This window comes from Siphateles boraxobius, unplaced genomic scaffold (genome assembly GCF_051911475.1).
Source record: "Siphateles boraxobius isolate OS27281-9 unplaced genomic scaffold, OSU_SipBor_1 16, whole genome shotgun sequence".
Classification (NCBI taxonomy): Eukaryota; Metazoa; Chordata; class Actinopteri; order Cypriniformes; family Leuciscidae; genus Siphateles; species Siphateles boraxobius.
The window spans coordinates 10,877,046-10,998,941 of NW_027508766.1; the positions used below are offsets into that span (position 1 = coordinate 10,877,046).

The window sequence follows — 121,896 nt, forward strand, 5'->3', positions numbered from 1 at the left end:
AAAAAATGACTAGAGGTCACCAGGTAATAGGCAACAGCTTTCAAGCACGTCTTTCCAAATAAAAGTTTTTTGTCGTTGTTGTTTCTTTGACTGCACTCCGCGGCCCAGTCAGAACAGTCTATAGACCCCTTTTCAGTTGGTAAACATGGTGACGTTTTTCTGTGGGCGGAGCTTAGGTGGTTGCAGATAGATCCCTCTGGCCGCTTCACTAACGTTAGTTTGCAAGTTTTGTTAGCTTGTTTTTTAACAATGACTGGAGAAAATCCGATTTTATCTTAATGTGCAAGGTCACTCGCTGTCCAGGACCGCGATTGTTATTTGCAAAAGTTAATTTTAACGGACAGATACACGCTCAGGCAATGGATGGACGATCTGACAGGATTAACGTTAACGCTAGGCTCAGTCCTACACCTATCCGATAGAGAAACCAAGCGTAAAGACAAACTGAGGCCATATAAATCTTTAGATGCCTATATCTATGTGATGAATGGTCATGTACAAGACTTGTGTGGTACGATCCGCAGTTCTTCCTAGCCAGTGCCAAGAAAACGACAATTTAAAGAGTGACATTACGGTGCAATTTTAATGATGTGTATATTTTCTAGAAATAAAAATTCCAGATACAGCATATTAATTTTTCATTGATTCTTGCACCCAACAACACAACAAGATGACATTTAATAATAATAATAATTTAAGCTCCTTATTATGTAGCCGAATCTGTGCTGGTTTGTATTGGCCGCCTAGTTTTCCCTTTGTTTTGCCTCCAGCTAGCGCCGTGACGTAACTGTGACGTCGGCTCGAAATTGGTCGTTCCGCGTGACGTCACGCCATTTGGAGCAGCCATTTTGACATTATAGAAAATGCTATACCGCCGGTGATAATACAGCTCGTCGCGAAATATTTATATCATGCCCGAGCGATGCTGTGCAATTGGATGCGATCAGATACGTGATCATACAAAATCTTTATACCGTATCCCAAAAGAAACAAAACGGAGAAACAAGTGGTTGGCGGCAGTAAACAGGCAAAACGCTGATGGCGGTGTTACTGTTTGGCTTCCAACTCAACACAGCTTTGCACTCTTCATTTTGGATCAGGTAAATTGTCCCCTCGAAGGCTAATGAATGATTTCTCGGAGTTCGGGATCAAATGTTATAAATCCACTGTTGCCATAGAAATCCGCAATGTGTGTGTGCACACTACCATTTAGCATAACATAACAGGGCTCTCAAGTGTCACGCATTGAGCTTATTTCGAAAAGACTTATTTCGGTCTTTTGTCACGCTCTCCCGCCACACATTGTATTTCTCACGCTGAAAAACTATTTGTAATATATTTAATATGCCGCAGCGCCCAAAACTCTGGCCGCGCCGCTCTCACTGTGGAACCGGCAGGAATCAAGCGCGTCTCCTCTGGTGTTGTTCGTCGAGCTACACACTAGCCTATCAGAAAATAGCACTATTGTATCTGGGTAAGATTTAACACAACAACCAATGAAAAAAAATTACACTGTTCTAATGGTGTATGGGTTGACTACATTTTTCTACATTTTTTTTGTAGCAGTGAAAAAAAACCTACCAACTTTAGCTAGAAACAGTATTAAAGTAGTAGTTAAGAGTAGAGAAGAGAGCCGTGGAATTTCTCAGTTAGCCTCAAAGTCAGTAACGTTACTGGTAAATGCATTTACCTAACACACTGTAGCCCAATGTCAAAACGTTTTTATGTAATTATATTATTAGTATAATAATATACTAATAATATATATTACCCACGGCAATGGATCTATTATTAGGGGTGGCCCACCCCTAATAATAGATCCATTGCCACTGAGTAGCTGACGAATGTATTCCGTAAAAATGGCTGACACACGGCTAGGGGTCACGTGACTGTGAGATCCCTATACCCACTAGTTGAGAAACAATGATTTACACTATTGATAGGAAACGGCAAGATTTCTTCATTATTAAAAAAATAAAAATAAATAGGCCTGTTCTATGTGCACACAGTCTGCCGTCTGAGGTGAAAACCTTCTTAATAAAGCATACGACCATTATGAGATTAATGAACTTTGTAATCTCATTTAGTGTTTTAAATGCCCTCCCCAGCCAGCAATGACATGTGGGGCCCAGATGAGGGCTTCATGGGCGGCAAATGTGGGCCCCATTATGGGCTTGCACCCGGGGTGCATATTGGAGCAAGCCGTGGAAGCCCAGACATACTAAAAGTGGGACCTGTAAGGGTACTGCTTGGGTCTTAATTGGGCAATTCATGTCAGATCCATTTGGGCCCCACCTGCCCAAATGGGTCTAAAGTGGGCTTGCACCCGGGATCCAACCATGGCTACCCACAGATGGGCTTTAAATGGGCTCTGTAAGGGTGTTATGTGGGATCTTAACCGGGCAATTCATGACAGACCCATTGGTGCCCCACCTGCCCAAAGGGGTTTAAAGTGGGTTTGCACCCAGGATCCAGCCGTGGATGCCCAGATGGGCTTTAAAAGGGATCTATAAGGGTGTTATGTGGGATCTTAACCGGGCAATTCATGACAGACCCATTTGGGCCCCACCTGCTTAACCCTCTGGGGACGGATTGGGCGGTACCGCCCAAAATGACATACTTTTGCAAATGTGTCATTATCTTAAAAACTATTAATGATAGAGATGTGCGGTCTTTTTTGCCGTCTTCCTCAGATTCCGCCGAAAACAGTGATAACAAACTTACCCGGCTTGTATACACACTTCCTTGTTGCGCAATACCACTTTGTCAAAGGTCAATGAAATCGATGTTGTTTGGCAGATTCACGAGCAACAACCAATGGAAAAATTGCCGATGGAGGAATATTTTTCTTACCCAATCAGAGGAAGGTTACCATGACATATTCTAGCAAATCGGAGGACTCTGTAACCTTGCAAGGGGTGGTACTATATACTATTACGCAAACAGCGTTGAGTGGCAGAGACGACAGAAAGCGAACGGTCGCGTCGAGTATAAACAAGGCTTTACGGAGCGAGAGCACACAGAGATATGAGAGAGAGACAGAACAATTATAATCTATATATATATATATATACACACATACAATTATAGCATTATTTATTGTTTTAGCACTTTTATGATGGCAAGCAGTAAACGATTTACAGTGGAACAAGCTCTGGAACAATTACTGGAGAGTGACGAGGAGAAAGCATTGCTTAGAAAATTCTAAGCATTCCTAAGAAAAACGCCTGGGACTATTTGTGAATAAAGTTAAATTTTTCATTGTTCTTTACACATTTTATTTAACAATTACACATGTCTGTCAAGCAAAGGCTTTGACAAATATATTTTTTGTTCAAAAACTGTTCACTAATTGTTGTGTGATGTGTGATTTACAGAAAAATAAATGCCAAAAATCAAATTTCCGTTTTTGAAATTCTCTAGTTTATGGTACATTTTCACTCATACTTCCTTTATAAACATATTACATGTGTTTTATGTTAGCTTAGGGTCTTCTGAATCCATAGATGCCAAACACATAGTGTTCCATCTCCATTACATATAGTTTATAAGCCCAAATGTAAAAATAGAGAAAACGGACCAAAAAGAACTTAGTCCCCAGAGGGTTAAGGGGCGTTTAAAATGGGCTTGCACCCGGGATCCACACAGGGGGCCAGCCGTGGATGCCCAGATGGGTTTTAAGTGGGACCTGTAAGGGTCTTATGTGGGTCTTAAATGGGTAATTCATGTCAGACCCATTTGGGCCCCACCTGCCTAAAGGGGTTTAAAGTGGGCTTGCACCAGGATTCAACCGTGAATGCCCCTATGAGCTTAAAGTGGGCTCTGTAAGGATCTTATGTGGATCCTAACTGGGCAATTCATGCAAGGCCTTTCTTAGCCCAACCATGCCAAATGGTTTAAGGAAACAATCTAAGAACAACTAAAAACGAAGAATGAATATAAGTCCAAGATAAATACAAGACACTTGACGCTTTGAACTCCAAGAAATATATTGTTAAATTGAACAACAAAAATGATCTTTAAAGAACAATTTAAATGTCACAACATACCGGTAAACAAATCAAAAATATATTTAAAAAAAAAAATCTCTGAAAAAAAAAACATCTCTCCAAAAAATACATTAATACAAAATTGTTACATGGAACAACAAACATAATCTTTAAAAAACAATTTAAATGTCACAATATACCGGTAAATAAATCAAAAATATATATATTTGTAAAAACTTTAAAAAAAAAAAAAACATTAATACAAAATACACTCTGTGGTCTGTGGTGGACGCTCCTTTTTCTCTTTGGGCTCTTGCAGCCCTCTCCCCTCCACGGTCACGTGCACCGGTAAACCACTTCCCCAGCGCCATTTCCACTTCTTTGCGGTTCACATTTTGAGTCATTACATTACTCTTCAGTGCACCTAAAAACAAAGGAGCATAAGTCAATTTAGCAAGGTTCTTTTTTGCTCCAACTTGCAACTTTTCAAATCATTCAGTCAAGTAAAACACATTTCCACATGTGGTAAGCTAAAATGTTTGCCTAGGGTGACATTTACCATGGAGTTTTACGCCTACCTATAACCCTTTTTCCATTACATGTTGAAATTTAGCCTCAAATGCACAGTAATCACATTGTTTAAAAATACAAGTAGCCTAATGTTGATCAGTCAAGTAGGCCTAATTATTATCGTCCTAATTCGTATTTTAAATGATGCTGTTAATTTGTTGTTTGGAACAAAGATGTTAAATTAATACTTAAACATTCACTGGTCGCCACCTACTGGTGCAATGGTGTAATCTACAGAAAAAAGTCACCTAATGAATCAGTGAATGAATCAGTCTTTTTTGCTAACATAATTGAACAAAATCCCTACTAGTCGCTGTTACGGTTCTTCTGGGGTTTATAATAGTTTAGTAATTGAGGGAATGCACTTCTTCAATCTTAGCTGTCACACATGGAAATGACAGGCTTTGGCTTACATCTTGTTCATGTTAGTTTTTAAAGTCCATTCGGATAACAAATATATCAAAGCTTGTCATAAATACACACGAATATATAAGTTATAATGTGGTTTATTGCAGATTAAAAATATGTTTTGATTCTCAAATATTTCACTATGGGTTGCACATTGGCTAAAGACATGAATGTTCAAAAGTTTGCTCAGTAAAATTTCGGAAATGTTTTTTGTTTGTTTTTCATTTATTTGATTGAAAATACAGTACAAATTGGTACTGTACAAAATTATAATATTGTGAAATATATTTACAATTTAAAATTTTCCATTTAATAGGCCTATTGCAAAATGTCAATCAGTCTCACATGATTCTTCAGAAATTCTGATTTGCTGCTCAAGAAACATTTTTTTTCTTCCCTATAATATATTTTTCAGGATTATTTGATGAATAAAAAATTTAAAAGAACAGTATTTAGAATTGAAATCTTTTGTAACATTATACATCTCTTTACTGTCACTTTCGATCAATTGAATTCATCCTTGAAAATCCATAAAATTATTTTATTTTCCAATAAATCTTACTGACTCCAAACTTTTAAAAGGTTTAAGGCTAAGGCACTAATATCATGTTGTGGTAATGAGGATGCAGTTGTTAGCTTGCTGTTATGTAACAAGAGATTGAATGCTCAAAGAAGTCAGTCCTGTTAAAATGACTAAGGAATGCACGCAATGAATGAATGCAACTCTAAATTATTTTGAGCATTTGTTGCAACTCCAAGCTGATGATCACCTCAACTTTTGAATCAAAAGTACATCTTTCCATTCTTTAAATCATTCCTTGAGAAATTTACCTTTGCACATAAGAATTGTTTTATTAGACCCATAGACAGAAGGTTATACTATATCACAGTTGCTCTACTTTTGCTTTCATTAGCATATAGTAAAAGTCTTCCAATCTTTTCTAAAGGAAAAAACTAATAACAAAAATGTAGGCTAGCTAACTGGCTAAACAGCTTGGCCAGCCTCTTATTCAAGTAGGCCTTTAGGTCAAAGACCAGCTTAAACCATCCAAGACCAACTTCTGAGGCTGGTTTTAGGTGCTTTTTTCATGGTAGTTTAAAGTGTTTAGATAATAAACTCTTTGTCAATCTGAATGTCTTTCTCAGGATACAAACATCCACGTCAAGGCAAGCATCACTTGTGTAAACTCCTGTCTGCTTCAAGTTATCAAGTATTTGAAGCCCTTCTTTCCTCACAGTGGGTCTGCATGGAGGCTTAAAATTCCTTTGATGGAGATATTGAGACAACGGCTTCAGGAGGAACAGTTAAGGGGTTTAAGTCTGTTCCCTATCATATCTAAAGCTATACAACACATTTTATGCCGCTGGCACATTCTTCGCTTCAGTCTCATGCAAAGATTGGATGTTCTGTGGAGAAAACAGGGTGCAAAAGTTCACAGTTCAGACTAAAAAAATCCTGGCATTTCACTCCAGGTTTTCTTATGGAATCTTTTCCTCGGGTAAAGAAAATATGACTAATGCTGTAAAATATGATTCGGATTTTTTTCTGAGAGAAGCAGAAAGGTTTAGGAAGTTTGTAGTTGGCTTTTCCTTGAGTGCTTAAGAAAATCACTAAAATATAATAACAAGAATAATTTGTCAAGTAGGCTTGTGCCCTCTTGTGGTTGGAAAAAGAAATTGTATTTTTAAGGTAAAATCTGCATATTTTACATCAAGCAGTTAGCATACTTAACTCGTGCTAATAACTGAAAATAATGCAAGAGAAACTTTTTTTAAAGTAATTTACCTTTTCTATAGCGCCTATTCACAGTTTTGAAACTTTGCATTTATTGTCTTGAGCAGGTTCACAATAAAAGTTATCTGTATAAATCAAGAAATAAACAGCTACATTAATAAGTATAATTTCACAGTTGTGCAAGAAGAGACAAACGTCTAATTTCTCAACTAAGAACATAGCGAGAGCTTAGCAGTAGCTTTAAATCTCTAATGTTCATCGATTATATTAAAGCTATTAATCAAACATTATTTCAAAACTACATTATCATTTTACAATTTCACAGTATAAAAATGATTAAGCTCCCACAATTACTAACGTTGTATTGCACGTTAATTGGCCACCAGCAAAAATGTAGGCACTTACCAGAACTTTTCGACAAAAAATACAAACAAGTGCATGCAAGCTTTTAACAAAGCAGCCCAATTGAATGCAATTAAAATAAGCTAGACTGTACTTTTCCAAATTAACTCCATCATCAGTGTAGATAGATATAGTTGCTATATGAAATGCTTCAATATAGTTTTACATTTTGGCAACCAAATGAATTTCACAATAAAAAAGACACTCAACAAAAACTATACAGATTTAAAAACATAGAATAAATGTAATGTTTAAGGTCAGAATTTAGTTATTTTCTTTAGCTGAATCCCTACTTAGCCCATCACACATACTTATGCAGATTAAATGTAGATAGCGATTACATTATTCTAAAACTGTGGCAACAAACAGTTATTTTCAGATTTAGTGTTAAAAGTGCTAGAAATATCAATCATTGCAATCTAATCTAAACCAAATGGCTCAAATAAACATTAAACAATGACTAGAAAAAGTTCATCGAGACAAACTTTAAGTTGGCTTGTGAAAGTTTTGACCAGAAAGTTTGAAGAAGTTTAAAGTAGTTTGAATTATTAAATAGTTGAAAGTGGTTTAAAGTTTAAAGTATAATTTGAAGTAATTTAAAGTTGCTAGGGTGTTTCTAGTGGGTTGCTAAGGTGTTCTGGGTGTTTGCTAGGCGGTTGCTAAGGTATTTTGGGTGGTTGCTAGGGTGTTCTGGGTGGTTGTTAGGCAGTTTCTAGGGTGTTCTGGGTGGTTGCTAGGGTGTTATACGGTATTTTGGGTGGTTGTTATGGTGTTGCTTGGGTGTTTAAAGGTATTTTGTATGGTTGCTAGGGTGCTCTGGTGGTTGCTAGGGTATTTTGGATGGTTGCTATGGTGTTGCTAGGGTGTTTTAGGGTATTTTGGGTGGTTGCTAGGGTGTTCTGGGTGGTTGCTATGGTTTTGCTAGGGTATTTTGGGTGGTTGCTATGGTGTTGCTAGGGTGTTTTAAGGTATTTTGGGTGGTTGCTAGGGTGTTCTGGGTGGTTGCTAGGCAGTCGCTAGGGTGTTCTGGGTGGTTGCTAGGGTATTCTATGGTATTTTGGGTGGTTGCTATGGTGTTGCTAGGGTATTTTGGATGGTTGCTATGGTGTTGCTAGGGTGTTTTAAGGTATTTGAGTGGTTGATATGGTCTTGCTAGGGTGTTCTGAGGTTTTTTGGGTGGTTATTATGGTGAACTATTTATGAGTTTAAAAGTTCATAAGTGTATGAATCCATGAGTTTATAAGTGTATGATTTCATAAGTGTCAAAGTTTATGAGTTTAGAGTTTATAAGTTTAAATGAGTAAGAGTTCAGAGTTTATTAATTTATGAGTTTAGGAGTTCATAAGTGTATGAATTCATGAGTTTATAAGTGTACGAGTTTATGAGCTCTGAGTTTATAAGTATGAATTCATGAGTTCATAAGTGTATGAATTCATGACTTTGTAAGTGTAAAAGTTTATGAGATTTAGATTTATTGTTAATAAGTTTAAATAGGATTTCAGTAAGTTGGCTCTCACAAGCCAACTTAATAATACTAATATTTGTAAGCTTGTTAGTGATGTGCAAAGTATGTTAATTGCAAAGAAAAATACCAAAGAAAAGAAAGATTGAAACAAACTAAGAATATGTATGTAAAGACAGTCACAATCTTTAAGTCTAAGATATTGTCTCTTGTTCCTCATTGCTGTTCTCTTTAACTGTGATCAAGTCATATGACCGTAGACTCTGACTGCTGGGACTTGGACATGCTTGCAGAGGAAACCGATCATCCAGAACCTACATAAAGGGAAAAAACATAAATTATACTCATTTAAAAAAAAAAATTAAAAAATAATTTACATTAACTCTTCAAACTGATGAATGATCATTTAAGAAAATTGTGTTGCCTGATGATAGCAGGCCTTTTCAGAACTCAAAGACAGCATGCACCAAAATAATATTTATCATGAAAGGAGTTCATTATTATACATTGCCATATTAGAGCTACCATTCAGTTACTTTACTTTATCCCAATTTATTTATAATTATAAAATATGGATGTGTACCTCTCGATAGTGGTCAGGAATTTCCAGTTTGATTGGCTGCAATAGTTTTTTAACCTTTTTGTGGTATTTAAAAAGTACAAAAATGCAGATACCACACATGGCCGAAACAAAAACTGTGGTTAAAATACTAAAGAGCAAAACACGTCTCCTTGCCGTTTCAGCTACACAGGAAGAAAGGAATGAAAGAACACATTTCAGTTTAACAATTAATGCACTTGAGCAAAATTATTTATGTATTGCACATGTGATTCATTTCAGAAACTAAAAGTTATTGCATTTCTGATTGGGTTTAAACACACACACTCTGAATGAAGCTGATGCAGTTTGTGCTCTAGTAATAAATAAGTGAATAAGACTTACGTGTTTCCGGGATGATTTTACACATTTCCGTGCTAGCATTTCCATAAGGCTTATCGTAAAGCAAATATTCAACCTGGAAACAGTAGTTTTGCTCTGATTCCAGTTCCTGTAAGGGTTCATTCTTTCTGTTCGTAATAATAGACTTTACCTGTAGGAACAAAAAAAACTCTCGTCAGCTTTACACTAGTCCTACAGAAATAGGGAATGAATGTTTGTTTACATTTTTTGTGAAGGATGCAAAAGACCTCAGAGGATCCACTGTTATCTACTTTCCAGTATGATATTTTAAATTGAATGTGCTCTCCATATTCTTTCTCCAAGCTCTGGTCCATATGTTTCATAGTCAGGAAAACCCGTTCATGTTTTACACTCAGATTCGTCTCAGGAAGACAAAATGCAACTGTGAAATACAAAGAACATAGATATGCGTGTTAGAGATTTTAGTGTTGATAAACAAACAATTTAAAATGGAAGGTACATATAACCACATAAAGAAATCTTTACCATTTACACACTGGACCGGATTTGAATACTGCCATTCTGACACATTGTTTCCTTTCTCTGAGCGAACTCGAAATACCGCTCCATACAATTCAGCAGTAATTTGAAATGTTCTTAATTTTGTTCCAATATGGCTTGACACATTGAGCCATTCATCCTGTGACTTGCTAAAATCAAAATAACAATAGAGAATAAGTTAAAGGCAAGATGATAGGGCAGGTAAATGAGATGTTATATATGACCTCCTCAGTCACCATTCACTTTTTAACTGTATGGAAAAAGAGCCAATGAAAGTGAACGGTGACTGAAATTCTATATAACTCTCGTAGAAAAAAACAAACATCAAAAGGGTTTGGAACAACATGAGGGTGAATAAATGATGACATAATTTCATTTTGGTTGAACTATCCATTTAACATAATAAACTTACGATTTAGGGTTGTACTGTAGTGAATACAGCACGTTGTCATCGTTGGAAGGCTTCCACTGCAGATCTGATCTGACTAACTTGACATCGTGAGGGGGCTTTAAGCCGAATGTCCTATCTAAAATAAAACAGATATACGCCGTTTTAAGGACATGAAAGCAATTACACGTTGTTTTAATAACGTTACTACAATTCAGGCAATTCTCATTTGAGTCCTTACCGATGTTGATTATCAGTAACGTTATCAAAACTGCCAATACGTGAAGGTGGTGGATCATTTCGACGGTTTTGTATCCATATTTTTCACCATGAAACTTGGGCTTTTCTCATTCTGCTTCCCTTGTTGAAACCATGGTTGAAACACGCTAGTTCCTCTTCTTAGGCTCTTACGGTAAACAGCGTAAACAGGATCTCACACAATAAAATTAAAGCATATAGATATCTGTTAAACCAAATAGTAAATGCGACAGAACTGTTTTCTTACTACTTCTTTACTTATAAATCCCATTTGAAAGCGTTATATTAGAATCAGTGGCTGATCAGACTGAATTCCGTCTGTCACTTTTCTGCTTCCGCCCACGACTCGTGTCGAACGCGAGATTATATAATTATATCGCGAGATAGAATCCCATACTCGACTCGCATTTGCTGCTAGCCTGGTGCAGTGCCGTTGAAAAACATTAAACGGCTCTGGCCTGGTAGTACCGAATACGATTTTAAACTCGAAATAAATACAAATGGCGTCTCTTTTTCGTAGTGGCCTCCAATGGCGCAAAAAACGTCGCTTGGAATTCGCTCACAATAGACAAAATGTCACATAGCATTTAAAACATACATGAAACCCCGAATGGTGTATGTTCACATTCCAGTACAGCAGGTGGCGATAAAGACGTTCATGGTGGTGCGTTCCTTTTCGAGAACAAGACGTTCAAAAATGGGGGCTATGGCTTGGCAAATAACGCTTTGTCGTTTTTGTTTTTTAGTTGATTATAAACCCGTGGATCCTTGACTAGTTTATGTTTCTTTAGCTATATATATGCAAGACAGTCAAGTAACGTAATTCAATTAAAACCAAATGCTTTAAAATGCATTCAATTATATCTAGGCTAACTTATCTAACTAGCACAGGAAAAGCTGTCAATAGAAAAAAACTACAACATTATTTTGCCTGCTATCATAATAAGACCTCAATATTTAGACGTTTAGCATCCATTGTCAGGTCGCTTACTGGGTCACAGCAGGTGTTAGTTTGGTGAAGGAAGTGAAAGTAGCAGGAATGGAGGATCATCATCAGGATGCTGCTGTGAGTGTGAGCTGCTCTGGAGCTGATCTTCTCTCCAGGATCGCTCTCAATGATAACAAGGCTGGCATGGAGGGGCTGGACAGGGAAAAGATAAACAAGGTCATTCTGGAAACCTCCAAGGTCTGCACAGCTATTTATTTACTTAAGTTATACAATTGTACTTGTATTATATGTTTAGTTGACAAATAACGTGGACATTAAGCTTTTTTAAGTAGATCAGACAAAAATACAATTAATAATTAGGCTATATTAATGTGCATGGGTGAAGTTTGGCTTGTCAGGACCTGTCAGGAAGTTTTTATCTCAAGTTACATTATTATGCTACTCATTATAGTGCTGTTCTTTTAGATTTATTATTTAATCATTTATTTACGTACTCATTTGTAATAACATGGAATTAAATTTTAAGTTATTTTAGTAAAATATAAATTCATCAATAGTCCAATCCTGTGACATTTAAAAAAAGATTCTCAATTAATATGAGGACAAAAGGGTTTGATAGGCTAATAACTTTAATTTAAGCAAAATGTGTGTTTTAAATAAATTAAGCCTGATTTCACAGACAGGGCTTAGATTAAGCCAGGATTGGGCTTTAGTTCAATTTTATTTTTAAACGTGCCTTAGGGAAAAAAAAGCTTTACTGGTGTGCATCTTGAGACAAAACAATGGCATTGACACATTTGTAGATATGCTAGTACAAGTTGCTTTTAGTTAAAACAGCTTAAACATGCATTTTAGTCTTGGGCTAGGCTTAAGCCTTGTCTTTGAAACCGAGGGTTAAATTCATTAAATGTTTTAAATACTTTTATATTAAATGAACTGTAGCAAGTTACAGTTCAGGACAGTGTTGACATTGACCCATTTATAATGCAGTTGAGAAATTTTTTTGCTCTTTTGAATAACAGGGATCTAAATTTTATGAGAATGAACTTAAGAAGGAGCGACAGGTGAATCAGCGCATTGAAAAAATTATGGAGCAAAAAGCAAGAATCACTAAAGAACAGATGAAGCAAGCACAATCTGAGGTAATCAACTCTGTAATGATTGTCATACATCTTATGACAATTTCACCCTGAGTTTTATTACTGAAATGCTATTATATTGAAAATATTGATTGAAATCATTATTTTAAATAATTTTGTCTGGACAGGGTGAGTCTTATTAATGTTTTACACCGTTGTAGGAACAGTGTGAATTATGCCTTATTGTCATGATAATTGCATCGTGATATTATTGAATTTTTCTTTATTGTCACAATGCAATAAATCTTAATGGTCCTAAGATAAGCTTCATTGTCTTTATTAGTGATGCACCGAAATGAAAATTCTGGGCCGAAACCGAAACCGAAAATTTAGGATGCACTTCGCCGAAAACCGTAACTGAAGCCGAAAATGGCTTCTTTTAAAAACTTATACTAATATATATATATATATATATATATATATATATATATCACACAGTACAAAACCTAAAATATTTTTAACAATAAATATAAATAATAATGCCAAATAATATTATTCAAGTTTTATGTTCCATCAAATAAAATAGTTTTTTAACAGTTGTGCAAAAAGATCCACAATTATCTGAATAACTGCACACAAAATCACAGAATGGCAGTGGGCCTCTATTCTGCTGCTGCATGTAAACATTTTTTTACTTACATTTTAAATTGCTGTGCAAAACAATGCAAAAAAAAACAGTGCAAAAACAGCACTAGAACTTAATCCCAACTCAAACTGTAAACAACATGTAAGCCTATGTAGCCTTAGGAAACACAGTTGTGCAGTGCTAAGCAAATTTTAATGTAACTGCTATACACAGAAAATTGGACTGGGGGTTTTACATGCGCTTAATGTAGCACACACACGCAAAGTCTCTCGATCTCTCTCTCTCTGTCTGACGTGCGCGCGCTACAAGGTTTGGAGCATAGATATCATATAGAGATAGGGCGTCTACCTATATGATGTCTATGGTTTGGAGCACGAGATCTTGCTCGCTCGCTCTTACGGGAGATTTGAACCAATTTCAGGGAGCCGCTATCAATATGTTGGAGACAACCCTATCTTTGATAGGCAGACGCGTGATAACAGCTTGACCGTGAGTGAAACCTAAGCGCTTGCGCACGGATGGGAGGGGCGGTTGACATTAATTTTCGGTTTACGTTTTCGGCAGTTTTTTTCATTTCGGCCCGAAACCGATAATGCCATTTTTGGCCGAACATTTTCGGCGGCCGAAATTTCGGTGCACCGCTAGTCTTTATGCAAAATATTAACGGAAGTGAAATGAAGAGGTGGACATTTTTGTGAGGCTTTACCCAAAATATACAATGGAATACATTAGTTCCACATACCTGTTCAGTTGTTTAAGAGTTTTCGCACCATAGGTGGACAAACTAAAATGTGAACTGGAGAGGGGTCGAGATCTGGGCCGTGTGATAGTTCACGTAGACATGGACGCGTTTTATGCTGCTGTAGAAATGAGAGACTGCCCAGAGCTGAAGGACAAACCGATGGCAGTGGGGTCCATGAGCATGCTGGTGAGAATCTGAAACAAACCTCACAGAACATCTTCACATCTCCATAGTGTTGACATTGTCTTTATCAATTCCAGTCAACCTCCAATTACCTCGCCAGGAGGTTTGGTGTCCGTGCTGCCATGCCAGGGTTCATTGCGAAGAAGCTCTGTCCAAACCTAGTTATCATGCCCACCAACTTTGACAAATACAGAGCAGTGAGTGCCCAGGTATGTTATATGTTAGTCTGGCGACATTCAGTAGTCATATCTGCTGTCGTTTCCTCATGCCTGGGTCTCTCTTTAAGGTACGGGAGATATTCTCAGAGTATGACCCTCATTTCATGCCTGTGAGTCTGGACGAGGCTTATCTGGACATCACTGAGCATCTGGAGCAGCGGAAGCTCTGGCCGGAGACCATGCGAACACATCACATGTGTGATGCCAAAACAGGTGTGTTACAGAAGTCTACTGACTGACTAGTGCAGGGGTTTTCACACTGGAAGTGATTTGAGGTCTGTCGAAAAGATTGGAGATAGCAGTGTAATTTTTTTTTGTAAAATAAATAAATACGTCTTGTAGTACTTATAAGTAGAAGAAAAAAAAGTAGCAATTATACATATTATAGATATTATCCAAATAATATTTTGCACAGATTTATAATTTAAATAAATATCTGGTCCCCACTTTATATTAGGTGTCTTTAATTACTATTGATCTTTAAATTAATCATTTTATACAATGCGGTTATTGTGTACATTTTTACATTGTACTTGCATTTAAAAAGTATCTGCATGTAATTTCTGTAATTGATTTCAGTAGTTGCATCTATAATAACACCATTCTTTACCCGTATCCCACCTCAATAGCAGAAAGTGTTTTGCAATACAACATGAACACAATAAAATAAGTACCCAACATTTTTTTATGTAAGTACGTAGTTAAGACTCCTAAAACAAATTGATACCAAATATGTAATTAAATACAAAAAAAAGTAGTTTCATGGTATACATTAGGTCTTTATTCATAAAAAAATATAGCTGCATTTTAAATTCACTCACACAAGGATGATCATATTTGGGAGTTGTTGGCATCTAAAAGATTGAAAAGAGGTCCACTTTTTATTTTGTGAAAGCTTTTATGATGTATTAAAATGTATTTTATATTACAATTATATTAGCATGATGTTTGTTCTTCATTCTGATGAAAAGATGATGCAGGAAGGTTTGCGGGTGAATCGGAAAAAGACGGACTGTCTCCTGTGCTGTTTGAGGACAGTCCCTGCTCCTCGACCTCTCTGTCAGGAGCTGAAGGGAAAGCTGAGGTGTTTGGGACAAGTGCAGAGGAGGCTGTGAGGGAGATGCGCTTCCGTATTGAGCAGAAAACGTCTCTTACTGCCAGTGCAGGTGAGGGAGTGGATATTTTTATTTGGTTTTTACTCTTAAAGGTACACTATGTAAGATTTTTACATTAAAGGTGATCTGGGAAAAGCTAACTTTAGCCTGCTAGCATTGAAAGCATACGAATCCACCCTCCCTGCAAATTGCCGTCCAAAGCCATGCCTTCTCCAAAACACATGAACACACACAGACCAGAATTGAGACGACCAGAGACAGCGTTATTGTATTGCATAATGTGTCATTCACTGGTGAGAAAACTTTAAAGTAAAGTGAGTACTACAATAATGAACGTAAACAACTGCCATTCTCGCTCTGTCTGCACAGCATATGTGAACGCGCAGTGGTATGCAAACACACATTGACTGATAGGGAACACATGCTATCATTTTATTCGGACCGAATGTAGTGATTGAACAAACATTTTATGGTCCTTCCGCCTTCCTTATATTTTTACAAAAATACATTTAGACCGCTTAACATAGTGATTGCATTCAGGATATGAGGAGACTTTCAACCAGCATAACAAAAATATTTTTCTGTAGAGAATCACCTATATAACTTTTAAAATATCCAAAAACCACTAGAACAATGTTATTTATATTTTGTTGACTTGTGTACTTGCGGCCTGTGTCTTTGTGTCGCCTGTCAATTGGGTCATATTCCCTTTATCCTCAGCTGTCAGTAGAAACCATGGAAAGAAGTGCGCTTCCTGAAAAAATGGTGAAGTAGTAGTTATAGCGTCAAAGCCGACGATCTCTGTTAGCGTCTGGGAAGCCACAGTTGTTTGTTTTGCACATTCGTGATGGGCCACAGTTATTCAATATCGTTTGCTGCAGGTTCTGTCGCCAAATATAAACTTTGAAAACAGATTTATGGTTCCACACTCTGTCACTGCGTCATCAAGCTACATCGTTGTTATTGTTTTGAATAAGCGACCTCTTGTGGTGAAACGTGCATACTGTGCCTTTAACTTGCAAACATAAATATATCCAGTATGTATACTGTGTGTAGGAAATTTCAAATTATTCTTTTGTAGGTATTGCACCAAACATGATGCTTGCAAAAGTATGCAGTGACAAGAACAAGCCCAATGGCCAGTACCGAATTCCTCCTGATAGACAAGTTGTGATGGAGTTTATGGAGGATCTTCCAGTCAGAAAGGTCTGCCTTACCCCTTTTATCCCTGGCTGTTTTATAGCTCATTGACGTGGGCTAATATTATTGTTTATTTATTCCAGGTGTCTGGTGTTGGAAAGGTGACTGAGAAGATGCTGGCTGCTTTGGGTATTGTTAGCTGTGCTCAACTTGGCCAGCAGATGGCGTTACTTTCCCTGCTTTTTTCGGAAACCTCTTGGCATCATTTCCTTCACATATCTTTGGGTTTGGGCTCCACATATACTGAGAGGTGTGCAGTGTTAATGTATATGTTACAGCATCAAACATACTTAAGTAATATCAATAAACTACATGGGCGACTGGTTTGTTGGATATGGAATAAGATTACTATTCTAATATTTCATGGATGATCTGGTCTTTTATTTCAGGGACTCAGAAAGAAAAAGCATGAGCACTGAGAGGTAATTTGCTCAATGTTTTCAGCAGTGTAAACTTGAAATCAATATTCTGTTTCCTCCATCTCTTATTTAATTTATTTAATTTGTGTCATTTATATTCACTCTTTCTTTTAGGACATTTGGGGAGATGAGTGATGCAGAAGAGCAGTATTCCCTGTGTAGGGAGCTCTGTCATGACCTAGCACAGGACCTACAGCGAGAGGGCCTTAAGGTACCTGTGTTTCGCCCTCTTGTCGGGCTAAATTAAAGTAAAAGTAGCTTCTCCCAGTTTATACCAAACCTCATATATAGCCAGTGATAACTTGCACATCACTGTAAAAATGAAGATGGTTTGAAGTTTATTTTATTAAGTAATTAATTCATTTACATTTAATATGTTTTGTTATAAATATCAGCATCATTGTATGACCATGTGTTTGTGAATTGCATATTTGTGTAGTTGAGGGAACTTTTCAATTATTTTACTTTCTTTAGTTGCTGGATGTATTAAACATTTGGTTGATACATATTATAAATATGTCTTTATGACTGTATGAATAAAATAGTTTATTATGTGCAGAAATAGGGCAGAAATAATTCAGGAAATGTCATCTGGACTCCATATACAATCAGTAAGTGCATAAATATTTGTCTAACATGCATTACATTAAATGTATTTGTGTCATAGGGGAAAACTGTTACTTTAAAGTTGAAGAATGTCAACTTTGAAGTGAAGACTAAAGCGTTTACACTGCAGTGTGCTGTCTGCACTGAGGAGGACATCTTTGCTGCTGCCAAAGACCTTCTCAAAGTTGAGATTGACAGTGTCAGCCCTCAGCCACTAAAGCTAAGACTCATGGGTATGTCTGTCTGTCTGTGTGAGTGAGCAAAAATCATACTAAGTGATGTCTTTGGAAAATGTAAAAATGTAGAAAGTTTTCTATGAGGGTAGGGTTAGTGTAAGGGGGATAGAAAAACAGTTTGTACAGTATACAAATCATTGTGTCTAAGGAAAGTCCTCATAAAATATGTAACGTGTGTGCAAGACTGTTCAAATCTTTGAGGGCGGTAAGATTTTTTGCTTCTTTTGAAAGAAATGATCAGTAAAAGAGTTATGTTGTGCAACAGTTTAAAATAACTGTTTTCTATTTGAATAGATTTTGAAATGTAATTTATTCTCGTTATGGCTAAGCTGAATTTTCAGCATCATTATCATGATCCTTCAGAAATCATTCTAATATGCCGATGTGCTGCTCAAGAAACATTTCTTGTTATTATCAATTGAAACAGTTTTGCTGCTTAATATTTTATTGTGATGTATTTTTTCAGGATTCTTTGATGAAAATTTATAGAGATATTTAAAATAAAAATATTTTGTAAGATAATAAATGTCTTTAAAGTAACTTTTGATCAATTGAATATATCATTGGTAATTTAATATATATATATATAAATATAAAAAAACGGTAGTGTATGTTCATAACTTGGCGTTTTGCTTTGTCTAAAGTTTATTGTATCATGTCTAAAATTGACCATTATTTTTTCTTAAAGCATATGAAATCTAAAAAAAAATATCATTGGTTTATTTGACCATGCATGAGAAATCTGACAATACAGTGATACATTTTTTTGTAAGTCTGAAGCTACTTTGTGTCAGATAGTAAAATTCAGTTTATAAAATGCTCATGCTAATGAAGAGATGTGTGATTTTCAACAGGTGTTCGAGTGTCTGGCTTTATCAGCGTTGAAAATAAAAAGCCTCTTCAGAGGAGTATAACGGGGTTCCTGCAGAAAGGTGGATCTGATCCAGGCAGTTTCACGCAGTGTTCTGGATCTGCTCGCAAAGCAGAAGGAGGCGGTGATAGTGCCAGTTTCCTAAAGCCGCAGTCCACTGAGATAAAAGTACCTTCTGTGTCTGAGCAAATACCCAAATCTACAGGACCTAAGCAGCAGTCCTTTTTTCAAAGAGCGCAGTCAAAACGACTTCAGCAGCAGCAGCAGGAACAAATGTCTGTCATCATCTCTGGTACAGACACAACAAACAGTAGTGCTGATGCAGCTGCTTCACCTCTGCTAATAACAAACCCTCAATCAGACACAACATCAACGAACACAATCTCGGGGACAGACGCGACAGGATACATAAACAAACATGCAACTTTAAAGCCATCGTTTAAAATCTCAACCCAGGTTCTGCAGTTTCTCACCTGCCCGGTGTGCAACAGAGAGATGAAGGATGTAAACCTCACAGCCTTCAACCACCATATTGATGAATGCCTGAAGGGCAGTGCAATAGTGGATAATGAACACGCAGATTCGGATGAGCGAAAGGAAGAGCTCAACAGTGAACCACGCCACAACCTGTCCTGTAATGGAGAGAAGCCGTCCACTAGCATCTCTTTGCCAGTGGTGGAAACTGATGACGGCAATGATTTCAAGACTCCATTTTTTAGTCACAGGACAAAAATAAATGAAAAGCGTTCAGTTGTTCCTAATAAGAAGAAGCCTTTTTCTGAATCTAGTTTTAAAGCCTCACACACAACACACAATCCTGAGGCTGTTGTCACAGAGTTGTCATCTGACTTGAAAGGCTCGTCTTTGACGTGTCCCGTGTGCAGTCAGCTGCAGAGCACCGGTGACCTCGCTCTCTTCAACCGCCATGTGGATATGTGTCTCAACCAAGAAGTTCTGCTGGAGTTTAGAGGATCTCATCCTCCTGTGGATCATTCAGATGCGCCTGCACTCAAGAGCGTAAGAGGTCAGTAAAAAGCAAATCTTGAAGAATGCAAGAAATCGCATTTGGAAATACCATATTCTTGTCATAGTATCATTAAGACAAGGGAAATGATTATAATACATTTGTTGTTTTGTCTTTTGCAGGCCAATTGGGGGACCAGGGCAGAGTTTCTAAAGTGAGAGAAAAGAGCCAAAGGTATTTAACTGTAAAAGGCGATAATACATTACTATATTGTTAGAACTTAATTTGAATGCACTGTACATGCATACCGTTGGGGTATTATATATATATATATATATATATATATATATATATATATAAATGTTTTAACTTTTATTCAGCAAAGATGCATTAAATTGATCAAATGTGACAGACATTTATATAATGTTGAAAGATTTCTATTTTAATAAGTGTCTTTTGATCTTTCCGTTCATCAGAGGATCCTGGAAAAAAAAAACTTTTATCACTGTTTCCACAAAAATAAATTTATAATATTAAGCAGCACAACTGTTTGGTTCAATGATGATAATAATAATTAATGAGCAGTAAATCAGCATATTAGAATGATTTCTGAAGGATCATGTGACACTGAAGACTGGAATAATGATGCTGAAAATTCAGCTTTGCATCCCAGGAAAAAAATACAATTAAAAATTAAAAAAAAGGTTATCTTAAATTGTAATATTTCACAATATTACTGTTTATTTTAATTTTGAGCATAAGTGACTTCTTTCATAGACATTAAAAATCTTAGCGACCCCAAACTCTTAAACTCTAATGTATCTTATTGTTGTTTTATTGTTGTTTTCTTATGTATTCTCTATTTTAACTACAGGCAAGGATCATCTCCTCTTCCTCCCGCAAAGAAAACCAAAGTGTTGAGCACAAAACACACAATCGATAAGTTCTTCAAAGGCAACACCAGACAAAACTTCTAATTCTGTTACAATTTCAGAAAGATTATAGATCTTTTAATTTATGAAGAAAAGACATGATAATCCTTGAGGACTTCAGGGATTCACTTCAGGGAATATGTTGAAGGAGCGAGTAAGAAATGTGCAAACTGAAGAAAAGCAGGTAATAAGATGGCACTTGATAAGAGGTGGTGCTGGGAACATCATATACTTAAACACAAAGCTGAAGATTTGGGTATATTTTTGTATAGAAATGTGTATTTGTGTGGTGGAAAAAATGCTTCGTATTTACACTTTTGCACTTTCCTCTTTCTATATTTATGTAAATCATTGATGAATCATTCTACATTAATATATGAGTGATGGCTCAAATATTTTTAAAATAATTTTATTCTTTGCATAAACACAAATTAGCATTTATTTCTTGTATGGACGTGCAAAGCGAGACCATGACACCATTTTTAGACCATGACATAAGATTTTACCATCTAAATAACAAATATATACAGTATAAAATAAAGTATCATAATTGTACACATGCAGAATTGTAATTGTCTTCTAATGTGCACCTCAAAAATGAATGTAAAAAAACCCCCAAAATGTCCTTTTAATCTTATAATGGTATTTTGTGTTTTAAAGGATGGAAATATATCAGGGTGTTTTTTCTTAGTTTGAAAACCATTTAAACAGGTTTAACCTTCATCCAAGAAAGAATGAAAAGTACACTATCATTCAAAAAGTTTAGGGTCGGTAAAATGTATTAAATTTTCAATCTTATGATTGAAAATAAGTTTTTTTGTTTTTTTTTGTTTAAAAAAGCAATATTGTTTAATATTACACATTTACAATGGCTGTTTTGTCTGCAGTTTCACATGATCCTTTAGAAATCATTCTACTATGCCCATTTAGTGCTCAAGAGACATCAATGTTGAGAACAGTTGTGCTGCTTAATAGTTTTGCAGAAACCATTTTTTTCAGGATTCCCCGATGAATAAATTTCAGATCACATTAAATTTTAGTATTTTGTAACAGTGTAAATGTGTTTACTGTCACTTTTGATAAAAGTATTAATTTCTTGTGGACCCTAAACCTTTGAACAGTAGTGTATATGCATAATAACCTTATAACCTTATTCCCTTTACATACTGTTAAACAATCAGTGCTTGAAGCCATTTAACCGTATGTCCTTTGGGTGAGAGCACATGTTTTTGGGCGTGAGCTCTCAATGCAAACAAAACCATCCAGCTGATGTATTTTACAGAACACAAGTCTTTGAAGCAAAGAGCTTGTGCAACCAGTACGATACTATGGAGAGGAGAGCTCAAGCCCTAAAAGACTACATAGTGAAGCAGCCTGTTTGGAAGAAGGAGAACCTTAATCCCAAAACATGGTTAAAATCAGACCATGTCAAAGGTTTCACTGACTTTATTTTGCCAAAGGACATTGGTGAAGATGGTGGTTATGATAGCAAGGAGATGTGTGAGTATAGACCATCCAGCTTGAATGTTCTAATGATATTTCTTCTGTTTTACACTTATGATTCCTCTGTACTATTAGCTCTTAAAATTTCCTATTTACATGTTATATTTATCAAGAAAATTGACAAACAATTTTGTATTCGATCTGAATAGCCTATATTTTCTAAATTATGAGGTACATGTAAAATCATAAGACTTTAGTTTTTAGGGGTTTTTTTTAACTGCAAGGAATTTTCTTGGTTTAGTACAAGTTAAACACAATCCACAGCATTTGTGGCATAATGTTTATTACCACTATTTCCACTTGTCTTTTAATTTTTCTTTTATAAAATCTGGGTTACAGTGAGTGATTTACAATGGGGCCAATCTGTGAACGTTAAATTGCTCACTGTTTCAATAGTATAACAAGAAGACAAACAGTATGTTTTTTTTTCATGAATTTAGTGTGGGGAAAAACAACCTATTCTGTGTACAGTTACATAACATTTTTGTCTAAAACTATATTTAAAATAATGATTAAACAGTTTTTACAAAATTTGAATAGCAGAATTTTAAGTTCTTTTGTAAAATATAATTTTCACATGCTTTTATATACTGCAAAAAATTCCTTTTTTACTTTTGCCGCTCTAGCGGTTAATAAACAGAACTGCATGTGTGTTGCGGAAGGACATTAGCCGGAGCTCCTTCTCTCCGTTTATGTTTATGACAAGGCACACAGGTACTGGGCTTCTCCACAGCGGTGACGACCAGTCTAAAATAGTCAGAATATAAACACTTATTATAGGTGTACCGTAGTGATTCAGGATTAGACAACAACACCGTTTGGAAAATGAATTCATGATGTATTTGCTAATTATAATTATTTTTAAATTTTAACACAAAAAGTTACATAGCCTAAAGCCTTTTTTTATTGAATATTAAAACCCGACATTCTGTCGATTGGGCTTCACTTGAATTGAACCTGAAATGTTGGAATCAGTTTAGACTTACAGTACACAATATCATACAAATGTCTGACACAGCTTATCCATGACATCATGACTTCCAGCTATCCTTAAAGTGAACGCCCAAAACACAAACTGTACTCAGTGATATTTACACATCACACCAAATAGAATAATAGTTTTAACTTTAATAGTTTACTACTTGTTCCTGTAGTCTACAAAAATGTAGGCTACCATGTAATAACATTGTAGGCTATTCCTGTGTAAATACTATGTAATGTTGAATAAATATGAATGATAATCATACCATCTAACAGTCTACATCACTCTACCATGGTGCCGCCACAATGCTTTTTGTAAAGTACTTGTCAGTGCTATTGAACTGATGATTTGACCCATACAGTGCTGGAGGTTGAGAAAGACTTCATGGAAGCAGCAAAGAGAAACGACGTGGAGGGCATGAAGCTTCTAGTGAGAGGCGTTAATGTCAATGCCAAGAATGTGGTATGTCAATAAACATCTAACTTACGCAGGTGTGCAATTTTTTGCTGTAGCAAATAAAGATATGTTTGTTCACCATAGCTGAGCGGTTCTTATAATCTTGTGTCTCCTGTTAGCACGGTCGAACTGCTCTTCATTATGCCGTGGCCTTCAGAAATGTGGAAGTTGTTGATATACTCCTTCGAAGGAGAGCCAGACTAGATTTACAAGATAAGGTATGTTTGCCCAAGTATGAATGATTTACCCTGTTACCCTTAAGATCAATACTCAGGTACTCGTACTGTTTCTGCAGCATGGACTGACTGCTGTTCACTTAGCAGCATGGTTCGGGAGTTTGGAAATCCTCAAGTTACTTGTTCAAGGTGGAGCTGACCAAAGCGTTGAAAATACGGTGCGGTGTTCGCTTACTGCACAGAGAGATTCATTTCATTGTTTATTTCAGTTAAATTGTATATATATATTATTATTATTAGAAGTTAGCCGGTTATTAGCCAGTAGGTAGTAACCCTCAGCAGGCCTCCATGATTGGGCAGCCCCCAAGAGGGTGCGGTAGGCCAGCTTACCTCTGATGGTTGTTCTTAGTAGTTTGGGCAGTAGACTCACTGATGGGTAGTAGGCCTTAACAGGCCTCCTCGGAGGTGAGTCCCAACACTGTGAGACATACATTATAGCCGCAACCAGGTAGCTTGCCATATTAGGCCTCCTGTGGGTGGGCCCAATAGTTATGTTGGTGTAGTATGGTTCCCAACAGTGTATGTCTGTAGCAGAATATACTTGCTATTAGCTACTAGGCCCGACCAGGCCTCCCTGAAAGGTGAGTCCCTAGCAGTGTGAAGATCGCTGACAGCACTGACTTGCTTCAGGCCTCTTTAATCCTCTAAGTGAGTCTCGAGTGACAGGTATACAAATTATTAGAAGAAAATGCACACCTCATGTGTTAATTATTCAATGGCATTATTCTTTATATAATCAACATCAATGACACAAAAAATACATATTTTGATCTTGGTCATTTAAATTTTAGATTTTCTCAAAATAATTTATCAGAAACACATTACCCCCCCTTGAGAGTTATTTTAATCTAAAATAACTATTATGGCTTTATATTGCTGTAACACATCTGGCATTAACATTATTGAATTTGTGTGAATTAACATACATTGATTTAATAATTGATTTATTAAATTAATTCATACTAATTCACTTATAAATGTTTACCTTTTTTATTAGCTTGAAAATTGTCTCTACTCAGCAAGATTTAAATATTGTAAATATTATTCTAAGTGTTTTAAACCATATTTGTTTTCCATTGGAATTGTGTACATTGCAAATGTCATTAAAAGTGAGAGACAACATGTGTCATTGCAACTGTATAACATCTCATACAGCTTACTCATAAAGTTAAACATTTAGGACATTTTAGTGCTTAATGTAAATCATTGTGTGTTCAGGAGGGCCTGAACATGATGCACTGCGCTGCCATGAACAATCACACTGATATTGTTGAGTACATTGTTGATGACCTGCAAATGGCAGAACTTGACAAAGAAGAACAAGTAAGGAAACAGCAGCTCATCTTCTATAAAAAACAACAATAATCAGAATAAAACAAGTTAGATAATATAAAGATAATGTCCCTATTAGGGACCTTCAATACACATAAAGATAAAGTGCGTTGTTCTTTTGTCAGTATGGTAACAGACCCTTTGCCCTGGCCGCAGCACACGGCTGTGTTCGCATGCTACAGATGCTGATGGAGGAACCTTACAACATGGCCACCATGGAGGAAAATAAGGTTCATTTATTGAATCCTTTAGTTTATAGATGGTTTGTTTAATACAAAAAAAGTGCATGTTGTAACTGTAATCATGTTGGGTCACACTTTATATAAGGTGTCTTTAACTACTATGTACTTACACCAAAGAAATTTTTGGGTGCAGTGTACTGTTTATGCATTGTTGCAAAGCACTTTTGCAACTATTGAGATAAGGTTTGGGACAGGTTTGGTTTGGGTTAAAAGGTAAGGGAAGGGTCAACACTGTAATTTCAGATGTAATTACAGAAATGAATTAAAGGTGTAATTCCATGCAGGTATTTTTTAAAATATAAGTACGATGTCAAAACCTGTATGTATTTTTTATTAATATTTTAATTATAGCAGGACCTGATTTTTGACTTTTCCTTTCTGGATGACAGGTTGGAGACACACCTCTGCATCTGGCAGCAAAGCACGGTCAACATGAAACACTGCACTTACTTCTAGACAACTTTGACATTCGCAATGAGGTCAATCAGGTAATAATCTGTCCTTTTAGGCATTATCAACACATATTCCAGAATCACACAGAAAATACATGAGAGTGAGACACACATTGATTTGATTTATTTGTATTTACTACTGTATGTGTGTGTAGGCAGGGCAGACCGCTCTGTATCTGGCTGCAGATGGAGCTCATGAGGACTGTGTACAAGCCCTTCTGGAGGCACAATGTGACCCAAACATCTTTACCTTAGTATGTACTGAGGGGATTATTTTAAACACTTCTTTTGATAGCTACTACTGGATAACAATGACAGATTCAGACTATTTGAGAATGAATGAATTTAACCATGACATATAAAACATACTCAGCATTGTTTCTTAGAGGATGGATACCTGTGATGATTTTCAGAGCAGAAGAAGCCCACTGCATCCAGTCTGTGAGAGGGGACACTTTCCAATTGTAAAACTCCTCCTGAATAGTGGAGCCGAAATAAACACTCAGGACCAGGTGAGAAATGTCATTTCACTTTTTTTTTTATCTGCTGCCTGAAATTTTTTATGCTATTCACATTCATTCACATTCATCATGTCGCACACTAATCTCTACATGAGAATATTTCAAATGTCTAATAAACATTGTCATTAAAGTATCTAGTTGAAGAGATCTGCTTTCAATAACTGATCAGTATTTTTTTGTAAAATAAAGATTTACTTCAGATAGCTTGTACACTATTGTTAAAAAATTTGGGGTCAGGAAGAAATGAATAAAAAAAATTCAGCAAGGATGTATTAGATTATAGATGTGATAATAATAAGAAATGTTGGTAACACTTTATTTTACAGTGTTCTTGTTACATATGTTACATGTAATTACCATAGTAATAATAACATCATTAAAAAGTAAATGATGCATAATTACATGCAATTAACCCTCAACCAAATCCTAATCCTACCCTAACCCTATAGTAAGTACATGTTGTTAATTAATATTACACTGTACTTAAATACATAATTACACTGTAACAATGACACCTTAAAATAAAGTGTAACCGAAATATTTATTGAACACCAATGAATGTTCATTTATAAAACACTAACTGATGTTTAACTTGAAATGTTTAAAATGTGTATGAACATCAACAAAGAATAATGAATGCTGTAAATGAATTGTCATTTTTTTATGTTAGCTACTTCAATAACTAATATTAGCACAATGTGTGTGTGTGTATATACCCACACATACACATATATAACACGCATATATACAATTTTTCACTCTCCAATACTGGGCATTTTAACATGCACCTTACAGTATATTTCCTTCATGACAAGATAGTATAATCCATATTAGGAATAAATACACTAATGCTAGGTTAATCTTGATTGATTGATTGTTTCAGCATATGCATACTCCATTCCATCTAGCAGTGAAGAACTGTCATATTCCTGTAATCCACACCCTACTTGAGGCTGGCTGTGATCCAAACATAACAGATCATGTGCGTCTACTCACCTACTTTCATCCATCATTTATGAAATGATATTTGTCATTGCATTCATGGGTTTTAGTATTTTTTTATTCATTCAACACACTCAGATGGGACAAACTGCACTCCATATCGCTGCTGAGATGGGGAAGGTGGATGTGGTCGAGATGATTCTGAAAGCCGAGGTGGATCTGGAGATTCAGGACAGGGTATCAGACCGTTTCTGACATATTACAGTGCCTGATAAAGATTTAAACATGTGGTAGAGAAATAGGCAATTTAGGAGAAGTTTTTTTTAATGTATTATTTTCCTTTACAGCAAAATAAAACAGTTCTTGGAGTGGCAGCGAGGGGGAATATGGTTATAATTGTGGACATGATCATCAAAGCTGAGAGATATTTCAGATGGAAGTGCGATTATCAAATGGTGGGTATTTAGAATTCCAATTTGGTCAAAGCAAACCATGAAATAAATGGTATTGTGTGTTGTAAAAGATTGGGAAGAACATTTTCCTCCCACCAAATGTCACGTGCTGCTATAACCTCAGCCACTCTCTATTAAACCCAGTAACGGAAGTGTAATGCAATTTTAAAGCATGTTTAATTCCATTCAGAAAGGTCACCACAGCCCATTTATTTGCACAAGGATTGCATGTGTCAAAAATGATCATCTTAACAACAGCGAACATGGACTAATAATATTTAGTGTGCTGTATATACCTGTGCTAATTTCAGCACCTGGCGAATCTGTCCTTTCTCAGAGCTTGATGTTATTTGATTACCCTTTCAGAATAATACAGATGCTATTGAGAGCCTTCACAGCGAATCACCATTGACGTTTAAATTAGATCACTCCCCTGACACGAATCCCCTGCGTGATATAATATGGGAGCTCGCATACAAACACCTCAAGCGCAATGACTGGAAGAAGTTGGCAGAGCTCTGGGAGTTCACAGAGGATCAGGTGGCTGCCATCGAGGAGCAGTGGACAGGTCAGAGCGAGATGCTTTACCATCAGATCTTCTATATAATCTTATCTTCATGTTTAGAAGAACCTCAAAATAAATCCCTAACAGGGAGTTCAGCAGCACCAACAGACAATCTTAGACCAATAACTGATGGATGAAATTAATAATATTACTCTAAAATGTACACTACCACCAGTGTTGGTGGTTACGCATGACAAGTAACACGAGTTAAGTAATCAGATTACTTTTTTCAAGTAACGAGTAATGCATTACTTTTTTTTTACTTTTTCAAATAAGTAATGCAATTTACTTTTTCACGTTTATTGACTGACGTGATTGATTCTTGCCCAATGATGAGAGAAATTGGTAGTAAGTTGCAGAGGCATTGTGTATTTGGTTATTATTAGGTTATTGTAGTTCTAGACCAATGTGAACATGCATTTACTCATCTCACTTGCACAAAAACAGATTCAGTATTCCTAAAAATGAATAAAATCAGTGAAATGCAAACTCAGAATATTATGCAAACCTGCAATAATTAAATACTATATATATATATATATATATATATATATATTATACTTTATGGCTCGGTTCCACAGACAGGGTTTAGATTAAGCCAGGATTACGTTTTATCTTAATTAGGGCATTTAAGTAGCTTTTATAAACGTCCCCTATAAAAGAAGAAAAAACATTACAGGTGTGCATCTAGAGACAAAACCATAGCACTGACATATTTTCAGATATGCTAGTTGCTTTTAGTTAAAACGGCTCAAACATACATTTTAATCTGGGACTAGACTCCCTTGTTTGTGTAGGGCAATGATATCTTCTCTTAGTTTTTTGGGCCATATTTCTAACATGCAGTCAAACGTGACACTTAACAAACCTAGCCCGTTCAGATATTAAATATAATATAATGCAGTCTCAAAATTATTCAACCCTGTGAATAGAATCTAATCAAGGGCTTCATTAATTGCACCAGGTGTACTTGAGACAACACCTGTTCTGCAGATTTGCGCTGTTGTGAGGGATTCTATTAAGGGGGTTGAATATTTTTGAGACTGCAGAAGTCATTAAAAGTTGATTTTTTCAGTTGAATTTGGGGAAAACCACTTGAAACATTTGTTGTGCTGAGCCCTTTCAATCACTTTTGTTTGAATTCAGCCTGTAAATTGCCAATAAACTTGATTTGCAATAGGCGTTGAATCATTTCGACAACAGTGTGTGTGTGTGTGTATATATATATATATATTTATATATAAAATTCTAAATTCCATTGGAAGAAAGTTAATCTCAAATGTATTAAACTACAGATAGACCTGAATTGGAGACACTCCCCCTTTGTTGTATCTAGGTCCTAACAGTTTCCAAGAGCATGGGAACAGGATGCTTCTGATTTGGCTTCATAGAATCATGATCGAAGGGAGCAACCCAGCCAAACGCCTGTATGAGGGGCTTCTTTCTGTTGGGATTACAAAGATTGCTGGTAGGCTGTTTTTACTCATCGTTACAGTATGCCATTATCTTTGTTTTTAATGTCTTGAAGGACGCAGTAATTATACAGTAAACTGTACTGTATAGTATTTGAGACATCCTTTAAATGGTACATTTATTAGAGAGCGAGTTTTATACAGTCCTTTATAATGTCCCTTACATTAAAAATAGCAGAAAGGAAAGAGAGAAATCTCATTACATACATTTGTCTTATCCCCAGAAAAAATAAGAATGGAGGGAACAAACGCTGATACAAGGAAATGCACAGTTTGCTGATCCAAGTTGCTACAGCGAAATAAAAGATGCTATGAACTAAAAGTTGTGCTTTATTTCCTAATTGAGACGTAAGGAGATCCAGCAGCTCACCTTTAATAAAACCTGTTAATTAAGATACAGTACAAACTAATACAGAAGCTAACTGATCAAAAGCAGTTAGGAAACTGTTACGGATTTTGATTATGGCTTTGTAAAGTAAAAGGTGACACTTATACAAACAATTTGTATTAAAGAAACCATATCACGTAATAAATAATGTTTCTTCAATTAAAAGTGTTAATTTGCCAAATTTTGTATATAAACATCTTACCTTCATTTCCACCATGTTATGATAAAAAATAAATAAAATTTTGTACTAAAAATGTATTAACCTAATTTAAAGCCTCTAAACCTGACAAATTAAATACTTCAAATTACAGTATTCAGACCCCAGACCTGACACATACATGAGCAAGTGTGTGTGTGTGTGTGTGTTAGTCCACAACTTTGATGGAGTGGATGTGAAAGGAGGAGGAGGAGGGGCCTCTAGGCTGGCTGGATGAGCTCTTGCTGCTGGAGACAGTCTGACTGTGAAGAGCGGCGCGAGGGAACTTAGCTGCTGTTGCCTGACCAACAGTGAGCTGTATATGGGGGGGAAAGAGGGAAATGGAATGAGCACTACTTTGTTTATCGTTCTGATCATCACCTGTTCTTAGACATTTGTAGGGATGTTCCTTTATACCTGAGTGACAGGGTGGTGCCTTTCTACTACAACTGAGCTCATGGGCGGAGCCACACCCATGACATGCAGGGCCGTAGGGGGGCGGCCCGTCCGGTTATGCTCTGCCCGTCCTGTCAAACGAGCAGTTACTGTCTTAGAGGCCTTCTGTTTGCCAGCTGTCACTATCCGTGCGTTCACCTAAAGAAGACAACATTTTAGAAGAGAGTAGTTTTCAGAACATACAATACACAACTATTAACAATAATATTATAAATATTAACACAAGCATTTTGAAAAGCAGCCTAGAAACAGGTTCAGCAGGCTGCTATAAAATATTCAGAAATATGCTTGCAGTGACGGTACCTGTCTGAAGGAGCTTGTACTGCCCCCTGGTGGAACAGTAGAGTTCACCACTGTGGTGGAGAGAAGGGTTTCTGCTCTTGGGCCTGTGATTGAGCTAGGCTGAGAGAGAAACTGGTCCTGAAAAGAGAGCAATAAATACAAATAATAATTAAGCGAAGATAAAATTGTCATGTTAAAGTTATGGGGGGAAAAAATCAATATAAATTAAAAAATTTGGTCCTTAAAGTCAGCATGAAACAAAAGTTGCGATAGTTTTTTTCTTTCCTATCGTGACATATCTGAGTGAAACGGTTTCTTGAACAAGAAAAATGTTGGGCGGGACTTGATTGGAACTGATGGTTGTAGTTTACTATTACTGTGATCTCTTGTGAGTGATAGATTGTCGCGCCCTCGCGAAGAGATTAAAGATTACGAGGGCATATACATTTTGAAAATAATGATGTACATAGAAAGATCCTTTATAATAAATACAACAATATTCTATAAAAAAGTCCATTTTAAATTTCATAATGATTTTAAAGTCAATCATTATCTATACATAAACACCAACAGTAATTAGCCATGCAAAGTTTAATTGTATAGGCTGATATTCGTCTGAGTAAATGGCAATTGTCATAAAAACATACAAAAAAACCAATACAATTTTGGACTGATGCTCCAAACTTGATGTTGAAATGAAGAGCATCCTATACAAATGGATATCAGTATGAAAGCATTGTACAAAACTTGACTGCTGGTTTCAAGAAATCGCTTAGAATCTTCAAGATTGAACAAGTGTCTGTTGCATGTCTTACCGCCTCTACATCATCTGTATTGCTGTGGGAGGGGCCCGGCTGTACTGGACTCTCCATGACAATTGGACTGAGCCGTGCAGACGAGACAGTACGTGGAGGGTGATTCGCCATTGAGCTGGTGCTTGGCTCATCCCCTGGAGGTGGAACATCTACACACACAAAAATAAAGGCTGGACTGATTATACCGCTTAAAGTTTGATCTGAGACATTTACAGCCCTACTTTAATTTCAGTTATTCTTTCGGATTCGATTTCATTCTTTTAATATCAAAATTCTGTCTCAAATGTAAATAAGGGTGTGGTCACATTAGGGAAATTTCATAGGCAAATACGGTCCACTGTTTTTGTGTTAACTTGCCATATCTACAAGGGAATTTACAAGTAAAGTGTTTCATTTCGGCGCCAAACTGTGACACTGATTGGTATTGCAGAAACATTGAGCTGAATCTCTCTATTGTCTTACCATGGTCCAGTCTACCCGCTTCTCCAGTGTTAAACATACTTAGGGCCTCGATGTTGAGTGCACAGACCCCACGCATGAAAGCTTTCTTCATAGAGTCCTCGTAGCGCTCTCGCTCTGTGTGCAGCCTGTGGATCTCAGCTTGAGCTTTCTGGAGCTCCTCTATATGCTGAAAAACACAATATTTATTATTTCATTTGTCCGCATCCAGTAACTTACTAAACACGGAATCACTAACACCTAAGATAAATAAAATAATAATAAAAAGCACTTCCACTCAAATTTCCATGTGGGTTTCACTCACCTGTGCCATCTTGGCCTCATAGCCTGTAGAGAGCTGCATGCAGACGTCCTCTGCTCTGGCACAACATGCTCTCTCCACACGCTCCCGCCACCTGTTCTGGATGAGCGAGTGCCAGCCTGCCCACACCTTCCTCTTGAGCTGCAAATGATAGTGCTGCTCGGCCAGTCTGCCCCCCTGTGCCTAAAACACAGAGAAATGCATTTGATCAGATTCATAAGATTGAAATAAGGTTTTGTTTTTGAAAGTCGTCTTATGTTCACAAAGGTTGTATTAGTTTGATCAAAAATGCAGTAAAAACAGTAATGTGAAATATTATTACAAATAAAAAGAACTGTTGTATTTAAATATATTTGAAATTGTAATTTATTCCTGTGATGGCAAAGCTGAATTTTCAGCATCATTACTTCAGTGCCACACGATCCTTCAGAAATCATTTTAAATATCCCGATTTGGCGTTCAAGAAACATTTCTTAGTATTAACAGTTGTGCTGCCTAATATTTTTATGAAACTTTTTTTCTTAGGCAATAAATTAAAAAAACGAATACAATGGGCAAAAAATAAGGATATTTGTAGAATTTATCTGAAAACTTTGCGTGACGCTGCATTCATGCCGAACCTCACTGCTGTTGTTTTGGCTTCATTACATCTTTAAAGGGACAGTTCACACAAAAATAACTAATTCTGTCATAATTTACTCCCCCTCTTGTTGTTTCAGACCCATAAGACCTAAACCTAATCATATAAAGCAATCATATCTCGTCACAAGACTTAGATTAAACCGCTCAATTCATACAGATTCATTTTAGGATGCGTTGGATCTTGTAATTTTTGGTAACCTGGACTTTCAATGGAGGGATCTTAATATGCGTTTTGAAAATTAACCAGTCTTATGGGTTTGAAACGACATGAGGGTGAGTAAATGCTGACAGAAATTTCATTTTGGAGTGTACTGTCCCTTTAAATGCAGATAGTCTGCAATTTGAAATGAGAAAATTAATACAAAACTCAAGCCTGTCTTAACTCTCAATCTGACATGAGTAAACCGCATTGTCTGAAAAACAGCTGCCCTGTGTGTGTGTGTGTGTGTGTGTGTGTGTGTGTGTGTGTGTGTGTGTGTGTGTGTGTGTGTGTGTAGTCAGTCAGAGCTGCCCCGGCCGTCTCACCTCCTCTCTGGCAGAACACTGCTGCAGTCTCCACTGGGTGAAACTCCTCATCAGCTCCAGCTTCTCCCTCTGCCTGTCAACCGCCCTGCTCAGATTCACTATCACCTGCAGAAGGCAAAGGCCAAGGAGGAGATGACAGACTGGAAAACAGAGACTTACAGCCTGTTGAAAATCATGAGTCAGAGCCACATGTGTTAGTGTTTTGAATGACAAATTCTGTGTTGCTGTTTCATGTACTATATCCCAATATTTGCACCCGTATCTTATTATATTCAGTACCAATATGTCAAAATAATTATTAGCTTAATACTGCAGGACCAGACAGTTAGTTTCAATAGTCTGACTTTAAAGTCTGTTCACACCAAGAAAGATAACTATAACAATAACTATATTAGCTTCCACACAATAGACTGTAAAAAAAAAAAAAAAACAATTATGGACGTAGTGTCCATGACATCACCCGTAGGTTTCTGAAGAGCGTTTTTGAAGCCCAAAGTGGGCGGAGCCAGCTGATGCCATCTTGGCAGCGCGTTACTCCTGGATAAACGAAAATGGGCAAAGTGGCGGGATTAGCTGAGGTGACGTGACGGCTAACAGACAGCAGATGCAATCCACCTGTCACTCAAGTGGCCACACCCTTAATTATGCTGAACTTTAAGGCTTAATATCATTTAAACGGATAATTTATAAAAAATAAACAAAATCACCCCCCTCACAGTTGTCATGAAGGGCAAAATTAGCTATATAGACCAAAACCACTTTTTTTTTAACCAGGCAGCAAACTTATTTTTTTCTGATGTAAAGTTGGGCATTTTAACATGGGGGGTCTATGGGATTGACTCTCTTTTGGAGCCTGTCTCTAGCGGCCAGTTGATGAATTGCAGTTTAAGTCACTTCCGTTTTGAATTCAAGAGAGACCGGAAGGTTGCCGCTTGGTCCACACCAGTGGACGATGTTGTTCTGTTTATTCTAAGCGCATGCTGCAGTTTTGTCATCTGCCGCTTTAAATGCTCCAGCTCTTTAAAGCAGTTAGTATAATGATTGGCTGTCAAGGTTATCGTTCATCAGCTGGATAAAATTACTTTGAGTGTGATTCCAACAATATCGTTTCTCTGTGCCGTGGTTGTTGTAGTGGTGTGGACTTTGTTATCCTTTTATATTTAGAACTATATCTTAATCTTTACAGTTATGTGTCCTTGGTGTGAATGGGCCTTTAGTCTCAATATCTGTGCACACCTCATCTTTCCTCTGGTTAGAGATCTGGTAGGTGTTGACCAGGTCTTTGAGACCATCCATCTCAGCATTTACAGCAGCCATATGTGCTGCATGTTTCTCCCTCTCCTTCTTGAGCTCCAGTCTGTGCTGCTCCACACAAGCCAGTTTCCACTTCCTCAGCTCCATCATCACATTACTCTGCACACATACCAAGAAACAGTTCCTATAATGCATTACGGTATGCAGCAAAATGGTACAAAATATACAACTGCAAGACAAACCTTAAGGTTTGTGCTCCAGGTGTCCAAAATGTTCTCCATCCTGTTCAGATTCTCATCTGAGATGAACATCTCTGTCATGACGGTGATCAGAGCATCAGCATTGCTTTGTCCTGATATGTCTGATCTTTCCTCAGATGACAAAGACCTGGCTGCCATGCACTCACCTGAAGTAAAAGCAATATTATACATCAGATAGTTCCGACTCTTAAGGGTACTTTCCTGACAAGCATTACTGACACACTGTAAGCAGAGAGAATGGATCTCTCATTTCCGCTCGCCTTTTTTTTTTTAGAACATTTGCAGTACGTTCGCAGCAAATAGACAAAAGTGCCGTTATGTGCTGCTGATGCTTAGAAAACAAAACCAAAGGTTCAAAAAACATTTTTCCACCTTCTCCTGTATCATCATTACTAAGGAACATTGGTAAACAGCTGCTGCTTTGATGATACAAAAGCATTACAGTTCAGACCCACATAATATTATGTGAACACAATCCAGCGGGATAGGGGGAGGAGGGAGAAATCTAACTCGGGCTAACAGACCAGGCAATCAAGCCAAGTGTAAAAGCACCCTAAATTCTGATTGAATGAGACAATAGAAAGAAAGAAAGAAAGAGGCCTGAGAAATTCCTTTTTAAATGGCTTCATGATGTTACCCTCAGATGTGCGACTTGGCAGTCTGGATTCTTCTAATGGAGGAGTCGGTGTAGCTCCGTTGTTTGGGTGCCCCTCATTATCTGAAATAAAACAAGGAAACAAAACTTTTCCCAGCCTTTTTGACTCCAAGACAATATTTGAAAGCCCCCCAAAATATTTCTGATACTTATATTATGAAAAAAAAAGCTCATTTTCAAACTTTTTATTTACAGAAAGTAGGAGTGACAAAATAATCCAAATAATTAAACTCCATAACTGAATGTTCTTCTGAATGGTTTATAATTAACTTGCATGACTAAATAACTATTAAACTAAATATTTTAAGAGCTATATTTACATTTGATATATAAATTATATTTTTCATTAAAAATAAAACCTACAACTTTTCCATTTCTAGAAATCACACTTTTACAATTCTCACATTCAGTATATCCAGTTTGTCAAAGATCATGAGAACCCTGGTTTTAAAATAAAAATAGCAGTTGTTAATAAAGCAAATTAAATAGAGTAAAATTATTTTTAGTTGTCTAGATTGTATAAACCTTGTTTTGTCTTATTTTAAATCATTTTAAGCAGGCCCTAGTAAGACACTGATTAGCTGGTTCAGGTGTGTTTAATTGGGGTTGGAGTTAAACTCTTAAAGCCCCTGATTTTAAGCTATCCTGTGGCCACTTTGGAAGTGTGCTGAGATCCCCTAGTGCAGGGGTGTCCAATCCTGCTGCTGGAGGGTCACTGTCCTGCAGAGTTTAGCTTCAACCCCAATTAAACACACCTGAACAGCTAATCAAGATCTTATTAGGCATACTACAAACATCCAGGCAGGTGTGTTGAAGCAGTGGCCCTCCAGGAGAAGATTTGAACACCCCAACCCTAGATGCCCCGGCCCCCCTGGTTGAGAATCACTGCTTTACACCCGTAAACCTTTCAACCAAAAAATTTAGTTACAATATTAGTGTCTGTAATTTGGCATGATCTAGCATTATTTTCTCCTCCTAACTGTGTTACATTTTAGTAAGGAGTCCATTCAGTAAGGAGTCTACCTGCAGAAAGTTGAGCTGGTGTGTCTCTTTTAGAAGTATGCTGTGAAGTGGAGAGTTGAGTTGCACTCAAGTTGAGCTGTGATGGGAGACTCGGTTCATATTTAGGAGTCACAACAGCATACCGAAGAAGTTCTTCGTATTCATCCTGAAAATTTGAAAGAGAAGGAACAACACCAAAGTGTCCTTTAAACGGACAGGACCGAAAATCTTAGTGACTTTTGCAAAGATGGATATAATAACTCACCTGAAGCACAGAGGAAACTGAGCTGCCTCTGTCTGAATCTCTTGGTAAATCCGGACTATTGCACTCCCCTTCATCTGATGACATCTGAAATACAGAATGAACGAGGACTTGTGATATATGACAATGTTTAGATGACTCGTCTTACTTCAAATTGACCAAAAGAGCCGATTCCTCTTAAGGAGACTAGCTAATTATGTTTACTGTATAACTACTTCAAGCCTGTCTAACTTTATCAAGTTATAATTGTAAAAAAAAAAAACGATTTAAATCTATCAGCTAATAATTAATATTTCCCATACAAAACACTAATAATAATGTAGCAGCTACTTGTATAACGAAGGACTAACGAACTTTGCAACGTTTTTGTTTTTTTTGAGCAGCAGTTATTTATCAACTAAGTTAAGTAAGAAAACACTTAACTTAGAAATGTTTGCTAATGTTTATTATCATTTTCTCATATTATATTGTACAGTCGCATGTAGATATATAAACAACCAGTCTCTGAGCTAAAGCAAAAGTGCAACCTAAGTTCCTGCTAAAGCTTCATAACACTGTGTTAGCCTCTTACTGAGTTCCTAGGCTAAATCTACAAAGCATCATGTCGGGTGCGGTAAAGAGATGAAATACTACGATCATTACCTTCTTAGCTAGAGTTTTAAAGGTATGTGTTCCTCTGTTAACACAATGAATGCCTTTAATCTGCAAGTGTCCACTCTACTGTTAAAAGCCCTGTTTCAAACTGCTAGCCGCTAGAGTAAAAATCTATTTGATTGGTTGACAATTTAACACGTCTATCTTGGCTATTGTGATTGGTTAGAATGTTTCCGTGGTAACAGATACGCGGAACCGTCTTTTTTTTATTTATTTTTTTATTATTATTACATTTTCAAAATTACAGAATTCAATATCAAGTTCTTGACACATTTATTTTACACATTTTGTTAGTATAACTTGAAACAACAATAATTTAAATAAAAGAAGAGATAAAAAAATTTAAAAATAAAGGGCATCACACACAAATTCATTTAGCAGAGACACAGATCTTTGGACTTTTCGATGTTTTTAAAAAAAACTTTACAGACTCTAAATACATTTTAAAGGCTGTTTTAAAGTGAGCAAACTTGGGTTTTGAGTTACTCCATTTAGTTTGATATAATTTGTTCTTATCTTAATAACAAACACAAATCGATAACATATATTTTTCTTTTGGAAAAGTCATACATATGTATGAAGTTAGACAAATGAAAATTTTAAGGTTGCAGTTCATTTTAAAAACTAAAACTTGAGACATCTCAAAAGATTGATGAACAGGGACTTTCAAAAAATAAATGCACAAATTAACAGACTCTTTCACAATTACAAAAAGAGCAATTGTAGTCAATATCCAGATGAAAACGCTCTAATGTGTCTTTCACAGGATATATTCTGTGAGCAATTTTAAATTACACTTCTTTGGTTTTATTTGTTACAAAATACCGACTATGAACTCCCCAAAAATGTCCCCGCTCAAATTATAGGGAAACATATTAACCCAAACAAATTGAAATGGAGAAGAAGAGATATTAACAAAAAGAGATGTAATCGATTGGTTACTGCATGTAACTTTAATTAAATCAATCTAAAAACAAATGTTTGGAGACTTTACTTCCAGTGTTACACCAAGTGCCCTGATTTCTGCATAGAGATACAGTTTTGGCAGAAATAGAATTCATGACAATACAATATTCTTTAACAGAAATATGACACTTCAATTTCAGACATAGTTCAGTAATATTCAAAAACTCACAATCAGAATTCAACAACTGACCAACTATAGGCTGTATCAGACTCAAACCAATGTCTAAAAAATAAAGGTTTTCTAGTGTGTAATATTCTTATTATTCCAAATAAAAAAGGAGAGAGGAGAGAAAAGTTTGGTTTAAAAGCCAAAACACAATGTCAAAAGAACTTGTTTGTGAGAATTAGATAAAGAGGTATTTTGTTAATATCAAAACTGCATCTAAGGAAAAAAACTGATACCACCAAGTTGATTAATTAAAAGGTTAGGGAAAATATTCCACAAAGCAATTATTTTTTAATAAAACATTGTAGCCAATTTATTTTAAAAGTGCTATTCAAAGTTCATGTGGATTGCATAATATATATATATATATATATATATATATATATATATATATATATATATATATTCTTTAAATAATGAGGTTTGTTTTCCAAACAAAATCAAATAACAACTTGTCAAACTCTTTGGTAAATGTCTTGACTTGGGTACAATAGAGCTTTGGGAGATATACTCAGATCTTGACAAACCTTCAGATTTAGACAATAAGACACGACCATAAATGGATAAAACTCTCTGCAACCAAGAGTCAAATTTTCTTTTTGTTGATAATCAGCTAGCTGACAAATTTTTAACTCATTCCCAAAAATGTTAATACCTTGAAAGAAATTCATATTTACATAGCAAGAAAGAACCTGTGTGACGAGCAGAAAAAGAAATGGTGAGATTGGGCAGCCTTGTCTGATGCCCCTAGAAAGAAAAAATCTACCAGAAGTCCCATTAACCATTTTAACAGAGCTGTTATATTCGGTGTGCAGGGTTGTAATTGCCTTTCTAAATATATGCCTCCCTTTCATGAAACCAGACTGAGAGGGATCAATTGGGAATCCAATCCTAATTTCAGCCTGCTGGCAAAAATAAGAGAAAACAGTTTGGCATCAGTGTTTAATAAAGTTATTACCGTTGATCATTTATGTAATACTAAACTCTTTGCACAAATGCTGCCAAATTTATCATTAACAAAAGTACTATTATCCAATTTTTCTAAAAAGGACCCCATTAAGGAGCACTGTATTTCAGAGCTATACAAAGTTTTATACAATTCTGCTATATGGTTTGTAATTGTAAATAAATCATCTGTGAATTTATTAATCAATAATCTTTCACCATTTATTTTTTCCAAAGAATAAACATTTATTGTGTTTTTTTCACCATGCTCAAGCCACTTTCTTCTGGAACGTATGAAAGCAGATTTTGCCTTTTCCTCATAATGTTTATATAAATTCCCTTGTATCCACTCTGTTGTATCGTTCTGTTGTTGACATGTACCCCATAGTCACTCACAAAGGCAAAAACAGTGCAGTCATAAAAAATAGGCATTTTTGAATGTTTCTTTTCTTTTCTTTAAAGGGTAAAATTGCAATTTTTTTTAAATATCACTTATTTAATTAGCAACCTAGAATGGTGTATATTCATAAATATTTCTTATTTATTATCATTATTTATTTCAATGTTACATTATTTTGTTTTAATCCATTAACTTTCTGATTATTTTCAGGTTTCAAATAGATTTTGAATCACAGATTTGCAATGTGATCTCAGACTTTTGGACCCTTCTAATTTAGTCATCAACTTAGAAACAAATAAAAGAAATCAGAGAAGAAAATCAAAAGAAATTCTAAGTCCAAATAGATAGCTTAGCCATAACATTAAAGCATCAAGATTCATAACGGCAACTGAAGCTCATGAATAGATTGAATGAATTAGACCTTATAACACAATGACCTTCATGAATGAAAGCACTGCACTGTTTCACCCTAAACCCTGCAGGTATTTTGTGTTGGAGTGCTTCATAATTCGGCCACCAGAAGAGGCTTCTAGTGGATACTTACTTACTCTCTAATGACTACAATAACTTCAAGGCTTTTTTTGATTTCAAAAGGTAGGCTAGATTTAGACATGTAATACACTTACACAAAAATTCATAGATCTATATGTACCCTAATTACTGATGTTCTGAGGCCCTAGCTTAAAGAATAATGTCTTTCCTATAAAAAAATCGTCTCAGTTCTGACATCTGCTTTGAGAATTTAAAGGAACTAGAATATAATTTACAAAAGTGGTTAGCGTTTGTTTAATGAATTGCATGGCACCGACCCCAGTAGATTAGCCTACAGCATTGAATAACACAGGGACACATGCAGGCTATTTAGAGTTGGGCTCATAATCTGTGTAAATTATTGCTCTATTGCAGCACCTTGATAAAATGTGCAGCTTGATTTCAAATACAGCTTCTGAATCTTAGTCTGAAAAGCACAGGCATGTTTCCGTTTTCCCTCACTTGAAAGTCAGCCCACATTCTTTACCCACAACCTGGTTCAATTTATTCCAGGACAATAGTCTCGAGCCATTAAATGAACTTTCTCCCCTATGATGTTTCTGTATGTTATTTTCGGGCTTCAGGATGCAGAAACTGTTGACAAAGGACAGAAGTCGAGTTGAGTTAGGTTAATCAAGTAGCAAAAAGCTTTTTCTTTTAGCAGTTTCAATGACATTTATTGGTTCTCAAGATCATGTTATAGTGTTGTAAAGAAGTAGCCTATCTTTCTCGGCAGGGTTTGATCTTAGATGGACAGATTATTTTTCCTGCATGAATAAGCATAAAATGAATCAAATGTAGGCCTATCTGAAATAAATAATGAGCCATGTCATAAGTTCAGTTCCAACTTTTTGACACATTTTCCTTTAAAAACTTTAAAATGAAATGAATCATTGCATTTGACATTTAAAAAATTGATGAACGCCTCTTAAATTTTCCATGACAATTTCGGTGAATCATCTAATTGGGACACACAAGCTGTTTCCATGTTTTAAGGAGACTTTCCATAGACATAATATTTTTATACTGTACAAACTGTTCTATCCCCTAACCCTAAACCTACCCATCACAGATAATCTTCTGCATTTACATTTAAAAAAAAACATCATTCTGTATGATTATAAGCTGTTTTCTTCATGAGGACCCAAAAAATGTGGGGATTGGTAACAGAGAAAACAATGCACATAATTCATGTTATAGCTATAGAGTTTGCACTTTGAACAGTTTAGATATTTGAAATATGTGATCAGATATGCAGAACATATGCAGAACTCCCCTATTATTATGCAGGGAATCCTTCATAGGCAGCAACAGCTGTCATAAAAACTCTCTTCTCTGAAGCACTGCAGCAATGGAAAATGGAAAATGCCTGATCGTATTGCTCAAAACTAAGACATGCAGACAGGTTGTGAATTATAGGATTTATTTCAAAGTTCTTCATTTCTGTTTTAAATTCAAGAATGATTTCTTGTATGAAGCAATAGTGTGCAAAGTGAATTCTTATTCAGCATCATTTGTATTCGTTTGCTATAGATAGACTTGTAGCCCCGCCCCTGTTCAGCGTTTTCTTTTGTCTTCCAGTCTGTATTGGAAGTTCAAAAACGGAAGTTCAAAGACAATATTCTAAAGATGGCTGCGACCTCGTTTCTCTGGCGCATAAGGTCTATAAGAGGAAACATAAATCTGGTGTATATAGATGATGTATTATTGCAAGCTGATCTATTTTAAGTTTTAACTAAAATGGTTATAGTTCAATTTGTAAGATAGAGAGGCCAATCTAATGACTACTGCTTATTATGACTAATGACTACTGTTATAATGACACAACCCATCTTAGTTTTATATTATTGTCATGATGAGTCTTTTGTGGTCAAGCTCCTTTATTAAAAGTTCGGTAGGTTATGTTGAAACTCTCTTCACATCCTGATAGCAATCAATGAAGTGATATAAATATTAAAACATGTATATTCTGTGGAAGTCTCATGACCAAAAAATGATGGCAACCCCGCAACGTTCTACCCAGAGCTGTTCACGTTATAGATGCCTCATTAGAGGCTGCATGGTTCAATGGGCCGTGGCCCTGTCCCAAATGGCATCCTAAACACACACTAAAAATGCGTATCATTTCGTACAAGTCCGCACTTTTGTGACTTAACACAGATTTGACTGTTAGGAAGAAGTCTGCTGCAGAGCTCGCTTCAGTGCAGGCTCTGCAAAAGTGAGCATCAAGGGTGCATATTGACCCTAAAAGGGTCGAGGCGAGCAACCTTCTGAAACAATGACAAATGGGACACCCTATGGTCTCATGGACTTAACGGACACGCACACGGGGCAGCCATTGTAAGTCTAAAAAGACAGAGAGTGCAAATGAAGTGTGCAAAAATTACGACAGTGCCATAGGCTACGTAAACAGTCCGCCATATTGAAACGGTCAAAAGTAGTCCGTAAACATTCGGGAGCAAGTTGACTGAGCAACCATAGTTAGATGCATGTTTGAATATATTTGAAATACCGTAAAAGGCATCAGCTAACACGACATAAAAACATTCCCATTGTAAAACAAATATTACAAGTACCATAGTAAAAACTTGTAATATTGAGTTAATACATAAACACAAACCAACGCATTCTCACCTGTTAAAGGTTATCCCATTTCGTCTGAAATTTAAATCTCAACAGTTTCACAACCAGAAGTTGCGCAATGTTGTTGTGGCATCATTGATTCTTAGTGTAAGTGACGACACGCAGACTTTTGCAAGATGGCAGGCTCGCCGATGTGTCTGGAGCGGTCGAATGTGACATCACGTATACATATAGTTCACCTATATCTACACTGAACAAAATTATAAATGCAAAACTTTTTTTTTGAAAAATACATTTTTCAAAGATTAAGACTTTTTCTATTTACACAAAAGGCCTATTTCTCTCAAATATTGTTCACAAATCTGTCTAAATTTCTGTTAGTGAGCACTTCTCCTTTGCCGAGATAATTCATCCACCTCACAGTTGTGGCAATATCAAGATGGTGATTAGAAACCATGATTATTGCACAGGTGTGCCTTAGGCTGGCCACAATAAAAGGCCACTCTAAAATGTGCAGTTTTATCACACAGCAAAATGCCACAGATGTCGCAAGTTTTGAGGGAGCGTGCAATTGACATACTGACTGTAGGGATGTCCACCAGAGCTGTTGCCCGTGAATTGAATGTTCATTTCTCTACCATAAGCCGTCTCCAAAGGCGTTTCTGAGAATTTGGCAGTACATCCAACTGGTCTCACAACCGCAGACCACGTGTAACCATACCAGCTCAGGACCTCCACATCCACCATCTTCACCTCCAAGATCGTCTGACACCAGCCACCCGGACAGCTGCTGCAACAATCGGTTTGCATAACCAAAGAATTTCTGAACAAACTGTCAGAAACCGTCTCAGGGAAGCTCATCTGCATGCTCATCATCCTCATCGGGGTCTCGACCTGACTGCAGTTCGTTGTCGTACCCGACTTGAGTGGGCAAATGCTCACATTCGATGGCACTTTGGAAAGGTGTACTCTTCACAGATGGATCCAGATTTTTCACTGTATAGGCCATTGGCAGACAGTCTGTATGGCGTCGTGTGGGTGAGCGGTTTGCTTATGTCAACGTTGTGTATAAAAGTGGCCCATGGTGGTGGTGGGATTATGGTATGGGCAGGCGTATGTTATGAACAACGAACACAGGTGCATTTCATTGATGGCATTTTGAATGCACAGAGATACTGTGACGAGATCCTGAGGCCCATTATTGTGTCATTCATCCACGACCATCTCCTCATGTTGCAGCATGATAATGCACAGCCTCATGTTGCAAGGATCTGTACACAATTCCTGGAAGCTGAAAACATCCCAGTACTTGCATGGCCAGCATACTCACCGGACATGTCACCCATTGAGCATGTTTGGGATGCTCTGGATTTGTATACGACCATAGACAACATATAGATAGACGCCCTATCGACCGCTACTGCCTATTGGCGCAGACGAGCCGTGGGGCCGACATCTTAAACTGGTCACCCGCTCCGCTCAGTGTAATCTGTTTGGCAGGTGCAATGAGCTGCCAGCGCATTTAATTAATCATATCTCACTGAATACCGAACTGATTTTCACGCGGGGTTTTTTGCTGCAAAGGTCATACATGTAGCTACGATACAGGACACATTGAATATTTTGTTCACAAAATACAACCAATAGTACGGTAATGCTAAATGTTAAATCTTACTTGTGAAAAGTAATCCCCGAGTGATTGTCCGCCAATTTGAGCAGGAATATGCTGCACAGTGCTCTGGCATCTACTGCTGCTATGCAACGCAAATAGAGTGTGACCGGTTTAAGATGGTGGCCACATTTCTTGCACCACAGCGGCCAATAGGGCATCTAGTCTCTATATGATGTCTATGTATACGACAGCGTGTTCCAAGTCCTGCCAAAATCCAGCAACTTCGCACAGCCATTGCAGAGGAGTAGTCCAACATTCCACAGGCCACAATCATTGTGGCCAGCATAAGGGCACACCTGTGCAATAATCATGCTGTCTAATCAGCATCTTGATATGCCACACCTGTGAGGTGGATGGATTTGTGAACAATATTTGAGAGAAATACGCCTTTTGTGTACATAGAAAAAGTCTTAGATCTTTGAGTTCAGCTCATGAAAAAATGGGGGCAAAAACAAAAGCGTTGCGTTTATAATTTTGTTCAGTAGTATGTCAACACTATCGACAATCTGCAGCAGTCAGGTGGTGCAAGTAAGAGCTCTATACGTTTTTTACATTCATTATTATTGAAATTTTGTGTGCTTTGAGACAGGCCTTTACATTAATTTTTTTGTTCACCAGCCACTGGGGTTTTCCAAAGTTACTAGCCATTCAGCATTTTCACTGGCCACAATCAATACCATGAGTAAAAACTGCCAAATAAATATTTGTAAAATCATCTCATAATTTGGCAGCAGGTATAATGCTGTATTGCTATATATATATATATATATAATGCTGTCACTTTAAGACCTGACTCACGGATCCATTGGACTTAGATTGTAGTAAACATGCATTAGCTTTCTCAACTGTTTATGTTCACTTAAAACATAACTGACTGTGTTTATGTGAATACTCACCAAGACTGGCATTTTGACATTATTTTGTGTGTATTTGACTGTTTAAGCACAATATAAAAATAACTCAAGTTAGAACTGAGAGGGGGCTTTATGTGTGCCGCACACTTTGGGTGTGAGCACAAAATTATGCACAATACGGTCAGTCCCACGTTGAATTCAAGCCCTGTAACACAAACAATATTCATCCAGAGCAAATGAAACGAGTGAGTGAGGGGAGGCGGGATTGTCTGTCTATAAAATTCAAGCCACCAAAGTGGCTAGTATAGGATTGACTGAATTACACGTCACTGCTGAAATCCATCCACATTTGGCGGGTTGGGGGTGTTAATGTCAAGTCCTGCTTTGAGACATGAGGTTATTTAACTGCGTCTCTTGTGGTGCTTTCAGACTCTGCTGTGCGTGCTCATATCTTTTTGAAGGGGACATGGCTATGGAGGGAGCTAACTTGCTATTGCTAGCCTTTTTTTTCCATACTGTGGAAGTCAATGGGGCCCATCAACTGTTTGGTTACCCATATTTCTTCAAAATATCTTCTTTTGTGTTCAGCAAAAGAAAGAAATTCATACAGGTTTAGAACAACTTGAGGGTGAGTAAATTATGATAGAATTTTTATGTTTTGGTGAAGTATCCCTTTAATTCTTATGGAGTGAGACACTGAATCTGAATATTCTGCTATTCTTTGTAAAAATCCAATGAAAACATTGACATGACATATTAGAACAGTTATAAAGATTTCAAGAATATTAAGTTGGTAGGTATGCTGACTCATGTGCATGAAAACAGTTCAATATTCAATATGGTTCTGTGACATAAGTGACATGAAATAGATATGTGAATGACTTGTCTTGATGTAAATAATCTTATGTCAAGCTGTATTTCTTAGTTTTTTACTAAATTTTATTTACTCTTAAAGGGATAGTTTACCCAAAAATGAAAATTCTGTCATTATTTACTCACCCTCATGTTGTTCCAACCCCATAAGACCTTCGTTTATCTTGGGAACACGAATTAAGATATTTTTTATGAAATCTGAGAGCTGGATCACTCCTCCATACTAGTCCATAGGCTTCTTCAGGGATTGAACTTGCCGTCCTCAAAGTTATTAAAGACATCGTTAAAATAGTCCAAGTGACTACAGAGGCTTAAGTTTCTTCAGTTTATCTTTCTTCAGATCTTAAGTTTATCAAGCGACGAGAATACTTTTTGTGCGCAAAAACAAACAAAAATAACGACTTTATTTCAACTATTAATTTCCTTCTCTATGGGCCTCTTGTCAGTTAACTTAGTGTGATTCCGTAGAGCTACGTCACACGTAGGCTCACTATTGGCCGACGCTGGTCATGTGGGTGATGCGTGTGACGTACAACAACAGAAGCTTACGCTGTTAAACTAGTGAACTGACTCGAGGCCCACAGAGAAGGAAATGAATAGTTGAAATAAAGTCGTTAATTTTAGTTTTTTTTGCGCACAAAGTATTCTCGTCGTTTGATAAACTTAAGATTGAGCCACTGTAGTCACTAGCCACTTGTACAATTTTAACGATGTCTTTAATAACTTTTCGGGGCCTGCAAGTTCAATCCCTGAAGAAGCCTATGGAGGAGTGATCCAGCTCTCAGATTTCATCAAAAATATCTTAATTCGTGTTCCGAAGATGAACGAAGGTCTTACGGGGTTGGAACAACACGAGGGTGAGTAAATACTGACAGAATTTTCATTTTTGGGTGAACTATCCCTTTAAAGATTTAACTGGCTGAAATTGCACTGATGAAGTCTCAACTGAGGACACACTGATCTAATGCAGCACCTCCAAATTGCGCAGTGGCTCATTAAGTTAAGTGCTCCTTGGCTTTCAGTCATTCATGCTATAAATGAGTGTATCATCCTCCTTGGCTCAGTCATAAATGAGAAACAGAAGCATAAGGTCACACAACAGAAAAAAATCAGAGGACATTGATTCGCTGGCTTTGTACAAACAAAAGAATAAAATGCATTGGATGCACTCAAATATGTCATAAATTAGTTCTAGTACCCATAATCTGATGTGCGCATGTGTGTTGTGAACAAATAATCCTCTTTTTGAAAAGCTCATGTTCTTGAAATCTGATTGAAACAAAGCTCTAACTTTACCTATTTATAATAATGTGGCCCAATTTGTTTAATTGGATGTTTTTTATCCCATGTTGTCAGATTGGTTTACACTGTCAATCAGACATACATAATGCTATCTTTTAATTCTTCCAGTGAGTACTAAACACAAGGCTGGCTTATGAAAAAGCCTGAGATAGTGAATGTGTACAAGTGTTTATTACAGCAAACACATTCCTTTTATATCAGGCATACAATTTTGACCATGATTCAATCGTAAAATAAACTAAATTGAATATGGGTAACACTTTGCAATAAGATTTCGTTAACATTGTTAATGCATTAACAAAGTCCAATACATTAATATTTGTTAACACTAGTTCATAAAAATACATTAGTTCATGTTAGCTCAGGTCCATTAAATAATATCATTAAAAAGTCTATAGGCTACCAGTTGTTCAGGTCATGGTTAGTGAACATGAAATATGGATGAATGTGCAATGAGCTCATATATTCATACATTTTTCTTTTGGAATAAATAAAACAGGAATATATAGAAACAGCTTTTAAAGACTTCAGGCTGTGTCCTTTATTTATTTTTTAAAAGCCCCATTAATTTTTTATGCTTAAAACTTAATAAGCAAAATATGCTGAGAGAGAGTGCATCGCGCTAGTTTCTCAAATATTGCCAAAAGATGTTTTCAATAGGACATACGTCATTAATCCAGCACGGACTCTTGTAGGGGTTTTCTTTACGTCACACCGCGATGATTCGTTATTATCTCTCTCTCTCTCTCTCTCTCTCTCTCTCTCTCTCTCTCTCTCTCTCTCTCTCTCTCTCTCTCTCTCTCTCTCTCTCTCTCTCTCTCTCTCTCTCTGAAGTAGCTACTGCAGACGGAGACAGAGCTGCAGCGCTATACACCGTCAGCTCTTGCTTCAGTTGCCGGATGTCTTTAGGATCCATAAATGTTTATTCATTAGCAGCAGCGGCAGTCTCGTAATGGAGAACCAACATCGACATCTCATCTGCTCAGCTCCTTAAAGGGTGAGTCAAATCTTTTATGACTTCATTCCCCTTAAAACAATCCATTTTGCTCTATTACGTTATACATAAGAAATAAAATAATCCAAATCTTATACGGTCGTCTTATTAGCGCAGGATTGTCAGTTGATAAGAATGCATCCGAAATTCCGCATGATGGACATGTCCGTTTTTCCCCCAAGAAACAAAAGTTTATTATTTATTCGGACTTGCAGGAACCCAAACTAAAAGTGATTTAATTGAAGCAGTGTAATTGAAATATTAATTTCTAATAAACTATGTTCAGTAATTTATTGAACTATTAGAGGGGGCTGTCCGGTGATGAGCGCTGCTCTGTAGTCAGTTTTGACATGAGCGAAAGCGACTGATCGGTGGCTGGAATAGAGTGCAGTGCGCGCCGCGGGCGATACGAGCACTGCACAGACACAGAGACAGATACCGAGGAGAGACAAAAATGTATGACACCCGAGAAGTAACATAATTTTAATCCTTTCTTAATGTAATGAAAACATTAAACAAATATTTTTAGGTCCGTTTTATGGAAAATCTAAATTGATTTATTAGTTAATTTATTTATTTAGTTCATTTGTTGCAAGTGGTATTGTTTTGACAGAACCCAGACTGTATATATATATATATATATAAGAGTAATTTTTAATATTTTATTTTTTTCATTGGCACATTTTAGGGTTGAAAGTTAAAGGATTAAACGAGACAACTCAAACTGAAGATTCTCTAAAATTATGAATGACCACTGGCTGAAATTTTCACGTTTAAAAAGAAAATGAACATTGTGGCCAGTGTTTTCTATAAAAGTGGAGACCAATGCAGCTTTTAATTTCAGTCACTTTACTCTCATTCAACTACAACATTTTTGAGGTTGTATGCTTGAGAACCGTGCAGAATTCATCAGCGATGAACCAGTCTTTTATCTTTGCCTTCATAAAGTTCAGCTGCATTAGCCTCATTAGGCTGCATTATATGCTCTGACCAATTCAACGATAAAACATTTATTTGGTATTGCTTTGTGTAAACATGCTCATTTTTTAAAAACATTGGCATCTCACAAAACAATGATTTTTTTTTTCTCTGCTGCATTTAGTGTGCATGACTGATAACACATGTCCAATGTTAAGATTAGAATCTGCTGCTGTAGTGTTCAAGGTTTTGCTGGCCCATTGCTCTGCCCATTGAGAAAAGGCTTTATTGAATTACCTGCAGTGTGATGCAGCCGGCCGTGCCGTGATTGAGAGTGACAAGCCTCATAATCCGAGCCCACTTTTTTTCTTAATGTGCATGGCAATGCATGTCAATATGTCATATTATGATACCATGACGTAGGCCTATCACTGATTCTGGAGATGTGGGGAATGTAATCTCAAGATTAGCGCTTATGTACAGAGGAATTTTATTGAAATAATCTGTTAAACATGTTCAAAGGGATTCACTATACATTATAGTGCAGATGATGCCTGCTTCTTTCAAATGTGTTTTCCTTATAATTTAACTGTGTCAACATTGTCAGATAATATGCTGTCATGCCATTTATTATTATTTGCAAATTAGCATTCAGGTAGAATTACAAATAAATTAAAGCTGCAGTAGGGAGTTTTGAGAAAATGTTGACTAAAGCCCCGTTCACACCGCCAGCGACTTTGTCGCTGTATGCCGCTAGGCTCTGTACTGTGATGTCGCTTGTGGGCGTTCGTAGTGCTGTCGCTCTAATGTTATTGGTAGACTGCACGTCTGGCCATTTCTATACAAAATACCATCACAAGTGATATATACCACCAGTGTTGTGCAAGTTACTTCCAAACTGTAATACATTATATATTACTTGTTACTGGTATTTAAAAGTAATTCATTACCTTACAATATTACTGTCTCAGAATTGTAATGCGTTACATTACTCCTGTATTACTTTTGAGTTACTTTCACCAAAATAACTATACAGAAGTAGAACTTAACATTCTAAAATGATTAGGGCTGTAATATGCGATATGAAACCGAAATCGAGACACTCAGATCCACGAACCTGCAGAATGGCGACACACCCCTTCCAACTCCCAGCGTTATCCATACCGTCCAGATCCAATGCTACCACATCTTTAAATTACTATTAGCCTAGTATTATTTGAAGATAACTTAACATTATAAAATATGTAGACCTACACCACAAAGCTAGTTGAGGATAAATTATTTAAAATTTGGGAATTCCAGCGTTATGGACATGACATTTGCAGACTTGCAGTCAAAACTTATATATAAATTCTCAGAAAATGCATTAATACCCAAATATTGAAACGTCTGTTTATCCATAGGCTCCTCCCAGAAAGGAGTCCAGACATTAGAAAAATATCAGTCTACACATGCGTTTTATATTTAATATTAGGGAAATCGACAGTCATGTGTGACAAAAAAAAAATCTTTAACTTTTAGGAGGCAACGATTTTTTTTTTTGTAATTCTGTAAATTACACTGCACAAATCTAATGAAGAAGGGTTGGCTCTCCACAGAACATAAAATATTCATTTTAATTTATTTTTCGTGTTCGCATTTATGAGGAAAAAATGTTAGAGACGTGACAGTTCTCCGTTACGGACGCGACCGCTCTGAAGCGGCACTAAAAGACTGCTTTAAAACTTTCACAGACACCTTACACAGAAGACACGAAGCCTTTCTTTAAAGTGAATTTCGTTTTGTATTAATTGTACGGACCTGAAAAATATATCTATATTGAAATGTCTACTTGTAAACAGAACAATTCAAAACGAAAGAAAACAGACTGCTCTCTGCTTATGAAATGAAATGTGCATTTCTCTCTGGTGCATTCACTACTGCGAAGATCGCGAGTCAGCATCGTCAACTTCATCTTGACTTTATTAATAAACAATCAACATGTCTCCTTGCTATAGTTGACATATGCATAATCATTGCTTTTGCCGGTTCTTTGTGACAGCTTTTAGGTGCTTTATCGGCAGCGCCGCCGCCCTTACATGAACGCGTCACCACCCCACCAAAAACATGATTGTGTGATGAAAACATGAAAAATACCATATAAACATAGCCTAACTGTTTAGAAAGAAAACACAGAACGAATAGCCTAATGCGCATACGTCCATCTCGCGAATGTAGTCTTCTTCATGCCATCTTCACCATTAGCCGCTTTTCCTCTGGCGAGCGTGAGCACAGAGGCCGAAATCATACCTCACGGCACTCCTGTAAAAAATAAATCGCTATACAAATATATCAGACGCTGCCATTTAGTCTTTAATTACAGACTTGGACACCACACGCGGCTATTGACTGACCACGAACAGGTAATTTAGCCTACTTGCATCTTTCATTCGTTAATGTCTGGCGGTCTTGCTGTTTTTTTTTTTTTTTTTACAATTAAAACTAAAAGTCTGTTGTAACGCAAGCCTTACCGAACATGTACCGAGTAAAATATTACTGAAAATTGATTAGTAATGCCTTACACTACTGCGTTACAGCAAAACGTAATATGTTACTGTAATGCATTACTTTTGTAACGCGTTACTCCCAACACTGTATACCACTATACAATTTTAATTTGACTAGGAATTAGGCTAAAAAGAAAATATGCTGTTGGGAGAGTGTTTTTATATTACCATAGCAGTGTTCAGTGGATTAAATAATTTACTAGATTAACGATCGATCAATAAAAACAAATTAAACTCACTCATACTGTCATAAATTACTAAAACGTCATTCGTATTTGACAAATAATCAATTTTCTTGTCCCTAATAGTCAAAACAATGCAGGGGAAACTGTAAAATGAACTGCAGCAGTACTAAACTTGCATCATAAAATTAGACAACTCGAACTATAAATGTATGAATTAAACTCACTGAGACTGTCGACAGTTTCTTTTCCATGCATCATTTTATTATATCCATATATGTGGTTACAGTTAAATCATATTAAACAGTGTAATCATCCTCGAACTCTTCTGCCTGCACTCGAGACGGTGACGTGAGCTCCACTGAAAAGGCTTCTTTCCTATTGGTTGTCGCTCGCGAAAATCGCTTCTCATTTGCATAAAGTTGAAATTTCTCAACTTTTGTCACTTGTCGCTTGACACGCCCACATTCTGTCGCCAACGGTCAATGTCGCTCGTGTCTCCGGATATCGCCAGCGCTCCATTGAAATGAATGGGATCATGTCGCTTTGTCGCTGCGTGTCGCTGGCGGAGTGAACGGGGCTTTAGCCTGAAAATTTGAAGAAGCACAACTTACAGGTCCAACCCCCTTGCTCTCTGCTGCGCTACAGCCCTCCCTCCACAGCTCCTCCCCCACAGCGGAGCCTGCCGTGAACGCGCAGGCTAGTAAGCAGGACCACCGATGACGGCGGATTATAAACAGTTATGAAACATTCACTAATAGGGACGAAACATCAACAATATGCTTTACATTGACTATGGCCTGCTCATACTTTGACTACAAACTTGGTCCTCAAATCATTATGTATTTTGCAATACATGTAACTTTATAACGTTGCACTCTTTCTATAAGTTATAAATAGCTAGTAAGATAACGTTAAAGGATTAGTTCACTTTAAAAAAAACATTTGCTGATAATTTACTCACCCCCATGTCATCCAAGATGTCCATGTCTTTCTTTCTTCAGTCGAAAAGAAATTAAGGTTTTTGATGAAAACATTCCAGGCTTTTTCTCCATATAAGGGACTTCAATAGGACACAAACGTTTCAAGGACCAAATGACAGTTTCAGCGCAGCTTCAAAGGGCTTAAAACGATCCCAGACGATGAATAAGGGTCTTATCTAGCGAAACGATCGGTCATTTCAAAAATAAATAAAAAACTTTAAGTTTCATAAGCACAAATGCTCGCCTTGCTCTGTTCTGTGATGCACGTTCGTGACTCTCCTGTTCGAACTCATTCATCAAAATGAACAAATCTTTTTTTTGAGTCATTTCATTCATTGAATGAACGAAATGACTCCGAAAAAGACTCGTTCAAAATGAACAAATCTTTTTTCGAGTAATTTCGTTCGTTGAATGAACGAAATGACTCAAAAAAGATTTGTTCATTTGGATGAACGAGTTCGAACAGGAGAGTCACGAACGACGTGCAAGAGAGGGGGTGATCAGCGCGTACACGAGCGTGATTGACACTGCTAAGACATTCCTCCTGGCTCTGATTGGTTGTTTCTGACCGGGAGCGGTGTATTTCTGCAAATGGCAATAGGACCACAGGGAGGAGCCAGAGTAGCTTGATTTTTTCAGATTATCTGTCTCATATTCTACTTTCAGGACATAATGAGTTTTAACAAATATTTGTTTACAAAAGTTACCTACTGGAGCTTTAAGACTACTGGATGATTTCAAACTGATTTTCAGATGACCCTGATTAGCAGTCATACAGACAATCTTGTGCTGTAGCCTATTATGTTGACAAAATCTTTATTGCGTTTGATGATATATTCAGCAGTCATTGTATTTTTCTAGTGTTGCAAAAAAAAAAAAATTCCCAGACCTTTCCCAATCAAATTTGTGACAATGGAAAGTATAAGAGTAAAACTCAATTTAAAATCCTTATGAAACTATATAAAGCATTTTTCAATTCACAAAAAAATAATAATAGCGAATACATTCATATTTCTGTTTTTCTTAACTTTATTATATGTTTTGATCTACATGAAGCATGTCTGAGAACAGGTGATTTTAGAGGTAGTGAATGATAATGTGATGCCATACTTTTTATAAAGTGACAATTCAAGGAAATATTGTATTTGTGTTAAGGACTTTCTAGTACTCGTCTCTGTTTAATTTCAATATGGAAATGTTGCGTTTTTCAAAACTAATGGTAAACATGTACAATATTTTGTCCCATGTCTTAATAATCATATAAACGTCTACAATCATCAAAGACTGTGATTTTTAATTGAGAATTATGACATAATAAACATAGACAGAGGCAGAGCATTGAAATACCCTGCATGTTATACAGTAAATGCCTTCCTTTGTACTTTTTTGATAGTGTCAATGTGTCTTTTCTTATAGCCTAAAAGTTTAGTGCTAGACATATTACTTTTAAAAGAACATCATCAAATATCTTTTCTCAAGACAGCTAATTCACCCTCCCCCAACAGTGTTCTTCTTTTCCTCCTCCTCCATAAGATCATCTGAAGCAATCTCTTAACACAAGATGGCCTAGCGACCTTCTTATAGACAAGGTTATGACCACTCCAAACCATTAGAAGATTAAACCTAGCTTATTCACACTGCCTGACTTTACTCCTGTCTGCATTTCAGTTAATGTCTGTCAGTCAAAGTCAACCCTGACAGAAAAAAAAAAAAACTGATTTTACTTTTAAACTTTAAATTATATTTTATATAATTTGTTATTGAAATGGGGAATTTGGGGGATTTCTTGTGTTGTTTTCTTCCTATCACTTCTGAGAGTATTATATAGCAAAACATCTGTAAGGAAATTAAACCAGTAGCCTATATCACACCACAAAAATGAAATAAATATTACTAAATACACTGCATGAAATATTGAAATTGATTTTGTTCTTAGGCTGAAATGCCATGTTTAACTTTTTGCACTTTTTCAACCTCACCATATCTTGCCATATCGCCGGGCAATTTTACAGCTCACCCCTTAAAATCATTGTTATTCATGCCAGCTTGCCAAATATGCAATTATGTTCTTGCATATAGAACTTGACCTGCTGACTCCCAATGCATCAAAGAACGCATAGAGAACAGAAACACCATACATCATTTCGACAGAGGCTATCAAGAGTGCAGGGCCTATTTTCAGTCCACTTGCGACTGATTGTACCTAAACTATGCACTTAGGCTTAAAGCTTTTTCCAGTCAGATCAGTAAAACGTTGAGAATGGTGCTTTTCAATATTATTTCAGACTTGTATTGAGATCTTCATTTCTCAGGAAAAATGATTTAGATATAGTTGTATTTGAACTGGAATAGTGTTTTCCATAGCTATAAGATGTATAGCTGATGATATTCATGACTTGTTGCCGTCCATCATTTGTAAGCAGCAGTATACTGTCAGATTCCCACAGCATTACGCAGGTAGATTGGGGGAAGTGCTGTCTCTTCACCGAGGGGCCAATAATGCAGTTCAACGGGCCTGCCAGACCTCTCAGACAGACACATGGTCCACATCCATTCAGTCGGCCAATAATGGATTACTCCGCAGCCTGAGCACTCAGCTTCCCAACGGCATGTAAACACAATGAATGTGAAACAAGCTCTCTTTTGATCCATTAGCTGTTGTTAAGTCTCACAGATTCATTCTCAGGGATGTGCATGGCTCTGAGTATGTGTGGTGCGGATTTTGATTACTATAAGTCATAAAATGCGATTATTAAATTATGTTGCAGCCTATGAAATGTTTTGTCCCAAATTCTGAGACCACAATGAATATCTGGAATTTGAAATCTGCAAATAAACCAAAATGTGTCTGATTCTCACTGTTTTAGTTCACTTATCAAATGTAAACAGATATAAAAGTTCAGATTTGCTTCCAGTGAAGCTCAAGATGCTCTTTGATTTTGGAACAGTCTAGAGTTGGAGAACATGATCATCAGATTTTGCTTGAGTGCTGCTGTCAAAAAAGCTACAGGGGGCACACCTGATACCATATTAGCCTATATGCTACTAACTGTTTTGTGACTTTTTACTTTTTATTTGGTAATTTTAAAGAAAAATGTACAGACTTTCAGCTGTTTGTGATGAACAAATCAAACAAAAGCAATTGAAGTTGGCAAATGTTTAAAGTGGTTTCCCCAAAATCAACTGAAAATGCAACTTTTAATGACTTAAACAGTTTCAAAATTATTCAACCCCTTCATGACAAGCATCTTAAGTACTTAGTAGAACAGCCTTTTGCTGTTATGACCTCCTGCAAACGAGATGTATAACAGACACCAGCTTCTTGCAGTGTTTCTGAAGAATCTTAGGCCTTTCCTCATGAGCAATGGCCTCCAGTTCAGTAATATTATTGGGTTTGCGTGCTGCAACCGCCTTCTTCAAATCCCACCAGATATTTTCTATGGGGTCCTCTCCTGACAGTGAAATGGACATATTTGTTTGACTTGCTAACATTTACAGATGGAGAATATACCAGTGAAATGTAAGTTAAGCACTGAGGAAAGCACCACATCTCAAACGCATTAAACAGCGCCAGTACTTCTGTCAGTCAGGAACAGTATCTGACAGAACATCTGAAAGGGCAAGCTGCTTTAAATTTGTTAACTATATCTTACCAGTTATTTTGAAGCGCTTAATACTAGCTTATGTCATGTTTAGGACAATTGTACTATGTTCTTTCACTGCAGGAGCTCACACTGCTTCCTCCGCTATATTTTTCAGATGTGCTCGTATCAAACTACTGTATCTATATAAACGGTATTGCCTCATTCCATATCGTTTAACAAAAATCTATATATTGTACAAACTCGATATACTGCCCAGCCCTACTAGGAATGTCCTCTTTCTCGTATCAGCCTCGTAGTTCTTTGACATTTTAACACGTTATAAATAACCTGAAGTAACATTGACACTCTTCGCGCCACTGTATATGACGTTTGCTGTTTGTTTTGCTGATGGCCAGTCACTGGCCCGCGCGGGCCATTGACTGGCCAATCAACTAGCCTGACATACTCTTTTACTGGCCCCGGGCCATCGGGCCATTGCTTATGTCGAGCCCTGATTCTTCTTCCTCTAGACATACCCCTGATCCATAGGGCCAAAAGGTTCCAGGTCCTTTTCAAGGGAACTCGAGCTGCGTCGAGACGCTGTCGGAACGCCCCTGTGTGATTGCGTCGTGAAGCATGTGTATAATCGATCCAATGGAAAGAAGAGACGTCATAGGCAGGTGACGTCATCGACCAGGAAACTATAAAGCACACCTAAAAACAGGCCGTGCTAGCTTCTGTGCCTTCAGCAAGCGCTCTCTGTATACTGTTCATTTCTATTTATTGTTGTCTGTCATTGCAAGCACAATATTTCACAGAATATACAGTATATATAAAATGGCGAGCAAACAAGATTTTAAGCGATGTGTTGTTCCCTGCCCTCGTTTCATCACGGGTCGGGACACACATCAGCTTTGTGTTGCTTGTTTGGGAGTGGAGCATGCCCAGTCAGTTCTTGAGGGGGCTGACTGTAAGCATTGCGAGAAGCTGTCCGAGAGGACGCTCCACTCCCGCCGGGCATTCTTTGAGGAGGACGGTTCGGTGCACGCTCCCCAGGGTGCGGCTATGCACATCATGGGGTTTGCAAATGGATCTGACAGCGGGGTTTGAGACGGGCCCAGCCCTATCTCAACCTTCACCTGCCAGAGTGCCTTTTCTCAGGGCGCTGTTGCCAAATTAAATATTGAATGGCCAGCCGAGAAACAAGAGGAATGTAAGAAAAGTTTAATAGATGAAAGATATTTACCATCTAGATCACAGCTTCCTCGTCGGGGTTTGATGTTTTTCCCCGATCTACACACTGAGGTGTTGAAGTCGTGGAAGAAACCGGTTTCTTATCATGTTTTTAATCCTCAAACATATAATTATAGTAATGTTATGGGTATTAAAGATTATGGTTATGTGACGATTCGAGAATCGCGTTGCGCAACAGTTCTGTCTCTCCGGGACACCAAGGAGACGGCCAAATCAATAGGCCGGTCTATGGCAGCCCTGGTAGCCATGGAGCGTCATTTATGGCTACATTTTTCTGATATGAAGGATAGAGACAGATCTATTCTTTTGGACGCGACGCTTTCGCCTACGAGTGTATTCGGCGACACTGTAAACACTGTCGTCAATAGATTTCAGGAGGCGAAGAAGCAATCAGCTGCGTTCCAGAAGTTTCTTCCTCGCCGATCTAATGTCCCCGAGACTGCTGGGCGGGAGCAGTCTTGCCTGTCTACAAGCTCCTCGCAGCACAGAGTGCAGCAGAAACAAAGCATCGTCACTTGGGCTCCTCCACAATCGGGGGGGCCTGGGTGGCAGTCGAAGCCGGTTTGAGCCAGGCAAGATCTGAGGACTGTCATCGTCTCTAAGAAGGCTTAGACAAAGAAGAAGTCCTGACGCCGAGGCTATCAGACTTCTGAGGACGGTCCCCTCCGGGGAGAGACGGGTTCGAAAATCTGTGTCGAAAACCTTCTGGGGGCAACTCTCTGAGGAGGGTCGCAGCGCTGTCAGTTCGGTTGTTCCCTGCCGGTTCGCCGCTTCAGGGCACCGAGATGCCTGCACATCTCAACGATCCTCCGAGGAGGGTCATAGAACAGTCAACTCGGTTGTTCCCTGCCGTTCACCATTTCAGGGCACCAAAGTGACTGTTCGACCATATCCAGAGGCCACTCTCGAGAGACTGGTTCCCTTAGTAGAATTTCTGGCAGCGTGGACACTACTGCCAAATATATCTCATTGGGTCCTGCATAAAATAGAAAAGGGTTACAGAATTCAGTTGGGTTATCGTCCGCCCAATTTTCTAGGGGTCCTCCCCACGGTGGTGGACCCTGAGCAGGCTCTGGTTATGGAGCAGGAATTACAGACTCTTCTACGGCTATAGAAAGGGTTCCTCTTGCCAGCAGGGAGTCAGGGTTTTACAACCATTACTTCATTGTTCCAAAAAAGGATTGGGGGTTCCGTCCTATTCTAGATCTGCGCCAACTAAACAGCTGGGTTCAGAAACTCAAGTTCAAGATGCTTACACTCAAACAGATTGTGTCACAGATTCAGTCCGAGGACTGGTTTGTCACGATAGACTTAAAGGATGTTTATTTCCATATATCCATCCATCTTCATCACAGGAAGTTCCTGAGGTTCGCTTTCGAGGGCGAAGCGTACCAAAATCGGGTTCTCCCTATGTTTATCACCGCACACTTTTACGAAAAGCGTGGATGCAGCTCTGGCTCTCCTGAGACTCCAGGGCATCCGCATGTTGAATTACATCGACGATTGGCTACTCAGTCCGAGCAGATGGCAGTTTGGCATCGAGATGTCGTTCTGTCTCACATAAAAATGCTGGGGTTGTCTCCGAGGGGACATCTGTTTCGCATGATCAAGGTCACGAGGCGATGCCTACGTGCCTTAGTCATGTGAAAGAAACCTTGGTTCCTCGCCAAGGCCCAGTGCTGGAGGCTTCTTGTCGACGGGTAACGCTATCAACGGATGCTTCAGTCACAGGTTTGGGGGTGATCATGAGTGGTCGCTCTGTGAAAGGTCTAAGGTCTGAGGTGGTGAAGCTCCTTTGGGAGAGATTCGGTCAAGCTCAAGCCGACCTTTTCGCATCGTCAGATACAACTCATTGTCCCATGTGGTTCTCTCTCACGCACCCAGCTCCTCTGGGGCTGGATGCAATGGTTCAGGTATGGCCGAGGTTAGACCTGTATTCTTTTCCTCCAATATATATGCTTCCGGGAGTTCTGGAGAAGGTTCGCCGGGAGGGGGCCCATCTGTTCTTAGTAGCAGGAGTCACGATTTATCACCCTCGGCCAGAGTTGTGGAAATTGTGGGCTTGGCCCCTGAGGGGGCCCAGCTCATAGAATCAGGTCTCTCGACCGAGGTCATGAAGACCATTTTTTAATCCAGAGCTCCCTCCACGAGAAAATTGTATGCACTGAAATGGAAACTGTTCTCTGCTTGGTGCGGAGAACACCAACTGAATCCTGTTAACTGCCCTGTTGGTACAGCACTTAATTATCTGCAAGAACTTTTCTCTGGGGGGTTATCTCCTTCCACCTTGAAGGTGTATGTGATGGCTATCTGCTTACCCCACTCCTCTGGGTGGTGCATCATTGGGGAGAGATCCTCTCATTACTCGTTTTCTTCGTGGCACCCTGAGGCTGAGGTCTGCACTGCACAGTTGAGCACCGGCGTTGGATTTGGCCGTTGTATTGGAAGGCCTTGCTTTGGCTCGCAGCTCGAGTTCACTTGAAAGGGAACATCTCAGGTTACGTATGTAACCCTGGTTCCCTGAAGAGGGAACAAGATGCTGCGTCACCCTGCCATACTCCCTGCATGCCTGTGATCGACTTGCTTCGGCTTTTCAGAAGCTAGTGCAGTCTGTTGTCAGGTGTGCTTTATAGTTTCCTGGTCGATGACGTCACCCGCCTATGACGTTTCGTCTTTCCATTGGACTGATTATGCACGTGCTTCTAAGGCTGAGCAATTTTATCGATTCTGCGATATAAATCAATATTTTTTCCCCCAAGAAAGTATCGATTTTTAAGCCGCGAGTATCGATATATAAGTCCCATTCAAATCCCCCGAGTTTACCCCCGTTCGCTTTAAAGCTCGGACGTTATCGGTTCTGCTGTCGGTAGGCTACTGGGGAAATTAAGAAAATACACATACTATTTATTATTGCTATAAAGACGTAATCTTGAACATGTTTATCTCGCCATCCAGTTCTATATATAATAATATTAAACCATTTGTCTGTGACTGTGATGCAATTTTGCTATTCGCAGTCCAGCAGAGAGAGATCCATCTCTCACGTGGAGCCACAGCGCGCACAACATCACAGCCCTTAATGAGTGACAGAAATAAACATTCAAACGTGGTTACACTTTAGATCTGGGATATTATTCTAATTTTATGTTAGATTTCGCCTTTAAGAGATTATAAAAAGAATATATTTGAGATGAAGCCATTACAGACTAGAGTAGATGCAGAGCAACTTCCTCCCTTTCACTGCGATGCGCTGTCATTTCTTTCTAAAACCCAAACGTACCGTCAGAATCAGCATGATCGGTGATTGTTGTAAAATGCAGTATCTACTGTTGCTAGATAGCGTCTCGTTCCCTTTTCAGGGATCCAGGGTTAAATACCTAACCTGAGACGTTTTGTTTCATTGCTCCACTGAACAGAGCAAATTTTGATTGAAACGATTTTGAGCAAATTGGAGCCTACTTTTCTTGTGCTTTTGGGTCAGCACTTGGAGTTCTGGCACACGTTTAGTCCATTGATAGGTTTATGTTTCTTCCCTGTCCAGGTAGTGTAAACACAGTTCCGTTAACTTTGAACCTGCAAACTATGCTTCCAACAGTGTCTCTAGGAACATTTAAAGGAGAACTCCTGTCAATTTTAACATTGAGCTACTTTTGTTTGTAAATTTGGAGTGCTGTCAGTACATAGAACAACAACAAAAATCGGTGTTACCTACACCGTGTTATCCTCTTTTTAAAATTTGCACCCTGTTGACTTAAATGGGGCAAGTTTTAAACATGCTTTTAGCCTCTTAACATCCTTGATGTGTCATTACAAGTGCATAGCCATGTGAGTGATTTTATTCAGAGTGAACACGGTGAATCTGACTGCAGTAGATGTGAAAGATATGAATAAAAGTGATGTTAATTCAGCCAGCTCACATACATGTATTTACTTCCTGTTTTCGGTCGAAGTCCACAGTAGTCTATTGTCGAGTGCGCGCGCGCGCGCGATCATTGGTAACTAAGCAACAGTGGAGACTCAGACTGTCAGCTGTCAGCCGATGACGGTGCTGTGTGGTGTTCTGAGAATATCAGCTCAAATGGATAGTTCATCAGAATCAGATGTTGAACACACGGGGGAGGTTTTTGAGTAACCTCCCCCCCTTGAGTAACCCCCCCCCCCCCCCCCCGATATTTTTTCCGCAAAGTGAGAGCAAATGTTCAGTCAAAGTCAAAGCCAAATATAGTCTTCACTGTATAAATTATACATTGATTCTTATTAAAGCTACTATTAAAGTTCTCAGTCAAGAGCAGTGAGTGGTTTCCTCTGTGTTTTGTTGTTTTATTAACATTAAATAGATAGTTCTCCCAAAAATTTTAATTGTCATCATTTACTCTCTCAAGTAGTTTTAAACCTGAATAAGTTTCTTTCTTCTGTTGAAGTTATTTGGAAGAATGTGGGTAACTAAACAGTAGATGTACCCCAGTGATTTCCATAGTATATTTTTCCCTATGGAAGTCAATGGGGGCCAGCAACTGTCTGGTTACCCACATTCTTCAAAATATCTTCTTTTGTGTTCAGCACAAGAAATAAATTAATACAGGTTTGGAACAACATTACAGTGAATAAATAATGACAGAATTTTTATTTTGGGGTCAACTATCCCTTTAAGGACAAGCGGCTGCATGGTTATTATTGGGGCTACGGTCTCTTTAAGACCTGTACGCGACGCGTCTAATATACACGCGCATTTGACAAGCAGATTTCTCTCAGTTTTCTCGGTTTGCTTTCAGTTTCGACATAACCAACTTTCCTTATGTAAACCTTGTGTGTATTTGAGAGTATTAGCGAAATAAGACTCGAAAGATAACTTAGTCCAGTAACCAGGCGCTGTTAGACAGGCTTTGCATGTGCGCGTCGGGTGTTCGCGCTCAGTAAAGCGCATGTTAGAACAGCGCATCAGCAGTGAATGACATGTTTAACCGGCAAGGCTTTAAAGCACATGCAAATAATTAACTTTTGTGAACTCACTGAACTGATGTGTCCCGTTCCTCTGCGTTAACATTTGATGTGAGTATTGTCGCTTTGTAAGTTACACTAATGCTGTTGAGACGGAGGCGCCAGAACTGCAACTGATAGAATGCACGATGTACTGTACATATTTCTACAAAAGCAGTCAGCAGCTTGCTTGGAGCAAGGATCACAGCGCAAATTTGAACTATATCGATATATCGCCCAGCCCTACTGGTGGCCTAACGCCGATGTTCTTGTCAACTGACAACGATACCACTGTAGCGCGAGAGCCATGGAATTGAGCAGGTGAACAAGCTGAACGCAAATAGCGTTACGTCCTCGTTGATACTTGGAAAGGAAGGAAAAATCTGTACGCACGTCAGCCTGTTATGTCCTCATATCCTCTCCTTTTCACTCCGACAGCCGACAACAAATAACGTTGCGCTTGTTCATTTGCATTGAAGTGCAATGCTCACCAAGGCTGGATATAAAAATACAGTATTGTGAACTATTATTGCAATTTAAAATAACTGTTGTCTATTTTAATATATTTTAAAAGGTAATTTAATCTTGTGATGGCCAAGCTGAATTCTCAGCAGCATCAAGATATAAAATGCCATCAGACCCTGATAGTTTTTGCTAAGTTCTCATACATTCTGGTGGCTTTTCCAAACTTTGATTATTTATGAACTATATGAAGCCCAAAACTTTAGGACTCTGGTATAACTTTGAACCTGTGTTTTCCCCCTAGACTCATGAGAGCCATAAGGGCGAAATATCTTCTTCTGTGCTGACTGCAGACCTCTTCCCCTCCATCATCTAATCATGGATGATACAGCTCAAAAGGACACATCTTCCCTCATGAAGGGGGCCAGAGACATTGCTAAGGTGGCCAAAAGACAAGCCGCTAAGAAAGTTAACAAAGTGGTGGACCATGCCTCAAACGAGTACTCCCACAGTCGCGCCTACCAACGGTTCCAGGATGAAGATGATGACTACTGCAGCCAGCCGGATGGAAACTACACAGGCCACAACGCCAATGATGAAGAGGGATCCAGCGACGCCACTGAGGGTCATGATGATGAGGATGAGATATATGAAGGGGAGTACCAGGGGATCCCCTCGGATGCAAAGCCCAGGGATGGGCAGCTGGCTTTGGGACAGCCACTGGCGGATGGGCTGAAGGACCGGCGAGAGCTTGAGAATGAGAGGCAGGCAGATGAGGAGGAATTGGCCCAGCAGTACGAGCTCATCATACAGGAGTGTGGACATGGCAGGTTTCAGTGGCAGCTGTTCTTCACATTGGGGCTGGCGCTCATGTCCGATGGTGTGGAGGTCTTCGTGGTGGGCTTCGTTCTCCCTAGCGCAGAGACGGATATGTGTGCGCCTGACTCCAGCTCTGGATGGCTCGGTAAGAATAACAGGAATAACAACAAATACACATTGACAGTATATTATGCATTTGGCAGATGCTTTTATTAAAATCAACGCACATTGCATGCAAGGTCTATATTTTATTAGTTCATACATTACCTGGGAATCAAACCCATGAGCTTGGTTTTGGCAGCACCGTGTTCAACTGTTTGGTGTAGTTGGCCTTTACATTGTGTCTTAACTGCATGCGACGTGACGCTGCGACCCACGATAAAATGTATCTTTTCCATGTTAATCAGAGTTTTTGTCCTAACCAGCTGACACGCGACGATTCTATTTTAGAAATGGTTTCTATTTTTCTGCAACGTCACGGCTAGAACAACAAACACAAAGTATAGCAATGATGATCTCAGGTACTTTTTATGTGCTTTATTTAATGTTAAAAGCATGCAATGTGACTTTAAATATAATTTAGTGCTCCCAGCTTTGTAGCTTTAAAAGCAACAATGGATAAATCACCTCAGATCTTGAAATTAAACAAATGGAAACAAGAACATTCAAACTGTGACCAAACAAGTGTATTTTTTGACAAAGATTGTTTTATTAACGAGGTAGCCTATGTATTTTTAATAATGTTTAAATGGTGTAATTTTTGTGAATTTGATTATGTAGCCTACTTATCAATTTTTTTTGCGAGTGCTCTAAACACCCAAAAAATGATATGTTGGCTTTAATTAACTTTTTTATGTCAACAGGTTCCACATAACTGGGTTACGTTAAACAAACATAATTTTTTCATATAACTTCAACATAATGGAATTTCTTGGTCATTTTCAGCGACCCAATTAAAGTAGTCTCAAAGTTAATTTTTAAAGGCTTCCTGACATGATTCAGATATTTTTTATATTCATTCATCCATTAATATTTAATTTAATTTAGTAACACATTCAATTGATAGGCTATAGCTAGCTATTTGTTAGCAGTAGCACATTTTAGCATCTTAAATGGTAAGATTTACATGCTCCTTCAACTAAAGCAGTAAAAAATAATGAAATCAGTCCTCAGCCAAACCAAATGCTCAACTCTTCTCCACAATGGTTACCCACTGTAATTTAAATGGTTCTAATAATTCCAATGTAACTGAACATTAAACACAATTACACACTATCAAGTATTCCCCTTTTCTCAAAAAATATATAAAATAACACTTAATTTTAACATTTATTCTCTCTTAATTCAACCATATGCAAAGCATGCTGGGAACTAACAAGCAGCGCCCAGTTTCAGTTAATGCAACACAAATCATTTGTGTAATCCAACACAACCGGATTAAGTAAATTTAAATTTTACATATATTTAAGCAGATTGAACACAATCAAATTAAGTTAGGGCAGAATGGCAGTTAATGTGGTGAACTATACTGCCACCCTCTGGATGTAAGAATTTTTTACTAAACATAAATGGTTTGTGTTTAGACAACGCATTAGGATTTTGTACTGTTAAGTTGAGACATAATTACGTGGACCTTAATAGATAAAACCCATTTCAAGTCAAAAAACACAATTATTATAAATAAAACTAAATATAAATATATTATGTAAAGTGCACAACCTTCCTCATTCATTTTTTTGAGTGAAGATTACTCTCTGGTCCTGTGTACTTGCCGCGGACTCCGCCCACACGCTGTTCTGATTGGCTGTGGGTTTTGATTGATTTTGACGCATCTCACGTCGCGTCGCCTCTAGTGTGGACAGACAAATTATTTGTCGCTGGAACCTTATCGCAACACGTCTGGTTAGAACACAGTATTGTAGAGGTAAAAAAATATATTAAAAAAGTAGATTTGTAAAATGTAAAACTCGAATTTCTTCCATCCATTCATTCATCCATCAATCTATACCGATTGTAATGATACTATATCTATAGTGAAATACTAGAACAGGACCGGAATAATGGGCGAGAACCGACAACTGAACAAAGACAGGCGAACTAACACAGCTAGGGTTTATAAACATAAGGAAAAGAACAACAGGTGCACATGATAATCAAAAAAAGAGAAACCATAAAACGAACTTAAACACAGGAAACAAAACTAAACCATGTGCAAAACCCAGCCAAAGCAGACACCCAGGGGCGTAGCACAAGATCCCGGGCCCTATGCATAGGCGGTACTTATGGGCCCTGCCTATCTATTCATACTAAAAGACAAACAAAACTTGTGTCACTAGTCATTTTTATCTGGAGAAAAAAGGCAAAATGAAACAAATGCTATTGCTTACAGCTCACCTGGTCTCAAATCCGAAGAGGAGGATGAAGGGTCTGTTGCTACTCCAATCTCTGATGTGACAGTTTCTGAAACTGAGGGCCATGTGTTTCACAGTGTTAAGATCTGCTTCTACTAAATCTGACATAAAAATGATGTTGACATTATATGTACAGGTCAAACTCAAAAAATTAGAATATCGTGCAAAAATTCATTTATTTCAGTAATTCAAAATTATCAAATAAAGGCTTGAAATATTTCACTTTGCATCTAATAAGTCTATATAATATATTAGTTTCACCTTTTAAGTTGAATTACTGAAATAAATTAACTTTTGCATGGTATTCTAATTTTTCACTGTAGCTACAGATGAGCTACCAAGCTACCTATGAGTGACACTGATTAGCCTAGGTTTTAGCCTAGGCTTTTAGCCTAGGTTTTAGATATTATAGCCTATTAATTTAAAATTAAACATGTTTCAAATTAGGCTATTATAATGAAGTTTTGTATGCAAACAGCATTATTAGTGTACAGTTTATTTATTTAGCCTTTACCTCAGATTACATGTGTAACCAAATTATCATCTGAAAGTGTATGGTCTGCCAGAACTATACTATCTAAAATTAGCAATAATAGGCTAATCAGTGTCACTCATAGGTAGCTTGGTAGCTCTGTAGCTACAGTGAAACTTGAAAAATTAAAAAAATTCTGCTCTTTCATTGGATTGTCTCAGTTCAATTTTAGCACTAACGATCGCGGAGATATACAAGCAGTTTAGCACTATAAATTTCGTGTTCTGGCTTGTGCTCACCTTTCTTTGAAAAGAAGTCAGTAACCAATTGTTTCCCCTCATTTTGTTTTCTTTCCTTCTCCTGTCTTTCCTTTCTTTTTTGGTGGCCTGATTTAGCTTTCTTTGAGAAAGACATTTCTACAGCGCTCAACGAGATGCAGCTCAACTAACATTTACAAAATGCGTGCAGATGGACTAAACCATTTGGCGCATTAGCAAGGGGTGGGGACCATAAGACCGTCAATCAATCAATCAACCAAGTTATTCAGTTAATACACTAACTTTACATTTCATCTGACATTCATTATGAAATTTAATTAGGAAATGAAAATATCAAGGTAAAATAAAATATATTCCAGACTTTTCAAGGGCCCTCTCTCCCCTTGGGGCCCTGGTAATCAGTACTGGTTTTACCCCCAGTCCGACGCCCCTGCAGACACCCACTACAATACTTTAAATATTTAATACAGCAATGACTCAATGTTCATTCAAGATTGCTGTTTTTTCTAACTTTCTATTCATCAATGAATCCTGAAAAAAACTCAGCTTTGCCATTAGAAACATTAAATGTTAAAATATATATTTTATTTAATTTTAAATTATTTTTGTTAACCAAAAATAAATGCATCCCTGATGAGCATCGGATATTTCTTTCAAATCTGACACAGGGATACGTGGGCAAAAAAAAACAATCCAGAGACACAGAAAGACTGGCAAAACAGAACGTCCTTGTTGCGTATGCAACCCACCGTTCCCTGAAGGAGGGAACGGAGGACGTAGTCGACGTTGACTGAATGGGGATCGGGTCAGAGAGCCAATGTTCTTTGAGTACTATTGAACGAGCCAATGGAATTGGCGTGCGTGATTTGCATCACACACTCCGCCCCCGCGGCGCGGGTAAAAATACGGAAGTGGATGAACAAACTAGTTGCTTTTTCGCTGAGGAGCACGAGCGTATCCCGGAGTCAGCGGTGGTCAAGCGGAAGTGGCAAGGGGACTACGTCCTCCGTTCCCTCCTTCAGGGAACGGTGGGTTGCATACACAACCAGGACGTTCCCTTTCAGTCGATAACGTCGGACGTAGTCGACGTCTACTGAATGGGGATAACCTTTGAAAACGCCACTAAAGCTGCCACCTTCCAGTGCCTAGACCCAAGCCTCCTGATGCCCCCGCAATTTTAAGGCGGGGAAGGACAGGGAAGTCACTGCTGTTCCTACAGGACCACTGGGAAAGCGTTCCTGTACATTGGAAGGAAGGGACGCTGCGGAAGCCACATCCTACCCAAGGGGAGGTAAGTGGAGAATACGCATATGAACTGGGCGGATGACCGGGCAGTACGACATATGAAATGTCACTGGGGTGGCTCCAACATAAGGCGGGGGGAGACTCACCAGACAGTGATGGCAGAGGGCCTCTGCTGAGGGAAGACACGGGCTCGACCGTAGGGAGCCGTATCGTGGAAGAATACACATATGGGGTCACCGTAGGGACCGCAACATATGGACCCAGCCTAACACAGGTTCCACACTGCTTACAAGTGGTAGGCCTAACACCAGACGTTCCGCATGTCCGATGTCGGAGGGGTGTGGAGGAACTCAACAGGGTTCAGATTTAAGGGAACTCAACTGGAGTAGAAAGGCGCACGTATCCAGTCCATAGGAGGGGAATGGCGCAGCAAGCCGACACTTGAACCGGGTTCACGGTGGAACTGGCTTCACGAGAAGGGAGCCCATGGGAAGCAGCGGTTCAACTAGGTGTTGTCCAGCCCCCAACTCTAGAATCTGTTTAGCAAAGCATATCGTCAACGCCCAGGCGGAGCATGTTGCATCTCTGAATTTTTTACAGAAATGAAAGTAAGCACTAAGTGGCCAACTTTGCTTGGAAACAGCCTTCCCTCTCTGCTGAATTCCTAACAGATAAGAGCTGGTCTGAGGTCTATGGCTTGCGTTCTGTACACGTCTAACCGCTATAAGCGAACGGACAGAGAAGCCAGGGCTGGATCTGCCTCTTCCGGGGCAGCGCTTGCAAGCTCACCACCTGCTCCTATTACGGGAGAGGTAGGAACCTTGGGCACAATCCAAGCCGGGGTCTCAGCTTGTGAGAGTTAGCCGGCCCGAACTCCAGGCACAATACGTTGACCGAAAGTGAGCAAGTCCTTACCCTCTAGTAGAACTGATATACCAGAATTTTTAACTCACTGCCTGCAGTGGCTCAGGGGCGGTCTCTGCAGTGCAGTTGCACCAGAGATAAGGCCCAAGAGGATAAATAGGGACACAAGGATTTACATTACCTTGCTCCTCAGGAACCTGACGATCAGGACGTGCTTCTCCATACTTCTGCATCACGATGAGCGTCGTTTAAACATAGAGACAACATCATTTTGAGGGTGAAGGAAAACAGCCTACTGCAACCCATCTTGCAGGAAAGAGAGCACTGAAATGATCGAAAGCTTTCATGATCTCGTCTGGAGAGAAGACGCACTCAACAACTAGGTTCCACTTCTAAAGGTGTAAGCTCGCTACCCATTTCTTGGGGGTGCTCGCAGAAGTGATGGTAACTATCATCTGTCCCTGTGATAGCCACCTGAACCTTCGCGTTCAGACTTAAGACCGCCCAGAATCTCCAGGGGTAGAACGCGGGTGCCATCGTGCCCCGTCATTGAAAAAGTGTTCAGGGGAAGTCAGGAAGGCTGTTGATGGGAACCAGGTCTGGTTGGGCCAATAAGGTGCAACTATGAAGACCTGCTCCCTCCTGACTTGGCACCGTAGGTGCAAATGATGGGCGCAAAAAGACAGGAGCACTGCTCAACACAACATGTGAAGATCGCTTAGCTTCAGGAGCATTTCTGCTCAGCACTTGAGTGTGATAAGTTCACTGAACTTCAGGAGCATTTCTGCTCAACACTTGCGTGTGATAAATTCACTGCGTTACAGGAGCATTTCTGCTCAACACTTGAGTGCGAAGAACTTCACTGAGCTACAGGAGCATTTCTGCTGCTCAACACCTGAGTGCGATGAATTGACTGAGCTACAGGAGCATTGCTGCTCAACACCTGAGTGCGAGGAACTTCACTGATTTTCAGGAGCATTTCTGCTCAACATGAAGTGTGATGAATTCACTGACTTGAGCAGGCGCCAAGTGACTATGAGACATAGTCATGGTCACGCTTTTAGGAGGCTCACTGGGGAATTGGATTTCTGCAGGCCCCCGGGGTAGCTGAGAGCCAGTGTCTGTCCAAGGGTTGTCCGCTCGGACAGAAATAACTGGCAGGGTGATGAAACCCGAGAGTCAACTGAGCGGCCCTGGAGTGGTCATGACTCAGCTGGGCCCCAGGGGATGGAGACTCCACTCACCCTGGCTGTAACTGTCGTGAGGCTCGTTGGCGGCACGATTGAGTAAAGCGGGAAGAGTGGAACAAAGCGTCCTCAGAAGCTTCTGACTCCAAGGAGGAGGTGACGAGTGAGTTGTGACATGCAAGGGAAGCTTGTGCGACGGTCTTAATGTCTAACAACTCGAGGCATGAATGCTCGTGTATTCGAGGGTCGCCCAGGCCCCCGTTAAAACACGCCCTTTATACATGGCCCCTCAGTTGAAGAGGGTTTGGCAGCAGACCGGGATGACTATAGTCACACAGGGTGAGCTGCTCTGCCACGGTCACCTCGGGACTTGATCATGAAGCTAGCGCTGAAGCGGTCATTTATGGAGGAAGCCAATGGCTGCATCTACCATATGCCCCAGGAGCCTCTGAAAGTTCTTTCAGTGGGACTCTTTCTCACTTCAAACACCAGCTGAAAACACTCTCATTGGAGAGACTTGTTAGACCGAGTCCATCTCCAAAACTGAAAAAGTGATAGTCAGCCCGTGGGCGAGATTACTCTCCCAGTTGACCTGGAGACACAACGGGCTCTGGAGCACTCGAAGGGAAGGACTCTGTACTGATACTTCAACCCTCACACGCAACACATAGGATGGCCTGCGGCGCAGAAGGTAGAGATCTGATGCACATGTCTTTCAGGTCGGAGCTGCAGACCAATCTTTGGCCAAGATGGTCACGACCCACCACCTAGTAGCACGAAGAATGAGTTTGGAACTGGCTAACTATAGAACTGGCCTTCATACCGGCTGGAGGAGCGGCTATATCAAATCCTTAGTCAGCAGGATAAGATAAGCATGCACAAGTCAGGAACACTGCTCAACACTAGGTGTGATGAATATCACTGGATTTTCAGGAGCACGTCTGCTCAACACCTAATGTGATGATTATCACTGACTTGAGCGGGATAGCCGAGCCTGAGGTGGGGCAGCAAAGTAGAGAGAGTGGTGTTAGTGTGCTGTGCAACACTTACCTGTCTCCACTAACGGCAGGGGGCGCGTGAGAAGGCGGATGACCGGGTCCTCGAACGCACCAAGCTGCCTGCTGGCGACCAAGGGGGAGCTGAGGGGTGTAAGGCTATACAGGGTCACACCCGCCAGACTGGCCCTCTTGGGACCCAGGAACAGATGAATTTGCCCTCTCGTTGAAGTGTGGGTACCAGGTGAGGGCCGGGTGGAGTCTTTGTTTGTGTGTGTGTGTCTGTTCCGCCGCTGGCTCCCCCCCCAAAAAAAAAAAGTGGGAGTGAGGGAGTGAACGTGCCAACTCCAAGAGCATCTCATCCATCCCTGGGCGGACCGCTCCGGAATGCTTTCGCTGTCACTTGCCACCTGGCTTGGCAGCGCCTGAAGCGGGCTGGGCGTTTCTACAGCGGCCGGCTCCATGCCGAGGCCTGGGTGGAGGCTGCTGCAGAGGCCCAGCAGGAGCGGCGGCCGGGGAACGCCCTCGGCGACGAGCAGGCGGAGTAGCTGCCACCGGCAGCGGGTGGAGGCAGCAGCTGGCCGCCGGGGCAGGATGTGCCAGATGACCTCCGTCTGCGCTTGAGCGGCAGAAAACTGTTGGATGCAGTTCTCCGCCGCGTCACCGACCAGCCCAACCTTGGAAATTGGGGAGACCAGGAACCGAACCTTGTCCACAGACCTGAAGCAACGCTGTGGCACGCAAGAGGGAGCGGCTTGCCCACAGGCTTTGTAAGCTCTGCCTGTCGGAACGGACCAAAACTCACAGGCCATAGGGGGGAGACGAGGGTCCTCCCAAAAGGCAGCGGCCGCCAGGACACAGGTGCACCTGTGTCGACAGACTGCTCCATTAGAGGGATAGCCACGCAACCCTTCACCGCTCCTCCATCAAGGGTAGTGAAGGGGGAAAACTATTCAGGCAGTTTCTGGCAGAGAAAGGTGCCGTCCACAACCTGGTAAGCTCTCCATGCATTTCGGGAAAGAAAGGCACTGGGGCGGCGAGCTAAGAACCAGCGCTGCCCGCCCCTAGATACCAAACTCCAGACTCCAACCGAGACTGAACGGGATACGGTGGAGGTTCCACTCGAGCCCGGCAGCCCGTTTCAGCATAGCTGATCCATTTCTGGATCTGGCTTGGGCAATGTTACACTCCCAGAGGGAGATAACACAGCCAAGTCGTCATTTGCAGAGGCCAGCTAAACCTCCGATGCTGCTATCGACATCTCATCCTCAGGGGGAACCCCCATTGAAACAGCTGATCAGTCCATTACAGAGGGACCAGCATGCTCAACAGGAATCGCATCGGCTGCGGTGTGATGGAGGAGTGAGGAGCCCACAGGGAATGGTTACCGGGCGAGACATCCATCCCTATCCTCCGATCACCCATCCCACACGGCACCCGGGGGTGGGGCATGGGAATGGGGACTCGCGCTTCGCGGACGAAGGCAAGTCTCAATCTCAACACCGCAACAGTCATTTTACTGCAATGAGAACATGAGCTGCCCACAAAAGCTGCCTCAGCATGCCAAACATATAAATAAATATATATACATAGCTCAAACACATGATGCAACAATTGTGACCGTCAGAGAGGAAAAGGGAACGACCGCATGCAGAAACGCACAGGTGGAATGACATCTTGAAAAAGACGCAAACGCACCCAGGTTGCTCTTTCAGAAAATAGGACCGTCACTAGTGCCGGATCACACAGGGGAATGTCCGCGGCAAAACTGAACAGTGAACTGAAACAATGAAGCACTCACTTTTCCGTCCTCTAACCAGACGTCAACACACACAAACATTATAGAATTTGTTGCTGTTAAAACAGCAGTTGAGAGCTCAAAGCTCGCGATCACCGCTGCACTCGTGCTGTAGAACACCAGCACTGGGATAGTCTTCCTGAAGAACACCGACACACTCGCTCGTTGTAAACAACAGCACTCTCAGAGACATCAAACGATCAGCTCCGAAGCGAAAGGCAACTAGTGCGTGCATCCACTTCCATATTTATACCCGCGCTGCGGGGGCGGAGTGTGTGATGCGAATCACGCACGACAATTCCATTGGCTCGTTCAATAGTACTCGAAGAACATTGGCTCTCTGACGCGATCCCCATTCAGTCGACGTCGACTACGTCCGACGATATCGACTGAAAGGGAACTGAAAAATACACGTGTAACATCCAACACCAGACATGGGGACACACGGGTATATGCACAGGACAACAAGTGTCATACTAGGAACAGGTGGTGGTAATCAATTGATAAGGAAACAAACAAGCGTAACTAAGGCAACAAACTAAACACAGGAAGTGAACACCAACAACAATAGGAACAAAAAATACCGCAATTCCTCAAATAAAAACTGGGGCCTTTATTTACCTGAACTGCAGAAGGTAACCAACCGGCTTTTATTTGAAGCAGGCTTTTATTAGAGGCAGGCCTTTATTTCTAATTCCATCTTTTTCATAAATAATAGGCTTCGACCGATAGACGATGCAATCATCTATCGCGATGGCTGACAGACATTACAATGTTGAGACTGCATTCTCAAGGTCGGACATCCGGGACTTTTACTCCTATAATGCACTGCGTGCGCATAGCAACGCGGCGAAGGGTAAAACAAACAAGCGCCCGCCATTAAGCAACACGAAAGCGGAAGATAAACAAGCGCCGAGAATCATGCCTAAAAACTATACATGCAGTTAGCCTTTATTGGCTTTTTTGAAAAAACTGTGTCCCTCACTGACATTGTACAAGCTGTGCCACTGACAGACTCAGTTCATTACAGCCACTTTGTAACACAGTGCTTTTGAATGAACAGTTTTTTGTTTTTTTAATGAATAAAAAATCGATTACATAGTTAATGTAAACTGTGCTTGATGGGTATTTAAACATGACTGCAAGTGTAGGACACATGGTATGTACACATGGTGTTCATACCAGGGGGTTTGATGAGGTAATTGTATATGTCTGGATACTCGAGCCTGGGCCATGCTTTTGGGTTGTTCTCCCATGACTCAGCTGGATGCCGATAGGGACAAGATTGTAATGCTAAACCTACAAGCGACAGCTTTCTGTGGTACCTGGTCAATGCAGGCGCTAGGAGACGGTCTATATATTGATAAGACATTCTGTAATAGAAGAAGAAGATCTGTATTCATATAGCTGCTAGCGCCTTTCACAGACATGTAACGTTAGCTAGTCACAAAGCGCTTTACATGAGTGTTTTATTACATTCACTTCTCACCACAGACATACATTCGCATACACAGATATCATTCATCATTAATACAAAGTAGTCCGTTAGTATCCATTACTGACATAATCCACAGCAAAACGTCTGTGAATAGATACCTTTTTGATTTGCCTCGGGCTTTGCCTTCGGTTTGTTTTACCCTTCAAACACGGCGGCGGCTTGTTGCTATGCAGGTCACATGATTTGTGACGTAACGCCGACCAAGAGAATTGCGATCACTGATCTATATAGAATGACTGGATAGCTCATGACGTCGTAAACAGTGAAGCCACCGCGCCGCCATATTGGTATTCCCTAGTGAGCTCACGCGTTCTATTGAATCAATAGGAAATTGTATGATTTGACTGAGAAAACATTGCCTAAGGAGACACCGTTTTAAAATCTAAAGTCTGCCTGTACATTCTTACCACTCAAACACCCTAAGCATTAAAAATGGATATTTGTTTAAAGTCGAAAATTTTTCCTGCTTATTAAAAATTGCATTACATTAAGATGTAGCTAAACCTACTGTACAACAGTAGGCAAATATAATTATTTCAGTCAATTTCTTCAAGCTAAACCGAACTTTTATTTTGACGGGTTGCCGTGAAGACCTTTGAGTTTCTGTGTGTGTTATGATATGACGATAGTTTTTCTCAAATGAAGCGGTAAAATTCTCATGAAGTGACTCTCAGATCGGCTCTGGAGAGGAAGTACATCATGTCCTCATATCGTGAGGCAGCAGAGACTGAAACCTGCGCGAGCGTCACGCGTGCTTCTGTGTGTGTGTGTGTGTGTGTGTGTGTGTGTGTGGTAAATAAAACCGCGCGTCTGCGCCATTCATTCCCACAGAGACAAGCAGAACATGCAGGGTTAATAGCCAAGTTTTTTGCTGTTTAATATTTACAGACACTAGTATAATACATCTTGGTATATAGGCTACATTGGATAAAGTGCTCCTAGTGAAAAAGTTAGTCTGGAGGCTCGATCGCGCTTAGATAAACACTGAATCGATTGAAAGCAGCTATTAGTGGGTACCGAGAATATAAGTTACCCGGTAACGTTACTGCAGAAATACTGGTATAATTTTCAAAATTCCAGTACCGAATTGGTAACTTAACTTACCGAAGTAACATTACCGGTTCTTTTGACAACACTAATAGAAGAATTAAGTTACTCTTGCCCCGGAGAAAACACAGGAATAGCGACAATTATACATATAAATTACTACTTATAGGGCTTGAATTACAACCTGTTGGCAGTTTTTCTACATCCTTTTGTGAACGTCGTTTTACACTTGTATGCTGCACAGCGGGTCATCTTAAAAGTACCATCAAAGCTACCAAAATCTGTATAACGGCCGTTGGAGCCTCTGCTGGTAGGGAATCGTAAGATGGCCACTCGAACACTTCCGGTGGCTTCACTGCCTGATGGCAGTTTAGAACGTCATGAGCTATCCAGTCATTCTAGATCAGTGATCGCGATCCCCCCGCCCGCCCTGTTTCCATGGTGACGCGTCATGCTTGGCACGCACGTGATTCACCACAGCCAAAATAGCGCTGTATGACAGATGTAGCACTTTTTTTCTAAATATTAACAGACTTGCTTAAACTTTCAAACTCCGATTCTAAAATACATGTAAGAGAGTTTGTTGTGTCGTTTAAAAACCTTTAACGTTATAAATGATCTTGATCTGTAACGTGAGATGTTTGTTTGGGCCGCAGTGCAGAGATTCCTGTCTGTTGGATTTATTACAGCACGTGAATTCATCAGTTTCTCACGAAATACATTAAAGTCAGTGGCCGGTGAACTGGGAGAAGAACGAGTAAACTTAGTTACTTGCACTGTGATATGAATAAAACACCTCGGCAAATATATTTGAATGAATTGTTATTGACGCTTCCATAGACACTATTGTGTATTTTATAAACTATAAATGTATTGTTCTTCTATAAATTATATGTATTTAAATGTCTGAAACTTAAAATAAACATGATGTGGTTAAAAACACTGAATAGTTGTGATATACGAATACGGTATGACAAGCGCTGAAAGTCCTTCTTTAGCTCAGCGTGAAAGCACAGTTTGAATCTGGCAGTTATGTCGCGTCAGAACGGGCCGACATCGATGATGAGATGTAGAGGAAAATATCTAATGGAAAATGAGTATGTTACGTTATGTAATTATATGAAAGGCACAGGAGATTACCTATCAACACAAAATTTTCCCTTGCCTTATTTTGAGACCACTGTTGCAAACTATTTTCAAAGGAAAGTAGTGTGGCAGAGTGGTGCGGGAGCGGCAGCTCTATTCTATATGACATTGGGCGTAACAACAATTTATACCCACGCTCAATTCAGTTTATCATTTCCGACTACGCCACTTGGGGAATTTCGCCCCAAGAATTTAATGACATCTAAGCTAAGGCACGCACAGATCCTAACCACAGTTGGAGTCAGAGACATAGGTGATTGAAAACATATATATTTTATTAATTATTAAAGACAGTTCTTTTTCTATAAAAGGCGTTGACCAGCAATCACTCTCTTCAATTCACTAGGTTCTAGAGTGGGCGACAGGGAAACCTGGGCATACCCAAGGGCAGTCTCGAGGTATCACATCTATGAAGAATACTCTATTCATTGCACACACAACACCAGCACAGCACACACTCCACGACTCAGGTCAGAAAAGACCACGACACACAGTGAGGACCCTACCACCTAATCGCCCCCTCATCTGCCCCCGGATGCCCAGGCCCTGCAAACAAACAACAGAAAAAAAAGACATTAAAGAGCAGTGTTATACAAAAAAATAACAACAAATCACATAAATTCAGCAATAGCCTACAATTCAACCACAAAAAATATATAAATTCACTAATACAATAATTTTCAAAAATACTCGACTAGTTAAAGAAATAAACCAAAAAAAAAAGAAACAAACTCAAAACATATCACAAATACAGAGTCATCCCTCGCTGAAAACCGTTCACTTGAAATGGCTCCTTGAATGGCTCACTTAGAACGATTCACTTGAATCGCCCGCTTAGGACGGTTCACTTGAAATGGTTCACCTGAACGGTTCACTTGAACGGCCACTCGAGACGACTCACTCGCAACAAAACAACACACACAAAACAGAACCCAAACAGAACAGCAGTTGATGAGGCACAGCGCGAACAAAGTCGTATAGCGAAGCACAGGGCAGATAATACTCATTCAGAAGGTAGGTATCATCCTTATAGCATGCCTAAAAAGTAAAACAGAGAGGTGTTACACTGAGAGTTCTTCTCCCTTGGCTTACGCTCAAACAGTATACTCACAACCCAGCACGCTGTCCCAGAATCACCATCCCCAGACTATGCGATAGATGGAGGCGAATGTCTCCGACTATCTCGTTGGCATGAAGCGCCGATAAATCGTACACTAAGCATACAGATCAATCAGATTACTCGCCTCAAAGCAAACCATAAAACCTCATCTATAAACCACCCCGCATCCGAATACTTCTCTTACCTGTCTCAAATGTCCACATTCAACTCTCCAAACAAGCCCATAGACCCGCCAACAGCACCGCCAGTGGATAAACTGCTTCGGCAAATTTTACAAGCAGCAAGTTACGCTGAAAGTAAAAGGCGCGCAAGTTACGCAGAAAGCAGCAGGGCGCATAGATGACGTCAGGACACCGGATAATGACGCATGCCAAGGAACTGGTAGCTCATGCTCTTATACGCACCGGAACCCTGTCCATTGACCAAACACTAAACGATGACGTAAGAGGTAGGAGGGGTAATAACGCTTCCTGTTACAGTAGCTAACGCCTTCCCTAAATGTCGCTAGATGACGCCATACGCTAATTAGCATATTCATGACGTCATCGTGTCGTATTTGCGTTCTGCCTGCCTAATGTGTTTTCTCTCTAAATTCATGCTCACATTCTGTATTTTAATATAATATAATATAGCCGAATGTCCAATAAAGCTGTTCTCATTACCTATATTATTTTTGTCAGAAAATAGAACAAGTAGTTATGATATAGTGAATGACAAAAAAATTGTATAAGTGTAAATTATCTGAATTGAGAGAGAACAGATACTGGCAACATCTGGAGGTTACTGAGGTTTGTCTAAAAAGTCGCTAGATTTGACGACGGAAAAAATTAGTCTAAAAGAGTTGTCCCTATTCTCTTAATGAGTAATGGGCGTGTTTTGGGCGTAATGTGAAATAAACCAACCAGAGTCTCATCTTCCATTCCCTTTAAAAGCCAGTTGTGTTCACGCCATGCCATGGCGGATTGCTATTTACATGACGGAATTTACAAGCGGTAAGACTGCAAAGAGAGCAAACGGATCTGCTCGTGCGCGAGGTTAAAGCACAAAAGCAGACCATCAACGGGACAAGCCGGATTATTTTTTGTACACTATATTAATCTTTTACTTTGTAATCCTTTTATTTTTAATATTTGGCTAGTTTTTGTGCCCTGTGTGTGTAATAAGCAGAGTGTACGCACGTTGTGGACCCGCCTATAGGCGCACATTACTAACACGCTCTTTCAATAACATCAAAAATAGTGTGCCATTGACTTTAGACCAGGTTTCAGTTGGTCAATGGCACAGTCTATCTCAGTTGCCTCAAAATAGTAACGCGCCAAAAATATGCACCTGAACACGCCTCGTTTTCAGACCAGCACGCCCATGTGCGCACAGATAGGCGCAAATACATTTGCTATTTAACAACGTGCCGAAGGACATGAAAATGATAACTGCTTCGGGCTGAAACTAGCAAAAGACACTTGCGTCGTGCCGGGTGTATGATAGGGCCCAAAACAGGGGGTACGAGACAGGAATTGTAAAAGTTTATATCTTTTAATATTTTTTCTTATTTAATGTCCTTTTTTTAACCAAAGTGTAACAACAACATTGAACGTATAGATGTGAGGGATTGATATCTATTATAGCCAGATAATGGTGGCCCTTTTTATGTTGGACAAAAAAGAAGCAACTAAAGGGCAATACATTTTTTTTATGCTTTCATCTTCTTTTTCTTCTTTATTTTATAATTCTTATTTCTAGAGCAAGTGTGTGATACTGCTTAATAAACAGTCTGTTCTGTAGTTCAGTTTGACAGTAGTTCTGTTTGACCTGGTTCAATTGATATCAATTGACATTCTTATGTGTTTTATCAGTTTAATCAAGTCTGAGCATCTCTCTTTCTTTCTGTCCTTCTTTTTATCCTGCCTTTTCTTCACTTATGCACTCATCTGGCGAGCCCTGAGGGCATTATGTGGCATCCTCTGCTTCTCTATTTCATGCTCCCTCTCCTTCTCTTTGTCCTCTATCAATGGCTTTTAAGACATAATCGCACGTGGCCGGCCGTGACTGTCGGTACAGCCTTTGTACTGGACTTTGAGATCGGATACGTTCATCAGCTGAAGAAAATGCTGCTCCTTAGCCAGAAATATTAAAACATGTAGGAACCAAAAGACATTTATAAAAAAAAAAAAAAAAAAAAATGCTCTTACATCTCAGACATTGTCAAAGCCAATATAAATATAAAAGTTTGGGGTCAGTGCATTTTTTAATGTTATTGAAAGAATTCTCTTATTACTGAGGTTACATTTATATGATCACAATACTGTGAAACATTATTGCAATTTAAGATAACTATAATATACTTTAAAATGTATACAGCTGTATTTTCGGCATCATTTCTCCAGTCTTGCAGTGTCACATGATCCTTCAGAAATCATTATACTGATTTGCTGCTCAAGTAAATATTTTTATTATTATCAATGTTGACAACAGTTGTGCTGCTTAATATTGTTGAGTAAACCATGATATTCTTTTCAGTATTCTTTGATGAATAAAAAGCTCAAAATAACAATTTGAAATAGATTTTTTTTGTGACAATGTAAAAGTCTTAACTGTCACTTTTGATCAGTTTAATGCATCCTTGCTAAAATTATATTTATTTATTTATTTGAATATTTCTAGATTTTCAGAGCCTGCTGACTCATGCTAAACACTGACTATCTCTCGGTGAGTAAGATAATGGCTGCTTTCCAGCAGGCACAGTGGTGCAGTGGTAATTTAGTGCAGATATGATGCGGTGTTGCCAGTCGGAATGTGAACTTTCTGCAGCTCTTGAGCCTTTTTATGTTTGCTATCATATAACAAAGTGAAATTGCACTGCTTCGTATTCCACATTTGATCTTTAAACCTGATCACTTTGACCATTCACAATTCACACATGCAATTTCTGTCATCATTTATTAATCCTCAATTCATTCAAAACCCTATTTGATTTATTATGCTTATTTAAGCTTTCAGGCTTCAATAAATACAAAAAGGCACCATCAGTAGTTAATACAATGCATGCACTATATTACATACAGATTATATATCCTTTAAGCAAATATTGGAAAGAATAAACAGAGATCTGTGATTCTGTCAAATTTGTTCAAATTGTACAATTGTGGTGTTACAAAAACAGATGCTGGATATAAAGGAACTTTGATATTTGTGCTTTTACTAAAATGGTTGACCACATTATTTAGCTGTAGTGAATTTTAAGGATTTGTAACCCAATTTTGAGAGCAAGTTTGGCTGATATGTAATGATATGACTATGATATGAATATTATATGACTTTGATATTTTCTATTCTTTTCTGTCATAATAGTTTCAGGCATTACTCAAGGCTATCATGGAAAATTGACTTTTGTGTTTATGCATGATCCATTTTATTTCCGTTTATTTGATCCATTTTTGCTTCCTGCCGTATGTACAGAGAAATTTAGTTCAATGTAGTTACTATGTAACTACTATCAGTACAATGTGTAACTACTATCAGTATATTCATCCTGACAAAAAATCTATACCAAAGAGACATTGAGTATTCTGTGGAAAGTTTGAAGAAAATTGCTGCATCACCTAGTTACAGTGTCTGGATGGTGTTTTGAATATTTTGTGTGGTGTGTCTTTCATTACTTTTGGCTTAGATCCAGGAGTCCACCTTTGTCTATTAATGTGTGGCTGTTGTATCTACTACATCTTGTCACAACCCCCTTTCTCTTATTTCTCTGTCTTCCCTCTCTCATTATTTCCCTGTATCTGTCTCTTTTCGTGTGCTGGTGACTAGGAGACGCGGAGCTAGGCTAAACTGCAGTAAAATCACCCTAATGTGTGCAACAGATAAATTGATATATATATATATATATATATATATATATATATATATATATATATATATATATATATATATATATATACACACACACACACACTCGGTTTTTACAGAGAACATTTTCTCAAAATAATCCTCGCTTCCTGACTCTGATATTTTCCCAAACCTTTTATTCTCTTTCATTTCTCTATTAAACAGTCTCTTTTAAATTCTATGGCCCAGATATTATACAGAATATAAATCACACTGCTATAGTAATCTCAGCCATCTGAGATTTGGTTTTTAAAGTGCAGATCATAAAGACAAGCTGACAATGGAAAAATAACATAAGTACAGGTAGTAAAAATGTGTGAGTCATTGCCGTTATGTGGGTAATTCATTTTTTGAAAGCCATGAATAAAAGAGCTTGTGCTTTGCTCTTCCACAATTATCAAAGTGTTGATTGGCAGTGAATGTTCTTGACTGGTTATCACTATGTTTTCACTGTGATCATATAGATTGAGTTCACTGGTACAACATTATAGTGAACATATACTAAACAAGTAAAAAACCATGGTAACCATAACTTCTGACAAAATGCCATGCTTAATATGTAAAGGATAATCCACAGCTAACTATGCATTAAACTTTAATGCATGACGTGGAGCAAAATTCACATTTTGAATGCCTCCGCAGAGTGCAATCTGAATGTTTAATGCACAGCTAGCCATGGATTATCCCACTTATCCCATGGTCATTTGCCAGCATTGACAAGTTAAAGCTTTCATTGATGTTTGCAGCACTAAATTTGACTGGTAGGGTTAAAATAATGGTTATTTTTTTGCAGCTAGCCTACGACTCGTTAGATCTAACATTCTGCACGCTTAGATGAGAGATGCTTGTGTGAATTTTTGCAGCATCTCTCTTGTAAGGAATTACCTGGGTCAGGCTTTGGGGATACGTATTCAAAGATTAGTAATTTACAATTAATAGTCGTTCATACGGTTTGACCCAGATAATCATACATGTTAAATCTCCCAAAAAGGGATAGTATTTCCCTGCATCTGCATTCATATATGTACTTAGGCAATTAACCACAAAGGATTATAATTAATTGCAAATGTAGGCTATGTTTTACAGACATGTTAAAATTAGCTAAATTGTATATCAATACTTAATCAAAACGGATTATAATTAAATATTTGATATATCAATTATGTCTATCATAGATCGATCGGCGGGATAATCTTAAAGGGGATTAATTTATGACCGAATCATCTTTTTGTCCAGCAAAAACCTGATCATTCGATCTCAATCAAACCTCACAAAATTATCCTACTTTATAGACTTTTAGGAGAAGCTATCCCTCTGGCCAGAAGGGACAACTTTCCTGTTCCATAAGGATCCTTTAAGTAGGCTATCAATAAATTTGTAAAGCACGTAGCTTTGGATCTTTATACATTAAAGGGACTTGTATGAGCAGAGACAGAATCAATAAACGAATATAATGAATTTAATAAAGGCAAAGTTACGTATACCGGTTATAACAAACAATAAATGTATTTACAAACACAATAATGGAAACGACACAATGAAAGAGAATGCATCAATAAAGAGAGAGAGAGAATGAGAGAGAGAGAGAGAGAGAGAGAGAGAGAAAGATCCATAAGGATCACAGTTCTGCAAAATTCACCTGGACAAAACCCTCTGAGAGACCACAAGAAATCGACATCAAATCTTACTGCTATGAAAGCTTAGTAAACGAAATACTTGCACAATAGCTCTTTTGTGTGGCTGATACGAAGAAGGCGTGTGTGTCTCGATCCTGGGAGCGTCACGTGTTCACTCGTTCTTCCAGAGCGAGCCAAGCGCGGCGATTTTGAATGTCCGTTTGAGGTGAAGTTGCCGGTCGATAATTCAGACTAAGTTTATTTCACTCGTCGGTGGAAATGAACCAAGGAGAATTCGAAAATGGAAAATAAAAACTTAAAGAAACAAACAAACAAAAGAAAAGATCCCCGGAGGGGGGATCACGCGGAGCAGTTACAAGGTGACGAGGAAGAGAGGAGAAGTAAGAGAGAGAGACTGATCTCTAAAAGTCATTTAAAAGGGGTGAAGATGTCACACCCTCTTGGGGTATGTGAGCCAATCCGAAGTGGTCCCTTTGGAGGGAGATTTTATGACTCTTTGTGTTCAGTTACTTGGGTGATAACACATCTCTGTGAAGCTCGGTGTCTTGTTGCCATAAAATTGTCACCCGAATCGTCTATTGCAGACTGGCCGGAGCCTAATGTGTAATTTGCCTCGATGAGTTCAGAGGCTAAACTCTTTGTGATTTCAGAAGAAATGTGCATTCATATGTGTTCAGATGAACGACCCATGATTTAGCCAGATAGCCTACACTCTCTACTAACAATGAAGCTGTGAGCTTAATTACTTCAAAAACAACAACATTACCACCTCCTCGCTGAGTAATATAAAATAGTGATTCAGCAGAAAGCTATTTTATTACTAAAAGTTGCTGTGCAGTATTGATAAGTTTATGTGCTCCTGAATGTTTCTGTGTGTGCTCAGTGCTATCTCATATCTCTGCAAGTGATGTGTCTGTGCTTCAGTGAAAGCAGAGCATTAATATAGAATGGTGTTTAAACTGATTGGAACTACTTATGCATTAAACGGTTTTAATGTGCACGTTCCAACCAGTCAGAATCGAGTATTCAGACAGATCATGGCATAAAGTTGTTGTAACTGACAGAGACCATAGGTCATGGTGATGGTCAAAATAGGAAATGGCTACGTTTCTCGGTGGAACGCAAAACTTTTGGTTTAGTAGCCATTACTGACATTAAAAAGGAATGGATCTAAGACTCATGAAGCTTCTTACACAGTTTGAAACATAACCTGTATTAATCTTGTATGGCTTTTGAGAGGCAACACTAACTGCCGTAATTATGGTATTTTAAATGAAAAAATGTTTTTGTGTCACTGTGTTTGAATGTTTTTTCACTTTCCATAAAGACTGTCTTTGCATTAAAGGCGACATAATCAAGTTGTGATAGTCTTTTGTTCCATATTGTGACTTATATCTGAGACAGCTTCTCAAACTGTAGGAAAAAATGTAAGACGGGACGTAAAATTTTTTTTCCATTGGGAATTGATTGGATCGTTGTTTTATTTTGGTTTCTGAAAGTTATTTTTATTCAGCACATGAATTTAAGAAAATAATAATGTGCTCAGATAAATCATTCTTACTAAATACTGCAATTTTGAATAAGAAAATAGGAATTGTTCATTTTAATTTCGTAGTGACTTAAATGGAAAGGTTTTACAGTGTAGGTAACATTGTTATGCCAGGAGGTGATGAAAATATCTTTATGAATCATTGAATCATTCATTTAATCGATTTGTTCAAAACACTGATGTGCTACCCTGATTCTGCATTGGCTTTGTATGAAACTATTTTTGTTAGCAGAGCAAAGACCAACAAAGTCATTTTGAATATTGTTTGTAAAATGTAAACCTGCATCCAGAATCGCATACTTCCCTATAGTAGACTAAAAACAGTATGTGGCAAATAAGTATGTATGAATTCACAGTACTCATAAAAGAGTGAAGAAAAAAGTCCCTGGATTACCTACTACTTCCGGGCGAAATTCTGAGGTGTGCATACGATGGACACTTTACTTTCCCATGAGGCCACGGGAGATGATTTGTGAATCACAATGAAGCAACGCAACTGACACTGGTAGGTCACATGATAATGACAACCTGGCAAATGTTGTACGTCCAGTTTACATTCATAGTACACATATTCATTCTAGAACATACTTTTTTTTAGCAGTCGTAAAGTAATAACTTATTTAAAATGATTACCTACTCAAGAGAGTATGTTATTTCGGACACAGCCTAATTTTACCTTCTTATTTTAAACTGTTGTATAAAAGCAATGTCTACTTACAATCACTGGGCTGAATCGGCGGTAGCACAATGTCGCAGGTAATCTCAACCGGACTATTGCTGTGAGATATTTCTTAAATAATAGTAACTTTTAAAATCACACGTATGGGATGTTTGTGCATGTGCAAGACAACAGATTAATCTCTAATGTGTGTTTCTCTGCAACAGTCATCCGTTCTTGACAGACTCGATACACAGGTCTCCATGCACCATCACTCCCTGCTGTGTCTTCAGCCCCTTCACTAAACTGCTTGACATACTCTGTATCATCTTTCTTGCTCACTACAGATTCAGTAAACCAAGACACAGGCAGATAATTTTAATAGTTTGTTAACTACAGACCTTTTGTATTAATTGTTGCTGATATCACTGCATGCTTAAATGGTCAGTTCAACCAAAAAAAATTATTCACCCTAATGTTGTTCCAAACTTATATGACTTTCTATTTGTGTGGAACATTTTGAATGATGTAACTTTGTAAAATAAAAATAAATGTAAAATACAGTTAAATAATAGAAACCTAAATATATATTTAAAATGTAATCACAATAATAATGGCTGCCTTTCTTGCATTTACAATGGATTGGGATAAGAGTTTTTAAGGTAATAAATTATGCTTTTGGCATAAAACTTTAAGGTAAAAAATGGGGCTAAGGGGAAAAATAATAAGAAATGTTTGACATTTTTAAGTGAGCACCTTGCTGAAAAGCGCAATGCCTAGCATAATCTCTGAGTCTTCATTATCAATAATAAACTTTTGGAGATAAATGCGTCTTTTATGCCTCTATAAGCAATGTGTGAGTCTTAAAGTAGTCAACTTCAAAAGTAAATCTATGTACCGGTCTTATATTGTACCAGCAAAGCAGTTTTACTGCACATTGTTAATTGCTGAGCTGATTCAAAAGCAGCAGATTGTGTAAGTGCTTGGTCACAGAGAAAGCTGCTGTATCAGATGAAAATTTACACTCTGAGTAATCAGCAAATCTCCAAAACGTTTTGTGCATAGCAACATATGGTCTGTAAAGTGTCACTGCATCTCTGTACATATCTATTGTCCCTTCTGTCAAATACAACCATATCCACCTGTTTGTCACAATTTCTCTTTATCATGCTCTCTATGTCTGATAAGACAGCTAATAATCAGTCTTATGTAATATTTTTTAACTTCTCCCTTTTCTATGAATTATTGTACGTCTGCTGCAAATATTTTATTTACTTTATATTAATTTTTTTAACCATTTAACCATTAATCATTTTTATTATCATTTAAGCTCTTCCTTTTTTGCCCGTATTGGTAAACAAATAATAATCTATTTGACAAAACTAACGGTTATGTGCTTTTTGTGGATTCTTAAAGCCAATTCATACCGCACAGTCAAACGCCAACAAACATCAACAAACAAGTTGGTCGTTGGATTTAGAATTTTATGAAAAATAACTGTCATGTTCATACTGCCCCACACAGACACCAACAAACACTGCAAACACTGATTTAACATGGTCAGTCATGGACGCTGACAGGGGTAACACGCTGATCAGAAAAACCCAACAAACGTGTTTGTTGGTGTTTGTCAGTGCTGTGTGAAATGGCCTGTAGGCTGCCTCCAAAATCGCAGTAGGTAGGCTAATTATTTTAAATTAGTCATTACTTTCCAACCATACTTTCTAAAAAGTACATTCTAAATTATATGAACATGTGTACTATGAATGTAATCCATACTACATTTGCCATGTTGTCATTATCATGGTACCTACCAGAATCAGTTGTGTCGGGTCACTACCATTCACAAATCCTCTCCTGTGGCCTCATAGAATAGTAAAGTGTCCATTGTATGCTCACTTCAGAATCGCACCAGAAGTATTATGTCATCCGGGTACTTTTTGCCTACCCTTTTATAAGTACTGTGAATTCGGACGTACTTCATTTGTCACATACTGTTTTTTGGCTACTATATAGTAGGGAACACTGCGTGAAAAGAGCTGAAATCGGGCATGTAAAACTCCTGAGTACTCCTGTGTACTCCACAAATAAACGCGTGTGTACGGGAGTTTGCTGTCCCGTCACACAATCCCGAATACTCCTGGATATGTACCAAGTTTGGGGCACAGCAGGGAGCCACTAAGGGCCATCAGTTACCATGGTGAATAATCCCCCGGTCGGGGTCAATGCAAGGGAATATTAGCATTTCAAACCTTTGGGACACAAGGCAGTGGCCTCCTTCAATTGGTCAGAGGTCTTACATAGGATTGGCTGCTCAATGCTTTGTCCCTCCTCTAAACCCCCACACTATTGGTCCAGTTTATGGCCTTATTTGGGTTTATTATTACTCATTATTAATATTTATTATCATTGGTGTTCATGGTTATAATGTCAAGACAATCAGATAGACAAAGTTGAGTTTGTTATTTTTATTATTTGTAAATGACACTGGGCACATGACATATATACACACATTCAAAATTCTATAAATAAAAATACATTAGCACAGAATACACTTTACTATTAGTCATACAATATATAACCCCATATAATATATAAGGCCTGTGTATAATATAAAGAAAACAATATAATATACAAATACTTTAGAATATATAAATAGTAAAATATATAAATAATACAATTTATAAATAGATAACAATATGGAATTGTATAGAATATATAAATGCAGTATATATATAGAAAACTATATAGAATTATATACTGTATAATACAATCCTGCGGGTTGGAGGCCGAACACTGACTTTCCATCCAAGATAGCATCCTCCTCTTCAGACATGTGGTCAACTGTTGTAGTCTTCCAGATAGCTGCCTCTTCCTCTTGTCTGGAGAACGCCAGTCCTGCTGCTCAGCAGCTGCAAAATAGGAGGGAAAAAAGTAATTAAACCACTGAAAATATCAAATTGGTTCGGATGGGAGCCTCTCCCAGGCTGAGTCTTTTACTGAGATTTATATTTATTTACACTTACTCTTCTTTTTCTTTGTCTCATGCGCACAATGATCCTGCTGTCCTCCATCTTGTCTTTGTTCTCATCTTGGGCCATCCTGTAACCCCTTCTAACAGTTTCAAAATACGTCTTGCAGGATGCTAGAGAGAGGAAGATAGTGAGGGGGGAGAATGTGTTTATTTATAACTAACTAATCTATACAGTTAAATAGTTGTAGCCTTGGGACATTCTCTTGTTACTTACCTTTAAAAACAGCAGGATCTACGTCCAGTACAGCCATGGAGACGCCATTATAAAGATAGGTTGTGACCTCGAGGTTGTGGGGGGAGGATAGACTGTGGAGCAGTAATTAAAGAAGGTTGTAAATATAATTTAGAAGAAAGGACTGTTATGAAACAATAGTTTTAAAGATATACCTTGTCTGTGGGTCATATTTGTGTATGTTGTTTTCCCCATTGTGCAATCTCCGTACAGCTTTCTGTAAACATCCAACATAGTATGAGGGCTCAATTCAAATACATTAATAAATAAAGCACACGAAGTTAAGCGGACACCGCCAAATGTTTGTGACGGTCAGAAAATAACTTACCGCAACAGAATTATTCCCAGCTCTCTTAAATTTCTTTGAAGCAGGCTCCTCTTTTGCCTCTTTGAGCTCATTGATGTCAGCCTCCATCTTATCCAACCTCTTGTACATCGTCTCCAGCTTTTCAAATATCCTCTATAAACTTGCATTTACCATATACACCAGTCTGTTTTCGTTCGGACTCGGAGTTTGAAAAGCCACATTGTCCCGGCGTAAAGGAGTAACATCTCTACCCTGCTCTCCGTAAAACTCCAGCGATCTTTTGCAAGCCATCTTGAAGAGCAGAGGACACCCAGATACAAACTGCTTTTCAGGGTCTACAGTCTTTGTTGTAGATTGACACAATGTAAAGCACTTATCAGCCCACCTTTCCTGAATACTAATGAGGGGGGCAGGGGAATAGGGGCAATCTTGAGCTGCCAGTCCCAAAACAAATTAGCATTTACAAAGCAAGCCATCAACTAACAGCATGTGGTCAGACAAGTTCCTGTTTTCGGGCCTTTGCGGGGATTTACAGGTACGCGTAACAAAGTTCCAAAGATCCCTGCCAAACAGCACATTTAGCGGGCGTATTCATTGTCTGAATTCTCCCGTATACACCCCTTTTGACGCAGTGGAAGTATGTGATTTCGGATTCAGCCTTATGTTGTGTTTCCTTTGTTTCCCATGTATCCTTCCTGTGTTTAGTTCCTGTTTGCTTGGTTTCCTTGGTTTCTAATTAGGTCATTTCTTACTATGGTTTATTCATTGGGTATTTGATTATGTTCACCTGGGTCTTGTTTGGTTTGATTATGCCTGCGTATTTAAGCCCTCAGTTTGTTTCAGTTCATTGTCCTGTATTGTCTTTGCTACTTGCTTAGTAGTCATGGTTCAGCCACTCCGTGTCTTGGAATTCATGTTTTTTTTTTTAAATAGTTTAAGAGTGCTGCAGTTGGATCCTCCTCTCTCACTTCTTCCTTGTCTTGCCTGGACATTACAATAATTTTTGGAAAAAAGGGAAGAACATTGTTAAATATATTTAAATATATATATACTTTTATTCAACCCAGTCTAACGTTTATGTTGTGTTTTGGTTTTGTTTTCAGTCAGTGCCATCTTCGTTTTTGCCTGAGTTCCTAGTCATCGTTAGTTCCCTTTCGTTGTCACTCCGGGTTACGTCGGATGACGACGAATGGGGTTTAGCATAGAAAGCCAATCGACTTCGAGTATACAAAACGAGCCAATGGCAAAGAAATGCCATGGGTCTGTGGAATTTGCATAGCCAATCTCCGCCTTACCTCGTGGGTATAAAAGGAAGACGCTGCCAACATGCAGATATGTTTTCGCTTCGAAGCCAAGAGTATCTCTTCACTCCACAGCTATTTCTGACTTCACTCTTCGAGACGAGCCTCTCTCGTTAGTGTGATGGCGATCTGCAGCGAGTTCACATTGCCTGCTGATCTGTGCAGTGATCTGTCAGTGAGTGTGTTTCTCCCTGCTCGATTCAACATTGCAGAGTTTTTTCTCCTCTCACAAAAGAGATCACACGCGGCATGTCTTTTTAAAGACTGCTCGCCCGTGCATTTCTGGTAGCGGTTGACTCATTTCCGATTTTGATGGGCACATTCTCTGCTCTGCATGCTTGGGCTTGATCGCGCTAGACCAGCGTTTGTGGATGACTCACGTTCTCCCCGCGGGAACGTGATCATCGCGTCATTACGGTCGAGACTCAATGATCTCATTAGAGAGAGAGTCCCCTCATCCACACCCCGATCTAACACTCTCCACATGAGGTGCTAATTCGGCTGGTGGAGGGTGTTGGTGTGGAACAAAGGCGCCGACTATCCGTCCGTGCCCCACGCCCCCTCTTTGTTGATGCAACCCGTTCCAGAATCGGATCTGTTGTCCATCGCAGCATCACAGGGCGGGCAAGAATCTTCAGGAAGTGAAGATTCGACAGTGCTGCCACTTTCGGGTGTGCATATTGCCTTTGTCGAGTCAGATCCTGAGATGACGGCCATGCTTTCCCGGGCCGCTGCGAGCATCAGACTAGAGTGGAACCTTCCACCCTGTCTGAGCGCTCGCTGCTGGACGATTGGTTTTTGGTTGCGGCCACTGACACCTGTCGGCGTCCACCCCAATACCTTTCTTCCCGGATGTGCATCAGGAGATCTCGAAATCCTTGAAGACCCCCGTGTCTTCCAGCGATCCCTCGTTGATCTCCTCCGCCCTTGCTCCCCTCGACGGGGCCTGCTGCCCATGGGTACACTGGGTACACTGGTTGAACGCTCTGTTGCGATACTACTGTGTCCTCAGACTGCTTCTTCTCGGCGCGATCCTAAGCACCCGTCCGAAGCCTGTAGTTTTTTTGTCTACACAAGTTGTGGCGAAATTCTGTAGCGCCACAGGACAGGCAGCCGCCTCATTGCATGCCATGGCCATTCTGCTGGTCTACCAGACCCAGATGCTCACGGACATGCACAAGGGCGGGACTGACCCAGGGCTCTTTAATGAGCTGCGCGCCGCCACTGACCTTGCTCTCCGAGCGACGAAAGTGGCCGTATGCTCAGATCCCTCAGTCTGCCCACCGCCGAAGGCGCCCTCCCGTGGCTCCCTCCCTGCCCGTTCACCCGGGCTGGCTCTGGAAGCCGCAGAGGGACGCCACAGCCCTCCTCAGTTCCGCCCCCCGCTATACGCCGGGTTAAGCGGCACTCTTGACAAGCGCTACTCAGAGATGGGACTCAGTTCTTTCAAGGAGCTGGTAGCAGCGGTCTCCTCCCCGCTTCAGGGGAGTCCGCTCCACTATGGTCGGTGGCCATGCCCCTATCATGAAGACAGAGGTTGCTACCCTACTGGCGAAGGGTACGATCGAGACTGTCCCTCCAGCCGAAATGAGGTCTGGGTTTTACAGCCCCTACCTCATTGTCCCGGAGATTCCGGTGAGTTACGGCAAATCCTGGACCTGGGCATCTGAACCGCCCCTTTCACAGGCTGCCGTTCAAGATGCTCCTGGCCAAACGCATTTCCGAATATGTGCGACCACAGGATTGGTTTGCGATCAACCGATCGACCTGAAGGACGCCTACTTTTATGTCTCCGTTCTCCTTCGATTCAGACCGTACCTACGGTTTGCTGTCAGGGGGTGCGCATATCAGTACGCTGTTCTCCTATTCGGGCTAGCCCTGTCTCCTCGCGCCTTCACAAAGGTTGTCGAGGCAGCCCTTGTTCCTCCATGGGAACACGGGGTTCGCATCCTGAACTATCTTGGCGACTGGCTATCCTAGCTCACTCTCGAGACCAGGTTTGCGAACACAAGGACCCAGTGCTCCGGCACCTAGCTCGTCTGGGCCTTCGGGTCAACTGGGAAAAGAGTAAACTTTGCCCCGTGCAGAGGATCTCTTTTCTCGGTATTGACTCGGTCGCCTTCTCCACTCAGCCACTGCTGACTTGCCTGAGATAATCAAGCGCAAGAGTGCGGTTCCACTGAAGTTTTTTCAGAGGCTCCTGGGGCATATGGCGTCTGTAGCCGCAACATCGCAGTTCGGATTGCTCATATGAGACCTCTTCAGCTTTGGCTTTGTGACCGAGTCCCAAGGTGGGCATGGCAACACGGCGTGCTCCGAGTACCAGTTACTCCGTCATGCCATCAGACCTTCACCCCGTGGTCGAACCTCAGTTTCTACGGGCTACTGCCCCTGGGACGAGCTTCTTGGTATGCTGTTTCTCAACACATGCCTCCACTTCGGGCTGGGGCGCCATGCGCAATGGACACGCTGCCGCAAACTCCTGGACAGGAATTAGCGCCCTTAGCATTTCTATTGCCTCGAGTTGCTGGCAGTATGCCTTGTTCTGCACCGCTCTTGCGTTGCTCAAGGTCAATGCGTACTAGCCCAGTCTGACATTACCGCATCAGTAGCGTACATCTAACATCAGGGTGGACCAGCCTGGACCTGGTTCTCCGAACTAGTACTCCTCGCGAGCCTCCACACATGGCTCCTGGACGGGACGAGGCAGGTTTGAGTACCCTACCAGCAGCGGTGGTGGCTACTTTCACTTCGTCGTTCACGAGAGCGTCGTCCATGAGACACGCCTATGCTTGAAGTGGAACGTCTTCGTCAACTGGTGCTTTTCTCACTGAGAAGACCCCCAGAGATGTTCGATCTGTGTCGTGCTTTCCTTCCTTCAAGAAGGATTGGAGCGAAGGCTGTCTCCCTCCACCCTCTAAGTATATGTTGCCGCCATTGCCGCACGCCATGATACGGTAGAAGGTAAGTCTGTTGGGAAGCACGACCTGATCGTCAGGTTCCTGAGAGGAGCGAGGAGACTGATTCCTCCTCGCCCTGCTCTCGTTCCCTCTTGGGACCTCTCAGTGGTTCTAACTGCCCTGCAGAGTGCTCCCCTTGAGCCTTTTTAATCAGTGGAGCTATAAGTTCCTGTCAATGAAGACAGCGCTCCTGGTTGCATTGGCCTTCATCAAGAGGGTAGGGGACCTGCACGCATTCTCAGTTGCGAAGCTCTGGATTAGGCCGGCTTACTCTCACGTGTTCCTGAGACACCGGCTTGGATATGTGCCCAAGGTTCCTACCACTCCATTCCGGAACCAGGTGGTGAACCTGCAAGCGCTGCCGACGATGAGGCAGACCAAGCCTTGGAACTACTCTGTCCAGTACGTGCTCTCCACGCCTATGTAGACAGAACGCAGTGTTCAGGACCTCAGACCAGCTCTTTCTCTGTTATGGTGGGAAGCTGAAGGGAAAGGCTCTCTCCAAGCAAAGGTTGTCTCACTGGATAGTGGACACCATTGCTTTGGCATACCAGCAGCAAGGTCGACTGTGCCCCCTTGGTGTGACGGCCCACTCCACCCGGAGTGTGGCGTCCTCTTGGGCTCTAGCGCATGGCGCCTCGTTAACAGACATCTGCAGAGCTGCAGGCTGGGCGAAACCTACACATTCACCCGATTCTACAATCTCGGAGTGGAACCAGTGTCCTCTCATGTACTCGCTTCAACCAGCTAGTACTGGACCCGCTCAGGTGTCTTCGCTTGCTGGCCATTCCACTCCACGGACTGGATATGTGCGATATTCTCCTCAGGTGAGCTTCTCCGAAAGCCCTGAGTTCCTCCAGGCCTCCTGACGTTGGCGCCAGTGTCTATTGCCTGCACGTTGGCTAGGTGCCTCCCGTGTGCATGGTCCCTCTCCTGAGCGACCCCCACATGTATATTTCCACTGTAAGCCTCTCTGAGCATGTGTCTTTCCCTTGGCAAGCCACCTTGCCACACCTGGGGTTGAAATATTCCACCTGCGGCTGGATACCCCAGTGTTCTCCATATGCATCCCTCCGGGTCATATGTGTATTCTCTAAGTACCACCCCAACCCCTGGTGTCGCCCATTATCAATCACGCCACTGACACACTGCCGCTCGTTCCTCAGCCAGCTGAGAGACTCACTCGCGGTGCCATGCGATCGTTCTGGACATCCATTGGGGGGCGTCTCGACGCTCCTCCGCCTCCTGGCGGATGGCGATGGCTCCTCCGGTCGAGGGCAGCCGGCAGCGAGTCCCCCGTTCCCTGCTCCGCATCCACCCCCATCCTGGCTAACGGCAACAGGCTCCAGCTCACGGTGAACGGGAGCGATAACCCCGCTCCCTCTCGGACAGCAGCCACCCCTCCTCGACCCAGGATATTTCAACTTCTTATGCTCATCACTCACCTGTCTGACGATCTTCCAGATCACCATCAACCTTTAATAAAGAACTGTTACTTTTACCTTCGTGTCTCCTCTCCTGTTTCGGGACAGAAGACCAGACCAAAACATGAAACCAAAATGGAATCGGAAAATCCATCCATTTTACGATCCATTGGCTAAAGCAGTCCAAATTCCCCAACAGTCTCCTCTTCCTCCTTCCACTCCCTCAACGGTAGTCACATCATTCAGTCCCATGGCCCAACCAGCGACCTTCTCTGGAGTGGCAGAGGATTGCAGGGGATTTCTCCTACAAAGTTCGTTGCTCTTCAAAATGCAGGTTCATTGTTTTCTAACCGAAAAAGCCAAGATTGACTACATAATATCTCTCCTATCAGGTCGCACTCTTCAGTTGTCAAACACCATATGGTACTACGGCTGTCACTTTTGTGAAAAAATCCTGTTCGATTTTTGAGACATAAGTGTTCATTGAATCGATTGTAAAATCGATTTTCCATGTCTAAAGGTAAAGTTTCCATTTTCAACGCCAAATATAGGCCAATCCCTGGACAACTAACAGGCATTATGACGAACGTAAAGAGGGCGCTTGAGACGCACAAGACAGCAATATTTATGATGATTTATTGGTGTGAGGTTTTGTGCACAATGACAAACAGGAGTGCATCTGGATGATTAAGCTGCATATGCCCCCTCATAGTTGTAGTGCTGCTGTGATATGGGAACTCACGATCGCACACTTTGCATCCCACTTTGTCCTTCTTCATAGTTTGATTTACAGTCCAAAACCCGAAGTGCTTCCATATCGAAGAACTTGGGTTATCACTCGTCTCTTGTGTTGAAACTTGTGTTGGTTGGTCGGATCGATTGTGCATTCGATTTTCGAATGTAAATTGACAGCCCTTTTTGGTACCAAGACAGCCCACTCACTCGTTCTCTGAACAACTTCATCACACATTTGAAAGAAGTATTTGGACAGACCAGTCACCTTACCTCGATTCAGGATCAACTCTATTACCTCCATCAAGGTAAATCTTCAGTGAGCGATTATGCTGTGCAATTCCGCACCCTAGCGGTGCCAAGTGGGTTGAACGAAGCAGCATTAATAACAGCTTTTCACTAACCTTTGGGGTCTGACGTGTTTTCTGGGTCCTAGAGATGTTCTGACATGCTCTGACATTTGTGCTTATTTCTGTTACTTGTGACATTTTCATGGCTAAAGTCTTATTACATTGTATTCAGCACAAACTCTACTACAGTAATATGTCAGCAGCATGTATGTAAAAGTTTTTAGTTTTAAGATAATAACGTTTATGCGTGGTTTGTGAAAAAAACAAAAAAACAAATGTCACTGAAATAAGGTCATTGAACCCATAGTGATTATTTCTTCACAAGACTTTTGAAAATTGTATCATGTAGCCTAGAATAGTTGCTCCAAATCTATGTGAAAATAATCCTGCATACTCATTTAGATAAGACAATATATTGATTTAAAATTTGTGTGACGTGTTTTGTGTGAGAAAGCTTTATGCGAGGAGGCGTGAATCTCTCATTAATATGAATGCATTTTACACCTGAGAAAGACAAAGACCCTGCCCTAATGGCCCTATCAGGCCCGATCATTATGAGGAGCCTTGCACAAAGAATGAGGAGAAATTAAAAAAAGAATGGCTTGTAGATTGTCTGGATTTATTTACAACACAACATAATCCAAATATACACAACAAAGGACAAAAAGCACATTAGTAAACACACTGATCTAAAGACAAAGACTTAAACAGTCACACACCTTTGTGCCACTCCTGAAACATAGTAGCCTACATACCTGTCATGTCGAAGGTGTTTGATTTTTAATTTAACTAATGTTCATGTAATGTCACTCATGTGAATGTTGAAGTCAGCAGGACTCATCCAGTGGCATCTGGTCCCTTTCTAAAAATAAATAAATAAACACCTGTAAACATATTAATATCAAGACAAACTAAAGGGCTGCACGATTTTGGGAATACATTTTAGATTTTTCACTCACACACACACATACACACACACACACACACACACACACATATATATATATATATATATATTAGGGCAGGGAAAAGATTTAATTAATCGCATCCAAAATAAAAGTTTGTGTTTAATATATGTGTGTGAACTGTGTATAATTATTTTGTATATTTATAAATACACACACATGCATGTATATATTTAATAAATATTTGCAATTATATACTGTATATATTTATTTATAATTTATATTATATATAAATATAAATTCTTTATATATAAATATAATTTTTTTCTTATATGTATACATGCATGTGTGTGTATTTATATATACAAAATAATTATACACAGTGCACACACATATATTATGTAAACACAAACTTTTATACAAAGGATTCTATTTCAAATAAATGCTGTTGTTTTTAACTTTCTGTTCATCAAAGAATCCTAAAAAAAAGGTACACAACTGTTTTCAACATTGATAATAATCATAAATGTTTCTTGAGCATCACATCATCATATTATACTGATTTCTGCAGGATCATGTGACACTGAAGACTGGAGTAATGATGCTGAAAATTCAGCTTTGATCACAGGAATAAATTACGGTTTTTACTATACATTCACACAGAAAACAGCTGTTTTACATTGAAATAATATTTAACAATATTACAGGGTTTGTTTTGTATTTTTAATCAAATAAATACAGCCTTGGTGAGCATAAGTGACTTCTTTTAAAAACATAAAAAATCTTACCGACCCCAAACTTTTGAACGGCAGTCTATATATGTATATGTATTTTGTAAATATATATACAAACACCTAGTTTGTTGTGCCTTGTATATAGGCATGTGTAGGGCTGCATAAAATAATAACAATAGCCTAGATAGCAGGCAGCCTATAAAACATTAAAAATGAACACTTCAGTAAAACTACACTAGACAAACATATATTTTTATCATATTTTACTTCAAATATTTCTATTTGTTATGAAATGAGATGAGTTTGGCGTGTTTTGCTTTTCAAACACACAGCGTGACTCAGACCCAAACTCAGCGCATGCAGCGATCGAGCCGCTCCAAACTATGAAACATTATTGTTAAATTATACATCTACGTTTGAGCAGATATCCACAAACACACTATTTAACAGTAAACACAGGTCTAAACATTAAAATATTCACCATATTAGAATAAACACTCATACCAGCATACTTGTATCTCATTTCATAACATTTTAGGCTGGCACCAGTTTAGTAGCTGCAATGTAAAGTGCAAAAATAAAACACTTACTATTATGTCTCTTACCTTAAAAATTGTTCTCATAATCAAAACGTCTTCTTCTGAGGTAAATCCAAGGTAAATCCACAGCACAAACAGTCTTCCAAACTGATGAAAAGCAGAGAAATACTGGAGTCGCTGATTCTTTGTTTAAAGCTGATGAGGGCGTTAACAGCTCTGCGTTCCTTGACGTGGATCATTTGCATGAGAACAGCTCGTGCGCGTGGGGGTGTGGTAACATAAAAGTTAATGAGCTCGGGCTGGAGAAACTGTACATGTCGTTGTACATGTTCATTTAAAAAGGAGACTTCTGTGTTTCAGAATGAACTTCACATTGAGAGAGAAGACAGAACGCGCATCATGTTTTTTTTCTTTATTTTACGAAAAACACTACTTTTTGTTTTTATTATTAGTGTACACAAATAAAAGAAGACATTTAACAGTTTTTAATGATGTATAACACTTGCCTGTATGACAAAAATCGACAGAGCTATTTGAGTCTCTTTTGCACTGATAAGAAAAAAAGCGAGACTATCGCGCCCGCACGATAGCCAACCTCGGAGAGTTAAGGTCTGTCCCCAGATTTAAGACTTCAAATTGTGATTTACGATGACAGCGTAGAACTAGAAATTCTTATTCAACGATCCATTTGTGTGGCTCAATGCATCCCACCGCTGCAATCCTCTTCATTTACACCATCAGCCACTCCAGCAGCACCACCTAGCAAACCTATGCAGGTCAATTCATTCCATATCATTCCAATTCATTCCATATATTGTGAACGGTGTATTCACAACAATCTGTGCTTAGACTGTGGGTCTAAAGATCACCTAATACCAGACAGTCAAGTAAGTTCTACTCAACCAATGGTGAGTGCTGTCCAATTCCCCGTAACTATCTCTTAATTGAAACGCACTCCAGTGTCAGTGATGCGCCTCGATGTTCCCTTACAGCTCAAGCTCTCATCGACTCAGCTGGGAATTTAATCTCACAGAAACCTCTCTAACATGTCCGCATCAAGAAATTTCCTAGTTCCCAAACACTGCACATACATTCCATCCTGGGTAAGCTGCTTGCTCGAGGAGTCATCCCGCACTGCACACCACCCATCACGCTCAGTATTGGAGACCTGTTGTCACAGAGTCAGCCACACCATCACAACACCAGATCATCACGATGCGGCCACTCATTCCCAATCACCCGAATACTGATTCACTGCACCTGCACTCCATAATCAACACACCGACTACCTACCTGCAACACTTACCCGCCAATACTCATCTGTGATTGCCACTTCCAGTCGTCAGTCTTCTGTCTTCTGTCATCCTGCTCGTCAGCCTTCGCCTCTCTTCCACCATCTGCAAAGATAGAAACAGTCATTACCATCCAGCTATGTCATCGTCTGATATTAACTGTGTTCATAGACTCACCGTTCCCTGGTTCCCACTATCGTTCCACCCTCTGCTTAAATAAACATGTTTATTCACTTACCTATCTGTTTCCTTCTGTTGTGTGATACATGCATAGGGAGGAGATCTCATTTCTTTTGCAAGAAGGTTCTACCACTGATATCATCCTGGGACGGTCCCTGGCTGCAGATCTATTCACCTGTCATTTCATGGTCCACCAGAGAAGTTACCAAATGGAGTGAGTTCTGTCCTGATCATTGTATGCATCTTCCTCTGGAAGACACTTCATCTTCATCTCCGGAATCTACTGTTTATCTCCACTCCACAACCATTGAAAGTCTAGAAGTGCAGTCTACCATAAGGATGCCAGATGAATACGGGGCATTCCAGGACGTTTTCAGCAAGCAGCTGAGAAAAACTTCCACCTCTTCTGCCATGGGACTGCGCCATCAAGCTTGTACCTGATGCCACACTGTCCAAAGGTAGAATATGCCTGTTTCGATCTTTCGAGACAAATGCCATGGATGAGTACATCAAGGAGGCTCTTAAACAAGGAGTCATCCAACTCCCCTACTGCTTCCAGCTTATTCTTTGTGGCAAAGAAGGATGGAGGCTTGAGGCTGTGTATACATTACAGAGCCCTCAACGAACAGACGTTCAAATACTGTTATCCTCTTCCATTGGTCCCAACAGCCCTGGAACAACTGAAAAGTTCTCGCATCTTCTCCAAGTTGGACCTGCAAAGCGCTTACAGTTTAATTTGTATCCCTAAGGGCGACGAGTGATCACACGCTTTGGCACTATGAATACAGGGCTATGCCGTACGGGCTAGCTAACTCACCTTCAGTCTTCCAAGGCTTCATGACCAAGGTATTCAGAGACATGCTCCATAGATTTGTCATCATCTACATTGACGTTATCCTGATCTACTCACGTAACCTGGCCGAACACCACCATCACGTTGCACAGGTCCTCCAACACCGCAGAGATCACCAACTCTATCTTAAGCTGGAGAAGTCCAAGTTTCATCGCCCATCCGTCCATTTCTCGGGTTACATCATCGACGCCTTTGGCATCCAAATGGACCCGTGGAAAGTACATGTGGTCAGGAACTGGCCTGAACTCTCTTCCATCAGATAGCTAACAGTTCCTGGGGTTCGACAACTTCTATAGATATTTTCATCGCCATCTTCAGCCTGATTGCCTCTCCCATCACGTCACTGCTCCGTAATCGGCCCAAGTCTCTATCCTGGAGTCCAGCGACCACAAAGGCCTTCGCCCCGGTTGAAGCAAGCTTTTTGCACCGCTACAATTCTTAAACACCCCAATCCTAATCTGCCCTTCGTCGTGGAAGTGGATGTATCCAACAATGGTGTGGGAGCGGTAGTCTCACAGCGGCAAGGGGGAACAAGGTCCACTTCATCCGTGTGCCTTCTTCTCCCTAAACTATGATATCGGCAACCGTGAGTTTCTAACCATCACGTTAGCTCTAGAAGAATGGAAACACTGGCTGGAGAGAGTCAAACATCAATTCCTGGTCATCACCGATCATTGCAATTTGGAGTATCTTCCATGGAGTGGGCTTTATTCTTTACACTTTTCAACTTCAAAGTCAACTACCATCCAGGAGACAAGAACACTAAAGCGGATGCACTTTCCACTTTCAATCTCCAGACTTACCTCGACCATCCTCTGAAACCTTTCTCCCTTCAGCCCTCTTCGTGTCTCCGATCCAATGGTCTCCTAATGATCAGATTACAGCTGCCACCAGCACCGCACCACCACCACAGCAGTCCTGAGGGCCGCACTTACGTCCCATCTAACCTACGTGTAACCATCATAGACTCCGTTCACTTGTCTCCGGGATCTGGGCATCCAGGTAACCAGCAGACCCTCTCGGTCTGTGAACGCTACTGGTGGCCAATTATGGCCCAGGACGTCCAACATTCGTTCGAGAGTGTCCCATCTGTGCCTTCTCCAAAACACGGAAACACTTACCAGAGGGCAAGCTCCATCCTTTACCCATCCCTCACCATTCATGGTCTCATCTGGGAATCGACTTTGTCATAGACCTCAATCCGACGAGAACATTGGCATCCTAGTAGCTGTCGACCGGTTCTCCAAAGCCTGCAAACTCATCCCATTCAAAGGTCTTCCTACTGCCATGGAAACAGCCGAGGCCCTGGTTCATAGCGTCATCCGTAACTTTGGGTTACCAGAATGATATTGTGTCGAATAGAGGCACACAATTCACCTCTCATGTCTGGAAAGCCGTGTTTCATCTTCTTGAAGTATCAGTGAGCTTTTCTTCTGGCTATCACCCCCAAACCAACAGCCAAACTAAACGCAAGACTCAAGAAATTTTACAATACCTGCGGTCATAGTGCCATCATCATCAACATAGCCGGAACCACTTCCTACCATGGGCTGAGTATGCACCCCTTTCCAGTGCATTCTTGGCAACCAACCGCTCCGGTTTCTTTGGTCAGAAGCGCCATCCGAGGTACCAGTTGACCATTGGTTTTAGGAGAGCGAGAGGTTGTGGGACTCAGCTCATGTCCATCTGCAAGGGGCAGTCCGAAGACACAAGACCCAGGCCTATGGCAGAAGAGCTGCTACACCCACCTATCATCCGGGACAGAAGGTCTGTCTCTCCACCATGGACATCTGTTTCCGACTGCTCTGTCGTAAGCTGCATCCCTGATTCATCGGCCCATTCACCATCGAACGCCAAATCAATGATGTGACACACCGGCTCAACCTACCTCGACAGTACAGAATATCACCCAGCTTCGACGTATCACTGTTAAAACCTTAACATCCCTCTTTTTTTCTCTACACAGGACCTGGTGCTGCTTACGTCCTTCTGTCGAAGCAGAAGATAACCAGGTCTACACTGTTCATTCCATACTTGACTCCTGGCGACGAAGCAACCTCATAGAATATCTTTTGGGAGGGGTAAGGTCCTGAGGAGAGATCACAGGTTTCACGTAACGACATCCTCAATCCTTTTGTACTCACCCATTTCCATACCACCAATCCTCAACATCCAGCACCCCGAGGCAGAGGTCATCCTCATCGCTGCATCCGGTCATCTGGAGCTGCCTGGGGAGGGGGGTACTGTCATGGTTTCAGCCAACAAGCCCTCAGCACCAGGTCATTCAGCTCCACCCACTCGTTCCCAGTCACCTGAGTATTAACCTGCCACACGCTCATGGAGCACCACATATAAGCGTGCACATGCACTAATTGTCCGGTCTCATCAGTCTCTACACTTACCCGACTACTCGCCTTCATATGCTTACCTTCATCGTCCTCCTCAAGAGACTCATTGCCTTGGACCCATTATCTTCATCATGCTTATCTTCAACCCTGCAAGCAGAAATATCCCATCAGCTAAGACTGTCATTTGAACTGCTTATGCCCATCATTCACCTGTCTGACGATCTTCCAGATCACCATCAACCCTTTAATAAAGAACTGTTACTTTTACCTTCATAACTCCTCTTCTGTTTTTTACACAATTAGATTACTTGTAGAAAATTCAGTCTGCTGAAGAGGAATAACATTTATTTTATTTTATTGTACCTGTAAAGCTGCACATTTTTCATCAAAATAATAATGTTAGAAAATATCAGATTCAAAATATTAGGTTGTGTTTTTCTCTGTATTCAACATTTTATTTGCAGTATCCTAATGCTGTGCTCTAGATATGTAGGCATCTTATTACAATACACAATCTCTGCAGATCCTTTTCAGTTAAATCCTTTAGATGCTAATATTTTTGCACGGATGGAGTTAATGTTGAAAGTGCAGCATAAAGTAAAGCATATTTGACAGTGATATCAGAAAGCCTCTGTAGAGAATTCTGGGATCACTAAAATCTGACACATTTTTAATGTTTATTTGTTTTTCCTTCGGACTACTTAAGTAATCACAATTTTCACCGTCCCTTGTACTAATAGCATCATCACGGAAAGTCTCCTGCATTTCACCTGGAAAACAACAAACGAAGTCCTCAGGTGAAAACATCAGTCAACTGAAAGTTTAATGGAGTTCCTGTTCCAAGAAGCAGCATATAAACTATTTTGTTTATATAAATCACCACGCAAACAAGAATGAAGGCGAAAACAAACTTTCCTTGAATATGGCAACTTCAGTCTGTGTGTTTCTGTGCCTGAGGTGTGTGTTCCTACTGCTTCACTTTGTTCTTTTTTTCCTCTCCTCTTATTCACTACAGGTAGCATTGTGTATCTGGGAATGATGGTAGGGGCCTTCTTCTGGGGCAGCTTGGCCGACAAATTGGGCAGACGGCAGTGTCTGCTCCTTTGTATGTCCATAAATGGCTTCTTCGCCTTCCTATCATCTTTTGTGCAGGGCTATGGCGTCTTCTTGCTTTGTCGCACGATAGCTGGCTTAGGGTGAGTCCGTTTCCTGCACCTTCAACATTAAATTGACATTTACATTTAAAAAGTCCAAAATGTGGATCTTCATAAAGACTTTATATTCTGTACATCACTACAATACAATAACATATAGATACAAATATATACACCATTGTTTGAGGTCAGTAAGATTTTTTTCTTTAAGAAATCAATACTTTTATTCACGGATCCAATTGATCAAAGTGACAGTAAAAACTTTTACATTGTTACAAAAGATTTCTATTTAAAATAAATGTTGTTGTTTTACTTTCTATTCATTAAAGATTCCTGACAAAAAAAATGATTACGGTATCCACAAAAATATTAAGCAGCGGAACTGTTTTCAACATTGACAACAATAAGAAATGTTTCTTGAGCAGCAAATTAGAATATTAGAATGATTTCTGAAGGATCATGTGACGCTGAAGACTGGAGTAATGATGCTTAAAATTCAGCTTTGCCATCACAGGGCTAAATTATATTTTAAAATGTATTTTAAATTATAATAATATTTCACAATATTAGTACTTTTACTGTATTTTGATTAAATTAAAAATATATATAAAGATGTATAAAGTGAGAAAATACTGTTTATGTAGATAGTTTATACTGATAGTAGAATGTATTTTTTATACCATGATCATGCCTCAATATAGGCTATTTTTCAGAACATACATCCTACAGGGATTCTTCTGATGTTTGTAAAGAAGTCTTCCACACACAACACTGAACAATATCTCTGCCACTCCCATGTGTAAACAGACATATATGGAAATGATCAATTTAACACACTACTAAATATAGTCTCCACCTGCACCTTGACATGTGTTTCTGGAAAGCAATTTTGGCTGGTATCATGAGAAACTATACAATGGGCATCTTTTATCAACCCTCCTCTAAAACGAGAATGTCTCCCCTATTATTTAGATAATAGTCTTTTTCAGACAGACAATACATTACATCTGGCTGGATCAATAGCCTCTGCAGTGCTGCTTTCTTGGGTATCTGATTCTCCATTGCTGGCGGACACTGTCTATTGGTCCATGGTTAAAGCACTTGTCTCTCTGATGGTGGAGTTCTTGTGAATCTTTGAACACATTCAGCCTGTAATAACTTGCACTGAAGCATGCGCCTCCATATGAGCATTTTACAGGATGTTGTTGCTAATTAAAAGGTAAATATGGGTACAATAAGTAGTATCATGTCTGTATAAAATAATGTTTCAGTTTTAATTTCATATTTCAAAAATAAAACAGGATGAGGTCGCTGTCATACATGTTTACAGTTCGCAGTGTTAACCCAAACCTTCAACACAGAGATAGGTATTTTTGCTGATAAAGAAAACTTTGAATGTCCATTTTTCGATAATTTTATAAAATAAAAAGAAGTCTCTTATGCTCACCAAAGATGCATTTATTTGATCAAAAATACAGCAAAAACAGTAATAATGTGAAAATGATTATAATTTACAACTTTCTTTTGAAATATGTTTTAAAATGTAATTTATTCCTGTGATGGTAAAGCTACATTTTCAGCCTCATTACTTACAGTTTTCATTGTCACATGATCCTTCAGAAATCATTATAATATGCTGATTTGGTAACATTTCTTATTAATTGTATCAATGTTTAAAACAGTTCATATATATGTGGAAACAGTAACACAATTTTTTTTTTACAAAGTAAAAGTCTCAAAATAAAATATCTTATTGACTTTTAAATGGTAGTATCAGAGAAGGTCGGTAAAGTCCAGATTTAAATAATCTTTGATTCTTTTAAATGCTAACATTTTGGAAGGTTCTGCTTTACATTGTATTTCAGTATCTTTGCTTCGAATATTGATCTGAAGAAGAAACCAGGCACTAATTAGCGCAGTAGTATCAATTGAATGAAGTCTCACAGACAAGACTTGTTTTGTTTTTCTTGTGTGGACACAGAGTAGTCTTTAATTAAATCAAGTCTGTTGCTTTACACAGGTAGTGTTTTCCTGATTGATCGTCAATCAAATGAAAATTTCTCAAGATATAAAGTATATATCTAAAAGATTAATGATTTACAATTGACTTGTTAAGGGAGGAGTGCTCTTCATAGCCCTCAGTAGATTATTTTTAGCAGTTAAAGCTCATTTTTCATTTGTAGTGTTTCAGTCATAAATATTTGTTTGCCTATCCTAACATAATGTGCAGTACAAGCCATTTTTAGGTTGATTTCCCTAAAAGTGTAACATTATTATAAACATAAATGGTTTTGGAAACCATCTTGAAATTTTTGCAATTCACTTTGATGATGGTGGCAACACAGAAATTACAAAGATACAGTTTTTCTCGATTGCTAACACACTATAACTGATTCAGTTGGCACAGTTTCACAAACCATTCATTCAGTTCTCAAAACAAAGACACATTTCACCTGTTTTCACACACATACCAATTTTCTTAACGATTTCTTCAATATTCTACACAAAATGCATTCATTTTACACAGGCTTAACCTCATTCAGAAAACAAACACATAATATCATGCATCACAATGTGTACTCAAGTAAGACAAATTCCTCCTTGTGTAAACATTACATAGCAAAACTGATAACACATCAGAATCTCAGGATATTATAAATAGGAGCACAAGTGATTGTGCTTTAGAAAAGGCATCCTTACACTGGAGAGAGAGCTGAAAGAATCATCTACAGGGATTTTATATTACTTACACATACAGTGAAATTACAGTACACAGAAACAGTACTCTCAATGAGGGAAATGTCCCTTTGTTCAGTAAACATCAAACTCGTGGTTGTCAAATTTATTTTTAGCCAAATATTTTTTAACATGTTCTATATTTTTGCAAAACTGAGAAATGAAAGCCTAGGGAAGGTAAACAGAGAATGTATGCTTTACAGTAGTGCAATGTAAATAAAATTTTCTTTAAGCTCATTGTTGTATAGTATTTCACTGTATCTGGACCCCTCTGTTCATGTTGCATACTGTAATAGAAATTGAGCTGCAAAATATTTCCTGAAACCCAAAATAGGTTTTTGTTACAGTGTTATGAATTGATCTCATTAGTGTTCACTGGAGAGGAAAGAAGTCTGTGTATTTGTTAGGTTTTTGTGTGTCATCCGAGACCAAAGTTTAATTCTGACAAGAGAATATGTTTTTGACTAAAATATTTGATTTTGATGTGGTAGTTTGAGGTTTGTGCAAGTTGGTGTGCAGTTTTAAGAATGTGTTTATAGGTGTGAGAAAATGGTAAATTGCTTCATGAATTGTGTTAGCAATTGAGAAAAACTGTAAACACAATTTAAAAAGGTCCACAGATACACACTTGTTATTGTGTTTCAAAATTATGCAAATGGGAAGTACATAAAAAAGAAAACAGCTGTCTTAATTCGCTGAGCACTTATACCCCCTGGACTGGCCTTGAGTTTGTGCTTCTCTGCTTTATTCTTCCTTCTCTTGTCCTTCAGGATTGGTGGAGCGGTGCCCATTGTCTTCTCATACTTTTCTGAGGTGTTGGCAAGAGAGAAGCGTGGAGAACATCTGAGCTGGCTTTGCATGTTCTGGATGATAGGGGAGATTTATGCCTCTGCCATGGCCTGGGCCATCATACCTCACTACGGTAAGATAACTAGATCATGTACTTCAAAAATGTTAATTTATTAGTGAAATGTAATAATATTACACTATTAAATAAAACAAATAGTATTTAAAAGGATGACCTTTTTCAGAAAGGACGCATTAAACTGATGAAGTGACAGTAATGGTTTTTACAATGTTACAAAAGATTTATATTTAAAATAAATGCTGTTCTTTTGAACTTTCTATTCATCAAAGGATCATGATATATATATATATATATATATATATATATATATATATATGTATCACTTCTTCCACAAATAAATTACAGCACACCTGTTTTCAACATTGAAAACATCATATGAGATGATGCTGAAAAGTCAGCTTTTCCATTGCATGAATATACATTTTAAAATATATGAAAATAAAAAAGGTTATTTTAAATTTATTGTAGTTTTGACCAAAATGTATCTTTGGTAAGCATAAAAGACTTTAAAAATCATTACTGTCCCCAAACTTTTGAACAGTAATGTTTGATTGAGTTTTACATGGCATTGTTACATGGTATGTTGACGGAAGTTTGGGGATTTCAGGTGTTGCGTGATATGACTGCGAGTAGCAAGTAGCAGTGCTTCGCCTGTGATTCACCCTAATATAGTCCCAAGTCAATATCTGCCTAGGAAATCAGCTAGTCTAAATCTGAATTGCTATTTGTGCTCGTTGTGAATACACAGGCCACAAGAAGTAATTCGTTTTTTTTTATTATAATTTTTACTCATGACATGCTACCTGACAACATATGATTCCATTCTTTATGCTAAGCTAAGCTAGCGTCGGCGCTGCCAACTAAGACAATGCCTGCACTGAGACAAAAATGCTTTTGCCCACCTATCTTAACGTAGGGGAGATGGTGAATAAGCCCTATTTCAAAAAAACGGTGGAGTGGTCCTTTAATGTAGGGGAGATGGTGAATAAGCCCTATTTCAAAAAATGGTGGAGTGTTCCTTTAAGAATACTGTGGCATTACCATAATACATGTACAACAAATGCTATGGCAGTACGACTGTACATGTCCAAAAATCATGTCCAAGAATCTATGATAATACCTGTTTTCATTTCCATTTACAGTGTATTTCTTTTTTTTTTTTTTTACAATCGCTAGGACACATTTCTCAATACTTATGTCACTTTTTCAAAACTCTTCTCACAGTTTTCCTAACTAACATTCAACTTATCATAGCAGTTATTTTCACACTCAAAATGCACTAAAACTATCAAATCACTTCAAATTAAGTCTCAATCAACACTGGCAAAGGTTGTCAACCAACAAACTCACATTGTCACTCATAAAACAATGACCTAAACCCACTAACAACAGGCAGCTTTATGCGCATAATTAGCATAATGATTGCTTTTGTAAAATTTCTTTACAAAACAAGAATGACACTCTCTGCTGTTTAGAATTCACTACAGTATATGTAACTTAGTCCATGTTTACATTACAAAATTATACTTTGAAAGACTAAAACCTGTGTAGGAGTTCAGCTGCATCGAATTCTTTCGATTGTATTTCACTTTTTGCATTCGTAATATATTTGAATGTGGTATTACTGTAGAACTGTTGCAAATAGCTGTCTTATTAAATTTTGTATTATGTTAGGTTTTGAACTTAAGTTTAACAGTTTTCTGTTTTAACAGTTCAAGTATTGAGGAATCAGAAATGTGTTCTAGCGATAGAATAAACCTGTAAATCAAGTATCACCTGACACAGGTAGGCCGACAGTCCGATTACAACAAGGTATTCTGCAAGCTTAGGTCAAGCTGTCTGCTTTTCCTCCGGCAGGTGTGGGCTGTCCTCTCACAGACAGGGATGACTGTGAGGGAGCGGAGAACAGCAGAGCTTTAGGTTAAGTGATTAATGTAGAAACAGAGCACTGCAGGGATATTTAAAGGATGAAGTGGCTCCTGTGGGGGAAGGCATAGCCCAATGATTTATGAGAACCGCTACTCTGGAAATAAGCTGCACTCATCAGTGGCAAAATTATAGAATAGAGGGGAAGGGGTGGAGGAAAGGAGCTGAATGGATATAGAGAGGAGTCTTTCGGGCAAAACGATGAGGAGAGCAGACCGTTTTCACACCTATTTAGGGAGGGGGGGGGGGGGGGGGTGTTCGCTTTGTTTTTTGAGATTATAATGAGGTTTTTCTCCTTGCCTTGTGAGAGAAAGCGAAAGGGGTGCTTCATTTATGAATGGCCCTCGGTGGAGCCCAGGCTGGGGACAAGCTGTCAGACACAGTGGCTAGAAGAGTATTAGGGAGTGTATATTATAGTCTGTATGCCGGGAATCAATGGGAAACAATCATAGGCACATTAAATTGGGATTCTGAGTTTGTCTGTTGGGGAGGGGGGGACTCTGTGCCTGAAAAAAAAAATACACATGTGGTGACTGAAGTGTTTCCAGTAAAGTGTACCATCAGATGTTCAGCCAACAGTCTCTGAGCGTGACGTCTGAGGATGAGACAAGGGAATAGAGGACTTGCAAATATGTGAGGCACGAAGCTGTATACTATGTGTGCACTATGGGTAATACATCAGTTGCCTGACACTTTTAAAAGCTCTTTTGTCATTTGTTACTCGGTTCGTACATCCATACACGAACGAGTTACCTTCAAGCACGTGTACGTAAACACATTTTACATAGTCAGCTCCCTTCTAAGGCAGCATGCATGTAAAACAGCCTCATAAGTGATTTATTTATTCTGGGACTGATTTCTTCACAAAGGATACATGCCAACATGAAGTTTCAGTGCCTCTGGAGTCAGCATGCTAGGTTTTATAACAGAGCAAAAGTGTGAATGTGGAATTTTTTTCCATTTTTACTTTCACTCAGTTTGTGTGTTTGTGAGTGTGTCGTTTTATTTGCATTGAAGCCAGCCATAGTAGAGCCGCTGGCAAGTCACTGCACATCAGTTCAAATGCGTAGGTTTTGCTAACTGCTGACTCAGTCACTCGTTTCCTCAGTCAATTATGCACATAATCTATGTAATGAGATTTCCAATGCAATGACATGGCGAAACATTAACCCTCTGGGCTTGCCTGTTGCCGCAATCACATCTTCATAACTCTGACTTACTGCAGTGTAATGTTACCGTCATCATTTACCACAGGTCCTCACAGAGATGCACAAATGAACACACACATTGAGTGACTGGTTTTACCATGCTGTATTTCTAGAGTTTCTTTCTACGGTACGGACCTAAACCACTATTTATACCACGATCTTCTGTAAACCACCATCATCATACCATCATTAGCTGTAAACTCATGATTTTATATTTACTTTGCATATTATAAAATTGTATGTTACCCATATTTAATATAGTTTGGGTTTTTCTTTTACTTTGTGCTGTTATGTTAGTGACTTTTAGGAATGTGGGCATATTGGCATCTGTCTAGTTTGTCTAGCATCTACCAAATGACAGCTAAATTTGATATAAAATACCACAGTGTTTATTTAGACATAGGGTATTTAATGTCTACAACCATTCTCCTGGGTCCTTGTGATGGGGTGTGGGGTTTGGGGGGCATGAGAAATTGGCAGAGGGTGTCCACCCCTAAAAACTTTATTGAAAAGTTTTTTTTGTGGTCTTATTTTAATCATGCATAAAACATAAATAATTCATTTAATGGCCACCTTGCGTTTGAAGCATTGAAAGGTACTTTCTGCCTTTCAATGGGACATTTCTACTTTAATGACATCATTAGCACCCCACACAGTTTTACAGCTGAGCGCTTCAGACATTACTGTAAAGAAAAAGATACATATGGTGGAGAAGTAGAAAAAGCACCACTTAAACTGTAAAGTAATGAGACAAAAGCATTTTCATCTTAGGAGTCGATGACAGTCTTAAAGCTGCTTTACTTGATTTCAGAAACCTGCCTGACACCACTTAAATTTAGAAATGCGGAATAGTTTTGGATAGTGTGTGTTGATTAGTTTTGGATAGTGTGTGTTGATTAGTCCTTTTATATGCATTCACTTAAAAATTTTATAACATAACTGTGCAATCCTGTAGCTCAGTGGGCTCTCTGTTCTCTTCTAGCCTACATATTATGATGAATATCAAGCTCCATACACTTAACCAAAACTTTACTGTCTTGCCATGTAGATAAACGCAAGATATTGTAAATGAAGCAATTAGATTTTCTACAATTTCTAAATTATTTCTGCACACAGAATGTCCATGAAAATATGTCTGGTTGGAGGTGTGTGTATATATATATATATATATATATATATATATATATATATATATATATATAACATTTACACAAACATGTTACGTTAAACTGTCCCTTTTATTATTGAATGTTGTATTAATTTCTTAGGTGTTTAGGATATTTGAGGCCTTAAAAGAAACCTTTGTTAATAAAGGCAATGGTGTACTAGGTTTTATTTTTCCATATTTAAATTTTGATTTTAGTTTTAGTAATTTTTTGTGCTTTTGTAATTTTTGTTAATTTTTAAAAATGATTTTTTTTTTTCATTTAGTATTTTAAATAATATAATATTTGTAATATTTTTTTATTTTAGATTTACATTAATAATTTCAGTTATTTGCGAATGCAACATTCTCATTCAATTTTTTTAAGTTTAAGGTTTTTGTCTAATATTTATATTTTATTTTTATTTCAGCTTTATTCAAATAAACATTTTTTTTATAGTTTTAGTTAACAATAACACTGTTTAAGATTCAGGTTTTTTCTTTTCTTTATGTTATTCTTTTGTTACTAACTAAAATCAGGACTGCATTATAAAAGGAAACCCAATATGTTACACATATTAATTCTGATGGTTTTCAGTTCCTAAGACAAACACACAAGATTCACTATTTATGTAATCAATCAGCGTTGGACAAATGAAATGGATGTATTCACACAGACCATAATCACTGTGACATGCCCGCAGTTATTGACAAATGTTGCCAGTTCAAATCCTACAGTTTTACGCCTTGAAGTGCTACCAGCCTTGCCCTTTTCTGTGCTGGATCAATAACATGAAAAATTGTTTGATGTATTTTTTTTTTTTAGGCTGGAGTTTCAGTATGGGCTCAGCTTATCAGTTCCACAGCTGGAGGGTGTTTGTGGTGGTGTGTGCTCTTCCCTGCCTGTGTGCCGTGGTTGCTTTAATGTTCATGCCGGAGAGCCCGAGGTTCTACTTGGAGGTAAGTAGAAGATTTTCGTTATAGTTGTGGTGTGGACTTCGCTATTCTCCGTGATCTGTACAGACCAGACCTCCACGGTTCGGCACACATGTGATTCGCTGATCATAGAGTGAAAGTTTATCATTTGAACGTTTTGTCTTGCCAATTTTCTCATTGAAACGATTTTAAACGTGGAAGAAGAGGCGAAAATCTGGACTTGCGCACACACCCAAAGCGTGCGCACGCAGAGAATAGAGAGAGGCGCGTTTCAGACAGCGTTCGAACACCGAATTGATTCCTCTTACGCGTTTACTTGGGATTGAACGGACACACACCAAATTATTTCAAAATACCCATCTCGGCAAGTATTCTCTTGGATACGTCATAAGTGAACGGTTGAGAAAGAAACCGGATGTATGTCAGTATATTGGGTCCGTGGATTTGGTCATGAAGTGAAAGCAGCCTAATATTCCTGCTGTTGTCTGTGCCATTAATTTTAATAAAATATAAAACATCATCATCATCTACCATGTTCGAGAGAAAAGAAGATAGTCAGGAGGGAAGTGATGACGACAGGTTGAAAAGTAAATTGTGAGTACCAAGCAGCATCTCCAGGTGCTCCCTTGAGAACCAGACCCAAAAAGTTATGTGCACCCCTGTGCATTACATTGTTTCCCACAGGATTTTGTGAATATGTGGATGGACCTCGGTATGCCCCCTGTAAGAAAATTTTGTACATTTTTAAAGTTAAATTCATCAATCTTTTCCACTTTGGCATTCTAAAATTAAGAGCTGCAACCTGTATTCAGTATGCAAATCGAAGAAAGAAAAAAGTCTGTGCATTGACTTGTACCTGAACTTTAAAGAAGACTCAAACCTCTTTTTAGTTAGATATTATATTAGATATTGTCTGCGTCCAAAAACTGATAAAGGCTGCCTTCGGAGGACGCATTCCAAGTTTGGAAGGCATCAAGGGACGTCCAAATGCAATGTTAGTTTTACTTCCTGTCTCCTGACATACCTTCATCTGATCGTTTTTTAAAGGCAGCATAGAAGTATCCTTCACTGCCTTTGATATCCCAAAATCCTGTGCTTTCCATTCTGTGACAGTTGTGCTAGAAAAATAAAGATGGCATCTGAAAGTTGCGGCTGGTCATCAGTTTCTGTGTAAAAGTACATTTTTGATCAACGTTTTCCACTTATGATATCATTTCTAGTGGGAAATTACAATTGTAGTCATTAAACATTATCTTAGTTTTCACCAAAGCTTGCTCTATTTTGCTGTAGATCATTAAACCGTTACAGATTACAGTTAAACCGAAATCAGTTTCATGAGGTACCTTCGTGCGCAAACACTGCCTGCAAAGTCATTGCCTGATAGGGCAATGAGGCCACAAGTCTGCTGCCTAAGTTTTCAGAAGCAGCCATTGTCTCAGTCTACACTTGTTCCCAACCACATTCCAAAATGTCCAGTGCCTCACTGCACATTTTGCATTCAGGTCATCAGCTCATTATTAGAGACTCCAAGACCTTAAATGGGTATTCCTATGAGAGTAATAGCCATATATTATAAAAAAAATCCACTGAAAAATAAATGAAACTTTCATAATTAGTTAATAATCCAAATTTCTATACTTGAAAGAGTTAAACACGTCAGCGTTTATTTTGACGAAAAACAAGTTTACAAACGCGTCTCATCAAAAATCTAGTGAAGTGCTGCAATCGTCATGCAAATGTGAAAATAATGAGTGACTGGTGCTTACTCCGTTCCCAAATGCATGCTAAACTCAGTACATCTACAGATATAAGTACGCACTTCTCTTCGCAGCACAAACAGAGTCTTTTAAAAATTACACAAAGCCTTATCGCACTTTCAATTTTAATTTGTTTGACAGCAATGACACAAAACACGACATTGAAGACCTTTTATATTACTGTATTATGAGAAGTTTAAAAATATTTTCAGGCCGCCACAGTCTAGTTAATAAATGGGAAGCGCTGAAATCTGTTTGTGGCGGTCAATGTTGACATTGTGGAGGGCCGCCACAGATAAATCAATGTATGGGAATTACAATATTGTGTTACTCCATAAAAAAGTAATTGTGCTAATTGTAAACTAATTGTGCTACTTAGTTACTTTTTATGGAAAGTAATGCATTATGTTACTTTTGAGTTACTTTTTCTTATCTGGGCTGGGCGGTTTGTTTGTATTTTTAAACAAAAAGTTATTTTTTGGCACATGTAAAGGCCCTTTCACACCAAAAGTCAAAAGATGAATAAGCCTCAGGCTGAAGAAAATGCAAATTCCCCCCTGTAAAGTAGAGGGCACAGCTCAGACAAACCTTTCAGCTGTGTTGCCATTCTAAATTGCAGAAGAATAGGTAAGTTACAGGAGAAGACAGTTCAAAAATCTTATTTTGACAAAAATAAATAAATAAATTGGAAAAAATTGAAACACAAAATGTGATGTTTATCTAGTAATTTTGCTTATTAGTATGGTTGAATTGGATCATCATAGGTCAGCAACAAAGACATAGCTTAAAGCTGCAGTAGGGAATTTTGAGAAAATGTTGACTGAGCCTGAAAATTTGAACAAGCACAACTTACAGGTCCAACCCCCTTGCTCTCTGCTGTGCTACAGCCCTCCCTCCACAGCTCCTCCCCCACAGCGGAGCCTGCCGTGAACGCGCAGGCTAGTAAGCAGGACCACCGCTGACGGCGGATTATAAACCGTGATGGAACATTCACTAATAGGGACGAAACATCAACAATATGCTTTACATTGACTATGGCCTGCTCATACTTTGACTACAAACTTGGTCCTCAAATCATTATGTATTTTGCAATACATGTAACTTTATAAGGTTGCACTCTTTCTATAAGTTATAAATAGCTACTAAGATAACGTTAAAGGATTAGTTCACTTTAAAAAAAAAAATTGCTGATAATTTACTCACCCCCATGTCATCCAAGATGTCCATGTCTTTCTTTCTTCAGTCGAAAAGAAATTAAGGTTTTTGATGAAAACATTCCAGGCTTTTTCTCCATATAATGGACTTCAATAGGACACAAACGTTTCAAGGACCATATGACAGTTTCAGCGCAGCTTCAAAGGGCTTTAAACGATACCAGACGATGAATAAGGGTCTTATCTAGCGAAATGATCGGTCATTTCAAAAATAAATAAAAAACTTTAAGTTTTATAAGCACAAATGCTCGCCTTGCTCTGTTCTGTGATGCACGTTCGAGATCCTGTTCGAACTCGTTCATCCAAATGAACGAATCTTTTTTCGAGTCATTTCGTTCGTTGAATGAACGAAATGACTCCGAAAAAGATTTGGATGAACGAGTTCGAACAGGAGAGTCACGAACTACGGTACGCGTTCGCGCTGTGCAAGAGAGGGGTGATCAGCGCGTACACGAGCGTGATTGACACTGCTAAGACATTCCTCCTGGCTCTGATTGGTTGTTTCTGACCGGGAGAGGTGTATTTCTGCAAATGGCAGTAGGACCACAGGGAGGAGCCAGAGGAGCTTGATTTTTTTCACAGATTATCTGTCTCATATTCTACTTTCAGGACATAATGACAGTTTTAACAAATATTTGTTTACAAAAGCTACCTACTGGAGCTTTAATAAAGTGAGATTAAATACATAAAGTGTTTTCTTTAACATTAATTACTTTTTTATTTTATTTACTTTTTTATTACGTATTTACAAGAATACGTTTTTATTCTTTTTGAGAATACTGAATGTTTTTATGCAAGTGAGATGAGTAAATGCCTGCTCACATTTAGTCTTGAACTACAATATCCATCAAATTTACACATTGCACCTTACTCACAATTTCTCTCAACATGGGGACAGGAGAGGTTTCAGTCAATAAATGGGATAACTATAAATCTTGCTTTACTTATTTAACTCAGATATTTTGTTGTAAATTGAACTACTGTTTTATTGCTAACTGCATGTTTACAAGACCATCAATTCAGTTTATATGGCTTGAATGCCTTGAAAATCTGAGGAAACAGGATTTAAGGGAACACGGCTCTCTTTGAAGCTAATGACGCGTGCTTGTCGTGACACCCTACGCCCCTCTCCCGGGCCTGCCGTGGCAATAGAGGTGGGCGGCTGTCATCTAGCGCTCCGGTTTCCACTTAATCCAGTTAATCTCTTAGGGATTTTTCTTATCCCTTCAGGTGGGGAAGCACGACGAGGCCTGGATGATCCTCAAGCAGATTCATGACACTAACATGCGAGCGCGTGGACAGCCCGAGAAAGTCTTTACCGTGAGTCGATTCCCTCACTGCACTAACTTTAAGCTGCTTAGAGCACCAACAATGCTTTACAGTTGCATAAATTCATGAATGATTGTCTCATCCTGCCCTGTATGTGGGCTTCATGAATGTTTTTGGTGTCATTTACTGAGCTTCAGAAATAGAGACGGATTGTAGACTGCATCAAGGCTTTGTGAGCAGCCCAATGATGAAGATCAAGCTGTCACATAAATTGACACTTTTATACCTTCTTAAACATATTCTTTCTTTTTTCTATTAAAGTGGTCTTAAAACGTACTTGGATACTTAAAGGAACAGTTCACTTAAAAATGAAAATTCTGTCATTATTTACTCACCCTCAAGTTGTTTCAAAACTGTATGTATTTCTTTCTTCTATTGAACACAAAATAAGATATTTTAAAGAATGTCGGTAACCGCCTTTTTCGCCTTTCTTCGCCTTTGTCGACAATGGCTTTTGGCTTGCTTAGTTGGGGACATTTCATTTTATATTTAACAATATTATTACAAAATGATTTTCCTATTATCTCTGTAAAGCTGCTTTGAAACAAATTGTATTGTAAAGAGCGCTATATAAATAAAGGTGACCTGACTTGACCAAACAGTTGATGGACCCCATTGACTTCCATAGTATTTATTTCTATAGAAGTCAGTGGGGTCCATCAACTGTCTGGTCACAGACATTCTTTAAAATATCTTCCTTTGTGTTCAGCAGAAGAAAGAAATTCATACAGGTTTGAAACAACTTGAGGGCGAGTAAATGATGACTGAATTTTCCTTTTTAAGTGAACTATTCCTTTTAAGTCCAATTAAAAAAATATTTAGTTGCATTACATAACAAATATACATTTTTGGCAGAGATTCTGTATAATATATTCTGTATAATATAGACCGTATGCCTTAGTCTTGTTTCTTTTTGTAGGTGAACAGAATTAAGATCCCAAAGCATATTGATGAGTTTGTCGAGATGCAGAATGAATCCGGCAACTCTTTCTCAAAAGCGATCTTCAGAATAAAGACTGAGCTTCATGGGGTGAGATTCACGATAAATTACAGGATACTTGTGATATTTTTTATGATGCAAATGAAAATAACTCCTTTTTCTGTCTTTTCAGATTTGGTTGAACTTCTTGAAGTGTTTTAATTTTCCACTGAAAGACATTACAGTGAAACTTGCTACTGTGTGGCTTACATTGTCATTTGGGTAAGACCTTCCTTTTTGTGTCACCCATCCATCCATCCATCCATCCATCCATCCATCCAGTCTTTAAAGAACTCCAATACTTCCGCAGGTATTATGGTTTATCTGTGTGGTTCCCTGACGTCATCAAGCACCTTCAGGCTGATGAATACGCCTCCAAAGTACAAAGGCATTACAGCGAACGCATTGAAGACTTCACCTTCAATTTCACCCTTGAGAACCAGATACACACTAACAGCTTATTTATAAATGACAGGTGACTTATTTAAATGCTTATGTCACAGTAATCTTCCTATAAATATACTAAATCTTACTTTACGTATGCCTGGATATTATTACACACTGTGATTAATTTCCTATATTTGTTACTCAGGTTCTTAAGTATGAAATTCAAGTCCGTCACTTTCATCAATTCCACATTTCAAAGCTGCTTTTTTAAGCATGTGACATCGGTGGGATCTTTCTTTCGAAACTGCACACTTATTGATGCTGTCTTCTACGATACTGGTAATATAAGACCACTTTTCTGCATTTTACCACTTTGCTACATGTCTGTGCATACCTAACCATCACTTTCTACTGTGGTTTAAATCTCATGAAATTAATTCATTAATTTGACAGATATTGACGATTCGAAACTGCTAAATACAGACGTCATAAACAGCACATTTTACCACAACAAAACAGGCTGTCAAATGACTTTTGAGGATGATTATAGTGCATACTGGGTCTACTTTGTCAATTTCTTGGGAACACTGGCTGTTCTGCCTGGCAACATTGTGTCTGCACTTCTCATGGACAAAATTGGCCGCTTGTCTATGTTAGGTGAGACAGAAAAGTGTTTGCAAAATATATGAGATTTATACTTTTTATCATTATGTGAAAGAATAGTCTTTAAGTATTTAGTTTGTTTTGTCAGGGTTTTCCATGATCCTTTCTGGTATCAGCTGCTTCTTCCTGTGGTTTGGCACCAGTGAGTCAATGATGATTGGGATGTTGTGCCTATACAATGGGCTGAGTATCTCTGCCTGGAACTCCCTGGACGTTGTGACAGTAGAGCTGTTCCCTACGGACAGAAGGTGGGCTTGTTCTCATACATAATAAAATATGCTAACAGACACACAACAAAGCTCCCAAATCTCAAAGCCCATTACATATCAATGTAACACCAACTTTTACCTTCTTTCTCATCCATCCTCCCTCCCTCCACCTCTCTATTTCAGAGGTACTGGATTTGGCTTCTGTAATGCCTTGTGCAAGCTAGCCGCGGCGATGGGAAATCTGATTTTTGGATCTTTAGTTGGCATCACCAAAGCTGTCCCTATTCTTCTGGCCTCCTCAGTGCTTGTTGGCGGAGGTCTGGTGGGATTGCGACTACCTGACACCAGGTCTAATGTCCTCATGTAACCCTTGTATCTGAGGTCTGGAGAAACTCAAAAGGCTTGACTTAACCCTCATTAATCATCACGGTACATTGCTTACTTACATAAATGCATACAGTATACTGTTTCAGTGGTGTTTCTATATAGTCTGGTGAATGTTGGTTGCTCAAAACAAGATCCTTTTCAATTAGTCATCAAACAGTGCAAATATTTTGACAATCTTTACACTTTCCTCTTGCAATAATACAACGTGTGCACCTACATACTGTACAGTTGATTGACCGAAAACCCTTGTGTTTCCTTGTGGCTTTTCAAGGGTTTGTAACGGCCTAGGGATGGACGTGAGCATAAATATTAATGTCCCCTTATTAAGACTTGAGCAAAACAAGCTATTAATGAGCCATCCAAACCTGCTGCAAATATGCAGAGAGGATAATCAGATATGCCGAGAGCTCGGCGGCACAGCTGCATCACAGCTGGCTGACTGAACCCAGAGAGTTACTAAAGAGATGAGAGACTGAGACTGGTCTACTAGTAAACAACTCTCTATTCAGTGCCTAGTTTCAGAATTTGACTATACATACTTAAAACATTATTGGAGTAGGGTTTGTTATTAGGACAATTTCATTGAGTATTATTTTTGGGGGGTGTTATTTTTAACTATTATCATCAGTATTTTTATAATCACGCCTTTTGCATATTTACTCCAACCTCTGATAAAAAGGCCGCACATGTGCACTGTACTCTCATGCTTTAAGTACATGTATAATATTCCCTTTAGCCAGATTTAGGAAAATCCAAAATCCTATTGTGCCCTGCAGATACTTATGTATTATATTGGAGTATATGTTTCTCATAAGCTTTATATTGTAAGCAACAAAGTCAATTTGATTTCATATACAACAGACATGT

General features: G+C 39.1%; 5 protein-coding genes across 5 annotated transcripts; 3 read left to right on the plus strand and 2 right to left on the minus strand.

The window, feature by feature from the left end:
• Positions 1-6,770: 6,770 nt before the first annotated feature.
• Positions 6,771-11,500, minus strand: ifngr2 (interferon gamma receptor 2). The gene is made up of 7 exons (XM_077231588.1): positions 10,658-11,500; positions 10,441-10,555; positions 10,014-10,177; positions 9,755-9,909; positions 9,510-9,657; positions 9,150-9,310; positions 6,771-8,880 (listed from the first exon to the last, which is right to left on the minus strand). Exons 1-7 carry the CDS (start codon positions 10,713-10,715, stop codon positions 8,761-8,763), a joined length of 921 nt encoding a protein of 306 aa, XP_077087703.1. The 5' UTR covers positions 10,716-11,500; the 3' UTR covers positions 6,771-8,760.
• Positions 11,055-21,393, plus strand: polk (polymerase (DNA directed) kappa). Its single transcript, XM_077231585.1, has 14 exons — positions 11,055-11,860; positions 12,646-12,765; positions 14,124-14,276; positions 14,351-14,482; positions 14,560-14,704; positions 15,463-15,657; positions 16,688-16,812; positions 16,890-17,056; positions 17,196-17,228; positions 17,340-17,436; positions 17,893-18,064; positions 18,922-19,962; positions 20,085-20,136; positions 20,777-21,393. The coding sequence occupies exons 1-14, from the start codon at positions 11,714-11,716 to the stop codon at positions 20,877-20,879; spliced, it is 2,682 nt and encodes an 893-aa protein (XP_077087700.1). The 5' UTR covers positions 11,055-11,713; the 3' UTR covers positions 20,880-21,393.
• A 639-nt stretch (positions 21,394-22,032) lies between these two features.
• ankdd1b (ankyrin repeat and death domain containing 1B) lies at positions 22,033-30,311 on the plus strand. The gene is made up of 15 exons (XM_077231586.1): positions 22,033-22,334; positions 23,681-23,781; positions 23,895-23,993; positions 24,071-24,169; positions 25,230-25,334; positions 25,469-25,573; positions 25,975-26,073; positions 26,193-26,291; positions 26,451-26,549; positions 27,442-27,540; positions 27,639-27,737; positions 27,848-27,955; positions 28,319-28,520; positions 29,854-29,985; positions 30,214-30,311. Exons 1-15 carry the CDS (start codon positions 22,058-22,060, stop codon positions 30,267-30,269), a joined length of 1,779 nt encoding a protein of 592 aa, XP_077087701.1. The 5' UTR covers positions 22,033-22,057; the 3' UTR covers positions 30,270-30,311.
• On the minus strand, positions 30,095-38,261 carry poc5 (POC5 centriolar protein homolog (Chlamydomonas)). The gene is made up of 13 exons (XM_077231587.1): positions 38,129-38,261; positions 37,490-37,573; positions 37,246-37,390; positions 36,205-36,285; positions 35,550-35,713; positions 35,290-35,466; positions 34,054-34,158; positions 32,890-33,069; positions 32,589-32,754; positions 32,127-32,275; positions 31,333-31,449; positions 30,991-31,167; positions 30,095-30,889 (listed from the first exon to the last, which is right to left on the minus strand). The coding sequence occupies exons 2-13, from the start codon at positions 37,571-37,573 to the stop codon at positions 30,743-30,745; spliced, it is 1,692 nt and encodes a 563-aa protein (XP_077087702.1). The 5' UTR covers positions 38,129-38,261; the 3' UTR covers positions 30,095-30,742.
• An 11,019-nt stretch (positions 38,262-49,280) lies between these two features.
• Positions 49,281-121,369, plus strand: sv2ca (synaptic vesicle glycoprotein 2Ca). The gene is made up of 13 exons (XM_077231017.1): positions 49,281-49,429; positions 64,637-65,296; positions 105,148-105,328; positions 108,793-108,944; positions 113,995-114,128; positions 118,306-118,395; positions 119,324-119,434; positions 119,517-119,605; positions 119,694-119,858; positions 119,976-120,109; positions 120,224-120,427; positions 120,522-120,681; positions 120,826-121,369. Exons 2-13 carry the CDS (start codon positions 64,711-64,713, stop codon positions 121,007-121,009), a joined length of 2,190 nt encoding a protein of 729 aa, XP_077087132.1. The 5' UTR covers positions 49,281-49,429; positions 64,637-64,710; the 3' UTR covers positions 121,010-121,369.
• The last annotated feature ends 527 nt before the right edge of the window (positions 121,370-121,896 follow it).

What these genes read in the sequence shown, in the direction of transcription:
- ifngr2 (XM_077231588.1), bottom strand. Translation starts at nt 10,715, where the DNA reads ATGATCCACCACCTTCACGTATTGGCAGTTTTGATAACGTTACTGATA. An exon ending in ATAACAGTGGATCCTCTGAG is followed by an intron (nt 9,658 to 9,754) that starts GTCTTTTGCATC and finishes TTGTTCCTACAG; the next exon opens with GTAAAGTCTATTATTACGAA. An exon ending in TAAAATCATCCCGGAAACAC is followed by an intron (nt 9,311 to 9,509) that starts GTAAGTCTTATT and finishes CTTCCTGTGTAG; the next exon opens with CTGAAACGGCAAGGAGACGT.
- polk (XM_077231585.1), top strand. Translation starts at nt 11,714, where the DNA reads ATGGAGGATCATCATCAGGATGCTGCTGTGAGTGTGAGCTGCTCTGGA. An exon ending in ACAGAGCAGTGAGTGCCCAG is followed by an intron (nt 14,483 to 14,559) that starts GTATGTTATATG and finishes TCTCTCTTTAAG; the next exon opens with GTACGGGAGATATTCTCAGA. An exon ending in GGCTCCACATATACTGAGAG is followed by an intron (nt 17,057 to 17,195) that starts GTGTGCAGTGTT and finishes CTTTTATTTCAG; the next exon opens with GGACTCAGAAAGAAAAAGCA.
- ankdd1b (XM_077231586.1), top strand. Translation starts at nt 22,058, where the DNA reads ATGTTTTTGGGCGTGAGCTCTCAATGCAAACAAAACCATCCAGCTGAT. An exon ending in ACCCAAACATCTTTACCTTA is followed by an intron (nt 26,292 to 26,450) that starts GTATGTACTGAG and finishes GATGATTTTCAG; the next exon opens with AGCAGAAGAAGCCCACTGCA. An exon ending in ATCTGGAGATTCAGGACAGG is followed by an intron (nt 27,738 to 27,847) that starts GTATCAGACCGT and finishes TTTCCTTTACAG; the next exon opens with CAAAATAAAACAGTTCTTGG.
- poc5 (XM_077231587.1), bottom strand. Translation starts at nt 37,573, where the DNA reads ATGTCATCAGATGAAGGGGAGTGCAATAGTCCGGATTTACCAAGAGAT. An exon ending in CCTGGAGCACAAACCTTAAG is followed by an intron (nt 35,467 to 35,549) that starts GTTTGTCTTGCA and finishes GTATGTGTGCAG; the next exon opens with AGTAATGTGATGATGGAGCT. An exon ending in GGCACCACCCTGTCACTCAG is followed by an intron (nt 30,890 to 30,990) that starts GTATAAAGGAAC and finishes CCCCATATACAG; the next exon opens with CTCACTGTTGGTCAGGCAAC.
- sv2ca (XM_077231017.1), top strand. Translation starts at nt 64,711, where the DNA reads ATGGATGATACAGCTCAAAAGGACACATCTTCCCTCATGAAGGGGGCC. An exon ending in AGCTTATTTATAAATGACAG is followed by an intron (nt 119,859 to 119,975) that starts GTGACTTATTTA and finishes TTTGTTACTCAG; the next exon opens with GTTCTTAAGTATGAAATTCA. An exon ending in TGGCCGCTTGTCTATGTTAG is followed by an intron (nt 120,428 to 120,521) that starts GTGAGACAGAAA and finishes TTGTTTTGTCAG; the next exon opens with GGTTTTCCATGATCCTTTCT.